This window comes from Brassica napus, chromosome C7 (genome assembly GCF_020379485.1).
Source record: "Brassica napus cultivar Da-Ae chromosome C7, Da-Ae, whole genome shotgun sequence".
Lineage (NCBI taxonomy): Eukaryota > Viridiplantae > Streptophyta > Magnoliopsida > Brassicales > Brassicaceae > Brassica > Brassica napus.
This window is the reverse complement of record NC_063450.1, coordinates 26,006,638-26,146,774: the sequence shown is the minus strand read 5'-3', so window position 1 is coordinate 26,146,774 and position 140,137 is coordinate 26,006,638. Positions and strand designations below refer to the sequence as shown.

At 35.5% G+C, this 140,137-nt stretch overlaps 12 protein-coding genes, 2 long non-coding RNA genes, 2 other non-coding genes and 2 pseudogenes across 18 annotated transcripts; 8 read left to right on the top strand and 10 right to left on the bottom strand.

Annotated features, from left to right (window-relative positions):
- Positions 1-14,619: 14,619 nt before the first annotated feature.
- LOC125590513 lies at positions 14,620-17,626 on the bottom strand. Its single transcript, XM_048764104.1, has 3 exons — positions 17,183-17,626; positions 16,328-17,068; positions 14,620-16,009 (listed from the first exon to the last, which is right to left on the bottom strand). Exons 1-3 carry the CDS (start codon positions 17,624-17,626, stop codon positions 15,116-15,118), a joined length of 2,079 nt encoding a protein of 692 aa, XP_048620061.1. The 3' UTR covers positions 14,620-15,115.
- Positions 17,627-20,060: 2,434 nt separating this feature from the next.
- Positions 20,061-20,167, top strand: LOC125590873. Its single transcript, XR_007326875.1, has one exon. It is a non-coding gene; the product is annotated as a small nucleolar RNA R71 (small nucleolar RNA).
- Positions 20,168-26,205: 6,038 nt separating this feature from the next.
- LOC106395375 (F-box protein AUF2) lies at positions 26,206-27,941 on the top strand. Its single transcript, XM_013835850.3, has one exon. The coding sequence runs from the start codon at positions 26,833-26,835 to the stop codon at positions 27,787-27,789; it is 957 nt and encodes a 318-aa protein (XP_013691304.1). The 5' UTR covers positions 26,206-26,832; the 3' UTR covers positions 27,790-27,941.
- Positions 27,942-32,135: 4,194 nt separating this feature from the next.
- Positions 32,136-36,697, top strand: LOC106392412 (annotated as a pseudogene).
- A 304-nt stretch (positions 36,698-37,001) lies between these two features.
- On the bottom strand, positions 37,002-38,198 carry LOC106392413. The gene is made up of 2 exons (XR_001278794.3): positions 37,935-38,198; positions 37,002-37,397 (listed from the first exon to the last, which is right to left on the bottom strand). It is a non-coding gene; the product is annotated as an uncharacterized LOC106392413 (long non-coding RNA).
- A 15,163-nt stretch (positions 38,199-53,361) lies between these two features.
- On the top strand, positions 53,362-58,643 carry LOC106394781 (annotated as a pseudogene).
- Positions 58,644-70,331: 11,688 nt separating this feature from the next.
- Positions 70,332-71,269, top strand: BNAC07G13850D. The gene is made up of 2 exons (XM_013835821.3): positions 70,332-70,664; positions 70,756-71,269. Exons 1-2 carry the CDS (start codon positions 70,452-70,454, stop codon positions 71,140-71,142), a joined length of 600 nt encoding a protein of 199 aa, XP_013691275.1. The 5' UTR covers positions 70,332-70,451; the 3' UTR covers positions 71,143-71,269.
- Positions 71,270-72,019: 750 nt separating this feature from the next.
- Positions 72,020-72,723, bottom strand: LOC106391695 (multifunctional methyltransferase subunit TRM112 homolog A). The gene has a single exon (XM_048762727.1). It carries the CDS (start codon positions 72,516-72,518, stop codon positions 72,141-72,143), a length of 378 nt encoding a protein of 125 aa, XP_048618684.1. The 5' UTR covers positions 72,519-72,723; the 3' UTR covers positions 72,020-72,140.
- Positions 72,724-74,225: 1,502 nt separating this feature from the next.
- LOC106391696 (probable protein phosphatase 2C 9) lies at positions 74,226-76,397 on the top strand. The gene is made up of 6 exons (XM_013832397.3): positions 74,226-74,616; positions 74,696-74,770; positions 74,897-75,136; positions 75,345-75,621; positions 75,740-75,894; positions 75,966-76,397. Exons 2-6 carry the CDS (start codon positions 74,735-74,737, stop codon positions 76,101-76,103), a joined length of 846 nt encoding a protein of 281 aa, XP_013687851.1. The 5' UTR covers positions 74,226-74,616; positions 74,696-74,734; the 3' UTR covers positions 76,104-76,397.
- Positions 76,398-76,720: 323 nt separating this feature from the next.
- On the bottom strand, positions 76,721-78,457 carry LOC106391697 (14-3-3-like protein GF14 epsilon). Its single transcript, XM_013832398.3, has 7 exons — positions 78,421-78,457; positions 77,744-78,050; positions 77,562-77,649; positions 77,376-77,485; positions 77,147-77,295; positions 77,022-77,056; positions 76,721-76,952 (listed from the first exon to the last, which is right to left on the bottom strand). The coding sequence occupies exons 1-7, from the start codon at positions 78,455-78,457 to the stop codon at positions 76,947-76,949; spliced, it is 732 nt and encodes a 243-aa protein (XP_013687852.2). The 3' UTR covers positions 76,721-76,946.
- Positions 78,458-78,537: 80 nt separating this feature from the next.
- Positions 78,538-80,619, bottom strand: LOC106391699 (methyl-CpG-binding domain-containing protein 8). The gene is given in 3 exon segments (XM_013832399.3): positions 78,538-79,179; positions 79,526-80,081; positions 80,084-80,619. Coding segments are annotated over 3 exon segments (1,404 nt in total). The 5' UTR covers positions 80,502-80,619; the 3' UTR covers positions 78,538-78,749.
- A 332-nt stretch (positions 80,620-80,951) lies between these two features.
- TRNAM-CAU lies at positions 80,952-81,036 on the bottom strand. Its single transcript is given in 2 exon segments — positions 80,952-80,987; positions 80,999-81,036. It is a non-coding gene; the product is annotated as a tRNA-Met (tRNA).
- Positions 81,037-92,812: 11,776 nt separating this feature from the next.
- Positions 92,813-95,872, top strand: LOC106394854 (probable RNA-binding protein ARP1). Its single transcript, XM_048762726.1, has 6 exons — positions 92,813-93,296; positions 93,388-93,511; positions 93,829-93,946; positions 94,389-94,422; positions 94,728-95,028; positions 95,607-95,872. The coding sequence occupies exons 1-6, from the start codon at positions 93,108-93,110 to the stop codon at positions 95,693-95,695; spliced, it is 855 nt and encodes a 284-aa protein (XP_048618683.1). The 5' UTR covers positions 92,813-93,107; the 3' UTR covers positions 95,696-95,872.
- A 9,969-nt stretch (positions 95,873-105,841) lies between these two features.
- LOC125589975 (UDP-glycosyltransferase 85A3-like) lies at positions 105,842-109,325 on the bottom strand. 2 transcript variants are annotated; one of them, XR_007326161.1, is made up of 3 exons: positions 108,734-109,325; positions 106,913-107,976; positions 105,842-105,883 (listed from the first exon to the last, which is right to left on the bottom strand). XR_007326161.1 is itself a non-coding variant. In XM_048762725.1 (2 exons), exons 1-2 carry the CDS (start codon positions 109,308-109,310, stop codon positions 107,036-107,038), a joined length of 1,518 nt encoding a protein of 505 aa, XP_048618682.1. In that variant the 5' UTR covers positions 109,311-109,325; the 3' UTR covers positions 106,891-107,035. The 2 variants fall into 2 exon arrangements, 1 of the variants encoding a protein (XP_048618682.1); XM_048762725.1 differs by lacking the exon at positions 105,842-105,883 and having other exon boundaries at positions 106,891-107,976.
- A 9,312-nt stretch (positions 109,326-118,637) lies between these two features.
- On the bottom strand, positions 118,638-122,115 carry LOC125589974 (UDP-glycosyltransferase 85A3-like). Of its 2 annotated transcripts, XR_007326160.1 has the most exons (3): positions 121,524-122,115; positions 119,704-120,767; positions 118,638-118,679 (listed from the first exon to the last, which is right to left on the bottom strand). XR_007326160.1 is itself a non-coding variant. In XM_048762724.1 (2 exons), the coding sequence occupies exons 1-2, from the start codon at positions 122,098-122,100 to the stop codon at positions 119,827-119,829; spliced, it is 1,518 nt and encodes a 505-aa protein (XP_048618681.1). In that variant the 5' UTR covers positions 122,101-122,115; the 3' UTR covers positions 119,682-119,826. The 2 variants fall into 2 exon arrangements, 1 of the variants encoding a protein (XP_048618681.1); XM_048762724.1 differs by lacking the exon at positions 118,638-118,679 and having other exon boundaries at positions 119,682-120,767.
- Positions 122,116-126,538: 4,423 nt separating this feature from the next.
- LOC106435467 (UDP-glycosyltransferase 85A1) lies at positions 126,539-128,539 on the bottom strand. The gene is given in 3 exon segments (XM_013876365.3): positions 126,539-127,586; positions 127,669-127,740; positions 127,743-128,539. Coding segments are annotated over 3 exon segments (1,464 nt in total). The 5' UTR covers positions 128,185-128,539; the 3' UTR covers positions 126,539-126,636.
- A 289-nt stretch (positions 128,540-128,828) lies between these two features.
- Positions 128,829-135,300, bottom strand: LOC106435475 (UDP-glycosyltransferase 85A1). The gene is given in 3 exon segments (XM_048762723.1): positions 128,829-129,475; positions 129,477-129,918; positions 134,615-135,300. Coding segments are annotated over 3 exon segments (1,449 nt in total). The 5' UTR covers positions 135,132-135,300; the 3' UTR covers positions 128,829-128,985.
- On the top strand, positions 129,915-132,232 carry LOC125589973. Its single transcript, XR_007326159.1, has 2 exons — positions 129,915-131,278; positions 131,582-132,232. It is a non-coding gene; the product is annotated as an uncharacterized LOC125589973 (long non-coding RNA).
- Positions 135,301-140,137: the final 4,837 nt, after the last annotated feature.

The following is a 140,137-nucleotide window of genomic DNA, read 5'->3' as shown; positions in this document are numbered from 1 at the left end:
CTATAGACGTAAGTACTCCACATTCGTGTGGGAAAAGATATGGTGCCAGTCCTCGTTACCTACGGCTCGATCCAACTTGCATTGTACTTTGCCGGAGCTTTTATTCCCTACCCAAGAGAGTGGGTCTCCTTTTGCTGGAAAATCTATCATCCCACAGTTTGCTAACATAGATTTGAAGGGGATGAACGACGTATCAGGTTTCCTTCTCCCACCTTTTTTCTCATGGTGACCTGTTATATCTTTAAAATCGCCCAACATCAACCACAGACCATTTCTAGTAAGACTCATCCCGGTAAGCCTATCCGAAACATGTTCTCGGTATTCAACAACCGGATCACCATAGACGAATGTTATGAACACCTTGTGTCCTTCTATGGTAGCCATAATATCAATCATACGATTATTGGAAAAAAATATCTCTACTTCGAAAGAATCTAAATAAAAAAGAGGTAGTCCAGCACTTCTGCCTTCCGGCTCCACGGTGAACAATTTATTATAACCAAATTCAAACTGAAAATCTTGCAAAAAAGAAAAATTATTTTTTTGTTTCTGAAAGAAAAAGAAAAGAAGGCGTAAAACAGCGGTGCAGCTCGCGCAGGTGCTGCTTGGTCAGGTACGCGCCAGCGCCCTGACAATTCCACGCGATTGCACTCATATTATCTTACTGGGTGGTTTCTGGGACACCACCAAACCTGAGAGAGACAGAGAATTCTTGCTTGAAACAGAGGGGAACACCTCATGACGAGGGATTGCACGAGAGGACTGGGCTAAGGGTTTACCTGCTTTGGTCCGTGGTTTCCCTTTTGGAGAGATTCGGCCTCGAGCCGCATTTAGTTTCTTTGAGGCCTTAGAAACTTTTGCTTCTGGGCTCTTGGGGACCCTCCTCTTTAGCACACCTTTGGGTTTTGGGTCTTGAGCAAGCACCGTGATTTCCGTATCAAAGTTTTGAGCTGCCGTTTTATCCTTGCGGCTTGTTGTAACATTACTCCTCTTCCTATCCGTCGATTTGTTCATGCCGTCTTGCGGCTCCTCTTGATCCTCAGCATGTACTGGAGATAGTTGAGTTAGAGCATCTATCTGTTCTGCATCCATGTCCGGTGTTTCTCCAAGCAGATCATCTTTATCAATCATTTCATCATCCATTTCCAGACCTTCAAATTCCTTTACAGAATTCTCTAGATTTTCCAAGTCATCTTCAGTCAATACCATTGCCTCCAGAGCCGCCTCAACAACCTTGTCTATCTCCATATCATTTAGGTATTTATTCGCTTCCACGCGGGGAGGAGATTTCCTAGGTTCTGGTGTGACATACCTTGCCACGGTTGACTGGATGCGTTCATCGGGTTCACGAAAGGAGAGAGGAGCTAGAGTGATGAAAGAATTCCGGGCTTGACGATCTTTTTCTTTTGAAGTAGGGGTCGCCGTGGCTATACCTTTTCCTTTGAGACGTCGGCGTTCCATCTGTTCTGCATCTTCCTGTCTAGGAATTTCACCAGCTTCAAGACCATTTAGGTTCTCCGAGATGGTTCTCTGAGAATCCAAGAGGGAGTCAGAGAGACCACTTTCACCAGAAGCTCTTATAGAGGATTTTCGGTGTTCCCCATTGTGGTGTGTTGCTAAGTGGGTGCGGGGTCTCCACTCTCTTTGGTACGACCTCGTATGATTCCTATGGTCCCTTGATCCGTTACGCACTCTGGCATTATGGTTCAAAGAGGAGTTATGTCGTGGCATTGAGCCAGAATCTCGGGGTTCTTGAGGCTGTTCGATCCTATTCCAGACATTCGTACGTCGGCCAGCATCTCTACCCGATTCACGGGGGGGGGGGGGTAACGATGATCAGAACTCTTTTTCGAGACTTCATAATACGAGTTAGGGTGATCTTTCAGACCATGGTGGGCATGACGTTGTCTCTTTTCCTCTCTCCCTTCTTCCATCCTAAATCTCAGTGGCAGGTTTGATCGTACGTTGCGATCATTTGGGGGCGATCTTGGCCGCTTAGTTCTGTTCTCATTGGCTCCCCTCGGAGGCTCGAGTTGAAGATTCTTTTCACTGTTGATATTCTGATCGAGACGTTGAAGTCTCCTGTGTTCACGTTCTTTCTCCGTCAGTAACGGACACGAGTTCTTATCATGAGAGATATGTTTACAGTTGAAGCAATATCAATGGAGACCGTCATACACAAACGTTACCCTCCCTATATCACCATTCGGAAAAACAACTCTCCTTTCAAATTGTAAGGGGTTATCCACGTTAATGGAAACTTGGATTTTTGCTCATTTTGAATCCAACGTTAGCTTTTTTCCCAGGGCCTTGGCAATCTCTGAGAAAGTACCATCATTCCAGAAGTGGACTGGAACACCCTTAACACTAATCCAAAAAGGGATTGAGTTAGGGAAGTCCTCCCGTGTAAAGGGTTCCCATCGCTCTAATGCAAAGCTCCATTGATTAAAATGGCATGGCCTCTTGTTTAAAACCGATCGGAGGTCATGTTCGTTCTCAAAGTCAAATTGGAAGCGTCCATTCCCGAGATTAGTTCCTCGGACTCTGCCCTCCACGTTTCAGATTCGTGGCTTTGGGAGAAAATTGATCAAAGCATCAATGCTCCTACTCTTCAGTTGGAAGACACGTCCGATAAGGGTCAGCTTAAACCGCTCCGCCGCCGCCTCTAGGTCACACTCTGGAAGTTTTATGATTTCATTATCTTCAATATCGAGACGACGCATGGCATGGGATGCGCTGGAGCCGGGTCTATGGTTTCCATGTGTCACGACAAGATCTCTTTGGTTCGACATGGTCAGTCAACAAAACTTAGCAAAGTCTAGAGATTTCTTTGGTTTACCTAAAGAGGAGTAATCCAAAAGACTAAGAGAGTACGGATCTTAGCAAAGGCTAGAAATTATGATCGTAACTTCAAGCAATATTGTAAAACGTGATCAGCACGTAAGGACACAGACTCTTTCGGGGCTCAAAGAAACAACACTAGCCAAGGGAAACAGTGTCTCCTTGTATAGTAGGCCTAGGACTCAAGAGCACACGGGAGAGATTCGTCGTTTATCTTCGGAGTCTCCTAGATCTGAAAGTCACCTCGCTCGTCGCCTAAAACCCTAGCCGCTCCCATTGAGTTATTTGAATTGTTTTTATCTTTGAAAACTATAATAATTGTTTGATCTATTTGATCAGCTTGTATGATCCGCTTGATCTGCATCTCTCATGCATGATCTGATTGATCTGCATTTGTTCTGCTTGATCTGCATTTGCAGTAAAATTCATATCCACTTTCTATAAACTACTGATATTGCATTTTAAAAGGTTAGGGTTGTGGTTTTTTTTTTTTTTTTTGTGCATTAAATTAAAATATTGTGGTAAGAGTGGTTACAAGACCAACAATAGAAATAAACCCTTTAGAAACCCAATAAGAACCCCTGACCCATTTTAGAAAATGAAGGCCCAATCCAGCTATCACTAACTAAAGAAAGGAAACGAGAGACGAGATGAGACGGAACCTTAGTCCGATTGGAACGCGACTCGAAACTAGCGTCGAAGTATCACGGGAAATGGAGAAACCAGTACTGCATCAGATCACTGGGTAGTGAGTTGTTCTCAGGACGCATGGCGGAGATTCTGTTCTTGATGATTGTGGTGGTTTTTGCTATGATTTGATCCACGGATCGGTGGTTCCCACGGTGAAGCCGTTCGTTCCTTTCCCACCATATATTGTAAATCACCGCTTGCCAAGTAAGAATGGAGAGGTATTTGTGATTCGCAGAGGTAGCTTGAGACATGAGAGATTGAGCAATGTCATCCCATGAACTTGATGCTGAGTTAATGTTAAATCGAGAAGAGAAATGGTTCCAGACATCACTCGAGAAGGAGCAGGTAAAGTAGATATGGTCTCTGCTTTCATTCGCATGATTACAAAGGAGGCAAGACGGGTCTGTTTGAAGGTTCCATGATAAGAGACGATCCCGAGTAGGGCATCGATTCAATAGCATCAGCCATGCCAGAGATTTGTGTTTAGGAATACCTTTCTTGATCCAGATCAGGCGGTACCAAGGAACATTGGGAAGAGGCTCCTGTAGAGATTGGTAGATGAGAGAACTTGAGTAGGATCGCTGTTGTCTGCCATTGACAATCCATTGTGGGAAGCTTGGTATGTCTGAGAGGTTGATCGTTGTCAAATGAGTTAGTAGTTCCTCCATTCGGTTGGAGCGAGCTGATTGAAGCGTCCAAGAATCATTTCTCCAGAGTTCAGCAACCGTAGTGGAAAGAGGGATGCCTGTTTGTCGGGGTCCTAGGGGGCCTATGAAGCTGATAAGCTGGCCATACTTAGTCCACGGATCAAACCAGAAGCTAACATCAATGCCATTGGCTGGATCTATTATTGCCCATTGAATTGCAGTTTGCCTGATCGCAAGGATCTGCTTGAATAGCCAGGTATGGGACTGTTTCGGTTTCATTTGCCAAATGCTTTCATCTTTTATAACATTTTGGTGTATCCAAGCAACCCACACTGATTCCATTCTGAATAGGAGCAACCATAAGAGTTTGATGGTACAAGTTGTGATCCAGAGCTCTAGGTTCCTGAGACCTAAGCCTCCACAACGTTTCGGCTGGGTGATTTTGTCCCAGGCAACTCTAGCCACATATCTACCTTCAAGGGTTCCTTTCCAGAGAAATGCGTTGCACATTTTATCTATTGCGTGGATACATTCTTTTGGTAAGACAAAAGCTCCACACCAGAAATTCGTTATGCCAGCTATGACTGTAGAAATGAGCACTTGTCTGCCTGCAAAGGATAAATATTTTGATGTCCATGAGTTGATTTTGGATCTGACCTGTTGCAGGAGTGGTTCACAATTGGCAATTGAGAGCTTCTTGGAGTTAAGCGGTAGGCCTAGGTATCGTACGAGAAGGGAACCAACAGAGATGCCAGTGGTAGAAACAATGGAAGTCGTCTCATCTTCAGTTAACCCACTTGGAAAGAAGCAGGATTTCTCCACACTTATGGCTAGTCCAGAGAAGGCTTTGAATTCTTTTAAGACCTGGAGAACTCCTTCGACAGAGTTAGAAGAACCGTCAGTAAATATGAGAATATCATCGGCAAAGCATAAGTGTGTGAGACTTGAATCTTGGCAATTAGGATGATAACCAAATCGGCCTGACTGCGCTGCTTCATTTAGTTTTTGAGATAGTATATTCATGACAATTCCGAACAGGTATGGTGACAGGGGATCGCGTTGGCGCAGCCCCTTAGTACCACTGAAGAACCCATGGAGTCTCCCGTTGATGCCCACAGAGAAGGATGGAGTAGAGTAGCAAGAAGTGAGCCACTGAATGTACAGGTCAGGAAGGTTGAGCGCATGGAGGCAAGCAGTGAGAAAGTCCCATCTGACTGAGTTAAATGCCTTGGCTATATCAATCTTTAAGGTGAGCTTCTTCTGTCCTCTTTGATTATGATAACCAGACATTATCTCAGCCGCAAGTAAGCAATTTTCCCTTAGTAGTCGCCCTTTGATGAAAGCTGTTTGGTTAGGTAAACTGATAGAGGGGAGAAGTGGTTTTAGGCGACCCACTAGGAGTTTAGAGATGACTTTGTAGAGGGTATTGCAGCATGAAATAGGTCTCTAATCTTTAATAACTGTAGCTCCAGGGAATTTAGGTAAAAAGGTAAGGATGGTAGAGTTTGTGGCTTGTGGGAGAGAAGAGGAGTTAAAGAAAGCGATTATGGCATTGATTACTTATGTCCCTAAGATTCCCCAAGATGCTATGTAGAAACTCGAAGTAAAACCATCTGGACCGGGACTTTTATTCTGGTTGAGTCTGAACATAGTTTTTGTTATGTCTGCTGGAGAGGGAATCGGGGAAAGTTGAGCAGACTGTGCTGGAGAGATAAAGAACCTGTCCGTGCGAATCATGTCAACAACCTGTGAAATCAAAACTGGTGATGTTTTGTGAGTTGGAGGCCCAAGAATGCTTTGGAAATGAGATAATGCGATGTTGCCGATGTCCTTTGGGGAAGTGGCTTCAAAACCATTCATACCGATGAGGATGGTGATCGTATTGTAAGCTTTCCTAGCCTTTGCTACTTTCTGAAAGTAGCTGGTATTAAGATCTCAACACTTTAGCCAGTTGATTCTAGATAGTTGTTTGAAATATTCTTCTTCCACTCTTCTGGGCATGTTCAATTTGTCTCGCAGCTCTCTTTCTGCAGCAAAGTTGGGACATGTTGGTTGTTGAAGAGATAAAACCTGCGCATGGGTAAACAAACTGTTAGTTTCAATCACTCTTTTTTGAATCTCTGAGAAGTTTTCTTTATTTAATCTCTTTAACTCTCTCTTTAACTCTTTCTGTTTAGCACTCAACAAAGCAAGAGTTTGAATCTCATTTTCAGTGCAAGTCCAAAACTCAGCCACCAGGGAGAGGAAGTCAGGATGAGAGGTCAGGTAGTTGAAAAATTTGAAGGGTTTGGTTCCGGCTAGGGGGAGAGGGCTGTCAAGGATAATGCAACAGGGTGAGTGATCAGAAAATTCAGGAGGTAGGAATTTAGCTAGGCTGTTGGGGTAGAGGTCAAGCCAGTGCTCGTTGATCAAGGCTCGATCAAGTTTCTTTGCAATGGGGTTTTCAGGGCACTTGTTCGACCAAGTGAATCTCGGACCATGGAACCTCAGGTCTCTGATTTCAAGTTGACTGAGACAGGTGTTGAACTCAACCATGTGGGGAGTGAATGAAGTGACAGTGGATGCAGAGTGCTCTGCTGGGTGAGTGATCTCGTTAAAGTTTCCACCAACCAACCAGGGAAAAGAATCTAGCAAGAAAGAATTTTGTAAGGTTAGAAGTTCAACCCATAGATCGGTCCTCTCTTCTGCAGTGTTTCCTGCGTATATGGCAGTGAAGAAGAAAGGAGCATTTAGTGGAGAGTCTACTCGACAGGTCATGGATTGTCGAGACTGATGTAACAAAGTGACATTGATTGAGGGTTTTCAGATGAGAACGATCCTGCCATCGTGATCAGATTGATGGTTAGAATAGAAGTTCCAGAGTAGAAGTTCCAGCCAGGACAGAGGGAGTTGATGACTGGGATCATAGAGGGTTCTTTAAGGTGGGTTTATAAAAGGGCGCCTACACTAATATGGTGGTTATATATCCACCTCCGAAATTTACTATGCTTGTCAGTTTCATTAATACCTCTGACATTCCACAACGGTCTACGATAAGGCATATATTAATATAACTTATAGTTTTATACTAACGGAACTACAGTCTACAACAAATGTTTTTTATCTTAATTTTCTGATAGCAAATGGAATCAAAAACTAAAATCGTGTGGACAGAATGATGCCATTTTAATTATAGCAAGGCATATTCCATTGTTTATCGTTCAAACCAGTAAGAAACTATAATTCAAGGAACCCTTCTCATTTAGTATTCCGCTTGGAATATTATTTTGATTGAAGGAATCTTTTATTTAATTTACTTTTCTAAATTCTCATTAAAACAAAATAAATACTGTAAACATATCGTCTTTTTAATCAAAATATACGTCATCATTAAACCACCACCGTCTGATTAGTCATTATAATACTAGTGATGTAATAGTTACAAAAAATAATATGGACATGATCAATCATCCATAGTGATCATGAATTTTCAATTCGAAATTACATAGTATAAATATACTAAATTTCAGCTTTTAATGCTTCCTCATTAAAAACTCCGGACATGTGTTATAGAAGTTTTGGGAACTACTTTATAAACTTATGATAACATCAACAGAAAATTAAGTGCATTCCCGCTACCACCCGCAAACGCAACTTTTGTGGTTTATAGCGGTTGTTAGCGTTTTGCAACAATCACTCAAACCGCTCTAAACCGTTCTAAACCGCTCTAAACCGCTTCAAACTGCTATGAACCTCTTAAATTTAAAAGCTGGTTTCAGCTAGCGTTTGCGGTTGCGGACGGCTGTGGGAGGATAAATTTTTTTTTAAACAATATAAATACAAAAATAAAAATAAAATAAATTTTTTAATTAAAATAATAAAAATACTAAAATATATATATTATAAAATGTTAAAATAAAAATAATTTCATTGTAAAAAAATTAAAAATATAATTTTATAAATATAATTTTTATATTTATTATAATATTATGATGTTTGATATTTTTATGAGAAATACCCTAGGATATCACTAAAAAATGTTTTATCACAAATATAGACTCTAAAGATCAAAATGACCTAAATGTTTCATTAAAGAGGTAAATATACGTTTATACCACTAGGGTTAACTAATCCAAACCTTAGGGTTTAAAGTTAAGGAGTGGAGATTTGGGAGTGAAGTTTAAAATTTTATAAAATAAAAAAAATATTAAAAATTTGAAAATAAAAATTTTTAAAATAGTTTAAAAAAGAATTTTCGAATTACAAAAAAAAAATTTCAAAAAAAATAAAAAAAAATTCGAAAAAAAAATTTCAAAAAAACAAATTTTAGAAAAATGTTCGAATTTGAAAACATATTATCTAAAACTATAAAAAAAATATATATTTTTTTTTATTTTTTTATATATCTAGGATATTAGTGTCATTTTACCTATTAAATGAAACATTTTGGTCCTTTTCCTCTTTGTGGTCTATTTTTGCGACTAAAACTTGAAAATAGTCTATTTAGTAGAATTTCTCTATTTTTATAATTATTTAAAATGTAAATATTGTTAATTTATTATTTAACCGCTATTGTATTTAGTGGTTAACCACTCATAAGTCTCCCGCAAACACACTAATTTCTAACCGCAGTACCAGTTGTACAAATCTCTTAAAACTGCAACCACTCACATCCGTAAACTTCCGTAACCGCAGCGTCTGCGACCGCAACTGCGACCGCTGCGGTCACACCGGTCACACCCTAAAACGATTGAAGAATTTGCCCAAACTAACTACAACAAATACTTCCTCTCATTTAGTGAATACTGCTCACTCGGATCCCGCTTATTTAAGATTTTGTCACAATATTACTATTTTTGAATATTTTTAATAAAAATTAGTACATATTATTCTTATGTCATAGAATAAAATTTAGCCGATTTTCGAGATATCACGGTTAAGACATCATATTTATGGAATTAACATACTATATATGTATATTTTGGCAGTCTTTTTAAATATTTTAGATATGTAGTTTTTTTTTTTTTTTTTTTTTTTTTTTTTTTTTGACATCGAACGGCCATTCCATTACTCAGGCTTGAGGTGGTCTGGGTAACCAGACCGGAATAGAACAACCAATGAAAAGTAACTCCCTATGGAAGGATCTAGCATTCTTAGCTAAAAAGTCTGAAAATTGATTTCTCGCTCGTGGAACATGATTGATGCTAAACTCTGGGAAGCATATCCGTAGCGTCTCTATCCTCTCCAATTCCGTCGCAAAGCTAGGCCACGCATGAGGATCATCTAACATTGCGATCAGCTCCTTACAATCCGTCCCAAAGCGCTGGCATGTTGAGTGCTGTAGCATATTCTCCATTGCCCACCGTAGCGCTTCTACTTCCGAATGCAAGGCTGATTCACGTCGAGGAAGATTCTTCATCCCCATGAGCTGAGTATTTCCCGTATTGTCCATCCAAACCCATCCAAGTCCACTGAAGTTGGCAGATGTTGTCCAAGATTCATCCAGCAAGCAAATATTACCCAAGCTTATGACTTGAGGGTTCTCTATATTAGTCTCTTGTACCATAGGTTGTGCCACATCGTTCGCAGCAAACCAGGCCTGACATTCACTCTCTGCATAGCGGACTAACTCCAAAGGATCTCTATCTATCCCCTTGAATAGTTTATCATTCCTAGCTTTCGAGATATACCAAATTATCCAGGGAAAAGGATCTCTGTCTTGTTCCGGCTCAATAATAGAGTTTTTTCTCTAGAATAGGTAGTCCATATTGGCGTAGACACTTGGTAGTGGAAATACCTCAGGGCTTGTTGGGGTTGTCGATAAGGTCCAAGCTTGTAGCGCTGGCGGGCATTCAAAGATAGCGTGTGTGACTGATTCATCCAAATCTCCGCATCTTGGGCAATAGTTATCACATCGCATATTACATCTTGCTAAATTCCTTGTTACTGCAACATGCCCAGTCAATAACTGCCAAATAAGATGACATATTTCCGTAGGCGCTTTTAACTTCCAAGCAAAAGCTTGAAGCTTGGTAATACTCGGTTCCAATATCTCATGTGCTTCCGCCGTCTTCAATAGATTCTGGGCCACCCAATATCCAGATTTAACCGAGTATTGGCCATTCCTTGTGTAGCTCCAGCAAAAAGTATCGCGCCGGTGAGATGAACTTATGGCCAAACTCCTTATAAGCGGTATGTCCTCGGGATTTACATAATTCTCCAATAATCCAACATCCCAATCCTTCCCTATCTGATCAATGAGATCGCTTACTCTCATGTTAGGATGCATTACTGGTGCCACAGGGACAGCCGGCCTCGCTGGGATCGTTGGGATCCACGGATCCTCCCACACCTTTACTTCATAACCTGAGTGTATCTTCTGTCTGATTCCCAGCAATAACAACTTCCTTGCAGCAGAAATGCTAGTCCACACATAAGATGGGCAGCTAGCCGAGTTCACTCTCAGCGGCGAGGTTAATTTGTAGTATCTCCCCTTCAAGACCCGAGCGACCAATGAGTCTGGGAATTGAACCAGCCTCCATAGTTGTTTTGCCAACAATGCCAGATTGAACTCATGGATCATATGAAACCCAATCCCTCCTTCCTCCCTTGGTAGGCAAACTTTTTCCCATTTCGCCCAGTGAATTCCTCTCTTTGGTGGGTTTGAACTCCACCAGAACCGTGCGATGGCACTAGCTAGGTTTTCACATATCTCTAAAGGGAGCAGGAAAGTAGACATGACATAAGTCGGAAGAGCTAGCAGAATAGATTTTATCAGAACTTCCTTCCCTCCTTTTGAAAGCCACCTACCCGTCCATCCATTTACCCTGTGCATTAACTTGTCCTTGAGGAATGCAAACAATTTGCACTTGGATCCGCTTATATCTTCCGGGATACCTAAGTAGGTTCCCATCCGTCCTTCGTTTTGTATACCCATTGTATCTTTGATCTCTTGCCTGGTATTTGCATTAATCCGCTTACCAAAGAGTAAGGACGACTTATCGAAGTTGATACATTGGCCAGAAGCTTTACCATATTTCCTGACTACTTTCATTACTTCTTCACATTCACGGGGCTCCGCCTTACAGAAGAAAAGGCTATCATCAGCAAAGAGAAGGTGAGATACCGAGGGGCACGCGCGTGTGACACGCATCCCCGTTATCTTCCCTTGATTCTTTGCATGATTAAGAAGGCTAGCGAGCGCTTCCGTGCATAGAATAAAAATGAAAGGAGACAAAGGATCTCCTTGTCTTAAGCCTCTACCAGGAACGATATTTCCTCTTGGTTGACCATTCATAAGCACCTTATATTTTACCGACGTAATGCATCGCATTATCCAGGTTATCCACGTCTCTGAGAATCCCATTTTGCGCATGACGGCTTCAATGAATGACCACTCCATTCTGTCATATGCTTTGCTCATGTCCGTCTTAATAGCCATCCTTTTACTGCGACCACTTGGTTTAGTCCGCTGCGCGTGAAACATTTCTTGGGCAATCATAATATTGTCTGAAATCTGTCTTCCAGCAACAAAGGCTGACTGGGTCTCTGAAATCAAGCCTGGTAGCACTTTCTTTAATCTCTGGCATAAGACCTTCGAAATTATTTTATAGCTTACATTACACAAGCTTATTGGTCGGAATTGAGTCATATCATTAGGCTTGGCCGTCTTCGGGATAAGACATATATTTGTATAATTTAATCCATTCACCACCGTTCCCTCGATAAGGAAGTTATTAACCATAAGAGTTAAATCATCCTTTACAATATCCCAGAATTTCTGATAGAATAGCGCAGTCATCCCATCTGGTCCTGGAGCCTTCTCTGGATGCATAGCAAAAAGAGCCAATTTGACCTCCCATTCCGTTACCGGAGCTGTAAGGTTCTCATTCATTGCCCCAGTGATTGTCGTAGGAACTTGAGCTAACGCCTCTTCAATGTCCTCAGGGTTAGATGATGTGTCGAGTTTTAACCCGATTATCTAACTGCAAGTGCACAGTAAAGTACGCAGTAGTAATGCGGGATCGAATCCACAGGGACCGATGATCACACGTAGAGTTGCAGACAAGTTAATAGCTACAGCGAACAAAGATATAATTTTGATGGTTTTTATTTAATTTTCTTTAGTGTCACAAAACATAAACAAGCTGTAAAAAGATGATTTAAACGATTTGAAAACTATTTTAAAACAAACGTTGGGCATTGAGAATTCTCAGGGATTTATTTTTAATCAAGATACAATTAATGGCAGACACAGGGATATATTAAGAACCGTCTAGAACTCAAACACGATATTAGAATTAACCTACTTCCGTAGCGCTAATTCTCTATGTTATAGAAATCTCCACACTAACTTCCGCTGAGTTTCAATTTCTAAACAAGCATTAAGAACAGGTTCAATATGTTCACAAAGCGCAATAACATCAACTTCCGAGGGTTAAGGACACTTTGCTCATCTAAAGTATTTTCGGAAGTTCAAACAATCACTTTCGGTGCATCAAACAATCTGAAATCATGAACTAAGTGATCAATTCAGTTCAAGCAGTAAGAAATCCATTAGATGAAGAACCAAAACGTAATCCCTTAGTCTACACACGTTTTATGAATCAAAACATCAAGAAATCCCCTATGAGAACCCCTAAACCCAACTAGATGACTACTCACACATAACTAAGCAAAACAACACGATTTTGATGAAGAAAACATGATAAGATTGTATTAAAACAGAGTAAAGGTTCAGAAGATCTTCTCCAAATGGTTTTGAGATGAACTCCTTTACAAATCTTCACAAATCACACAAAACAAGTACAAAACTCTCAAATCTCTCTCAAGAACTTGTAAATCTCCTTCTTGGTCGCCCCTGGTCTTTTCTGAGTCCCAAAGGTCGAGTTCTTCTGTCTATTATTGAGGGGAGTGGGTAAAAAGGAGTGAAAAGCTCGTTTGTGCGTGTGGAGCCCGTAGAGCGTGGGATCGGTCGATCCACATGGACCGGATCGGTCGATCTAGTGCATGAAAGCGTGGGATCGGTCGATCCACATGTACCGGATCGGTCGATCTCACGTCCTGTGCGATCAATACTTCTCATTCGGTCCATTGTTCGGTCCATCTTGCTTCTGAATAAATCCCGAATGCGTTCTTTTCTTGCAAGCTATCTAGTAACCTGCATATTACACTTAAGAACACCAAAACGCATCAAATAGACCAAAACATTAATTAAAACCGACCATTTAATTGCTCCAAAACGAGTTTAAAACCGTTAAAAACACGGAATATCAACTCCCCCAGACTTGAATCTTTGCTTGTCCTCAAGTAAAGAGGATTAAAATTTGGGAGCTCACTAACCCTCAGTAGACCTTACCTTGTGATTTCGCTAACCACTTAAATCAGAGACTGTCAAGGCATTCATTCCAAATCCCCACCAAGACCGCGCAAACCTTTCCATATTTCAGACCTGCAAGTCTCAGTTTCAAGTAATCAACTCTTTACATTCATTAAAAAGGGCGTGACCTTTCCACCAAAGATATCTCCATCAGGTATAACGGGCTCGGTGTTTGGGAGGCTGTTTTAGTGTTTAATTAGGTGAGGCTCAAGTGTTTGTGGGTATCAGCGATAACAAAAAATGCAAAACATTATGCAAAATCGCTGGAGAAACCGAGTATATTGATAACCACGTTTTCGAACTGCTCAAGTCTCAAATGATCAAAACCCAACAAATCTCAAACTCTAACCCCAAATTTAAACAACGCATCATCTCTGGTACACAAAATAAAAATAAAATGTCTAAATCAAATCTACTGAATGAGATATAAACATGAACTTTTTTTTTTTTTTTTTTTCAGAACGAAAACTTATACAAACCGAAATCGAATATATACACTGCGATGCAATCACACACTTACAACACCCAATTTTTCTATTTACACCTCTAGACACACAGGTCCGTGTCTAACCACCTAAATGTTCCGATCCTACCTAAGCAGTCGGATGAACCATGTCTACCCTAATCTCTCCATTGTTTTTGCACATGTATGCACATATGATCAGTGTGTAAGAATGCATGGAGATGAAATAAAAGGGTAAGGTGTAGGTGTGGTACCAAACTATTGATGAGTCTGGCCATTCAGGATTATTAAAGAGTGGTAAAATGTGGTAAAGAAAATCCTGAATGTGTATATGGTGTACCGTTTCCTGATGTTGATTCCTGGTCAAAAGAAATTAAATTCATTAATGGTCAAAAATAGTTGAGTCGATTACAATTCACCGAGACTTGATAAAAGATTTAAGGAGAGGTTGTTTGGTCAAGTGGTTCCTCGGTTTGTCTGCGCTAACAGTCCTGAAAAATGGCCAATATGAAATGTAATGCACAACACACAAGGAAATAGTCTAATAATCATCACAGGGTCTGATAAAAATACGTAGAGAGTTTTTAGAGTTTTTTTTTTTTTTTTTTTTTTTTAAAACACAATCAAATCCGATAAAGTAAGAAAATAAAAGAAATAATAGCAATATGGTACATAAGTAGCATCCTCCCCCAGACTTACTTCACACCGTCTCGGTGTGAAAATAATTCCAAGAGAGATTACCGATCAGGCGTTGCGGTCAGTGCGCCTCTTCGAGCGCCTCTCCAATGCTCCATCATCATCAGAGTCCTCCGCTGCCTCAGGTCCAGCAGCGGTGTCGTGAGCGCCTGTGTCACACATGTGTCGTAAGCGCCTTAGATCGACCGATCCATACGTGTCGGATCGACCGATCTCTTACATGGATCGCCCGTTCTGTTTCTTTAGGATCGATCGATCTCTGCCTGATCGTGATACATGCCTGAAAATCATCTAAAAACACAACCAAAAATCAATTCACACAAGAAAACATAATCACAAAAGAGAAAGAAAATCAAACCATGTGGGTTGCCTCCCACTCAGCGCTTGTTTAAAGTCGCGAGCTTGACTATTCTGTTGTCCTTAGGCGAGATCGGGCTCCGATAAAGGAATGTTGGTTCCTTCTTCGGGTTTTGCATCTGTGAAGTAAGGTTTTAGCCTCTGCCCATTGACTGTGAACTTCCTCCCATTCTCTTCCAAGACAACAGCTCCATAAGGTCTAACCTCTGTGATGGTGAAAGGTCCGGACCAACGAGACTTAAGCTTTCCAGGAAATAGCTTGAGTCTAGAGTTGAACAGAAGGACTTTGTCTCCAGCAGCGAAGTCTCTCGGGATTATCTTTCTGTCATGCCACGCCTTAGTTCTTTCCTTGTAGATTTTGGTGTTCTCATAGGCGTTCAACCGAATCTCGTCCAGCTCGTTCAACTGAACCATCCTCCTTTCTGCAGCGGTTTTAATGTCGAAGTTCATCAACTTCGTTGCCCAAAAACCACTGTACTCCAATTCCACAGGTAGGTGACAAGACTTTCCATAGACCAGATTAAAAGGAGTGGTGCCCAAGGGAGTCTTGTAGGCGGTTCTATACGCCCATAAGGCGTCATCAAGCTTCACAGCCCAGTCTTTCCTTGTTTTGCCTACAGCCTTCTCCAAAATCCCCTTGATTTCTCGGTTCGATATTTCAACCTGCCCACTTGTCTGAGGATGATAAGGTGTAGCTACCTTATGCTTTACTCCATGTTTCTTCAGCAGTTTATCGAACGTCTTGTTGATGAAGTGAGAGCCTCCATCACTAATAACCACTCTCGGGATCCCGAATCTTGGAAAAATGACTGTCTTGAACATTTTCTTGACAACACTAGAGTCATTTGTCTTGCTGGCTACTGCTTCCACCCACTTGGAGACATAATCAACCGCAACCAGGATGTACTCATTTCCATAAGAAGATGGGAAAGGGCCCATAAAATCAATTCCCCATACATCAAAAACTTCAACTTCAAGGATGAAATTTTGGGGCATCTCATTTCTCTTACTGATGTTGCCCTTCCGCTGACATGCATCACACTTTGAGACAAACTCATGGGCGTCTCTGAAAAGTGTAGGCCACCAGTAACCAGCCTGCAGGACCTTAGAAACCGTCTTGAATGTTGCAAAATGGCCTGCGTATTCTGAACTGTGGCAGTGGAAAAGAATCCCTTGCATCTCATTCTCCAGAACACATCTCCTGAATAAACCATCTGAGCATCTCTTGTAGAGGAAGGGATCATCCCAGTAGTAGTGGTTCACATCTCTCATGAACTTCTTCCTCTCATACCCCTTCAGGTTCGGTGGTTCAATTCCAGCACATAGGTAGTTTGCAAAGTCTGCAAACCATGGGAGATCATCCTGAATTTGTCTCATGACACAGCAATCAGCCTGATCCAAATACTCATCCTCCAGCAAGGTGATCACATAGACATTCTCCTCGGGTAATGTATCATCCAGTGGTGTTTCAGCTTCCACTCTCATTCGGGAAAGATGATCTGCCACTCCATTTTCTGCTCCTCTCTTGTCTCTGATCTCAATATCAAACTCCTGTAGCAGTAAGATCCACCTTAAGAGTCTCGGTTTAGCATCTTTTTTCGTCATCAGGTACTTCAAGGCTGCATGATCTGTGTGCACAATTACTTTCGAGCCCACCAAATAGGACCTGAACTTCTCGAAAGCATAAACTACTGCCAGCAACTCCTTCTCAGTGGTAGCATACTTGATTTGAGCATCATCAAGCGTTCGGCTGGCATAATAGATCACATGGAGTTTCTTGTCTTTTCTCTGCCCCAAAACAGCTCCAATCGCGTAATCACTTGCGTCACACATTATTTCAAATGGCAAGTCCCAATCTGGTGGCTGCACAATGGGAGCACTGACTAGAGACTTCTTGAGAATCTGAAACGCAGCGAGGCAGTCAGCATCAAAAACAAACTTCGCTTCTTTGCACAGCAGACGGGTGAGTGGCCTCGCTATCATAGAGAAGTCTTTGATAAACCTCCTGTAGAAACCGGCATGTCCCAGAAAACTCCGAATATCCCTCACTGTCCTAGGAGGCTGTAGGCTGGTCATAACTTCAATCTTTGCTTTGTCAACCTCGATACCCTGCTCTGATATCCTGTGACCCAAAACAATGCCATCTTTCACCATGAAATGGCACTTCTCCCAATTTAGCACCAAGTTCTTCTCCTCACATCTTTCCAGCACCTTGCACAGATTAGCAAGGCAGTCGGTAAATGAAGAACCGTAGACTGAGAAATCGTCCATAAAAACCTCCATAATGTCCTCAATAAGATCAGTAAAGATCGACATCATGCATCTCTGGAAAGTGGCAGGAGCATTGCACAATCCGAAGGGCATTCTCCTGTAGGCAAAAGTACCGTATGGACAGGTGAATGTTGTCTTCTCTTGGTCCTCTGGATGAATGGGTATCTGAAAGAACCCGGAGTAGCCATCGAGAAAACAGTAGTAGGGGTGGTTGGCTAGTCTTTCCAGCATCTGGTCAATGAAAGGAAGTGGGAAGTGGTCCTTCCTTGTGGCTGAGTTTAGCTTCCTGTAGTCAATGCACATCCTATGCCCTGTGACTGTTCTGGTAGGAATCAGCTCAGCCTTCTCATTTGTGATGACAGTGATGCCACCCTTCTTAGGAACCACATGAACCGGGCTCACCCAAGTGCTGTCTGAAATTGGGTAGATCACCCCTGCACTCAACAGCTTTAGAATCTCCTTTTTCACAACTTCCATCAGTTTGGGATTCAGTCTTCGCTGGTGCTCTATGGACGTCTTTGACTCATCCTCCAAGTGAATCTTGTGCATGCAAAGATCTGGAGAAATACCTGTAATATCATCCAAAGAGTACCCCAATGCTTTTCTATACTTTCGCAATTTTGAAAGAAGCAAAGCGGTCTCCACATTATTCAGGTTAGCACAAATAATAACAGGATATGTGGAATTCGGTCCCAAGAATGCATACCTCAGCCCAGCTGGGAGGGCTTTAAGTTCCACCTTTGGAGCATTCTCCTCACTCCAATCTGGTTGGGAGGATGACGGTTTGACGGTTTTATCGGTGCCTGAGTCTTCAAGGCTGACATAGGCGACATGCTTCTCAATCGGTGAGGCTGAATCCAAAATCTCAGAAAATCCAACCACTTCTTGGTTCATGAACCCGAACTCACTCTCCCTTTGGGTCAATGCGACTTGTAGAGGATCATCAGTGTGCAACTCTTCATCCATTTCCTCCACCAGTTCAGTCAATGTATCAACCCAGAAAGTCTGTCCATCAATAGTCGGATTTTTCAGCACCTTCTCCACATTGTATCTCATCGCCATGTCTCCTAGACGTAAGTCTATATGCCCATTCTGTACATCAATCATGGCTCCAGCAGTAGCTAAAAACGGTCTGCCCAAAATGAGAGGATCTTTAGGTTCCTCTTCCAGCTCCAGAACTACAAAATCGGTAAGCACATATCCCTTTCCAACACCAACAGGGATGTTTTCTAGTACACCGACTGGTCTTCGCACTGATCGGTCAGCAAGGACCAAGGAGATCCTTGTAGGTTTGTAGTTCGTCATGCCTAGCCTCTCAGAGACAGAGAAAGGCATTAGGCTCACTCCTGAACCCAGATCGCAGAGACTCCTCTCAAAGGTAAGTGATCCAATGCGGCATGGTAGAACAAATGCTCCGGGATCTTCACGCTTTTTAGGCATGACATTTTGTAGAACTGCGCTACATTCCTCATTGAGCATCAACACACCACGCTCTAGGCTCATCTTATCGGTAAGAATCTCCTTCATGTACCTTTTAAGAGAAGGTACCATCTTCACCGCTTCAACGAATGGCAATCTCACATGTAACTCCCCAACAAGGTTCTTTAGCTTCTCGTACTCACGTTCTTTGATCTTCTGCCTTGGTCTGGATGGGTATGGAGCCTTAGGAACATAAGCAGGAGGCGCCACATACACCTCTTCAGGTTCAGAGGAATTTGGCTTTGTTGACACGGGATCGGTCGATCCCGAAGGACCGGATCGGTCGATCTCCTTCCCCTTGGATCGGTCGATCTGTTCTTGAGATCGGTCGATCTCTTTCTCATTCGATCCCTCAATCGTTTTTCCACTCCTAAGTGTTACAGCATTCACAAACTCCTTGGGATTCGTCTCTGACTTCCCTGGTAGAAATCCAGGTGCTGTTCTGCTGCTGGAGGCGGTTTGAGCAACTTGCTTTTCCAAAACTTTCAAATGGGTGTTCAAAGCTTCAAACTTCCCATTAAGCTCTCCATACATGTTATCCACCTTGGTGTTTATCTCTGCAGTGCTATTCTTCTGACCTTCTAGCACCATTTGCAGCATCTTCTTAATTTCGTTATCCTGAGAAGACTGTGACGAAGAGGCATTCCCTTGATTCTGGTAGTTGTTGTACTGCTGCCTTTGCTGAAATCCTGAGTTGCCCGAGTTGTTCCCCTGATATTGATTTCTGTTCTGATATCCTTGGTTGAACACACTCTGGTTCTGATTCTGGTTCTGCCTGTTTCCTGCCTGAGGGTAGGACTGATGTTGTGGATTCTCCACATTGTTGCTCCGGTAAGACAGATTATTTTGCTGATTTTGACTCCATCCAAGGTTCTGATTGTAGCCTCTGTTGTAGTTTCCTTGACCACCAATGTAGTTCACATCAGCTTGCATATCATCTGAATCATCACCAACAGTTTCTTGTGAGGAACGATAGCCTTGCTCCTCCACAAATTTCACAGATTTCTGATCTCTCTTGAGAAGCATCTCAATCTTGGCATTCAGCTCATCTATCTTCTTGGATTCATAACCAACACCCTTCTGGCTGGTGTCAAACCTTGACTTGCGGTTTGCTTTGCTGGATGACAGGTTGTTCAGCAAGGTGTAAGCTTCTTCAACAGTCTTGGTCATGAAATCACCATTACTTGCTGTGTCCATGGCATCTTGACTCTCTTCATGAACTCCATTATAGAAAATGTTCAGCAAGCTCACATCAGTGTAACCATGGTGAGGGCAGTCCTGTGTGTACTCCTTGAAACGCTCCCAAGCCTCATGAAAGCTTTCTGAATCAAGCTGCTGAAAGCTTCCAATTCTGCTTCTCAGATATGTGGACCTTGACTTGGTGAAGAAATGCTGTAGAAAAGCAGCTCTTGTCTCTTCCCATGTAGTAAGAGATCCTGGAGGGATGGACTTTAACCATCTGATAGCTTTATCAGCTAAGGAAAACGGGAACAACCTGCATTTCAAAGCGCCTTGAGGAACTCCATTATGTCTGCTGGTGTCACAGACTCGCTCAAAATGCTCCAAGTGATACATCGGGTCCTCAGACGGGTTTCCATGAAACGGATTTTTCTCCACCAAATTAATGAGACCAGTCTTGATCTCAAAGTCTCTTCTCTCAATGGGAGGTGGGCGAATCCCAGAACGATCGGCATAGAATGCATCTGGTGTATCATAATGTGCAAGCGTCATCCTAGGCATGCCATAGTCTCCAGCCTGTTGTCTTGCAGCTACACCAGCCTGCTGATTATCACCAGCATTGTTGCCTTCTCGTTCATTTACAGGAATTGGATTTTGCGGGTTGTCCTGAAACTGGTCTTCTTGGTGTTCAGCCATTTCAACCTCTTCAGCGGACTCAAGTCTTTTCTTTTTCACTTGTCTCTCTAGGCGTCCGAGCTCTAACTCCAAAGGTATTAAATTCGATGGTCCTTTGCTTCTAGTATGAAATCCGCTCATTCACCTGAAAACACAAACAGAAAGAGAAAGACAGAAACATTAGACAAAATTAAAAAAAAAAAAATGCTATAGTCTTAAACTGATCATTAACTCTAGGGTGACCAAATGGTCCCCGGCAACGGCGCCAAAAACTTGATGTGTCGAGTTTTAACCCGATTATCTAACTGCAAGTGCACAGTAAAGTACGCAGTAGTAATGCGGGATCGAATCCACAGGGACCGATGATCACACGTAGAGTTGCAGACAAGTTAATAGCTACAGCGAACAAAGATATAATTTTGATGGTTTTTATTTAATTTTCTTTAGTGTCACAAAACATAAACAAGCTGTAAAAAGATGATTTAAACGATTTGAAAACTATTTTAAAACAAACGTTGGGCATTGGGAATTCTCAGGGATTTTTTTTAATCAAGATACAATTAATGGCAGACACAGGGATATATTAAGAACCGTCTAGAACTCAAACACGATATTAGAATTAACCTACTTCCGTAGCGCTAATTCTCTATGTTATAGAAATCTCCACACTAACTTCCGCTGAGTTTCAATTTCTAAACAAGCATTAAGAACAGGTTCAATATGTTCACAAAGCGCAATAACATCAACTTCCGAGGGTTAAGGACACTTTGCTCATCTAAAGTATTTTCGGAAGTTCAAACAATCACTTTCGGTGCATCAAACAATCTGAAATCATGAACTAAGTGATCAATTCAGTTCAAGCAGTAAGAAATCCATTAGATGAAGAACCAAAACGTAATCCCTTAGTCTACACACGTTTTATGAATCAAAACATCAAGAAATCCCCTATGAGAACCCCTAAACCCAACTAGATGACTACTCACACATAACTAAGCAAAAACAACACGATTTTAATGAAGAAAACATGATAAGATTGTATTAAAACAGAGGAAAAGTTCAGAAGATCTTCTCCAAATGGTTTTGAGATGAACTCCTTTACAAATCTTCACAAATCACACAAAACAAGTACAAAACTCTCAAATCTCTCTCAAGAACTTGTAAATCTCCTTCTTGGTCGCCCCTGGTCTTTTCTGAGTCCCAAAGGTCGAGTTCTTCTGTCTATTATTGAGGGGAGTGGGTAAAAAGGAGTGAAAAGCTCGTTTGTGCGTGTGGAGCCCATAGAGCGTGGGATCGGTCGATCCACATGTACCGGATCGGTCGATCTCACGTCCTGTGCGATCAATACTTCTCATTCGGTCCATTGTTCGGTCCATCTTGCTTCTGAATAAATCCCGAATGCGTTCTTTTCTTGCAAGCTATCTAGTAACCTGCATATTACACTTAAGAACACCAAAACGCATCAAATAGACCAAAACATTAATTAAAACCGACCATTTAATTTCTCCAAAACGAGTTTAAAACCGTTAAAAACACGGAATATCATTAGACGATTCAAAGATCTGTCTAAAATAACTAGTAGCAATGGCTACTAAACCCTCTTCATCCTTAACTATATTTCCATTCACATCTTGGAGCTGCGTAATTTTATTCCTGGCTCTTCTCTGTTTTGTTAGTGCATGAAAAAACTTTGTATTTCTATCCCCCTCTCTTAGCCAGAACACTCGACCCTTCTGTTTCCAGAACATTTCTTCTGCTTTAAGAGCATTAGAGAGGTCCTTCAATGCTGAAGCAATTTCTTCAGTGGTAGCATTGTCATCCGCATACATGCCCTCCACCTTCTCTTTCAATTCCTCCACCAGTCTCGCAGAGTTGACATTATGCTGCCTCCTCCATTCCCCCAAAGCTTTTCGACAGCTAGAGATATGTTCCATAATAGTCGCTTCTGGGGGTAAATCAGGAGATCTCCATCCCTCCAGGATGACCTGCCTTAGCTCCTCGTTGTCTAGCCATCTTTTATCAAACTTAAATTTTTTTGATCTCCTCATTGGTTTTACGAGTATATCTGCGAGAATCGGACGATGATCCGATCCCCACAATCTCATATACTTGACACTCGAGTGAGGAAACTTCTCATGCCAATCTGCATTTCCTACTGCCATGTCTAAGCGACATCTAACGGTCATTCCACCTGCTCTTTAACCTACCCATGAAAGCATGTCTCCCGTGAAAGGGAACTCTAGCATTCCACAATCACTAAGCATCTGCTTAAAAGGCAGGAAAGAACTATCAGCCCGTTGTCTTCCTCCTACTTTTTCATCATGACCCGTAATTTCATTGAAATCCCCTATCATAAACCAAGGTCCAGATCTTGTTGTTGAGAAACGCGTAAGACGTTCCCAAACTTGATCACGTCTTTCTAATACAGGATCCCCATAAACAAATGTCATATAGACTTTTATTCCATCAATGACTGTCTCAATGTCAATCATACGGTTATTCGAAAATAAAACATTAACTTGAAATTCATCCATAAAAAATAAAGCTAAACCTCCGCTGAGACCAAGTGGCTCAACAGTAAACAAATGATCAAACCCTAAGTCGGCCTGAATGTTTTGCAACATCAGCCTCCTGTTCTTTGTTTCAGAAAGGAACACAAGTCCTGGGCGATGCTTCTGACACATCTCCGTAAGGCGTCGAACTGTGAGGTCGTTCCCAATCCCCCGACAGTTCCAACTGATTGTCTTCATTGATGGCGTCGCGATGAGTATTTGGAACTCATCAAACCATCATGTTTTGACGCCTTCTCTTTGTCCTTACTAGAGCCATTATGACTTCATGGCTTTTCACCACCCTCAGCTACATGTGAGACTGTGGCCGTTGATCGTTTGCTTGGAGATCCCCTACGAAGGATCTCGAACTTCCTGTTAATGCCCAAAGGGGCACTACGTTTCGCACCCAGCTTCTTAGTCAGTGATGACCTCGAGCTGGTACGCCGTCCCAAGTCCTGAAGAGACCTCAGTTGAGGTTGTCTATCCTCCAACTCCATAAGATCTAAACCTAGCAGGTCCTCGCCATCATCTCCATCAGCCATCAGTGCACCATCAGACTGTTCCATTATCTCCATATCACTCAGCGCCCCAATGATAAGGTCATCGTCATGACTCGGCTCGCCATTAGGGGAGAACGCGAGAGCTCTAGCCTCACCCCTATCACGTAAAGTAACGTTTTCCTCCATAGGATGATCTGCACGCACCGGAGTCACAATGGTGCTTGCTAACTTTCTATTGCTTGTTTTTTCACCACTCCTCATCTCAGCCAAATCAACTATGGAACGTGATTTGTGCTCAAGAGATTGTTCATAAGGAACTATCTCACCGGACGTAGCTCCTCGAATCATTGCATCCTCATCAACAGCAGACTGACCCCTTCCCACTTCATGCGTCTTCGGTTTCACTTTCCATGCCTTCTCGTTTGGACGCGCATAGGGACCAGGATTATCCCGTGCACTACCATACCTGTTCCTCCTTAAATGATCGTCTCTGTTACGGATAATCCTATCCGAGTGACGACCCCGACTGCTGTCGTTCTCCCAGTAGCGAGGCCCCTGTCCTCGCGTACTCTTATCATCATACCTTACCGGCTTAGACGTATAATATTGTGAAGATTGCAGCTCCCGGGTCTGCAGTGACGACTGCTGGGAGGGTCTAGCTTTTACCAGAGCATCACGACTCCAGTTTTGACGAGGCATATCCAGAGCCCGCTGTACTCGGGAAAAAAAGTCAGGCCTATCCACATGTTGTAACCGTGATCTAACATCCATTGAGGGGCAATATCCTTTCTCATGAGATAGCAAACCAAAGATTGTACAGTGTTTGAAAAGCTTGTCGTACTTTATTTCAATCGTAACCTCATCTCCCTCATATTCCACTTTCCTAGAGAACTTCAGTGGACGGCGTGAATCAACCTCTATGAGCATGCACCCCTCTGTGAGCTCCAGAGTATCGACATGACCGAGTCTACCACCTATGTTTCTTAGGTTCGTATCAGTCCAAAGATGAAGAGGGAAGCCAATGAGCTGAACCCAAAAAGGAATAATCCATGGGTAATCATCATGCACTATGGGTTCCCAACGCACCAGTACAAACATACAGAAGTTGTAATGGAATGGGCCTCTTCTCAGAACAGACTTTAGATCCTCCTCAGACATGAAGTTTAATAAAAACTTCCCATTCCCAAGATCATTGGCAGTGATTCTCTCAGACAAACCCCACTGCGAAGGCATTGTTTGCAACAGCTTCTCTACATTCTGTTTCTTTGGATTAAGGACCTTGCCAATAAGAGACAATCCAAATTCCTTGATTACAAAAGAATCATCGCGATCCACCAGCTTTATAGGTTCATCATCATCCTCATAGAGGATCCCTTTGCCCTTGATATCCGCTTGATGAGCATATCGGAAACGGTTGAAAGACCCCATACAAAGATATGGAATCACGCAGGACTGTAAATAACAGTACAAACCCACGAATGTAATCAAGACAGGCCAATGAGCCGTGTTATCTGAGATGGATCGTAGATTCCCCAAACCGTTGGTTAAGAACGTGTTGACGTAGAACCCACGAGTGAAAGAGAAACGATTTGCCGCGAGAACTATGGTGATTGTTGGAGAAGAAACAGATGACACGTCCACGTGAAGCAACGATGGCTGATGTCTACGTCGAGGAGCGTAGAGATCAGATGGAGATCGAAAATCCAATGAGAAGTCCGATCTAAAAAGCTGCCTCCATGATCAAACCATGATCGCCATGATCGCCTTGAGCGCCGCTAGGGTTTTTGTGTGTTATTAGGTTAACAGTAGTATTTTGACGAAAAAGGTATATAGATATGTAGTTTAAAAATGAACTAGATCTTGATCCGCGCCCCCGCGCGGGTGTTGGATTTAACTTGCGTTCAACGTAAATTTATAAACCATTTTTTATAAAATGTCCATTTATATTTTTGTGTTTTGTAAAATATATTTAGAGTAGAATATATTATATTATAATATAGATGTTTGATAATAATTTTTTATTTGTACGTAATATTATATTTATAATTTTATAACTTGATGCAATTTGATGTAATTGTAATATTCATATATTAACCTATTGATTTTTTGTTTATTTATTTAAAAATGATTTAATTTTTTACAGTAGGTTTTTATGAATTATTATTAATTTTATGATATTTGGTTTTCTTGAAAATTGTATTGTAGCAGATTAATATATACTATATATTACAGTTTGTGTTTTTTTTTTCAGCAAAAAGAAATAACAATTCATTGTAATTAATTAATTTAAATTTTTGATTTTAAGTGAAGTGACAGATTTGTAAATAAGAAAGAAATGCAATGGCTAAATGTGTAAATAAAACAAAATATTTAATCTACTATCTGTGTTTCCTAACAATTCTCATTTAATCTGCTATCCAAGTTTCCAAACGACAGAATCTGTAAATGATAAATAAATACAGTGACTAAATATGTAAATAAAAAAATATATTTAATTTGCTATCCTTGTTTCCAAACAACGTTCATTTAATCTACTATCTAAGTTTCCAAACAGTACCAAAAGGTACTTCAGTTTTAATAATATAGATATATATATAGGATTTAGTATACATTGTATACAGTATACAACTATACATGTCTAAATCGGTTGTGTGCCCCCATTGTTAAATAGATTAACCGTTTTTCGCCAGAATCATCCTCAACTTTTCGTCGAAACTTTAAATAAACCATTTTTTATGAACTTATGAGCTAAGCTAGTACAAACTACCATAAAAGATATGAATCCATTAAAAAAGATTCTATTACTATTATGATTCTTCTTGGATTTTTCCTGTACGAATCAAGATAATGGTAAACAAATGTTAAAACAAGCGTGGAGCATCGATCAAGGAACGCTTATAGACCGTCCGATGTAATCCTTTTGAAAATTTCAAACTAACCAAAATAAAAATAGCAATAAAAGACGGCAAGTGCAAGAAAACGATCTTTCCTTTGTTTTTGGGTTTACCCCTCTTTACCAGTAGTATAAAACTATATGCTACACTCTCCTGACTCCAAATCAAAATAATAGAAACTCAAAAACATAGAGAGGGAGAGAGATAATCAAACAGAAACTCTCTTCTTCGAGATGGACGTTTTTGATGGACTTCCAGATGCGATCGTCGTCGATATCTTGAACAAAGTCGGTGACGTCAAAACCTTACATCGTTGCAGTTCTGTCTCCAAGAGATTCAACTCGCTTATACCTCAGTCCGAGTCACTCTTCGTCCGACTCGACCAGGACGTTACCACCGAGTCACGACCCGATTCTCCCGTCAGCAACATTTTCCAATCATTAGTCAAGTCCTTCCAAGGTTTCCTCTCTTTATTTTCTAAACCGGCTAAACCGATCCGGTTCACGAATCTTTCACCGAATATTCCTTGCAAGATTCTATCTCGGTTTGACCGGATCAAGAATCTTGAGGTCGAGCTTCCTGGCGGCGATGTAAGCCTTGAGAAAGGCGCCGCCGTTAAGTGGAAAGCAGAGTTTGGTAAAACTCTTAAAACCTGCGTCGTCGTCGCGTTTTGCTCCGCCTCCACCGTGTCCTCTTCTTCTCCGGACGGCGAGTCAGACGCCATTGGACTGAAAACGCGCGTGGTGTGGACGATAAACGCCTTGATGGCCGCGTCGAGTCGTCATTTTTTGATGAGCGAAGTCTTGAAGGAGCATAAAGAGATGGAGAGTTTGGTGATGCATGACGTAGGAGGAGAAGGGACGGTGGTGATGAGAGCGGATGGGCTGAGAGAGTTTCAAAAGACGGAGGAGGCGCGTGGGGGAGAAGCGGACGAACGCCTGATGAAAAACCGGAGGAGTGTAGTCCCGAACGTGAGGATGAGCATGAGGCACGCGCCTTCGCTTAAGCTCAAGAGCGGGATCTATTTAGAATCTGCGACGCTCGTGATCGTAAGGCCGAGCGATAAATATTCCGACTTCGGAGATGATGAGTTGGCGACGGAGGCTTTCGCCGGGAACTGTATGTACGGTGAAGCTGTGGTCGCTTTGTTAAAACGTGAGAAGATTAATTTAGAAATTAATTCATTTTAAGCTTTTATTGGGCCTTGTAATGGGCTTTTATGGCTTTCTTGTAGGAAATGTCATTTTCTTGCACGTGTGTCGTGTGTCGTGTGCCGTGTGGCCCGTGTGCGCATTTACATATATTATACTATACAAAAGCTGGCTTCAACACTTGACTTGCGTATATTTTTGGTCAATATCCGAAAGCATATACGGATTTTGATTCTCTAGTGACCAAAAAGATACAATAATATGGCATGAATTGTGCCGGAAAACGTCAGAAGTTTACTAAGAAAATTCGTTCAGTGACGTCTGAGTATTTGTTATAGAATGTAGACGTCACTCAAAAATATTTTAAATCCCAATTATTAAATCGAGTAGAGCCTTTTCTTTATAATCTTCAACAACAGTTTAATGTTGTTTTTTTCTTATCTTAATCAAGATATATCAGGGCTGTTTGTTTCATTGACGCAGGTTCCTGCGGCTGCGTCTGCGGCTGAGTCTGAGTCTGCGGCTGCGGCCATTCGTTTGGTTGTTGTTCGTTTTGCAGCCGCAGACTCAGACTCAGCCGCAGACGCAGTCGCAACTTGTTGTTCGTTTCAAAAACGCATGACATTACCGCAGCCGCAGACGCATAAAGTAGATTTAATTATGTTCGTTTGGTTGCCGCAGACGCAATTTTCATTTATTTCATATTTTAATTTTATGAATTTGTAAAATTGTATTTTAAATAAATAAAATATTATAAAATTGTAAAATATTGTAAAATTTCATATTTTAATTTTATGAATTTTATGAATTTGTATTTCAAATATCACATAGAACTGATAATCAAAGTTATAAAAAAAAAAAGTCATTAACTAAAACATTTAATACGGTAAACGACATCTACCATATTCATCTGTGATGCTCTTACGCAAAGCTTCCATCGCTCTATCACCGGTCGGCTCATATACAATATGTCCACCACCACCACCACCACCACCACCATCATCATCATCATCACCTTCTTCTCCTTCTTCTTCATCACCATCAGCTCCTTCTGCTTCTTCTTCTCCTTCTCCATCATCATCACTTTGCCATTGTACAAAATCTTGATCTTCCCGATGTGAATCACGTATGAAGTTGTGTAGAGCCATCGTCGCTGTCACAAGCTTAATCCACTTGACCAGACCATACTTTGGATGCTTACGATCCAAAATCCTCCATTTTGCTTTCCATACTCCAAATGTCCTCTCAATCACCGATCGCAATCCTGAATGCTTTCGGTTGAACAACTCTCGTGCACTAACTGGTGGTCCTCCTCTAGAAAACTGACCAAGATGATATCGCATACTCCGATGCGGACCAAGATACCCCGTCCTAGTCGGATATCCGGAGTCAACTAGATAATACTTTCCAGGAGGAGGATGTGGGAAAGAAGCCTCATTCCTTGCACAATGAGTCAAGACCTTCGTATCATGTGCTCTACCAGGTACACCGAGATATGCGTATATGAACTTCATGTCGAAGTTACATAGCAAGAACATTCATTGTAGGATCTTGCTTTCTACCTTTATATGCTTCTGCATTGTGACTTGGAGGGCGAACCGGCACATGAGTTCCATCGAGTGCTCCAACACAATCTCTGAAATGAGGCCAATACGATCATCATTCCTCAAAACCGGACTCACTCTTCCAAATTTGCCTTCTTGTGGTCTTAATGTATCCTCCGCAAACTTCAGAATAGAACAGGGACAGTCTGAGAAAAAAAAATCAAATGTCAGTTCAAAAGTTCTATTCTTTACCAAGCAAGTAAGAACATTTAAAGTAAACAGAGAACTAAGGAAACAAACCTTACTAAAGAGGGTCTGAGCTTGAGAGAGTGAGCTTGAGAGGTTCTGAGCTTGGAGAGGATTTGAACTTGAGAGACCTGCGACCTGCAAAAAAAACAACAGACCTCTAGAAGCTGGCAAAGGACGTATTGTGTAGTCACAGAACATAACTAATCAATCAAAAACATCATACCTTGAGAGAGTGAGCTTGAGAGGGTCTGAGAGAGAGAGAGCTCGGAGAAGAGAGAGCTCGGAGAAGATAGAGCTCGTGAGAGAGAGCTGGAGAGGCGTCGGTGTATCTGCAAGTAAAACAATCAATCAAAGAACTGTAATCCGAGCTAGTAAGCAAACACACAAACACAAGCGATATAAGGAACCTAAACAAAACACCATCGCAATTAAGTATCAAGCGATATAAGGAACTCAACACCTTGAGATTGGTCGAGTTATCATACCTCCAGAGAGTGAGCTTGAGAGGGTCTGGAGAGAGTGAGCTTGAGAGAGTGAGCTTGAGAGAAGAGTGAGCTTGAGAGAAGAGACAGAGCTCGCGTCGGAGATAGCTTGAGAGAGAGAGCTCGAGATCGAGAGAGCTATGGAGATGGGTTTCTCACGTCGGAGATAGAGAGAGAGCTCTGGAGATGGGTTTCGTCGGAGATCAAGAGAGATGGAAGAGATGGGTTTCTCGCGTCGGAGATAGAGACGCGTCGGAGATAGAGAGCTCGAGATCGAGAGAGATGGAAAATCGTTTTCTCGCGTCGGAGATAGCTTGAGAGAGAGAGCTCGAGATCGAGAGAGCTATGGAGATGGGTTTCTCGCGTCAGAGATAGAGAGAGAGCTCTGGAGATGGGTTTCGTCGGAGATCGAGAGAGATGGAAGAGATGGGTTTCTCGCGTCGGAGATAGAGACACGTCGGAGATAGAGAGCTCGAGATCGAGAGAGATGGAAGATCGTTTTCTCGCGTCGGAGATAGAGAGCACGAGATCGAGAGAGCTATGGAGATGGGTTTCTCGCGTCGGAGATAGAGAGAGAGCTCTGGAGATGGGTTTCGTCGGAGATCGAGAGAGATGGAAGAGATGGGTTTCTCGCGTCGGAGATCGAGAGAGAGATGGAGAGCTCGAGATCGAGAGAGATGGAAGAGATGGATTTGGTCGAGCTCGAGCTGCGTCGGAGAAGAGAGACAAGCACTGGTTTGCGTCAGAGATTGAGAGAGAGAGAAGTTGGGTTCAAGGTCGAGAGAGAGAGAGCTACGTCAATGGGTTGCGTCTGCGGCCATTAGATCTAGGTATTTTGATAGTTAGTGAATTAGGTTAAGGGCAAAACCGTAAATAGGTTAAGCAGACGCAATATTTAAGTCGCGGACGCTGATGTTTTCTGCGTCTGACGCGTGATGCTGCGTTCGGCCGCAGCCGCAGACGCATGTACCCGCGTCAATGAAACGAACAAACTTACGAGAAAAGCATAGCCGCAGCCGCAGCCGCCGTACCTGCGGCGACAAAACGAACAGCCCTATCATACTTGTGACGCGTGGTGTTTTTACTTCTTGAGTTTTTGTTATATGGTGTAGTGATGAATCTAGATCAGTGTTATAAACTCTTATTCTTCATTATTGTATTTGTATATCTATTAATTTGCAAATATGATTTAGTGGCAAGAACTTAACATGTAGGATCTTGATTACAGAAATTGATAAAATGTTATTTGATCCATCATACGCTATTTTATATGATATCATGTTAATTTTATTCGATGACTTATTGTTAATGATGCTCAATTATTTACGATTTTGCTACGCTTAAATCTATTCCAACAAAAATGCTGAACACTCTATACATTAGACAGGCGAGTTTTCAACCATCCTGTCAGAAGAAAAGAGAGATATGTGACTTGTTGAATCATTTTATTCTATAGATATTCTATTAATATGCTATTCAGTTGGTTATGAAACATAGATTATTGTTTAGACGTTAACATAACTGTTGATCTTTTCAGAATGCGCTAAAACATCATTTTTAGGACTAGTGGAAATGAGTTCGAAATAATATTGGTCTTAGATTACTTTTATTTATAGGCATACGGAATTGACAAACAATAGATTCTGACATCATTAGAAATACATAATCTAGGTGGTTATCATTGTTTTAGCCACCAAGTGGCATCGTGACCAAAAGGACATCGTTGATTAGCCACTGACACACTAATTTAATCACGTTAGTTGTTATAAATATCAAAAGCTGCGGAAGTTATAAACATGGGGATTATAAGGTCGAAGATCTGGTGGTCCATACATGTTACATGATTACCAATAATCTCTTGTTATTTGGAATGAATATACTATAACAAAACATCTCTTATAATTGAAGCTTTGTTAGTGCGGAGTTTAGCTCAACTATTGTCCATAGGTACGAATGATGACTAAGTCTAATACGTTAGATTAAAGTGTTAGGTAGAACATTTTGTTGGTATGCAAACGAGAGATCCAAGTCGAATTGAATACAAAGCTTATTCACCAATTGAGTACATTCACCAATTGAGCACACTTTGAATAGAAAACAATCTCCCTTTGCCATTCTTTTTTATCATTCATTGTGTATAACAACATTAGAAAAGTGGACCTTTTTTGTCTAAGAAAAGTGAACCTTTAAAATGATCAATTTATGGCTTGATCATCAACCATCACCCTTGTCACATTCTTATATTTCTTTCTTTTCTTTATTGAAACAATATACTGAATTTGAATGTTTAAATGATGATAAAATATTTCAAGAATCTATGATGCAAAAACAAACACCATAAATTAATTTAAAAAAATACATCAAACTTACGGGTTGCTAAATATAATTTACGAAAACAGCTAATTTGTGCTCTGTTGTAATAGTTGAAGGACAATTCACCCTATTAGTTGAGGGATCATGATTCAAGTCATTTCATCATGATTTTAGTTACGGTTTTGCCTGCTTAAAATGGCGCGAAATTTCGTTTTTCTTTTAATTCAACCATATTTTTTTATGGTACCAACAAAACTTATAAAACTAAATATCAATTTATATATAATTAATATTTTTAATTAAGTAAACAAAAGAAACAATTATAATAATTTTCCATGGCAGAAAGTATTATCTTATCGCAAAAGCTCAGCTAAAAAGCTAAAACAAACAAAATTTAAAGAACAAGATGAATAGAAAGCAAAATTTTAAACCTAAAGAGAGAACCACTCAACCACACATCAAAAGCTAAAACACCATCCTATAAATCTAAGAAGCAAGCGAAGAAGAAGAGAGAATCAAACTGAAAAAAAAGAGATGATCAGAGGAGGAGGAGGAAAGTCTTCAGGTTACTCTGCAGATCTGATGGTTTGTTTCTTTTCAAGAACACACTTGTCTTTACCTTCTAAATCCATTATTAGCCCTTCTCATTCCCTTATCCGCCGTCAAAATGCTCCTCACCACCGCCGCAGCTTCAGTAAGCTCTCAGGAAGCGGCGGCAGCCTGCATAATAGTCAAAGAGAGGTAGCAGAAGAACCAACGTCACCGCAAGTCACGTGTGCCGGTCAGATCAAAGTGCGGCCTAGTAAACGCAGTGGTGGAGGCAAGAATTGGCAGTCGTTGATAGGGGAGATAGAGAAGATACATAGAAGCAAGTCGGAGGGTAAGTTTTTGGGGATTAAGAAGGATGCCATGGGGTTCTTGACGTGTCTCCGTGATCTTGATTTTCGGTGTTTCGGTGCGTTTCCTCCGGTAGATGCAGTCTCCCACGAAGAGGAAGAAGACGAAGCTTCGGGGAGTGTTTTCTCAAAATGATCTAATGTTCTACACGAAAAGGAAAAAGCGTTTACAGACGTGGAAACAGCGGTTCCGCCGCCAAACGCGTTGTTGCTGATGCGGTGCAGATCTGCGCGGGCCAACAATGAATGTGAAAGCACTGAAAAAGATAGAGGAGAAGACGAGAAGGAGACAGTGATGAAGAAGAAGGATCTGAGATCATTGATGGAGAAAGAGAAAAATGTAAATATGGTGGTGAGGAATTACGACACAAACTGTTACAAACTCTCTCCAGACATCTCCAGGGAAACATGGGTCGTAGGTGGAACTCAAGATCTTCTGTTCCGAAGCCAAAACTGGAAGAGATAATCTTTGATCATTGTTAAATCCGTTTGTAAAACTAATACATTTTCTTGTTTAATATTTTCGAAAATAAATTAAATAAATAGTTTTACAAACAAACAAAATTTATAAAAATAGAAAGTACTGATGAAATGCCTATATTAACTTAGTGGTATTTTTTTCCAGTTATAAAAATGTTTAAATCATAATTTCATATTTTGTTTTACAGAAAGTAGAATTCGCATTCTACGAAGTAGAAAATGATTTTTTTTTCATTGAATCTAATATGCTTACAAAACGTGTTCTACAAAAATAAGAGTACTTTAAAAATATTTAGAATACACATTATGCGCTTAACCTACGGCTCTAAAATCTGTAGAAATTGGAATCTACATGTTACTATAAATCTAAAACTTGTAGAAATTGAAATCTACACATTACTATAAATCTACACATTACTATAAATCAGAAATCTCTATAAACTGAGTTCTACATATTTACTGAATTTTACGGATAAGGATAATCAGTTCCGAAAATATGGGAAGAGAATATTTGGAAATATTTAGTTTCCTAATATTTTAAAATTGATCTTAAAAAAAAAACGTGATTAGCATGGACGAGATCATCACTCGTTTACATGGACAAGCTGATCTCATATCTACGAGAAGAGAAGAAGGGGGGTATGGTTCGTTTCAGTTTCATAATCTGACTGGTGTCTTGGAGACAAGATTGTCTGATGCTATTTTCCAGCCAGCTAGTGGTAAGATCAATGTTACTGGGTCGCTAGTGGATAGGTTAGACTGGAGCTTAGAAATGGATAGAGAAACAAAGAATGGTGTTCATCAGGAACCTGAGGAACAAGAGAATGGTGTTAACCAGGAACCTGAAGAACCGCAGAATAGTGGTGAAAACAATCTTGAAGCTGTCTAAGAAGAGGGTAGCAATGGATTGGAGCAAGAGAGTTAAGGAGGAGAGGTTACTTAGAAATGGTTTATGGATTTGATAAGCAGACTGAGATCGCCACAGCTACAGAGGTGAAAGTGGATAATACAATAGCTTGGAGTACATTGGATTCATCATTTGTGCCTTTCCGTTACCATATTCTACGTAAGATTTCTTTGCTTCTCAGGTTTAAGATTACAACTAGGGGTGTCAATTGGTTGGGCCACCCATGGGTTCACCCATTCAAAACAAACATGGGTGGGTGATGGTCATACCCAAATAATTTATGGTCTAACTGGGCTAAAGACCCACTTTGCCTATGAGCTAACTGGTCCAAACCAAATGGGTGTTGGGTTGGCCCAAAACACTTAATTTCTAGGGTTTAGTCAATTTGGGGAAAAATCATTCCGAGATTCTTTTCGACTTTTCTTCTCGATCGGTCTCTGCTTTTCGATTCCTGGCAAAATCGCGATGAAAATCGATCTCTGCCTCTCGATTCGTCTTCTCCGGCTTTGATTCTCTTAATCCGAACCAGATTTATCCATTCTCTACTTCTTCTTCTCGCGATTTCAGGTATGCTTCATGATAGATTGGGTTATTCTGTGTGCACTGACTGCTACGATCAGTTGCTCAAACACTGGCCAAACGTTTATTTGGCTCTTGAAAACAACCTCGAAATCGTTCTTGTAAGTACAGGTTCACGCTTCATCTTATTGGCATTTGTATTATCTTCTTAGGTTTCTCAAGTGATGTAGTACGTGGTGATATCACTCGAATATTATTGTATCATTAAAAGAATATCTAGTCTAGTATATAATGATGGTATCATTACAATTTGGTGTGCATGCCAGAGTTTAAAGGAAACGAATTCTACTTGTTCCTGCAGGTGGTGAATAAGATTGATCTTCCAGGCGCTGAGCCAGAGCCCAAAGCAAGTTCTCAGGGAGATTGAGGAGGTTAGTGATCCTCTTATAGCCCATTTTAGAGTTTAGAGTTTTCACTAGATGATTATGATTCTCTGTCCTTTTACAAGTGTTGTGACTTGAGCTGTACCATTGTGATCAAAATAGAAAAAACTAAGCTTTAGGAACAAAACCCAGAGAAGAAATGGTTATGCTATAGATTAGATAAGCAAGCTTCGGTGATCTTTGTCATGTTCTCTGGTAGATTTAATATGTATTTGCTTGTGTGTATTTGCTAAAGCCGAGCTTTATTTTCCTTGTCCAGTAAATTAGTCAATTGTATTTAGTACATTTACAGACTTTACTGCATATTACATTTACTGACTTTACTGCATATTGCTCTACAAATTTCCAGAAAGCTTTTGTTAATTCATTAAGCTCCTGCTCTTGTTTTCTAGTTCCACATATGGCAAACGTTTCTAAAATTATTTAATCTAAGGTTCACTTAATTCACGTATATGAATTCCATAATGGATATAATCTGAATAGATTATCATAATGTGAAACAGAACAACATAGAGTGGGGATGGACTTTTTTTTTGTTCGTGTGGAACTTTATGAAATAGTTTTTAATTATTATATTAGATAGATTATGTAATGTGCTTGCTTACTTGGGTCTCCTGAGTTACTTCATATGTATCATTTTAAGTTTTGTTGTATACTCATGAGGTCTCTCTGAGTTTCTATCTTATAGTCATAACTGAGTACATGTAAACTTTCATATGTTAGTTTTATTCTCTTAACTGAGTAATTGTTTAGATTGTTTGGATTCAGAAACACAGTTTGCTAATATTATTTCTCTTTGATTGATCCTTTCTCTTCAGACTTATTCAACATGTCATAACTACTAAAGATTTGTACTTTCATCTGCAATTGTCTTGAGAATTTGGTAAAAATCTGAGGTTGAATTTTCTTTTTTTGTTTGTTGTTGCAGACTGCAAATAAGAGGAAACAAAGTCACAAAGCTGAAACAAAGTGAATTCATAAACAATGTTGTTAAAAACTTATCTTTTGAGATTGTTTCAGATTTTCAGATTTTTCAATGTTGTTTAAAGTTTCAAAATTTTACTACTCAATTTTGGATATTTCTATCATATTTCAATATTGTTTAATATTTAAAGTGAGCTTAAATTGAATTTAAACATATTTGGGCAGGTGTTCAGAAAAAAAAACAAATTTGGGCCAATACTTAAATTACTTATAAATGGACGAGCTTGGGTGTCCAGTTGGGTGATGGATGTTATTGGATATGAGTGTTGTTGGGTGTGGGTGTTTTGAGCCCAGAAAAAAAGACGTCCAGTTGGACATACCCATTTGGGTGTGGTCCAACCCAACTAACAGGCCTAATTACAACCTTGACTTTGTTTACAAGGAAATGGACAAGAGAATAAAATTCTCCAACAAGTTGTTCTTTTGAACTTGGATTCAAAGCAAGGAACATAGCAGAGAGTAGAAACAATGTTTATACAAAGAGTGCTTATACAAACCACTAAACATTGAAAGATAAGACACAACGCAAAGGGGAGAGATTTGGGGATCCCATATGAAGCCCACCATATTGCGTATTTGGTTGTCCTACATGCTGATCTTGCGGTCTCCACCAGATGACTTTGGTAGAATAATTGGTTGGCTGGAAAATTGTTGCTGATGCTGGTGTGGCCGCTGGTGATGCTGCGGTTCAGGATATGATATTGCTCTGTGCAGGTTTCTTTGCTCAATAAGATCTGGAGTAGAAAAAGGCTGAGATATCCACCTTGTGTCATTGGAATCCAGTATTTGCTGGCCATACAAATGTGATGCATCAAAGACAGAACTACCATCTGCTACCAAGGAAATAATAAATTACACGTAAGAAGAAACAGAAGCTATGTGTATCTCTAAAGTATAAAAAATTCGAGGGAGCAAAGTCAAACATACTCTGGACAGAGAAACACAACAATACAAGAACACAAACATACAGAATAATCAAGAAACAAGACACAACAAACCTAACAAAGAGAATCCAAGAAATTTCAGAACAAGACACAAAAAAGAACACAAACACACATAAGACCAGAAATCTCAGAAGCTAACAACAACGGAAAGAAAACAAGAAATCTCAGAACAAGTCACAAAAGAAGAACACAAACATACATAAGTCCCAAAATATCAGAAACTCACAAACTAACATAGACAAAACAAGAAATCTCAGAACTATCGTTCTTAAATCGATTGACAAGAACACAACATTGAACTATTTTCACGCCGGAGATAAAGAGTTTCACACCGCCGGTGCTTCATAGAATATCTAACACCAAACTACAAAACAAATGAAAAACAAAATAGAAAGAAGAAGAGTCCAAGGGACAATTGCTTACCTTTACCGCTTTACGCCGTCGTGAGAGGGAGAGCTTACGCCGGAGCACACACCGTGAGAGGGAGAGCTTACGCCGAAGAAGAAGAGCACTAGTTACGCCAGAGAAGAAGAGCAGTCGTCAGGGAAGAGCTTCACTCTTTGTCGCCATCGAGAAAAATAGAGAGACGGAGAGGCGGAGACAACAATGTCGGCGTGTGAGGAGGGGATTGATTAGGTTGATAAACTGATTTGGGAATTTTATTTAAAATTATAATTAAGTTTTTTTTTGAGCAACTAATAATTAGTTTTATAAATTATACTATTAATAATATATAATAATTATTTTATAGTATAAATTTCGAATTTATAAATGAATTTTAAGGGTATTATTGTCATTTTAAAATTATTTAACTTAATGAGACAATTAATAGATCAAATTAGTTTAGTAGGACAATGTTATCATTTTTTTGTTTAAAAAACAATTTTTCCTACTTTTTTTTGGGCAAGTGAGTAATAACTTACCCTGTTCTAAAAATCGGCCGCCTGGACCTGGGCGCTACGCATCACTCTTCCGCCTCGATTTATGTCAAATCGGTTTAAAAAACCGATTTTCTACGCCTAGACCGCTTAAATGACCGCCTAGCTGCCTAATCTATTTTTTTAATTATTTTTTCATTTTATTTTTAATAATATTTTTATTTATTTATTTGATCTAAAATTTTATAAATATCATTTATATTCATAATTTTGATGAAAATTACACTATATTAAGTTTATATATTCTATTTGTGTGTTTTATACAATCTTAAACATGAAAATGTATTAATGTTATACACAATTAAAGATTAACATGTTTTATAACATAGTAAACAATCTAAAAATTATGTCCCGCATAATTTTAGATTAATCTCCGATTTTCTCTTTAGGCGGTAGGCCCAATTCGACCGCCCAACTAGCGCCCAGCGCATTTCCGAACAGGGCTTATAAGTAAGCTTTTCTTACAATAATATTAATAACATTCATGTAATTTTGAGACAGGTTCCGTAAAATTTTCTCTCTATAATACACCAAAAAGTTATTTGTATTGTTCCATAATGAGCCGGTGGTAAATAACATTGGTCAACTCAAAACAAAACCGAGTACCTTACGTCGCAAGCTATCTTTTTCGTGCATTTCCTAATTGTGGAAATCTGAATTACTAATTTTCCAAGTCACATACTGAGCGAGAACAATTCCAAGAGACTATGGGTCTGTTCGAGAAGTTCATCTAGATGGAGATGAAAGTTTTGTTCGTTTAGGCATTAAAAGTGCAACAACCGGATGACTTTCGGAAATTTAGGTTTAATTTTAAAGTTCATTCAGCTGAACCAATTGGGACCATTTGGATGGAGATAGTTCATTTAATGTGGTATAATGTCTATTATGCCTCTCATGTACTTCACAAATTACAAACCTAAACATAATATCGTATCATTTTGTCACACACGAAAACTGACAAAACCACAAAAACGCATTTTTCCGCGAAAACCTAAAAACGAATTTTTCACGCCAAAACCCTAAAAACCATTTCCGGACAAAATTGCAGAAATATGTTTTCATGCCAAATCACAAAAACGCGTTTTCACGCCAAAACTCCAAAACGCATTTTTTCCGCCAAAACACAAAATCATGTTTTTCCGCCAAAACCGAAAATGCGTTTTCTCATCAAAATGCATTTCCCGCCTAAACTGCAAAACGCGTTTTCTCGTGAAAACCGCAAAACGTGTTTTTCCGCCAAAACGCATTTCCCCGCAAAAATGTTTTTTCCCGCCAAAACGCATTTTCCCGCGAAAACCACCAAAACGTATTTTTCCGCCAAAATGCATTTTCCGCAAAACGCGTTTTCATGCCAAAACTACAAAAACGTTTCTTCACGCCAAAATCGCAAAAACGCGTTTTCCCGCCAAAACCGTAAAACATGTTTTCTCGCCAAAACCGGAAATTGTTGTTTTCCTGCCAAAACCGAAAAAATCTTTTTTTCCCACCACGAAAAATTTTGTTTTCCCGCCAAAACCGAAAAACGTGTTTTCCCGCCAAAACCGAAAATCTTGTTTTCCACCAAAACCGCAAAACGCGTTTTCCCACCAGAACCACAAACATGTTTTCTCGCCAAAACCGAAAATTGTATTTTTTTCCGCCAAAACCGAAAAATCTTGTTTTCCCGCCAAAACCGAAAAATCTCGTTTTCCCGCCAAAACCGCAAAAATTCGTTTTCTCGCAAAAAAACGTATTTTCCCACCAAAAGCGCAAAAACGCGTTTTCTCGCCAAAACCAAAAATTGTATTTTCCCAAAACCGAAAAATCTCGTTTTCCGCCAAAACCGAAGTTACAATCAGTTTGTTATTAATACTCTTTTTAGTTTAAAACAAAGTTTTTTTTTTCAAATACATGTTTATCAAATTTTTTTGTTTATTAGAAGTTATTATTGGAGTAAAATTTTAACATATGATTAAATCAACACAAGAGTATTTTGGTAATTTGTTTACTAAACTCATTTGGATGGAAATGAAAATAAAGAAACAAACATAAGATCCATTTAGATAATTCATCTAGATGAGCTATCTGGATGGACAAACAAACAGTCACAAAAATCTGAATGGATCATCTGGATAGATCATACAAATGAATCATCTGGATGGAGATGAAAGATGCTGAAACGAACAGCCCATATATAATCAACTAACCGCGTCTCATCTACCTTATAGCTAGAATCAATTATATCAGGAACGTTTAATATAGAGTATAGATATAGGGTTTAGAATTTAAATTTACAATTGGGTTTATATATTTTATTTGTGTTATATTTAACTTATAGTGATTAGATTTATGATTTTGTGTTAAACTAGTAGTAATTAGATTTACGATTTAGTTTTTAAAATTAAATTTTAATGTGTTTACTTATAGGGTTTGAAGTATGAAATGAAGTTTGATGTTTGGATTTTAAGGTTTAAAAATTAATTTATGATTTACAATTATTATTTTGTTTAAATGGAGTTTAAGTTTAAGATGAGATTTTAAGTTTGAAAAAGATTTGATTTATGGTTTTGTATGTAAGGTTTAAGTTTGTATTTAGGATATAGGGTTTGAGATATGTAGTTTAGTGTTTAATTAGATTTATTTTAGAAAGGACTTTAAAAAATAGATTTAGAGTTTTATGTTTAATATTGGGGTTTACAATATGAAAATATTAAATATAGAGATTAGGTTTAATATTTTGGATATAGGATTTAAATTAGACGTTTAGGATATAGGATATAGAATTTTTTTAATATAGCCACAAAACTTACGTGGGAAAATCCTGGCTACTAACACATTTACCAAAATAATTTATATATGGTAATATTATTCAATTAGTTTCAAAGTTTCATTTTTTATTTTCATATAATTATATGTTTATATCGAAGACCATGAAACCATTTATTTCTAAGAAGTTTAACTCGAGTATATATTGTGTTTCCTTATAAAATATGATATTATGTGTTTGTTTATTTATATTATGTAATAATTTTATTCTATGATCATGTAATTTATATTAAATAGTGATTGTGTTGGATTATTTTTAAAGTAAAACAATTGAGTAATATTAATAAATATGAAAAGTGAAATGTTATTAATAATTAATGATAATATTAGATATGAAATACATTTATAATATTCTTTTACAAAAAATTAAAGCAAATAATTAAATTAAATATTATTTTGTTTTCTCTTTATTTTAAAGAAATTAAAAATATTGAAGATAAAAATAAAATCAATCATTGAAGATGTTTTGGAGTTACTTACAGGCTACAACTTAGAAACGATAGCCTAACTCAGAGGTTCTTGTGAACAAAATAAACATCCATAGTGTTGGATCCCACTATGAAATTCTCTCGATTTCACCCCTAAATGATGGAGGAATAACTGATGTCAAAAAAAATAGGAATAATTGGGCTATAAATTTTATTTTGAAGTAGCTGTTTCCCATTCTTTTACTGTTATTATTTTTATATAATTATATGTTAATATCAAAGATCTTAAAAATATTTATTTCCAAAAATTCTAGGTTTGATTTAGAATAATTTAAAACAAAGAAGTTCATTTTTCATTTCAAAACACTTCAGTTAATCCCTTAAAAGATATATATATATATATATATATATATATATATATATGTATATATATATAATGTAATGTTCTTTGTTTATTTTTAATGTTAACTTATATGGGTTATTGTCGTATGATAATGGTTAACTTATATTATTAGTTGTTAAAATACAAGGATAAAATTAGTAAATTTGAAAATACATGTTGTTACTAACAATTAATGACAAAGTACACTAGAAACTCTATAGATTAATACTTGATAAATTAATAAACATAATAAATTAATATATTTATCCGTTTCCAAGTTGAGCCGGTGCAAAATATGACAATAATTATGTAAGATAATAAAATAATATTATTTAAAAATATTAAGTATATATGTATGGTCTTATTAAAATAATCAATTAATAATTATTATGTTTTTTTTACAGCAAAAACATTTACAAACTCATATTGACTCTGTAAACCAAATCGGTAACTCCACATCCATGTGAACGACAAAAGACGGTTGTTTCCTAGCACTGCGTGCTAAGCTATCCGCCCGTAGGTTCTCCGTCCGTGGTACATGAACGATGTCTGAGTTGAGGAAACTTCTTTTCAAAAGCTTAATGTCTTCCAGATAACTTCCAAATGCTGGCCATTATTCTGTTCTGAAACCATCTTCACCAATTGAGAACAATCTGTTGCAAACGTCACCTGAACCTGTCTTAAATTCTTCATACATTTCATTGCCCAAATTAAAGCTTCCACCTCCGAATGAAGAGGTGAGAGACATGCCCTTACATTCCTTGCCCCTAATAAACCATCGAAATCCGGTAAAGTACTATATCAGCCTTGCCCTGAAAATAAATCCTTATCTTTTCATGATCCATCTATGAAGCACCATTGTCCTGACGTCACTAACGTGGAAGTGGTCTGTACCTGCTGCCCCCTTGTTGAATCCTTTACTACATGTGCCTCAGTCCAGAGTGATGACTCTAATTCTGCTAATTTAAGTGTTTCCCTCAGATCAATATCCAGATTGCTAAAAACTTTACTATTCCGGCATTTCCATATATACCATAATATCCATGCAAATTGGTGGTCATCCATCTATGGGTTAACTCACCAAAAAAGATGATCCATATTAGCAAACAAAGAACTGATAGGAAAAATATTGGGATGCGATGGGATTTTAGATAATGCCCATACTTGACGTGCTGGAGGACATTCAAAAAACACATGGTTTGTTGATTCCTCTGGATCTCCGCATCGGGCACAACGGATATCTCCTTGTATCCCTCTTGATTTTAGATTTTTCAGTACCGCTATACATCCTGAAAGGAGTTACCATAAGAAGTGTTTTATTTTCGGGGGGCACCGCACTTTCCAGCAGAAAGCTTTTAATGCATCCACCGTGGGACCATAAAAATCTGGTGGTTTTTCTTTATCAGGATATACCCTTTCCACTTGATAACCTGATTGGACCGAATATTTTCCGTTGTTGGTAAAATGCCATCTATTTCTATCCTCCATCTGATTCAGACTTAATGGAATACTTTCAATAATTTTTACATCCTGAGGATCCACCAAAGTCCTGATTGCCTGTAAATTCCATGTTCGGGATTCCTGATTAATGAGGGAATCCACTGTGATATCCGGGTAACTGTTTTTAAGGTTTTTGTTTGCTGGTCTCGGGCGAGTAGTTGGGATCCAAGGATCATTTCATACTGATATAGATGAACCTGTTCACACCCTTTTAATTAGTCCTTTACAAACCAAAGATCTAACAGAAATAATACTCCTCCAGCCATATGACGGGGAGTATGAACGAATCGGTTCCAGGGGTGAAGTATTCCTGTAGTACCGTCCGTTGAAGACTCTTGAAAAAAGAGTATTTGGCTTCTCAATCAGCCTCCACAATTGCTTGCCAAGCATTGCTGTGTTAAAATCCATAAGATCCTTAAAGCCTAGTCCACCATTATCTTTAGGCAGACATAGTTTATCCCATGATTTCCAATGCATACCTTTTGTACTCTCTCCTGGACTCCACCAAAACTGTGCTACTGCACTCGTTAACTTTTTAACTGTAGCCTTCGGTAACCGATAAACATACATGACATGGTTTGGCAGGGCCGTAACCACCGACTTAATAATTATCTCTTTTCCTCCTTTGGTAAAAAATCTAAAAGTCCAAACATTAACCCTATTATTCAAGCGTTCTTGTACAAAACCAAACACATGTACCTTAGATCCTCCAAGACTTTTTGGTAAACCTAAGTAAGATCCCCATGCCTCCTATATTCTGAATTTCCAATATATCTCTCAATTCTTGACGACTAGCTTCTTCAATTTTATGTCCAAATTGAATTGAAGATTTCTGAAAATTAATTTGTTGTCCTGAGACAGCCTCATATTCCTTAAAAATCCTGAGAATGGTATGACACTCCTCCTTATTTGCCTTACAAAAGAAAAGACTATCATCTGCAAATAGCAAATGAGACATTGCTGGACAAGCTCTTGCTACCTTTAAACCAGTTAATTGTTTCACTCTCTCCGCATTCTTAATATTCGCGATTAAAGACTCAGTGTACATAATAAATAAATACGGAGACAAAGGATCTCCTTGTCGTAGGCCCCGTTGTGGGATGATAAGACCTCGTGGCTGACCATTGAGAATGACCCTATATTGAACCGAAGAAATACACTCTAACATTAAATTGATCCAACGAGGATCAAATCCCATTTTATGAAGAAGAGCCTCAATAAACCTCCACTCTATCCTATCATACGCCTTACTCATATCCGTTTTGATCGCCATAAACTTATTTTGACAAGACTTATTGGTCCTCAGTCCATGAAACATTTCCTGCGCTATAAGAATATTATCCGATATTAACCTACCCGCCACAAAAGCCGTTTGTGTCTCCGAAATTAGTCGCGGGAGACAAATTTTCAATCTTTGACACAAAACTTTCGAAATAATATTGTAACCCACATTACATAGACTTATCGGCCTTAGATCCGTCATCCTTGTGTGTCTCTCTATTTTCGGGATCATACAGATATTAGTAGTATTCAACTGTGGATCCATATTTCCTGTGAGGAGAAAATTATTCACCATCTCAACCACATCCTTCTTAATAACATGCCAGGAATGTTGATAAAAAAGAGTTGTCATCCCATCCGGACCTGACGCTTTCTCCGGATGCATCATGAATAAAGCTAGCCGGACCTCTTCCTCCGTTGTCATTCTCAATAAAATTGATTCATTTGGGGGGAAATAGATGGAAATATCTCTTCCAAGAAACTATCAAATTCCGTTGGATCCGTGGAACTAAACAAATCTACAAAATAATCGACCGCCACCTTCTCAACTCCGTTCTCATCAGTTATCCAATCACCCAATACATCATGTAGCCCCACTATTTTATTACGAACCCTACGCTACTTTGTCAGGGCATGGTAAAACTTAGTATTAAGATCTCCAGACGAGTACCACATATTCCGGCTTTTCTGATGCCAATATTCCTCATCATCCTTATAAGCTTCTTGTAACTTCCTGGAAACCTCAAGAATCTCTTCTTGTGATCTGCTATTATTCATTTGAACTTCTTCTAGAGCCTGTTGAAGATCCTTAATTTTGTCCTTCCCATATGGTTGATTGTCTTTTCGCCATGAAGATATTTCATGACGACAATTATTAATTTTTGTAACAAAATCCCCTGTTTGTCCTCCCTGACTTTCCGTCCAGCCTGCCACAATTGATTCCATAAGACCCTCTTGTCCAATCCATCTCTTAACAAACCTAAACTGTCCCCTTTTTTTCCTTGATACATTATCCTCTAAAGAAGCAACCACGGGACGATGATCAGACCCCACCAACCTCAAGTATTCTGTGTAAGAACAGGGGAAAAGCATATGTCATCATTCCTCATTTGCCAAAGCCCAATCCAATCGACATCTGATCGTCACTGCTCCTTTTTCTTTGCCTCTTCTTCCTTGCCAAGACAGTGTATTGCCTCTAGCCGGAAATTCCAAAAGTCCACTATTCCTAATCATATTGTTAAAAGGAATGAAGGAAGTTGTGCTTCATTGGGAACCCCCATCCTTTTCATGATTCCCAGTGATTTCATTTAGATCTCCAATGATAAACCAAGGTTCCGAGTGTGCTAATCCAAATCTAGTTAATCTCTCCCAGACCTACTCTCTTAACTTTTGCACCGGTTGCCCATAGACAAAATGAAGGAACACTTGTTTTCCTTTGGCCACCGCCTCTATATCTATCATCCTATTGCTGGAATATAGAATTTTAACTTGATATTCATTGTTATAAAAAAAGAGCCAAACCACCACTCCTCCCATTTGGATCCACAGTAACCAAACTATCATATCCAAAATGAGATTGAAACTGTTGTACGAAATCGAAATCCTGTTTCGTTTCAGATAAGAATAAAAAATCTGGTTTATGTTTGTGCCATGTTTCCCGGAGATAACTTATAGTCCAATGACTTCCTAATCCTCTACAATTCCAGCTTAATATTTTCATATATAACAATATTTGTATTGCTCCCTCGAGCCAGAAGATGCAGGTTTAATGAGACCTGAGAGTATTTTAACATCAATTCCCCACTGCCAACATTGCCTACCAAAATCAAATTGTGCCCCCGTAGAAATGGATTCCAAAAACACCATAAAAGACCAGACGTAAGATACGGTGCATTTCTTCTCCATTCCACAAGCCGTATCAAAACCTGAGTCCCCGTATAAATTTTAAAGCAAGCCTCGTAAGCAATTGGCACCCTTGCTCGCACCTTATTTTCGCACCACACCTCCATTTGGTTAATATAATTTACTAAATGTAGATGACATAAACCACCAAATATTTTCTGAGACTCAATGTAACAGCCAGAATCAAACCGCACTTGGTTTGGTGGTACTCGCTCCAAAACCGGTACGAGAACCCTATACCATCTTGCCAATTCTTTGCAGCACAGCCAAGTTACCTTCCCATGTTGATCATTCTTCGCCTCGCCATGCCTTCTCTTTGTTAGGCATAATGAGACCAACCACCATATTTGTACCTTTGATAAATATAGAGCCCATATCCATTGAAGATTAATAAGATCAAAGTGAAGCCGTAAAAAAAAACAGGACTTGTTTGCATCTTGAAAAGCGTAGAAATGATATGCAGTAATCCAAAATAGTGACCAGAGCCTTTCCGTTCTCAATCGATTCCGCATCAACCAACTATCCTTACAACCATATCTCACCAGTATAACCATCTCCAGGCACTCTTGTGATCTTTGTGTTTGGTTTAAAGGGACCAAACGCATTAGCTGCTGTAAAGTGAGACCATCTTGCAGACCTTGATAAGATCTCATAATAACAATACCATAACCAAGAACTGACCAAAGAAGACCAAATAGCAAGAATTCAAATCCATAAAAATACCAAAAACCAAGAAGACCATTCTTATTCCAAGTCAAGATCTTATAACATGATCTAACAAAACGCTGAAAATAATAGAAACTCAGACAAAAGCCAGAAACAAAACTAACAAAGATGCTCATAGAGCTTATTATGCCAAATAAAAAGAAAACATTGGAAAGCACCCCTTGCTTGCATAACTCCTCCATTGCTTGTACTTCCATAAAAGCTCCTAAGGTTTGGAAGAAGTTGGCTTGGGGTTTGAGGGACCCCTTTCCTCCTGCTGTTTAGCTCCCTCTCCTTGACGGGTTGCAGGTTTAGTAGCCGTACGTTTACGAGTGGCCATAAGGGCCTAGACCATTCGTGCCTTTGTAGAGCCCCCTGCAATAACAGTGGACTTACACAGACCTTTGTGCACCACCTTTTTCTTATCCGCTTTACCAACAACTGGATCCTTCTCCTCTGGCAAATCATTAACCACATCCCCATCCGCTAGATTCAAGACCTTCGTGGCCTGATCACTGTTCACCTCCACTTCCCCATCAGATAGATTTTGAAACCCATCACCACTACCCTCATCATTCCCCATTCCATGAACCCGTTCCTCATCTAACTCCATTACATCATTCTCAACATCATTATTCTCATCTCCTAGTAATTCATTAACCACATCTAGACCATTTTCCTCACACTCAGGAGCCGAAGTTACCTTTTGGACATCAGCCAGAATGATTGAACTAGCAAGGTTTTCCTGTAGTGGAATCATAGGAGGAGCCTCCTGCTCATTACGAGAATATTTTCCCCGCTCCTGCTGCTGGATCTCTCCCTCTTCCCGAGCCTCCTTGGCAGCCCCCGCTCTTGGACTTGTGCCCCCACCATCGAGAAGATCTTTATGTTTCAGATCCTTGAAACTACCATGAATCCTTCGCACAATCGCGTTCTGATAATGTAGAATCCCATAAGAAAATCATGTAACCCCTTGATTCCCTGGATCCCAATTGCGTAACTCCATCGAACCCTAGAAACTTGTCACCGTCGTCTTCGCCATGAGAGAGAAAAAATCTGGTTTTTTTTATTTTTTTTATTACTAATAATTATTATGTTATAATATATATATATATAACATAAACAAACATTTTATTGTTTATTTTATATAAAATTTATTTTTTCTACAATTTTGTTTTTCATTTCAATATTTTGGTGTTATTATATCGAGTTTCATATATAACACATTTGTATTTTACCATACATATTCAACTAACATAACATATAATCAAATAATATAATTAAATAGATTAAATTCAGTTCTATAAATTTTAACTAATATATAATATCTTGAGATTATATATTTTGGTATTTAAATATAACTATATTTTAAAAATATAAACCTAAAAAAATTTTTTTTGCCAATTAATAACTCTAAAATTAAAAAAAAATTATTACAGTCATAACATTATTTATTTATAGAGTTTTTACTGCAGTAATGTAATATATTTAAAATATTCCCTTTCAGAAATTAAGTTAATAAAAACTATTAGAGAAATATTGTTTCGTTTTGCAAACGAGACATTTTTGGGGTCGAAACTATTGGACTAATTGACCACGACACAAAGTCATGCTTTGAGGAGGATGCAAAAGACACTTTAGATGGTCGCGTGAAGAGAGGAATCTACGAGGATGGCAGTCAAAAAGCGAGTAGCACGTGAGAGGCTATGGTTTTCGTAACTTTCCTAAATTGGAAACCAAATTAATGATATTCCAAGTTAGTCTTACATCTTTTTCAAAACTTAAGACCATCTACAAATATTTCCCTATATTTTTTTTATCAAAATAAAATAACTTTAGAATATAATTGGGTTCTATTCCAATGATACTCTATTTAGAGTAAAAAAAACTCATTTTTACTATATTATAGAGTAAAAAAATATATAGTACTATTGAATTTTTTTACTCTAAATTCCATCTTATCTATTATAATAGAAGTCATGATTTTTTCATGTGTGATATTTCATTTTGGACCATCTCGTAGGAAATCATAGCATTTAATGGTTTTATCATTTTCCATATATTTTACCTATTAATACAAAATATTAAAACAAGATTAAACTATAATCTCGATGTTCTATAATTTTCTCTTCATTAAACTTTTTTACAAAAAAAAAAACAATAGTCAGAACTTATACGTAGAATAAGGCAAATGATTAATAAACTCAGGACTTCGTAAAAAAAAAAAATTGGTACGCAAAATGTTACCAACTTTAACTTTTCTTTTTTTTTCAATTTTTTTTCTGACGAAGTCTAAAGGTAGGTTTCTTTTGCTCAGTTCTTAAACTACACGAATCTAAAGCTTGATTTATAAAATAATTTTAAAAGCATATATTTACCATCACATAAAATGTCATACTTTTCATATATTATGTTATACCTTAGTTATAATTTTGCAATATATTTTTATATATTTATGTTGACTGATATATAATTACCAAAATCAGATTTATATAATATTTAATTATATAACCCGGGCTTTTAATTCTGGTGGTAGAGGACTCACAGCTGTGAGTTCCGCCACCTTGGTTCGAGCCCAGCCACTCGTAGACGGCTTAAGTGGCAAGAAAATCCGATTTTCTACGGGCTTTGTGGTGATTAGTCATTAGGTCTAGAATGCTTTTGGAACCACACCACGGTTAGCAAAAAAAACTTAATTATATAATAAATCAATATTTTTAAATCTATATATCTGTTTGAAACCTAACAGTGTTGAGATATACCTGACTATTTTTATTATTTATTTATTATATATGTAAAAAGTACAATAAAATCTATATTTTTTTGAAACAAACAGATTTCAGAATATGAAAATATATTACAATTATCTACAGGTTATACAGTCAAATAAGTAAGAGATGTTAAATAATTATATTAACTCATTTCCATTAGCCAATATTAAAACAACATTTGATCAATACAAGACACATTAGAAATGAATGACCTCATTTGAATTAAAAATTATTAGAAAATAAGACAATAAACAATGTGAAACAAGTTAAATAAACAAATATATTTTTTGTTAATAAAAAATAATCATGTTTTTTTGAAAGTATGGATTAAAATCTAATATTCATTATAATGAAATATGAATATTGAACATAATCATGCAAGAATTTATTCATATTTTAATAAAATCACTAATATACTATTTCTACAAAAGTTTCCAAAATCGTCTACTATTAATATATGGTAAATCCAAAAATTTCTCAAAAATATTATGTAATATTTGACATATTATATTTTCTAAATTGCACTTAAATCATAATATATTGTTCCGCTTTTCTTGATATCTTAAACATGAAAAATACCTTAATAATCACTAATCCATCTATATATAATATTACACATAATGTTTCATTTAATATTTAGTAGTTCATTTTATCATATATATAAATAACTAATACCAAATGTTTAACTATTACTGTACATGAATATTAAAAAATGTCATAAATACAAATAAAATTACTAAACAATGAATTATTTTTTTTAGTTTTTAAAAACTTTTTTTGCGTCCCCTAATATAGATATATCAATATGTTATATATCAATTTGTCTAATAGTAAAATGTAAATCCAATAAAATAAATATATAATAAAAACGACAAAATACATGTGACGATCTGAAACAAATAATTTACATCGTACAAAATATAAAATTATTATGTTTGAAAAGTCATATAAACGTTTAGCTACATTGTTAATGTCATTCATATATATCACTAATGAGATCAAATAAATTTTTGTATATATAAATGAAGGCAATGAGATCAAATAAATTTTTGTATATATAAATGAAGGCAATATCCGCGCGGTTGCGCGGATTCAAAATCTAGTTTTAGTGTTAAAAATAGAGTGAAAATAGAAATGCTCTTACTAACTAAAATTAGAAACTATAATCAACTAAACGGGCGCCATCCGAATAATTTTCTAGCGAAAACGAGGCCACATTATTAAACATAAATAAATTTCTTTGACATCTTTATCTTTTTTTCTTTGTAAACTATGCATTTGTAGCAAGCTAAAAAATCACAGCATAATCTATATCTATACAATTAAAACAGCTTACACTTCGAGAATTTTCCCTAAAAATCCTTACTTTTCAATGAAAATTGTGTCATTCATTAAGGGTATTTTGTACATTTGAGAACATTTAATCACCTAACACACTTTCTAATTTTCTTACTATTTGTTTCCTTTGTTTATACTTTTTAAAATAAATAATATGATATAAATCGTGGTTAGCAAGATTTTAGGGGCTAACAAAATTTAGAATATTATATATTCACGAGTTAATAGGAAATAATTTATACATGAAATCTTTATAACTGTTTACGCATTAAATATATTTGAGACCCGCATCAAAACTTTGTGAAACTCATCAACAAGAATGATTACTATAAATATAGCATGCTCTTTCGCTTGAGTAAAATCAAATGGGCTGTAATAAACCTAAAGCCTATCTTTTCTATTGGGCTTAAGCAATAAAAAATTAGTTATTCTTCGGCAATTAATCCGAGTGATAGCATTTATTTATGTTCAATCGACCTTTTAAATCCTTACAGATTTATTGTGCCGAGTAGCCAAAATAGCGGCGGTAGCCTCCGTTAAGCATTTTTCCGGCTGCAAAACTGGTACTGCCGAGTTTTTGAATTCAAAGAGGGGAATATTGTTACCATGTGAAAAATATGAACAAATTTCTACAACGTTGAACTCCAAATGCTTTACCGCATTTTGAATGAAAATTTAATAATAATATATATAAAACATGAACTTACAAATATTTGACACATTTTTTATGAAAGTTGCAAAGAAACAAATACTCGCACTTTTAAAGCGTGGATCAAAATCTAGTACTATATTAAAATATAGTCACTTTAAAAATCCATCGTACAAGAATCATAGTCGGATCATTTCACTAAGAACATAGCAGATTAAATTTATATATATTAATACTAAATCTACATTTTTAATAACAAGAATCTCTTCTATTTTTTCCCTTTCCACCTTTTGTATGTTAATTAAATCAGTTATGATTTCAATTTATTTTCAGGTTTAATACTAGAGGCATCTTCAACCTATAACACCATTTCGGTGTGAGAATTAAACCATTTAAGTGAAGTTTTAACACTAAGAAAATTCTTCTCCATCTAGAACACCACATTTAACACCAAACTTTATTTTCAAATTTTATATTAAATTAGAAATTTGATTATTATTAAATATACATAATAAATAAAATTTATTATGTAATTAAATTGCATAAAATATATCACAAGAAAATATTTGTTTTTAATAAATATTTACTATTTAGAAATATTATAATATTAAAATAATAAAATAAACTAAACTATTTCAATATATGTAATATATTAATTCTATATATTTTATCTTGCCATTGATATTTATATATATATATTAATACTAAATCTACACTTTCAATAACAAGAATCTCTTTTTTCCCTTTCCACCTTTTGTATTTCAATTAAACCAGTTATGATTTCAAATTATTTTTAGGTTTAATACTAGAGGCATCTTCAACCTATAACACTATTTTGGTGTGAGAACTACACCACTTTAGTGAAGTTTTAACACAAAAAAAAATTTCTTCTCCATCTAGAACACATATATTTACACCTAACCTTTTTTCAAAATTTTTATTATTAAATTAGAAAATTAATTATTATAAAATATATATAATAAATAAAATTTATTATCTAATTAAACTGCATAAAATTTATCAAACGAAAATATTTGTTTTTTAATAAATATTTAATATTTTGAAATATTATAATATTAAAATAATAAAATAAAATAAACTATGTAATATATTAATTCTATATATTATTTTATATTTTATATGTATTTATCTTGCCATTGATATTTAAATTTATTTTATTAATAAAAATAAGTGATTAGCGTTGTGAATAGCAGCACATCAAATTTTGTGTGGTACTCTACTTTCATTCTAAAATAGAGTGATTGTTTAGAATTGGGTTGGAGAGATTTTGGTTTAAAAATTACATTACAATGGTGTTTTGCCTTTGGATTGGAGATGACCTAAGTTCGAATCTTATTTCTATTGTTATGCTATTGTACAATTTACTTTTTTTTTGTTAAGTATCATGACATATAATTTTATACTATTATGTACATTCATATACCAAGAATAATAATACATGGAGCATACGTATTTAGCATATTTTGTAATATAGGTTTCCAAAGCTATGCATTATAATATTTATTTAAACATAATTTTAAATGAATATTATTTTACAAAATGTTATAGTAAGTAAATAAATATTAATGTCTACAAAATAAAGTTTGAATTTAAATTGATTTCAACAATTAATCAATTGTTTTGATATTCATATAAGTATCCTATATTTACTAACGTCTTTTTGTTTCCATGATTCAAAATCTGTATTATACACAATATCCTATTGAAAATGGATAAATATTATATGTTTTTGAAAAATGTGATTTTCTGATTTTTAGTAGCAATCATAACATGATTCGGAAAACAGCTTTATGTCTTCGAAAAAATGTAAACGATTTAAGTTTCAAAACAAAATGTAAACGATTTATTTATATTCGCTTCTGAAAATTGTGTGCTCTTAATGTTTAGTTATACAAGGTTCTGTTTCTTAATGTAGTTGAAACTTTTACGACTAAAATAGTCAGAAATTTATATTGTTAAAAAGTTATATAAAATACATCTACTAACAGCAGTGGCAGATACGTTTTTACCGTATTATATACAATCATTTAAAATTACTTAATTCATTTAAAATTCATTTAAAATCATTCAAAATTCATTTAAAATCATTTAAAATGCATTAAAATCCAAATCATTTCAAATTCTAAATTGAATGCATCCACTAGATTTTAATATATAAAAATATTAACCGTAGATAACTTGAAAATAGTCTCTAACAATTAGCATAGTTTCTCGTACCTGATTCTTTTAGCTTCTTTTTCTAATAATATTTGCTAAAACGTCAGTATCGTAGAGTTTTCTAATAGGTCTCTAACCAATAAAAAAAATGTGTGGAATTCGGAGCGGAGACCCCTACGAAAATATCTATGTTATTTTTATAAAGGTATCCACTCTAAAACTATCTGAAGTGGGCTATTGAATAAAAAATTCAATAGTTGAAAAAATACAACGGTCTATTCAAAAATAAACTGAATCCGACGTGTATTAAATAGGGTTGTTGAATCCGTAAAGTGGAGCCATCAATGGCCACTTATCGTTAAGTTATTGGCTATGGAGATTTCTGATTTGTTTTTGTCTGAATTATTTGAGATCAGATCAATTATCTCATAAAAAAATATTTTTTAAATAGTTTTACAATATGTTTACCAATTTTTATAATCTATAAATAAAGATCCGTTTCATTTGATTTGAACATAGGAATAAATCCATCTATTTCTATTGTAATTGTTCTATTAGACTCCATTTTTATATTTCCTATTTTTCCAGTGAAATGAAACATTTGAAATTACTTTCAAAAATTATTTTAAACATTTTCTTAACTCTTAACTATTGTAATTTAATTTCAATCAATAGCTGTTAATATGTATTCACAAAAGAAAACAAAATATTGAAAGAAAAAAATATAGGAGAGAGTGTTTGAATTTTTTTTCCAATAAACCATTAGAATATACGAAAATAGTGGGTGTTGAATTATTAGGTAGAAAGTAGAAGATGATGTAGAAAAAAAAGAAGATGATGTATAAGATATTGAACGTTGAAATATTTATTGATAGTCTAATATGAAAGTGGGGACCTCTATGAAAGTAACTATCTTGCTTTCCTAGAAGTCTCCACTCTAATACAAAGATAGAAATTTCTATGAAAGTGACTATCTTACTTTTACGGAAGTCTTCACTCTAAACAAAGAAAGTGGAGACCTCTATGAAAGTAACTATGTTTGTTTTTTGAGAAATTCTTTCACATGTGTTAAGTTGTATATGTATAATATTATTTAAATATTAAAAATTTGTAAACTATTTTGAGTTTATAGCATTTATATTATCCACATTGACAGCTACGGGAGTTTCTCACCAAAAAATAATTAATAAACAAATAAAAGTAGAAAAGAGAAGAAAAAAGTGAAAATATTTTCATAAGACTCTAAAATTGGTGAAAGACATTAATATTACTTGTCATCTTTTTCAAAGCTAAATTTTGATTACACAATTTAACTTTTTAAAAATATTAATACTTTAATGTTGCAAGACGATCCTCTTAGAATATATAAATGGAGAATCATCTTGCACTCTTCAACTCCACAAGAATATAAGTCAAGCTCCCAAACCACAAGAGTTCACAAGAGAAAAAGGTTAGTACTTATTGGTGCCTTTTCTTAATCAACAAAACTAGCGAGGATAAACTCATCACACAAATAAATTTTTGTGTGTGCTTAGTTTTGTATAAACTCATTAATTCGTGGGTTTATTTTCCTCAATAAGAATAAATTGTATATAGATTTTAGAGGTTCATTTTTCAGTTGCATATTGCCATACTCTTCTTTTAAGTGAAAGTGTTTTCAAAATCAAAATAAACAGTTTGATTTGAGGCATATAAATCCCAATAACTAATTTTCTGTAATCTTACTTTTTACATAATGAGAAAATCCAGCATAGTAAAATCGCATTGTATGTTAAATTTATTCTATCTGTTATCATTACTATTATATATTTATAAAAAAACAGAAAGAGAAGCAGAGAGATAGAGATGATGAAGAGAAGTGATTTTGGAGAAGAAGCTTCGTCTCCCTCACGTTCACCTTCTTCTCATATGCAAACCTCATGGAATCACTACAGTCTCTTCCCTGGAGACTCATCTTCCAGTTCGAGTTACTTCTCTAACGGACTCTGTTCTTCCGAAGACGGTTCGTCTCATTTCGCTTCTCATCCGTTTGATAGGAACCTGAAGATGAAGCATTACAACATCAGTATTGTTGCTGCTGCTGATGAGTACAACGAGTCGGGACTTTGTAAGAGCCTCCATCGTCTCAACATCATAGATAAGGACAAGACTTGTCACCATAGTTTTGGAGTCTCCTCTGATTTTTCTGTTGATAAAGCTTCACTGGTTCCTAATTTTCAGAGCTATGGAGAGAGCTCTTTTAATCTTGGTTACAACATGGCAGAAATGACGTTAACTACTGATAGATTCATGGTTTCTTCACCAAATAAGAGTATGTTCGAGCTCAACAATCATCACTCTGCTCCATCATACTCTAGTCCAAAAGGTGGTAACACTAATTATCCGAGTCTTCCTAAGACATCTGGTATCGAGGGATACGTCTACTTGATGGCTAAGGATCACCATGGATGCAGATCCTTGCAGAGGATCCTTGAAGATGGAACTTGTCTAGATTCTATGATCATTTTCAACGAAGTGATTCCACACGTTGTTGAGGTGATGACGGACCCTTTTGGGAACTCTTTGATGCAGAAAATGTTAGATGTATGCAATGAAGAATAAAGAATGCAGATCATACTTATCGTTACTGCACAACCTGGATGGCTTGTCCAGATATCCCTTAACACTTACGGGTAAGAGACTACTGATATAATCAACTTGATATGAGGTTTAAGGTTGTGTGTGATTGTTTTCGTGTGTTTGTGTGTGTGTTTAAGTACTCGAGTTGTCCAGAGATTAGTAGAAACAGTCAAAACCAAGAAGCAGGTTTTTCTGGTGAAGTCAGCTTTGAGACTTGGATTTCTCAGTCTCGTTAGGGATGTGAATGGGAATCATGTGATTCAACGTTGCTTGCAGTGCCTTAGTACACAAGATAACGAGGTAATAAAAACACAATGACCTTTTTCATTTTCACTACTTATAGCACCTTTATAATCTCTCTCCATATTTACCTTTATAATAGCATTTAAAAATAAAATCTACTCCAACACATCTTATATCTCTTCTCTGAAATAGAGATTACTATTTTTTTCTCTATAAACTAGAGATTGTTATTTTCCGTCTATAAATAGAAGAAAAAATAGTATTTCTCTATCTTTTACTCTACAATTAAAAAATATTACTATTTAAGAGAAATACATTGGAGTAAACTTCACTTTTATTATAGAATTTTGCTATTTTAGAAGCATAAATAGAAAAATACATTGGAGATGGTTTTCATCTCATGAAAACTTGTTTCTCCTTCCACTCTTTATAGTGCATCTTTGAAGATGCTACAAGGTTCTGCATTGATATGGTGACACATCAACATGGATGCTGTGTGTTACAAAAATGTATTGCTTATTCCACTGGACAACAACGAGAGAAGCTCATAGCTTAAGTCTCTAGAAACAGTCTCTTCCTTGCTAAAGCTTATGGGTAATAAACAGTATCTTATGACACAAGGATGACTGCTTCTAAGAGAGTACTCATTCTAGATAACTTTCTTTCTTGATCAAATACAGAAACTATGCAGTCCAGTTCGTTATAGATCTGAGGGATTTGTCTGCGATAGCCATGGTGTTAGCGCAGTTAAAAGGGCATTATGTAGAGCTCTCCATGCAGAAATTCAGTAGCCATACGGTGGAACGGTGCTTAAGAAATTGTCCAGAGAGCCGTCCTCAGATAGTGCGTGAACTCGTCTCTGTGCCGTATTTTGATGTTCTGATTCAAGACCCGTATGCTAACTTTGTCATCCAAGCTGCTCTTTCTGTCACCAAGGTATAAGAACTAGTATTCAAGTTTTTGAGACTTCCTTTTAACCCTAATTAACTTGAGTGATTAAAGGATTCTTTGGAATGAAACAGGGTTCACTTCATAACACACTCGTTAAAGTGATAAGGCCTTATTCCATTCTACGAAACAATCCCTATTGCAAAAGGATTTTCTCAAGAAACCGCTTGAGGAATTGAAGAACAAAAGGCTATGATTGTGGTTGGCGATCCTGTAATTTCTAAATCTGTTGCTGTTCATTCTCCCCCAAGTTTCTTCTATGAATAAACTCAGACCTGCTTACTTGATCTCTCTAAGGTAATGTATACTTCCAGACAATCCTCTCTTGTTGTTGTTGCTGTTGTTTTACTGTCTCGCATCTGACTGGTTCTTGGAACGAAAATTTATGTTGTGGTGAGTCATGTGTTTGAAAACTGGTTTTATATTTTAGGATGTATTTTGCCAATTTATTCTATCTTGTGTTTTTGGGAACAAATTCTAACTTGTTTATAATCCTAAATTAAAACCAACAATCAACACCATGTGAATAGCAGATTATCTAAATAATATGATTATGGTTTATGTACGGTACAATTTGAGGTTCATATCCCCTATATATTATTTGAGAAGCATTACAACTTCTTTTTGTAGTCACATGTCATCACTAGGATGATTCTTAGAATCATTAGAGAAATATGTAAGTCCATCTAATTATATAATAAGCTTTTTATTAAACTAACAATAAATTCATCATTAATGTACTTTATTATTTTCTTAAATAAAATTTACGGAATTGGCTAATGTGGCTAAAGTATATATGGCAATTAATGATTTTGAATAATAAAGATTTGATAAAAAAATAGTGTATCTTCTATCATATTTGTTTAATTTTAAACTATTAAATAAATTAAACAACCACAATAACCATATAATAAAAATTTAGATTTTTATGTATATTTTATATTTTGAATTTTTACGAACGGCTATAAATTACTAAAACTGTTAAGAGTCTCACATTCAAATTTTATGATCCATGGTTTAAAAATTTTGCTATGACAAAATACAAATGATTACAAAAATTATATAAGTAAAAATTCTAATTTATTTAATTATTAAGATTAATATATATATATCGTTTTAAATTAAACTATAAACTATATAAAATACAATATTTTAGTTTCAAAATTTACTTTGAACAATTTTTTTGATAAAAGTTTTGAACGATCATTGACAACTTTTTTTTTTTTAAATTATAAATTACTAAAACTATTAATCCCACAATGAAAATTTTGTTATCAGTAATTTAGATTTTTTTCTATAAAAGATATAAATGATCGAAAAAAACTATATGAGTAGAAATCATCATTTAATAGATATTAATATTAAAAGAATACTAAAATATATTATCTATGTTAGTATCATTTAAATTTAATTACATATCCAATCAAATATAAAACAAAATATTTTTTGGATTAATAAAATTAATTTATATGTTCGCACCAATTTAATTATATATTTAATAGTTACTGAACTTTAATTATTTAATATATATTAATTATTTCATAATATGTAAAAATATTTAATACATAAAATAATTTTTATATATAATGTTGATCCCGCGCAAGGCGCGGATCTTAACCTAGTTGGGTCATTAAGAGGCATACATACTGATCGAAATTATTATTTTGCTGGAGAAAATAATGTGGATATATGAAAAACATCTCACATTTGATAGGAAATTGAATTAGACAATGCTTCATAAGATACATTTAATTATGAGCTAGCTTTTGTAGTGAGTTCTACCTAAGAGTTTTTTGTAGCTAGGCTTGGTTTTGGCCCAACTCCTACCCTAAAGAAAGGTTTGACGAATCACAAATGGCTATTGAAACATATATACCACAAAGCCTATATCATTGATGGCCAATTGACAATTATCAAATATGAAGGCAGATATTATGAAAACGTTTTAAAACTTACAAATAGATTCACGTTAAAATCTTGATAACTTGCCATATTTTCTATAGAAATCCAAATTATGCATTGCAGATGCAGTTTACATGCAGACGCAGTCAATAGCAAAACATGCAGACGCAAGTCACCTTCGGTTGAGTGTTAATCACATATCTCTACATACTTGTTTTACAAAATTATCGTTGAAATAAAAGTACGTGTATTAATTGTTACTATGCATTTATACTTCTTCAATATATTTAATGGGAACGGGTAGACAAGTCCTGAATCTTTAATTCTTCCACAGGAAATAATAACTACTCCACCATTATGGTTCTCCGTTTAACCAAGTAATTCAAGAAACGTATTAACTATTTTACCCGCGAACAATTTTATTTTACTTGGAGCTTTTCATTGCATACAATTCCTTTTACACTTGTTGAGTTTTAATTACTTGTATATACTTGTTCTATTTTATTATAAGTGTCGTTTTAGGTTTCGGCACACGGATTAAGGAAACAATTAATTTTGTATGTTTCCTATAAAAAATACTATTACCTATACACATAACCATATTTCAACCAATAGAAAAATAAATTTTGCATAAAATTAATAAATTTTGCATTGAAAATCGAAAACGACATTTTTTTTGTAACGAAAAAAATTCTCTAAAACGACACTTAATTTGAAACGGAGATAGTACAATTTAAGAAATTATAAGTTTTTGGCGCTTGCTATAAAATGATGAGACATGATCTTAATTGTAACTGCATGCATGAAGTAGCCGCTATTGTGAGATTTAAACCATTTTCTATCACATCATTCCCATTTATTACTTTGCAATTTGTTAGAAAACTATATTTTTCATTTTCTCTGAATAGTGATAAATGATAGGCCTGAGACGGATCGGGTATCCGGAAAATTTTAAGATATCCGGATCCGGATCCTTATCCGGCGGATCCATAATTTTACTATCCTTATCCGGATCCGGGGTTCGCGAATATCCGGGTGTCGGATATCCTTCTAAAAATTATAATATCCGACGGATATCCGGATCCGGATTTGGATCCTTAAAATAAATAAAAAATAATATTAATATATATAAAATATTAACAATAATTTAAAAATAAAAATATATATAATGTTTTTAATTATTTCTATGTATAATATTACAAAATTTACATAAAATTTATATATACTGTTATAAAAATGAAAATATATTAAATAAAATTAGTTTTTATATATAGATATTATTATTTTTAAAATAGTTATTAATAAAATTTACGGATCCGGATATCCGGACTAAAAAATCAAGATATCCGGATCCGGATTCGGCTTTGACGGATCCAACATTTTACTATCCGGATCCGGATTCGGCCTCTCTGGATATCCGGATTTTCGGATCGAATCCGGATCGGATCACGGATCGAATCCGGATCTCGGATAAAAGTTCCAGGCCTAATAAATGAAATGAAGCTCCGATTATGCATTTTTTTAATGAATGTTAAATTTATTAAATAAAAAACATTGTTTACATACAATGCATATATAGGTAGCTTACTTAGAGGTTAAATATATACTAGACTTTGATCTGCGCGTCCGCGCGAGTTTTATTTTTCAGTAATTACATAAACATTTCAAAACAAACAATTTTATGGTATCATTTAATGGTTTCGTTGTGCTATTTTAGTTTATTGTTAGATCATATATTTGGTTATTGTATTGTGTTATATAACCAGATTTTTGGATGTGTGTTGGATCAGGTATGCAATTATATACTCCCCCTGTTTCAAAATACATGAATTTTTAGGATTGTGCACAGCTATTAAGAAACTTGTTTTTTATCTTAAAAATATCATTAAAATAGAAATTAAAAATTATTAACCAATCACAAAACAAATTACAAAATATCATTGATTACACAGTTTTCGATAAAGTAAAAAAGTGCATTAATATGTGAAAACATCATCTATTTTGAAACATCAAAAACTCTTTAAAACATTATCTATTTAGAAACGAATGGAGTATATTTTTTTAAGTGTAACTATGTATTACTCCCTCTGTTTCATAATAAGTGTCATTCTAAGTTTTTTTTTTGTTACACAAAAAGTGTCACTTTACAATTCTAATACAAATTATACTTACTTTCAGCTGAAAATTAATTGCAAAATGCATTGGTTTTATAAATAATTTTATTTATCTCAAATACTATTGGTCAGAAAGATGTAATTAATAACAATTTACATATATTTCCGCCACTTTCTTAGTCTGTATGAAAGGTGTCAAAGTGACACTCAGAAACGGAGGGAGTATTACACAGTGTGCACATAATTGTTTTCTTAAAAAAAGATAGATGAGTTAGGTAATTATATTTTTTAGAGTTAGGTAATTATATTTTCTTAAGTGTTAATATGTATTAATATACTGTGTGATAAATTTTTTTTTTAAAGATTTTATTAATTAAAAATTTGCCTCTATGTACTTTATATCGTAATTATTCAGATATTCTTGACTATATAAATAAAAAATCAAATATAAATTTGTACATAAAGTAAAGTACAGTGTATATATTTTTAAATATGAAAGTTAATCTGATATTTAATAATATTGGCTTGACAAAAGGAAAACAAAAAGAAAACATTGGGCACCGCCAACTACACGTAATCTATTTTTCATATTTATTAACATTGCGCTATACCAGTTACGGAAAAAAAACATTGCGCTATACTATATACTATATGATCTCATCATTACTTATCCAATAAAAGTTAGTATTGCGGCCCAAACATATTTGTAAACAAAGCCCATTTTGGTAACGGATGTTGGGTTCATGTAATTAAGTTAACTAATGACATGAATTTATTTTGTGTGGTTTAGGAAAAACTTAAAACGACGGTTTAATAAGTAGTGGCAGAGGATTGTAAATATTTAAAAAAATTAGGGTTAATTCCTAATTGTTCTTCAGTTTTATGGCATGGTGTTCACTTGATATTATGCCTACTTTCTAAAGCACACGAATGACGAACTAATTATGGTACGTTTCAAACTATAAAATAATTGTGAGTTGCTGTAAGACTCAGCAACACAAACGGTTATTTAATTATTTTGTAAAATTTTGATAATCATATAAGAATCTTGGTATAAAGCGGTTATTTAATTAATTATATAATTCTTAGTTAGAGATGCTTTGATATGTTTTCATCCAAGTTTTTTGTAACGCCATTTTCATTCTAGTTTATGCTTTAAACTTAATTAGAAATATTTTCTTAGTTACAGCTGGTTATAAAGATCTAATGGTATTCAAATGTTGTTAGTTAGATCCTACTAGAATACTAAAAGTCTATATTTTAGGTCGACTTTAACTCGATAATATCAACGAACACACATTACAAACGCTCAAAGACACACACACAAACATATATATATATATAGTTATGAACCAGATCGGGGATGACTCTTAACCAAGAAATTATGATTTGTAATTTTTCCATTTATCTATGTCGGTGTAATCTCCTATATAAAGAACTTCTATGTTATAAATAAATATAGACTTTTCAATTACTTTCACAACACGTTATCAGCACGAAACTCTAAATCCCTAAACTAATACCCAAATCGAAAAACCCTAAAACCCTAACCCTAGTCAGCGATCCGACGAACCCTAAACCCCGATCGCGTCTCTTGTTCCCGCATCTGTTCCAGCTCGCGCCCCCGATCAGCTTCAGCCCAAGGCGTTCCTGATCCTAGCTCAGACGTTCGCGACCCGAGAGCAGCTCCAGCACGCGACCTCTTCCTCGTTCGCGACAGCATCAGACAGCTCACGTCCGACGATCAAAGCGTTCCCAATCAAGCAACAAAGGACGTCCGCGACCCGATAGAAGCGACTCGATCCATTCCAGCTCCCGTTCCGTTCGTGTCCAGCTCGCGGCTCAACTCCTTTGGTGGTCCGATTCAACAATCATCTAAGGTTAAAAGGTAATTCAAAACCTAAGAACCCATAATCGAACATGGATTGATTGATAAAGAATGAAACCCTAAAACCCTAATCTTTATGAATCAAAACCATAGGGTAATAGATCAAAAAATGCTAATTGAGTAAATCGAAGCTCCAAAAGTTCGATATCTCAAACCCTAAATCCTGTTCCTACATGATTAAAACCCCAAATCGGTTTTTACAAGTTAAAATCCGATAAACTCTAACCCTATATCTATAAACCCTAAATAATATAAGTATCATAATTAATTATACTATAATTATCAAATCACATATTAAAACCCTAATCGAATATTTTGAAATCAAAACTGTTTTCGGTTTTGATCATTGAGGTTTTAAATCTAATTGAATCTGATGCTATGTTGCTAGAATTGTTTGACCGTTAAATTGATAGATTTATTTTCTCATCCTGCTTGGTTAATTGTTCATCTGATTTAAAATTGTTTAAACCGATCAGACTGTTAAAACATTGATTGAATCCGATAGGTTGCTAGCTTTCTTTGCTTATATAATCCGATAGGTTGATAGATTGATTGAGGTTTACTTGTTTAAAATCCGAATGATATGATTGCATGATTCTTGAGGTTTAATATCATCTGCTAGGATTGATAGTTTTGTAATCTGATCTGTTTTAAATAGAAACCCTAAATAATCCGTATGATAGGTTATATTGATCTGATTTGGATGTCTTTGAGAATTGAGAATCCGTATACTAGGTTGATAGATTCATGATAAAATCTAATGTCTTGAGGTTTAAGATTGTATGCTAAGTTCGATTAAATTGATTGATCTGATTATATGTTTTTGAGGTTTGATAAATTTGGATACTAGATAAATTGTTTACACACGGTTTATGCTAAATACCAATCAGCCTTGAAACTGATTCATTGAAATTCATGCTTGAAATCTATATTCTAGTATTGCTAAAATCAGCCTTGAAATTGATTGAGTGATTAATAAATCTTTTTACTAGTCTTGCTAGAATCCATTGATTGTTAAACCTTAATTGCATGATTAATTGAATCCGTTTTGCTAGTCGTGATAAACCATAATATTATGAACACATAGAAATATTATTGCTGAGACTTGCTAGAAATTGACTGATTGATTAAATGCATTTAAGATTGATAGTCTCATTGTCCTCACAAGATTGAAATCCGAATTGATTGTTTTTAAGAGTAAGACCGCATGAAAATTATACCTAAATATTGAGTGATATATGATTTGAGATGTCGAAAATCAACCTGGATTTTGCTGCCCTAAATCTCTCTGAAGATAATTATTTACGGTGGACATTAGATACAAAGATTATACTAAAGTCAAAAAGACTTGGTGAATGTATCATAGAAGACAATAATGCCAATGAGAAATATTGATACAGGGCAATATTAATTATTAGCCATCATCTTATAAAGAGTCTCAAAGATTAGTATCTGACTATAGAGAATCCTCTAGACCTTTGGACAAAATTAAAAATCGAGATATGATCACCAAAGAACGGTGTTATTACCAAATGCCCTATTTGATTGGAGGAATCCCAGAATCCAGGACTATAAGTCTGTGGATGAGTCTATTGCTAGTTGGGCAAAATAATGGATTACTGATGAGAAACAGTGAATTGAAACCTCCTAGATTAACCCCATTATCTGATACCAATAAGGCCGCAGAAAAAAAAAGGTAACCATGTCCAGAATGATAGACCACACGGTCATAGCCGTGGAGGGTGGAAAGGACGTGGCCATGGCCACTATAACACACTTGGCCGTGGGAATCACTATGGCAGAGGCCGTGGGTATCAACCCAATTTGAGCCATGGTCAAGGCAGTGGCCGTGGTATATCCTTTAAACCACAAAGCTCGACCAAATCAGTGTGCCATAGATGTGGAATGGGGAACCATTAGGCTAAGATATGAAGGACTCCCAAACATTTTTGTGACCTCTGTCAAAGAGAGTCTGAAAGGGAAGAATCATGAAACCCACTTGGTCTATAAAGATGGTGAAAATAATTTCGAACATGATCAAGATGATCTTATGGAATATGAGACTTATGATTGCCTAAAAGAATCAAGTTGATAATATGATTTTGACATCAAACTTGTGTGATTGCTTTGCTTGTATGATTTCTCTGATTTTTATCTCCTTGAATTTATTTCTATTACATTGTCTGCTTAGATTAAATGAATGAATGATTTTTCTATATGAGTACACTGAAAAATGCCAATATAAGTACTAAAGCAGGTATCGTCAGTCTGAAAGAAGACTATGACTAGGCTAATATATTATTGCCTAAGGGTATGCATCTAGAAATCAGTGATGCCTTATGTTCACCCAGCTCTAAGAGCAAGAGCAGCCTATTGAGTTTTAAAGATATAAGAATGAATGGTTTCCATATTGAAACAATGGGTGAAGGAAACAAAGAGTTCCTTCAGATATATGTATAAAATCTCCCAAGGCCATAATAAGTCCTAAAGAATATACCTGCATTCTCTACTGACCTAGACTATGCATAGATCAGTATGATAGAGGCTAAAAGCCTGCGAAAATATACACTTTATGGCACGACCGGATTGGCCATCCTGGCCTAAACATGATGCGAAAATTGATATTCAAAAGGCACACATTAAAAGATAAGAAGAGTTATCCCAAAGAATCTCACGTGTGTAGCATGTACACAAGGGAAACTCATTAGGCCATCACCAGTAAAACGGCTACGAGCCCCTTTTTCATAATAAAGACTATATGTCTAGATAATACTGGTGAATACATGTCCCAAGCGTTTAAATGATTATGGTATGTCCATGGGGGTAAGTGTGGATAATTCTGTGATACATGTCCATACCAAGAATGGCTTGGTCGAAATCTTTTAAAACGCAAATAGCTGATTGATAAACCATAACTTATGAGGTCAAAACTCCCATTCACAGCTTGGGCCTCACGAAATTTACATGCACCTAAGTTAATACGCATCAGGCCATTTAGTGAGCATAGATATCCCCTATCACAATTATTAACGGGTCAAGAGCCAGACATACCCCATCATAAGACATTTGGATGTTCTGTCTATGTACTAATTGCTCCACCACAGAGAACTAAGATGGGACCTCAAAAGGAGGATGGAGATATATGTTGGATATGATTCTCCCACAATAATAAAGTACTTTGAGCCAACTATGGGTGATTATATTTGAGGCCAGGTACACATATTATTTTAAGACCAGGAGGAGAAAAATAATAAAGCTGGTAAAAGAATGGTAAAAGAAATAGAATGGAATCAACCATCAATGTCTTGGCAAGATCCTCGGACTAAAGAATGTGAAATAGACGTCCAAAGATTATACATTTACAAAGCTAGCTAATCAAATGCCAGACACATTTGCTGATCCGAAAAATAATGACTAAGTCATATATAAACCAGCTTGTAAAGCACCAACGTATTTGATGTCCAAGAAGAGACACCGTCAAGTTGCTACAGTGTCTAGACAACGTATGAAACGTGGTACACCAATAGGTTCCAAAAGATAAGAATCCTCAGAAACAAAAGAAAGGTGGAGAGAATGATAATCAAAATCCAAATTCGAGGTTACTAAGGAAACCATCCCAGACATGGAGATAAGGCCGGCCGGCTCTAAGGTACAGGTACCAAACAATGTAGCTTGGGACGCCAAGCTGCAAAGTATTAAAGGTCCTGATAATAATGAATCTCAATCGATTATATCATGTCTAGAACATAATGAAACCAATAAGGAATGTCGACATAAGATGATTTATTTGCATACAAGGTAGCACTTGAATATATGAATATAAGCGAGGATCATGAAACCACGTCAATATAAGAGTGTGCACTCGTAGAACAGATTGGATTGAATGGAAACATGGGGTTAAATAGTTTAAAGAAGAAAGATGTATTTGGCCATATGATTAGACACCATATGATGTTAAAACCAGTGGATATAAATGGGTCTTGTGAGGGATATAAATCGTGAGATATAAAGCTGATGTTGCACAAGGATTCTCACAAAGACCAGTAATAGATTATGAGGAGACATACTCCCATGTGGTGGATACAACTACTTTTAGATTTCTGGCTATATAAGAGAAAAAATTAGACTTGCAGCAAATTGATGTAGTGACTGCATATTTATATGGTCCACTGGATAATGAAAGTACTAGAGGGTATTGAGCTGAAAGTACAGCAAGTTCTCGAGAACAATATTGATAATCATCAAAGTATATGATCTGAATATCCTAGGAACCTCTGGATACAATTTCTCAAACAGTTGAATATCTCAAAAAAGAGTTTGAGATGAAAGATCTTGGAAAACAAAGTTTTGTTTGGGATTACAGCTTGAGTACATTAACAATGAAATCCTTGTGCATCAAATAGTATATACAGAAAAGGGTACTCAAGAGATTTAATATGGACCAGTCTCACTCATTATCTAGTACATGGGTGTGAGATCACTTGTTTTGGACACTGGTCCATTCAGTCCAAAGGTGGACGATAAAGAAGTCAATTTAGTCCTGAAATGGACGATGCAGAAGTCTTGTTTTAAACACTGATCTGATTGGTCCATAAGAAGGACGATGAAGAAGCCTTTGATTTTGGTTTATTTTATACTAACCAGTCCAAAGAGGAGTTATTTGGTTTTGTTGATTTGTTTTCAGACAGGTTATGTTTCACACATGGTGGTACACGCATATCACAGCAACATCATCCAAGATTTCGTGTGTGTGTGTATTTGAGGTCGATGACTCAATATGTTCAATCAGATTGTGGCATGGCCGATGGTAAATAAGAACCAACTATCATGTTCGAGGACGAAGCATATTCTGCCCAAGATCTTTATCACCCACAGATTGCAGAAAATTGGAGAGGTCCAAGGGACCTTTAGTAATGTCCAAATCAGGGGGAGTAATGTATGTTGTACTCTTTTTCTTTCACCATAGTTTTGTCTCAATTGGGTTTTCCTGATAAGGTTTTAATGAAGCAACATTAAAGCACATTACAAGATCTAAATGGTTATGACATCCAATGGGGAGTGTTATGAACCAGATTGTGGATAAATGTAATTATCTATGACGGTGTAATCTCCTATATATGGAACTTCTATGTTATGAATAAAGATAGACTTTTCGATTACTTTCGGAACATATATATATATATATATTTATATCCATGCATAAATGCATCCGTTGAAATTTAACCGAGGGAAAAAATAGAAAGACAATTTATGAGGAAGCTGACCAAAAGAGTCCTACAAATAAACGAGAAGCGAAGGTTGGCATGGTAGGCCGTTGAGGAGGTTTCAAACTATTTGAATAATTTGCTATAAATATTTTCAATACTAAGATAATACTAACAATAAGGGTAGATGTGTGTATTTTTTGGTGTTATATATTGAAAATTGGGAGTGAGAGTTATTGTGGTATTAATGTTGCATCGGCATTCATGAAGTCATGAACCTTCCCCCTTCAACGGTATTTAGTTTCTCTCCTATTTAATATTTATTGACCTCTCGGATCACATACGGACCATACGCACATAGACATACATGTAGACAACTTCATGACCAACAAGAATACACACAACTCGTATATGCATGCATGCATCATCATACGTCGAGATAACGGTTGATGATATCATCATGATGAAAATATTGGTGGAAGAGAAAACAGAAAAATAAAATATAACAGAAAGAGGAATTAAATAGAACTACAAATCTACACATTTCAATGAGTCTCCCCTTGGAGAAATACCCTCAGTTATTAAACACACCCAACTTGAAACACTTTTTTTTTTGAGAAAATATAAATTTGTATTTGTGCAGTTTATTTTATCTTTTTAATAAAAAAATCCGAATTAGTCCATAACAAAATAGCTTATGGAGTTATATACCTTTCTGAACTATATTTCAGAAATCTTGATTTGCACCATAAAGTATTTAGAACATAACTGAGTATGAATACACTAATTAATATATTTAGTTACCATCTTTAGATAGATATCAGCACTAATCTGGGTCATTTATCTAAACTAAATATTTGTTGAGTAGCAAATATCAAAGATATGAATTATTTGTACTATGCAAAAATAGTCCCAATTTGAATCCTAGTTTATTTGATCATCTAAGATATTTATTTTAGTATATCTAGCTCATTTACTATTGTCAACTATTCTACATGAACCGGTGGAGATAATAACTCCCATGGGTGGTTTATCTTATTTATATATATACGACTTTCATGAACTGTTCCTCTATCTGATCATTCGTTCTAACACCAAAGCAAAGAAAAATAAGAGTTTCTTAAGCATAAAGAGGCGAAGGTCCAATGTCTTCGCTACGTGATGGAACCCTCTGTTCTAGAAAGAGATATCAGATGAACGTCAACGGAGAATCGTTTCATGGTTCCTTCAAAAGGATCAAACAAGGAGATCAGACACAGGTCCAACTTGAGAAGAACACTACTATGTTCTATCAGAGATCAAAGTCAGAGAACGCCAGGTTGATGAAGCCTGATGTTCAGCTTCATCTAGACACTAAGGTATGTATATGAATGTGAAAATCAAAGCATATACATAAATTTATGTGCATAAAAAGAATGAACAAAACATGTTTCGGTTCTCTTTTTGCAGGGCCATTCAGAGTCATTTGAAGATCGTAGGACTTACTTGGACCTTGAGCTAAATCTTTCTTTATCAGCAAGTTCGACAGTAAAAGCAATCATGAAGAAAGACGAGTGTTCAAAAGGAAAAACTTTGATCATGACACCAAGTAATAAAGGAAAACCAGGTGATATAAGGCTAAGTCGATCCCCGTCTTGGCTAGCGTTTGAAGGCGATGATGATAATGATGATGACAAGAAGCAAGAGATGGTAACAACGGTGTGCATGAAGTGTCACATGCTAGTTATGCTCTGCAAATCAACTCTCGTGTGTCCTAACTGCAAGTTCATACACCCTGATGATCACAGTTCCACAAAACTTTTTAAGCCGTTGAGTTTGTTTAAGCTTTTATGCTAGGGTTCGCCTTTAAAGGGTACGTATGTATGTTGATTCGATGTAATGGGTCCAAGAATTAATGTGAAACTAGATATGTATTATGTATGTATATACAAGTAATGATAAGTATTATCGTGTTCTTCTTATATATGAATTTGCTGCTTTTAATTTATTTGTTACTTACCACAAATAGTAAATGAAAGACCAGCGCCAATGTCTACCAGGAGATGCACATATAGGAAGAATTCTCAATAGCTACTGGTTAAGCAAATTGTAAAACCAATTTTATTTTTCTTGGTAAAAAGTAAAAACTGTATGATTTTTTGAATTTAGGGGGAAAAGGTAAATAATCTTTTCTAGGTATTTGTGTAACTTTTCGTCAATAGATCTTGACATCATCAAAAACAGAATCCTGATTAGTTCTTCTCTTAGGGTCTTACCTGAACTGATTTGTGTGGTGGACCTCAATCAAATGCATAGGAATCACATATCAGTATATGGGTTGAGGGGGGGGGAGCCTTCTGAAAACTAGAAACATGAAGTCAACCTCAGAACACATGAACAGGTGAAATATAGTTGTCAAAATGTAGAAACCCGGCATGACAACAACATTTTGCTACTTCAGGGGACTTGTAATGAAAGATCAATACAGACATCTCGCATCAGCAATCTATCTTTTGGACTCCGGATTCTGGTTGGTTCGTTTCCTTTGCTAAGCGGGTCAACATGATGGGAAGATCAATGCAAACCGTTTGTTTAAACTAACCACCATTCGTTTCAAACTTCATACTCATGATGACAAGTTGAACCAACCATTAGATTGACGGCCACTTCATCGTTTATGATGATTACTTAGTCATTGGTTATTCAGAGTGAACCACTACGATAGATTTGGGAATTTTTGAAACAAATCTAAATAAACCGGTTTAACAGAGATTAAGAATATTAAAACATCCAATCGGTTTACTCAATTCAAGAACCCTAGCAAAACATTATAATCGAAAGATGATTTAATTGAATTAAACCTCGTCTTCGTGGAGAAGCATGTTGGGGATACCCTTGTTGACTGGAAACTTCCTCCCAGTCTCGGGGCAGACAAGCGCGCCTTCCTCTAGGTGAAGCTCGAGCAACGCGTGGTGGAGTTTCCTCAGGAACGTCTCGTCGGCGGAATCAATCACCGTCGCGTCAGGCGAATCTTCGGGTAGCTCGGCGTATCCCATGGAACGAGCAGCTTCCACAAGAGCCTTCCACTCGATCTTGGCGAACATGTGCCTCAGAAAATCTGGGTTGAAATCCACTTCCTTCTCGACAACTTTCTCTGCCTCGATCTTTAGAGGAAAGCCGTTCGTGACTCCTTTGATGTTGCAGGAGAGCATGTTGTGCGTTATCAGCCTCATCTCTTTCCCTAGCTGTCGTCTCTGGTTAACCTAGAAAATCGAAGAGGAACTGAACTAGTGAGGAAGAAGAAGACGAATCTTATGCGCCCGAGGGTTTTGATGAAAGGTCGAAACTGCCCCTTGCAACTAGTTTAGCTTTAATTAAAGCCTTTCTTTATATTACTTTGCCCATACCCTTTTATTTGTATGATAGCTATACTCCTGCAAAAAGCCCGGCCCATCTAAATGTCGTAACGCTTGCACTTAAACCAACTTTATTACTAGTAAATGCCATGCTTATAAAGATTTATTTGTTATTTTTACTGGATTATCAGTTTCATCTATTTCCAATCAATTCCCAAATTATATATAAAGTACTTAAAATATTTGATATATTACGGAGATAAATCCGTAATCAAGAATATATACTACATTCACCCTAACTTTCTCGCACAGAGAAGCAAAAACATAAGTAGTTCATTTTTAATAGTGTTTGGATTTTAAGCAAAAGAAAAAAAATGGAAGTTGTGGAAGCACCGTAACCTAGTCTTCAGTGTTAAAAAAAAAAATAGAAGCTGGAATTGTGAGTCCTCTGACTGTAACATGTAGTTTAATGACTTGTTTAATGTTTTCGTGTCGTCATTGTATCATCATCCGAACTTAGTTTACTACACCATACAAAGAAAAAGAACTAATAAAATTAGGCTAGGCTTTAAGTTTCATTTTCAATGGGCTGCGCTTGCAAAAATCCCATAACTGGAAATAAATACATCACTACTGACCTATAAACCTAGTTTAGAGGAACGTATCAGGGATTAACTACACCAACAGATTCATTGTTTCCGGCAACAAATCTCTTGTTTTAGTAGTCGAATATACAAAACTTACTACTAATATTAATAAATGTGTGAATCACGTAACTACCTAAGTTTTAGTGATGATGTGTCTAATTAAAAAACTAATTAAAGGGTCAAAAGTCATGAAATGTGTGCGAATCACATTAAATGAATCAACAAAAAGATGGCTAGTAAGCGCGTCCAAGCCTTTGACTCTTTCAAGCCTTTATTGTCGCACTTGTTGAGATGCTGCTAATGAAAATAAAAGACCTCAATTTTCTATTTCTCATTTCAATATCGTAAACTTCTAATCTTTTCTAATCACGGTCCATATAGACAAAATGTAACTTCAACGCGATCATTTTAAGCCATCAAATTGAATAAACTAGTTCTTTTTTTGGGGTCAAAATTGAATAAACTAGTTCATATTATATCTTCTTCTCAGAACATACATTTACTTTATTTAAATGTTTTTTATTTTCTTATATTTATTCCTTGTTGGATGTATTTTGTTTTAAGCATTTTTAATCCATTTTATATCTTTTAAAAATAAAAATTCTAAATAAAGAGTTTTAATTCCAATATTTTTTTCTATTTTACATAAATGCTAATTTCTCTTACATATGTTTTTTAAATCAATATACATTTTTGTTGAAAGATACCAGAGTCATGAAGTAAATTTTACCTAACATCTTTTTTTTTTTTTTCATTTTTGGATACTTATTTTCTTATCAAATCTTAGGAATATCGATATCTTTTTGTACATTATCAGTTTCAATAGTGAAAACGCATGTATGTAACAATAACGTACGTGATAAATGAGAAGGCAGAGAAATTCAACTTGCTAATGAGCCCAATTTAAAATGGCAGCCTTTTAATTTTCTGTGACCAGACCACTCTTTGCTCCATAATTTAATTTTTCTTAGTAAAATCATTACCAAAGCAAAAAAAAAAAACAATTCAAAGATATGTTTAGTGTTTAGTCAAATATAAATTAACGCCAAGAAGGAAGTCTTCTTGGGTCACAATATAAAATTTCATAATATAGGGCGTAAATCAAATATTTAATACTTACAAAGCACGCCAATGCAATGTCAAGAAAATACAGATAGCTCCAACTTTATTTGTGTCTTCACTGAATAAATATGAACAGAAAAATTTCGCGTAGGAAAAAGACATAAACGAAAGAGAAGCGAAGACTTTTGTCGGAAGAGAGAGGACTTTCGTGGATTATATCGTTGCTACCTCCGATTGAAACACACAAGTTAGGGTTTCATTACAAGGTTAGAAAAGTCCCCTCTTTGGATCCTGCGCAATGATTAATTAAACCCTTTATTTGATTTTGTTTCGTGAATTTTGCAGATTGTTTGTGTTCATTAGAATCAATCAAAGAAAAAAATAATGGGAAAATTTTGTTGCTTCACTTCCGATTCCGAGGTAAAAGCTTCTTCCTTTCAGACGTGTTCCTGTAATATATTTATCTTGTCTAAAAGATAGCTCCTTTGTCTGTTTCTTCTTGAAAAGTTTTGAGTTTTGAGATTATCTTCTTGGTGCGGGGTTTAGGTTATGGGAGGACAATCATCATCTAGATCAGGTAAAGGAAGAAGTGATGAAGGGTTGATCAAGTTTGGCTTTAGTCTAGTCAAAGGGAAAGCTAACCATCCCATGGAGGATTATCATGTAGCTAACTTCATCAACATACAAGACCATGAACTAGGTCTATTTGCAATTTATGATGGTCACATGGGTGATACTGTCCCTGCCTACTTGCAGAAGCACCTCTTCTCCAACATCCTTAAGGAGGTAAAAAAGAGTCTTTTCTCATGGGTATGGCTTAAGTGATTACTTTAATGTCGTGTTCTAAAAATCGGTCTAGGCGGCGCCTATCCGTCTGCCTAGTCACGAATCGGACTTAACCGAAATGATATTTTTAAACCATTTTTTTTAAAAAATCGGTCGGTCTAGACGTCCGCCTAGCGATTTCTTGAACTAATGCATTGATCATGTTCAGGGAGAGTTTTGGGAAGATCCTCGAAGGTCTATATTAAAAGCTTACGAGAAGACAGACCAAGCCATTCTTTCGAATAGCTCTGACCTCGGTCGTGGCGGGTCTACGGCTGTTACTGCTATATTGATAAACGGGAGGAAGTTGTGGATAGCTAATGTTGGTGATTCACGAGCTGTTCTTTATCGAGGAGGTAAAACAATGCAGATGAGCACAGATCATGAGCCTCGTGCTGAAAGGTCGAGCATTGAAGATAGAGGTGGATTTGTATCCAATCTACCAGGTAAAAAGATAAGCAATCTGATAAACATTAGCTAGCTTTAAACCATTCTTGATCATTATCTAAATGAGTTGTTATTTTTTTTTTTTTTGTCAAACTAAATGAGTTGTTATTTTAATAGGTGATGTTCCTAGGGTGAATGGTCAGTTAGCTGTGTCTCGTGCCTTTGGAGACAAGGGACTTAAGACACATCTGAGTTCAGAACCTGACATTAAACATGCTAATGTTGATAGCCAGACAGATATTCTTGTCCTGGCAAGCGATGGCATTTGGAAGGTAGTTATTGGCATCTTATTGACTTAGAGTGAAAGTGTTAATCTTTGTGCTAACTGATTGTGGAAATGAAGGTGATGACAAATGAGGAGGCAATGGAGATAGCTAAAAGGGTGAAAGATCCACAGAAGGCGGCTAAGGAGCTAACAGCTGAAGCATTGAGAAGAGAGAGTAAAGACGACATATCTTGTGTCGTAGTCCGGTTCAGATGATAAACTGTGGAATGTAGAGGGAGATGATTCGTTCTTAATATAATAAACCCCGCATTTTTCAATCAAGATTCATTAGGACACAAAGCTTGTTTCACTGGATTTCGACTTATGTGCCTTCGTTGTGTAAATTGTGTGTGTTTTAAGAAGACAGAACAAAAAAAAAGAGTGTGTGGGTGGACACTGGTTACTGGTTACTGGTTACTGGTGACTGGTGGGGATTGTGTTATTATTATTGGTTGATTTGTTATTATAAATCTTCGGAATATAATATAGTATATATGATTATTATTTAAATCTGAGGTTTGCATATGTTTATTTGCTGTGTTGTATGAGATTTACATTGCTAAACAAATAAAAAAAATGTTGAAACACTGCATCTTTCAAATGATTAGGATTTAATCAGTTGATTGATTGTTCATTATCTACATTTTACGAACAAAAGCTGTGACAAATAACATATTCATTGATTCATTGAAGACAATCTTTTGAGCAAGAGGTCATATGGTAAAGAAAAGAGAGAGAATTCAACAAGGTCGGTGACAATGGTATAATCACCTCAATTTTTTAATAATGAACTTATTTATTTTGAACAATCGAGGTTCTTAATTCGTTAAAAGTGTGCAAAACCCAAAATGCATTGTCTCAATTCAACAACAAAGAAGCAAACTAAGCGTATGACACCAAGCATTTGTAGTTACGTAGTAGGTTGTAGAAAGTCAAATATCTGAAAACATAATCAAGAACGACAACAAAATAAAAAAAAATTACACATTTTTCCGAGCAACGACACTTGCTGTCTTCGGATGCAATGCATCAAGGGTCGTTTCTCTTCACACACAGGATTCAGTTCTGCAATGAACAAGTAGAGTTACCAATGCAAATGATAAAAATAATATGTAAAACGTGTTTAGTTCATACCTCTTCTTTAGGCTCATCACCTTTGGATTTCTCTTCTACGAGAACAAACAAGAAAAATGTGAGTGCTAAGATTCAAAAGGCTCATTTGATTCTATGGGAACTTTCTATCAACCAAGACTTATTACCTCCTTCCTCGGGGAGGTCAGAAGTCCACAAGGTGAGGTTGTCTCTGAGTAACTGCATGATAAGAGTGCTGTCCTTGTAAGACTCCTCGTTGAGGCTGTCGAGTTCAGCGATTGCATCATCGAATGCTTGCTTAGCCAATTGGCATGCACTGTACAACACACAGTTTCAAACTGTTATAGAAAAGACACAACCGATTCTGCTGTATCTTATTACCAAAAGAAATCAAACCTTTCAGGAGAGTTCAAGATCTCATAGTAGAAAACCGAAAAGTTCAATGCCAAACCAAGTCTAACTGGATGTGTGGGTGCCAAACCAGTCTCTGCAGCAGCAACAGCAGCCTACAATCACAAGCATATTGTTCAGTTTTTCTCCGAGCGAGTAAAAAAACAAAGACAGAAACAATGATCCAAGAACCTTGTAGGCTTCAAGAGACTGATCTGCAGCTTCCTTGCGCTCAGCACCAGAGCTGAACTCTGCCAGATAGCGATAGTAATCTCCTTTCCTGCATAGAAACAGTAAAGCCAAACGGTTAAACAAAGAAGAAAGCATCCAACCTAGTAGATAATAAAGAATCAGAGGAGAGGATGGTGACTCACATTTTGTAGAAAAAGACAGTGGACTCCACGGCGGTAGAGGAAGGAATGAGATGCTTGTCAATGACAGACAAGATGTCATTGCAAACTTTGGCAAGCTCCTCTTCAACCCTCTTTCGGTAATTCTGAATCCTCTTGACATTCTCCTCGTTCCCCTTGGACTCTTCCTTCTGCTCGATGGAGGACAGTATCCTCCACGAAGCTCTCCTCGCGCCGATGACGTTCTTGTAACCCACAGATACAAGGTTTCTCTCCTCTACGGTGAGCTCCACATCCATCTGAGCAACTTTCTTCATCGCCTCAACCATTTCTACAACAAACAATATTTTTAGGTAAGTCACTAGACACATAGACTAATCTTGCAACCTAGATTAGTATAAAAAAAATCAGATCTTTGACATATTCAATGATTAGAACCAAATGTAGGTAAGAAAAGTTTCATTATTCTTTTATGAAAATATTCAGCAAAAAAGTTTCAGACAGAAAGTGGAAAACATAGATCTATTTTCAAATTCAGTTATGTAAGAAGATAAATTTTCTCAAACACAAAAGATCAAGATTGATCAGAGTAACATGAAGCAATAACATCTGTAAGAGGGCGTTCAAATCAGATTTATGTAGATCTATATATAACCAACACATTCATCGGAAAGATCTGAGTTTCTGAAGAAAACAAGTACCATCGTAACGTTCGGTTTGCTCAGAACAATATTTCATTAACTAATATTTCATTAACTAATGACAAAGGGAGAAAGACACGCTTTCCTAAACAAAATCGGAAACAATATTTCATTAACTAATGAACTCGCTGAATTGTTGTTTCAACTTGAAGAAAAATCTGGTTTCTATCAATTGTTTTGTACATGTACCTTTCAAATTTGATTATCCTGTTGTCAGCTAAAACATGCTTTGGCCAAGCATGAAACGCAAAATCTTTTTTAACTACAATTGAGAAAAATCAATTACTTCACAGAAACTCAGGGGGGTGGGGTTTGTTGAATCTTCTCAGTTAAGATGAACGGCCAAATTGAGCTTCTGAGTTCAATAGAGCCGCCCAATTCTCCATTTCATCGTCTCTTTTCTTCATATCGTCTTCTTTGTTGTCTCCATTCACAAAATTTGCTGCATGGATCCCTTTTTCATCTTTCTCCACCACTCTGGTTTTCACTGGACCTGTTGTATTGCCGTTTTCGGCGCTTCTCGCTTCATCAGACACCTCCTCGCTCCTGGTTCTTTTACTCGTAAGGTTCTGGTTCGTTACAGGAAAGTCCATGGAATCAGTGTTGCCTACTAAAGATTCATTAGTAGCCATCACTGGTTGTTCTAGAGTCTTGTTGTCAGATTGCAATGAATTGAGCTGCTTCTTGCTTTGGGATTCAAGAGGAGCTTGCAGATATGTGGAGACTTCCTTGCAGGTTGCAAACTCATGTCCTTCAGGACTGTATATACAGTGAACAAAAATAACCCAAAAAAGTAAGAGAATATTCATAATAATAATCAACTAAAAGTGATCAATACTAGAACAGCAAAGAAGACAGAGAGACTCAATAGTAAAGCAACTGTCAAACATGCTTTATTATGTTCCAGAAGATAACAAGCAGCACAGTCTAAAATCTAGAAGCAGAATCTGAAACACCATATAAGCTGATGCTATTATTTGCTATAACCATGAAGATCTCAGGGCTTGCTTCACGTCTACATCCTAAACTTGAAACCTACTTGTTCTAAACAGAACGTTCTAAACAGAACCGGTGAAGACAAAGAAAGGCTGAACTTTTGTTATACCTGATGTAACTCTGACAAGCCAGCCATAGACTGCTACCTTTCTTTTTGATGCAGAGCATAAGTTTCCATCCTCTGGGAAAGTATCCTCCATAGTCACAAGCTTTCACAACTTTCTTCTTCTTTCCAGCATTCACCCATTCACCACTCATCTCTTCCAAGAAACCTAACAACTCTTCCATGGTCACCAACCCCATAGTCATCCTCCTCAGCTCCTCTCCATATGGATCTTCTGCAACACAAGACAATGCAGCCAGGTCCACCATTGTACCTTCTCTGTTCTCCAAGTTCACACTCTCTTCCTTATCCTCGATCTTGAAGTCCTCCAATACTGGCTGATTGAAACCATCTCTATTCTTTGGAGGACGACCTCTCTTTCTCTTCCCTGGATTTAACTCCATGGAGATTCCTAAATCGCTAGGGTTCAGAATCTTTCTCGGCAGCCCTGGCCTCTTTCTAGTTTCATCACCGGAGATTCCCTGAACCGAATCAAAATAAGGATTCCGATACACAATGCTGTTACTATGGATCGGAAACGAGATCAGTGGCTGACCTTCGACTTTTCATCCTCTCGTTCGTCTCCTTCCGCTTTCGTCTGAGCCGAATCGACGGAGAACAGAGATCTGAGAAGCGATGCGACTTCTTCGCGGGATGAATCGTCTCTCTGGCGTTGCGGAGAAGGAGGTCTCGGTGGTGGAGGGTGGCGCGCGAGGCGGAGGCGGAGAAATGTCTGTTTCCGACTACCGGCGGACTCATTGAAGACGGAGCGATCGATTTTCGGCGTTAAATCGTCGTCTCCACCGGCGGAGGCGAGAGATGACGAAGAAGACGGGGAGAGAGAGGAGCAGTGAGAGAGAGCGCGAAGTTCTGATTGGGATAAGACTCGCGTGTCGATTAACGGTAAGGATTCGGCGGATAAACGATCTCCGGAGCCACCGATGAGGTTATGGTTGTTGTTCCCTAGGTTTCCGTCGTCCATGGAGGTAACCACCGTGAACACGTCAGACGCAAACGACGGATCAACACGAGCATTCAATTTTAATTGTTCGCTCTGACTCGCTTTCCGGTTTGCTTTATCCAACTATCGATTAAACCGGTTATACCAATGCAACCTCAACATTAGAATTAGTTTTTATGGGCCAGGAAGAGGCCCATATCGTTGGGTCAATATGTAATGAGTTTTTCCGAGTCATGTCGACTTGCATCTCCTTCGCTGTTTCTCTTACCATCAAAATGGACAAAAATTTCTCCCAATAACTCAGCATCTATGGGTCTATACCGTCTCTACTGATACAGAAAAATAGTTGGGATCTCAAACCAAATAATTGCTTTGTAATGATGATTTCCGTCACACGTAACGTCAATGCCCTCATTGCGCAAATCTAAAGCACTCAATTTGGGCCTTCAACGGACGAAAAGAAAAGATAAATGGGGTGAGAGAGGCTCAAACTCTCGACCTCAGGATTACTCAGTAGCTATGAGTCCTAGGCGCTAACCAACTGCGCCACCACCCCTTTGTTATTAAGGTTCATTAAGAGCTTTTAGAGCCACGTTTTTTTAACTTCCTCATTCTATTAATTGAAATTTGAAAGAGTTTACATAGTCTTGATTCAACAACTGAGTAATAAAATTTGGTACACAGAAACGGAAAACAAATTGTTTGTGAGAAGGTAGTAATCGTTTCGCCAAAACATCCGCTACCCTATCTTGAGATCCATGTAAAGTTGATATTTGCGGGGTTTCTAAATATTGGATTTTTAATAAAATTCAAACCGGTTTCTGGGTTAGGGTTTACCGGTTCAACTGCGGGTCCAGATCGGATTTCAAAACACTGGTTCTAACATAAATTACTCTGCGTTGCGGGTATATTTTCGTATTCTTTTCTCTTATGTTATGTTAGAGAGAGAGAAACAGCTAGATAATATAGAGAGAAGAATGACAGGAGGATGGATCTGCCAGTTCACGGATTCTCTTCTGTTTCTTCTTTAAACTCCACTCCAGCTATCTCCTCTTTACCATGCTGGCAAAATGGCCCCACTTTCTTTTAAATATATCTATTGGCTGACCAAACAAATGTTGTCATCAAACAACATTTTCATGTAAATGTATCTCATTTATCGGCCATTTCTATATAACTAATTAATTTGATTATTAAAATTCATGTTCAAAACTACGCTAGACACGAGTCGGGCGGTCGACTTGGACCTAGCGACTTAACAAAAACTCGGAGATTAATCACCGATTAACTGGAGCGTAATTTTTAGGCTTTCTCCGTGTATATGTTGATAAATAATATATTTGCATATAAAATACAATGAATTCTTCTGTCACAGTTGGCAAAGTAGTAGTTTACTGTGCCTTGGATTAAAACCATCCTAGATCAATGAAAACGTTAGGTTATTTATATAATGTGGTACTTCTCAATATAAGTAATAGTTTTAAAATCCGATATAGATTAAAGATAGTGGAGTTTAACTTTTAACTAAAAAATCTAAAAGCTAAAAGTTAAAAGTTAAGAGACGATTTATTATATTCCGATAAAAACTTCACCCTAAGAACCCCGATTAATCATGCTATAACAATAGTTTGCATATAAAGAAAAGAAGAGCAAAAGCCAAAAGGGGTTAAAAAGAGGGATGGTCGTTATTGGGTGCGTGCATGCGTGCGGGGGACTATGTAAAAGCTGTTTCTCTGCTCATTTCATGTGATCTTTCTCAATTATTTTGCCCTTCACTTTCATATATATAGGCCATTTTCACCAAAAAATATATATAGGCCATCTACAACTTTGCACAAAAAAAAGGGCCATCTACAACTACATTTACATTTATGTAACCTTGTTAATATAATTCTTTTTACTATATGTTTACCTTTTTCGTAAACAACAGAGAGTATGTCTTTTTTTTTATTTTCTTAACAACGATAGAGTATGTCTATGTCAAAGATATGGCTTTAGTCCCCAAAATAAAACTTTTCTATTGTTTACACCAAAGTTTCATGTCTTTCTTTTTTTGTTAACAACGATAGAGTATGTCTATGTCAAAGATATGGCTTTAGTCCCCAAAATAAAACTTTTCTATTGTTTACACCAAAGTTCCATGTAGTGTTTTGCTTCGACATATATGCCCCCCCCCACCCCTCCTCCCCAAAAAAAAAATTATTTTCATATGTGCATATAGTGTAAAAACCTTTTTTGGTATAAGTTGATTAAGTCTTAGTTTATGATTCATAGTTTTAATCTAATCCCCTATATATTATTTGAGAAGCATTACAACTTCTTTTTGTAGTCACATATCATCACTAGGATGATTCTTAGAATCATTAGAGAAATATGTTGGTCTATCTAATTATATAATAAGCTTCTAACAATAAATTTATCATTAATGTACTTTATTATTTCCTTAAATAAAATTTACGGAATTGCCTAATGTGGCTAAAGTATATAATGACAATTAATGATTTTGAATAATAAAGATTTGATAAAAAATAGTGTATCTTCTATCATATTTGTTTAATTTTAAGCTATTAAATAAATTAAACAACCACAATAACCATATAATAAAAATTTAGATTTTTATATATATGTTATATTTTGAATTTTTACAAACGGCTATAAATTACTAAACCTGTTAAAAGTCTCACATTCAAATTTTATGATCCATGGTTTAAAATTTTTGTTATGACAAAATACAAATGATTACAAAAATTATATAAGTAAGAAGTCTAATTTAATTAATTAATAAGATTAATATATATATCGTTTTAAATTAAACTATAAACCATATAAAATACAATATTTTAGTTTCAAAATTTACTTTGAACAATTTTTTTGATAAAAATTTTGAACTATCATTGACAACTTATTTTTTTTTAAATTATAAATTACTAAAACTATTAATCCCACAATGAAAATTTTGTTATCAGTAATTTAAATTTTTTTCTATAAAAGATACAAATGATAAAAAAAACTAAGTAGAAATCATCATTTAATAGAAATTAATATTAAAAATATACTAAAATATATTATCTATGTTAGTATCATTTAAATTTAATAACATAACCTATCAAATAAAAAAAAATTTTGGATTAATACAATTGATTTATATGTTCGCACCAATTTAATTATATTTTTTAATAGTTACTGACTTTTAATTATTTAATATATATATTTATTATTTTATAATATGTAAAAATATTTTAATACATAAAATAATTTATATATATAATACTAGGATCTTAACCTAGTGATATATAAACTCCCTGACTAATCATAATACATGTGTCAGTAAAACGTAGATTATTACGTATATCAGAATTCAAATCCGACATAATTAAATAGTCATCATGACGAGTAAAACTATAACGTAGTTGATTCGTATCAAACTCTAGATTTAATTCTACGCCTGCACTAATAAAACAAAGAGAGTGGTTATGGATTTCTAAGATTTTTTAATAATGTCTATATCCATATTTTTATAGGATCTTTATAGCATAATATATATACTACTGTTACCTCCATGCTATGGGTGGGTTAATTTGTTGTTTTAAAAATTATTTGATCGCTGACATAACTGTAATTAAAATAAATATTATTTTAAAATATTATATGAACAGTGGCACGTAATTTTAGAGGTATCTGCACAGAAACAAGATTGAAGTAGTAAAATCAGAGGCACATAATTTTAAAGGTATATGCACATAAACAAAGAGATTGAAGTGGTAAAACAAAGATATTGAAGTGGTAAAAAAAAAAAAGCTCCAGAAAAATCAAATCGAGGAACCCAATTTTTTAAAAGAAAAAGTAGGTGAGATCCAGATCGGAGGCGATTCTCTCCTTTCCTTTTCCATCTCCCGCAAGGCTCGCCTCTCTAGGCCATCTCCGGCCATTGAACCTGCTGCACCGGCTTCGGAGCCATCTCAGGATCCCCCTTCATCACCTTGGCACTCGTTCGGTCAAGGAAGTTCAAATTCACCATTGGTCACGAAAGTAGAAAGGTTTGAAAACGTTGCTAGAGCTTCTATCCCTGATGAAGTTCTAAATCAAACTCAGCCCCTCTGGGCAAATTATGTGGTGGGTCATTTCGTTGGAGAGGATGCACCACATATTGGTAAAGTTCACGCCACAGTTAATAGGATTTAGTCAACACCGATCAAATCCTTTAAGATTGATGCTCAGTTTTTGAACCCAAAAACAGTTCTGTTTCACATCGATGATTCTGTAATGAGGACAAGAGTCTTACGTCGGCATTTTTGGCATATTGGAGACATCCCAATGATCGTTCAGCAATGGTGCCCTAAAACTACAAACCTCAAGCCAGATCTTACGTCCATTCCGATATGGGTGGACTTCAAAGACGTTCCTGACCATCTGTTTACTGAGATTGGACTCAAATTTTTGGGTAACATTATTGGATCATACCAAAAACTTCATCCGAACACCCAGAGATGTATTCGTTTAGATGTTGCTCGAGTTTTGGTTGTTGTTAATCTCGAGGAGCCACTGCCTACGGTAATCTCTCTCAATACAGATGAAGAAACTCTCATTCAGGTTAGCTACCCATGGCTACCGCCTAGGTGCAATACCTACAATTCGTGGGGGCACAAAGAAACTGAGTGTGCTCAGATGAAGATGGGATTAGTGGTGATTCAGACGCAGACAAAGGGTTTACCGAGTGAAAGTTCCAAAGAAGTCTTATTGCCGGTTGAGAAGGAATCATTAGAGGCAAAAACTGTTGCGCATGCTGAGGCCAAACAGGCTGAGAATGCAGATATAGTGGAAGTAGCCGATGGGGAAAGTGTAGCCCAAACAAAAGAAAGTGCTACTGAAATTCAGGGGAAGGATTGGAAACTAGTGACTAGGAAAGCTTCTCCACGAAACTCACATGGAAAACAATCAGAAAAATCCAAGCAGTCTAGTTACGTGGATGCTGGAAATACGGAGGTTTCTCCTTCTCGGTTTAACCTTCTCTCTATGGATGAGGATGAAGAGAATTTGGAGGAGGGGGAACTAAGTGTAGCAGAGGATGATCAGGAGGAGATTAGAGAAGAGGAAAACTCTGTGGAGTCAGAAACTGACATACAAGAGAAACTGGAAAAACTGAAGCCGGCTGCCTCTCAGAAGAAGCGTTTAGGGAATAAGAAAAATCCTCAGACCAAAAAAATCCAGAAAAATGTAAAAGACCAGCAGCTGTCCCATACTAACACAACAAAGAAGTCCTCCTCACAGAGGAACTAATGATAATGACATCATCTTTTACGTGAAATACTCGGGGGTTCAACAAAATGCGCAAACATGAGTTAGTTCGGACTTGGGTTCAGTCTTCTAAACCGTCATTTGGATGTCTCCTGGAGACGAGAGTGAAGGAGGAAAACAGTTCCAATATTTTAAATAATGTTTTTCCAGATTGGAATTCGGAAACAAATTATGATTACCATCGTCTTGGTAGGATATGGTTGGTTTGGTCGGATGAAGTGATTGTTACAATCTTGTTCAAGAGCCCTTAGATGATTACTGTGGGGATTGAAACAATCCGGGGGGAGATTTTTGTTTGTTCTTGCATTTATGCTTCAAATTTCAGAGCAGACCGACAAACTCTTTGGACAGAGTTCAATCAAAACAGAGAAATGTTTGGAAACTCTAGCATTCCTTGGATCCTTCTGGGGGATTTCAACGTGGTCCTAGCATCAGAGGAGAGCTCTAGAGTGTTAAATGGTTCGGGTGATCAAGGGGGTATGTATGACTTCCAACAGGCTGTTACGAACTGTGGTCTCGCTGACCTGAAATATATGGGGCCTCAGTTCACTTGGTGGAATCATCAAGATTCGGGTCCAATTGGTAAGAAATTAGACAGAGCACTGGTAAATTCTGATTGGAATGGAAGTTTCCCAGACTCGTTTGCTTCCTTTGAGACAAATTGTATCTCGGATCATGCGAGATGTGTTGTTACTCTCACAAGGAAAGTGGCCGTCAGGAAGAGGTGCCACTTCCAGTTCTTTAATTATTTAGTGAAGCACCCACTATTCTTAGAGACAGTGAAAGAGTTATGGGCATCCACAGATGCGTTATATCATTCTCTAGCTGCCATGCACAAGTTCCATAAGAAGTTAAAAGCCTTAAAGCCTCTCCTTCGTGCGTTAAACAGAGAGCGGTACGAAGACATAACTCGCAGAACTCAGGTTGCTCTCCAGGTTCTATGCGAAAGACAAACACTAGCTCTCCTAAATCCTTGTACCGAAACATTTGAAGCAGAGGCAGCTGCAGCACATGAATGGAATCACTATGCAGAAGTGGAGAAACATTTTTTCAAACAGAAATCTAGGATCACTTGGCTAAAACTAGGAAATCATAACACATCCTTTTTCCACCGTGCTGTGCAGATTAGGAGAGCAAAAAATTCGCTTCTTCGGATACAAGACGCAAATGATGTCAGTCTCACAGATCCCGAAAAAATAAAGCTTGAGGCTGTAAATTACTTTAAGGATTTTCTCCAATCACCACATGATCTGGTAGATGTTGAAGGTACTCAGACCTGTCGGAGCTACTTGATTATGAGATTGCGGAGGAAACATGAAACGAACTAATCAGAGTTCTCTCAGTAGAAGAGATAAAGCAAACACTTCACTCAATGCCTTTGGAGAAAACACCAGGGCCAGATGGATATACAAAGGAATTTTTTGTCGCAGCTTGGGAAGTGATAGGGAGTGATTTTGTTGTGGCTGTGCAATCCTTTTTCCAGTTTGGGTTCATGCCTCATGGAGTTAATGCTACGGTATTGGCTTTGATCCCAAAGAAGATTGACACACTAAAAATAAGTGAATACCGTCCTATTGTGTGCTGTAACACATTGTATAAGGTCATCTCTAAAATCATTGCACAGAGACTGAAGAAACTACTCCCTGATCTTATCCAACCGAATCAAAGCGCTTTTATCCAAGGTCGTTTACTCCTGGAAAATGTTCTACTTGCTACTAAGATTGTGAAATACTATCACAAGGACTCCATATCTCCTCGAGCAGCACTCAAGGTTGATATCACTAAGGATTTTGATACAGTTCGTTGGGACTTCCTACTCAATGTTCTAAAGGCACTGAGGTTTCCAGAGATTTTTATAAGTTGGATAAAGGGATGTATCTCCACTGCGGCTTTCTCGGTGAATGTTAATGGGGAGCTTGAGGGATTTTTCACTAGTTCTCGGGGGCTAAGACAAGGCTGTTCTCTCTCGCCAATTCTCTTTGTCATTATCATTAATGTGTTGACGCACCGGTTGAATAAAGCAGCTAGAATGGGTAGAATTGGTTACCATCCAAAATGTCAAGAGGTTGAATTAACCCACCTAAGCTTTGCTGATGATTTATTTATCTTCATTGATGGATCAGAGCGGTCTTTAGATGGCACAGTGGATGTTCTCAAGGAGTTCGAGAGCGAATCAGGATTAGCCATCAACATGAGCAAGTCCGCTCTGTATAAGGCCGGGACAACCTCACTTGCTCTGCTGGAACGAGCTACTCTCTTGGGTATTCCTTTGGAAACTCTGCCAGTTCGTTATTTGGGCTTACCTTTGACTACCAAAACGATGTCGCGTCTGGAGTATGAGCCGCTTATAGATAAGATACGTTCTCGCTTCTTATCCTGGACAAGTAAGAACCTTTCATACGCAGGAAGACTCCAGCTCATAAAGTCAGTGATCACTAGTACTGCAAACTTTTGGTGCTCTGCTTTTAAACTTCCCGATGGCTGTTTGAATCGTATAGAACAAATGTGCTCGGCGTTTTTGTGGTCTGGTTCTCTTAACATTACCTCCAAAGCTAAAGTTGCTTGGTCTGATATTTGTGTGCCTAAAAAGGAAGGAGGATTGGGTATTCGGAAACTGAGGGATACATCAATGGTTTTCTCACTTAAGCTTATATGGATGATTCTTTCAAGGAAAAATTCTCTTTGGGTATCTTGGGTTTATCAGTATCTCATCAGGGGATCTTCTTTTTCGGATATCTCACCAACAACAACATGTGGCTCTTGGATGTGGTTAAAGCTTTTGAAGTTGAGGGATGTCGCGGCTACTTTCTTCAAGATTGACTTAAAGGATGGAGCTAGCACTTACTTCTGGACTGATATATGGTGTGATTTCCAACCACTGATTCATGTTTCAGGAGAAGTGTGTACTCAAATGTTGGGAATTGGTCGGACAACTAAAGTAGCTGGTGCTACAGATGCTCAGGGTTGGAAACTTCGGAGGTGTCGTGGTCGAGTTATGCAAGAGATCATCGAGAAAATTCAATGTGTTACCCCTCCCAGACCAGAGGCTGGCTGTGATCGTACTCTCTGGAAGCAAAGGCAGGGACAATATGAAGAGAAATTTGCATCGAAAGATACCTGAGAGCAGCTTCGATCAAATCATGCTGTAGTAAAGTGGTTCAAAATCGTTTGGTTTCCTCAAGCTCTCCCTCGTCAGGCGTTCATCACTTGGCTAGCTTGTAGGAATAGACTGGACACGGGAGATAGAATGAGATAGTGGGGTCAAACGCAGATTTTTTTTATTGTGTGGAGAGCTGGATGAAACTCGCGATCACCTTTTCTTTGCCTGCCCTTTCACCTATACTATTTGGACAACACTGATGAATCCCATTCCTGTTAGGTCGCATAAATCCTGACTGGACTAGGACAGTTTCAAGTATCAGGAGCAACAGACTTTCTAAGTTGGATGCACAGCTAGTAAAGATGACTTTCCAAGGCTCAATTTATTGGTGCTGGCGTGAAAGAAATGGACATTTATTGGTACTGGCGTGAAAGAAATGGACAGCGTCATCTTCATTCTCCACACTCTGCGCTGTACATTGCTCGGACTGTTCATCGCGAAATGCAGAACCGGCTTGTTGCACTGCAGGTTGGACGCCAAGATGGGGCTACAAATGAAGGATTGAGTAGATGGAATACTAAGACAGTGTTGCCTTATCACTGCATCAGCATCAGCGCAAAGACTAGGAGGATCAGAGCTTGGGCTTCTGTCATGTCACTTATGTTTCTTTTTTCCCAAACAAAAGCAGAGCATTCTTGTGCTCGGAAATCCTTCCATTGTTCTTACTTCTTCTGATCCCCTAGTTTAGGATCATGAGTTTGTACAAACCTTTTTGTTGTTATAAGGTTAACATTTCAACAAAAAAAAGAAGTGGTAAAAAATTAACATATTATTATAAAATGATACATGTTTGTAGTTTAAATATTTATTATTCAATAAGAGATCATCGACATTTTATGTTAATTTACCTAACATATATTTTTATAAAGCAAACATTTGAACATAATTAACTCATAATTTTTATTTTAATAGTTTGTTGAATTTATAAAATCAAAATTACAACATTTCTTTGATTTTTACTGAGCTATAATGAATTATCCAGTACTAATTAATTAAATTCCAGCTACTTAAAGTAAATTCACCTTTGTATTTAGAAAAGAAAAAGCTCCATGATACGTCCGTCATAGTTTTATGGTCAAACTCAATTGAAGTGGTGATTACTGAAAAGTAATTGATTCAACAAAAGAAACATTAATTAAGCAACAAATACTAAGGAGTAAAAAATAGGTAAAACCTTTTCTGCCATGCCAAAACCTGATGCTTCCATTTGTCCCCTTTGACTGACTGAAAATTCACTGCGTGTGAGTGTAGTCATGGACTTTTCACGAGAATTTTTTTGATTATGCGCCTTCACATCTCTCAAAACTATTGCTTCCAGAGTCTGTAAATCATTAGATTGAGAAAGTTTCTAAGTTATATTGTAATAATCAAAAATAGAATCTCTTCAAAATCAATGTACCCGTATCTTGCCATAATTCCACTGTATCGATCTAAAATCTTGTCGATAATGGATTTCTAAATATTAATCCATGTGATAAATAATAAAAGCTTTGAATTGCTGCAAAAAGAATATGATGAACCCTAACCGTTGATATGAAAATGGATAATTGAGATGATAGAAATAAGGGAAAGGAAAGCACAAAGTAAATCATTAGATCAGAATTTATATAGGAAAAATAAACAGTTTGAAATCATGATCATTTAACTATAAACGTAGATGTGATATTTTGAAAAAAAATAGAATAAAATTACTGAAAATTAGAGGTTGATAAGAAATTTATTTTAATCAATTTTTTTCTTAAAACATTTTTAACATATCAAATTCTGATTTGTTAGATGACTTGTGCTTTAGTATAAAAGGAATATATACATTTTAAAAGTTATTTAGCAAATATCGAAAACCAGAGATGAGAAATCTCTGCATCAGTTTAACTTCATCAGTTTCTAAACGGCTGACATTTAAAAATCAGTTTCTCATCTTAATTTTTTTTTTTGACATCGTTTCTCATCTTAAATATATTAATTCTATTATGATATAATTTTGCAATTACTTTTTTTCTCCTTTAGACATGTAAAACTAGTGAAAACGTGACATATGCCAGTTGAGTTTTTACAGAGTTCTTGCAGGTTCTTTTTTTAGAACTTTATCTCGTCTTCTTTCCTTTCGTTCCATTATTTTAATATATATTAGTTTTAAAAACTTAACAAAAAAACTCTTTTGGAACTGCCCTTATGGTTTGGTGGATATAGCAACAGACTTCCACTAATCATGAAATGTTATAACTAATCCTATCGGCACAATCATCATGAGTACTTATTTAGAATTTGATACACACAGTACTTGTTTTACATCTCGGGGTATGTTTTTGAGATTTACATAATTACCTTATGAAATTCTCCAAATTGTTTTTAACCCTAAGCTTGAGTTGTCCTTAACATGGATCTAATATGGAATATGAGTTTTCATTTTTTTTTTCTACAAACGAGGTGTAAAGATATCTCCAACACCACTTCATATTTTATTTTACAATAAAATGAATATTAAAATAATGAACAAATAATAAAATATTATTTTATTTATAAATAATAATTTTATTTTTATTTAATACTCTATTTTGAAATAAAATATGGAATTGGGTTAGAGATACTCTAATTAAGACAATTAGAATTTTAGATTGATCATATATATATATATATGTATATATTATCTACGAAAATGAATAAATTGGATTAATGAACCAACCCAAGGAAGAGAATAGAGTTATGCAAACACTGGCGAATCTAGAAAAAAAAATTAGTTGGGGCATAAAATAAATAAAAGGCAAGTAAATGCACAAGAGGTGATTTGAACCGTCGTCTAGCAGGTGCAAACACTAGATTGAAATCAACTGTGCTACGAAAAACTTGATGTTTCTTATGCAAATAAATGTATTTTCACATTTTTGTGGGGGGCAGCTGCCTCCTCCCAATACAAGGTATCAACCAACCCAACATAGAACATGGTTATGAACGATGATATCGTATTATAACGGTTAATTCATTTAAAAATAGTATTGTAGACTTTTAGTATCATATCTGTTAATAGAATTTTTCACATTTTTGTGGGGGCAGCTGCCTCCTCCCAACACTAGGGATCAACCAACCCAACATGGAACATGGTTATGAACGATGATATCGTATTATAACGGTTAATTCATTTAAAAATAGTATTGTAGACTTTTAGTATAATATCCGTTGATAGAATTTTGTCTGTATATAACATAGATAATCTAAATGTATGTTATATGAATTTTGACTTAAACATGTATTCTAACACACTATATGGTAACCTCGCAAAATAATATGCTAATAAGGCAGAATCATTCAAATGTATATAATTTTGAAAACTGCAAAATAGTTTGATGTAATATTTATTGTTGACTTTTACATTTGAAGTAAAATCTTGGAGCTTTTGATTCGTAAAACTTTATATCATCTCTCAAGTTACGTATTATCTACCAAAACCATTAGGGTATAATTAACACCGGTTTTTTAGCCGAGATTCTTAACTCATGATTTGACACTTTTTTTTTACATTTTTCGGCTAAGAGACGACTCTTATATCTCTTAGTTAAGAAACGGTTCTTAGTTAAGAGATGGTTCTTAGTTAAGAAACGGTTCTTAGTCTTTTTTAGTTAAAATCTAAAAAAAGTTAAAAATCGTCTATTAACCGAATCTAAGAACCTCAGTTAAGAAAGGTTAATCTTGGTCTTATCTAATTAATTAAAAAGACATCATAGAAGATAATTTTAATGGATGTGGAAATAAAAGTTGTGGAAGAGGATAATGTTAAAACCTGGCAAAAAATTATAGACAGCGAAGACATACTCAGTGCTTGTCTTGTCACTCTTGTTACAAAACCCCAAAGAAAAAAACTAACCAAGTCACGATTCTCTCTCTTTCTCCTCGCAAGTGTAAGGTCAGAGACGCAATACGGCACCGTTCAAAGATTTGTAAAAAATAAAGAGAGAAAATGTAAAAGTCGTTGGCATTTGAATAAAGAAGCTAACTTTTCCTCATATACAACCTTTTCTTCTTTTTCATTTCTTGGCTGATGTTTTTATTAGACAGACCCCATTTTCATATATTCATTCATTAAACTTTATTTATTCATTTTTTTGTTATTGGTATATATCATCACAAACCATCATCAACAATCAAAACAGTTAGTTATATATCATATAGTATAATAGATGTCTTCTAATACGAGCTACTACCGATCGCCCTTCGGAGACACGACCTTCACAAAAGTGTTCGTCGGAGGCTTAGCATGGGAAACTCCGACCGAGGAAATGCGTCGTTACTTTGAGCAGTTCGGTGAGATTCTCGAAGCAGTCATCATCACCGATAAGGTCACCGGCAAATCTAAAGGCTATGGTTTCGTAAGTTCATCCTTTTTTTGGTTTATTTTATATCTCTCAACCATTATAATTGTTTCTCAAAGCATGCGACGTCATCATCTTGGTGGTCTAGGTCACGTTTCGAGAGCCAGAGTCAGCGACGAGGGCAGTAGCCGATCCAAATCCTGTGATCGATGGAAGAAAGGCAAATTGTAATATTGCGTCTTTTGGACAGCCCCGACCATCGACGCCTCGAGGTTCGTGCACTCATTTTATATGTTGAATGTGTCAATCGTTATCTCGTCGGTCTATTTTTTTTAATCCATTTTGGCTGGATTAAGTTTTCGAAAACAAATATTCATGCGATTGTAAATAATATAATACTATAATGTTCTCAAAATGTAATTTCATTATTTCTGGCTAAAATAATAATTTATAATGGTTGATGATAATACTAAACAATTTATAAGATTTTCATATTTTTGTAATAGAAATTTCTGTGATACGCTCACAAGGGAAAAATGCTACATTTTCAATAATGTAAAATAATTATGATTACTCTTTGATGGCACAGGGAGAGGACAAGGAGGAAGCCCTAGTCGGTATCAAGGAGGAGGACAATCAGGCTATTCCGGAATGCCTGGTTCGCTGCAACAAGCTGCGACTGCCCAGCTCATGTATCCGTCCTACGGGTACGTGATGTTTTTATGATGTGAAAAAATAAGAATCGATAGATTTATTTTCTTTATTTTAAACCCAAAAGGTGTAAAGAAGTTTATAAATTTTGCGTAGACAATGAAATGGTCCAATGATATAGAAATGGTAAAAGACAGAAGATGATTTTAATGCTTCAATTTGAACAAGTTGGAGTCAGCCTGTAAATATCATATTCATAATATAAATGCTAATAGCAGAGTACCTAGTTGTCTAATAAAAAGCATACTATATTGTAGATCAGCCAGACCTACATCGCAACAGAACAATAATAGTGAAATATGTCATGTGTATGTAAAGTATATGCAAGTCTTTTGTGCACTAAATTTGTTAAGGTGAAATAGTTCAATTTTGTTTATCGTTGGGGTCTTTTGGTGCTTTATACCAATTGGTTTAGCGTCATTAAATTTTTGTTTTCAGGTACACCTACAATTCTGAATATGGGTACCACCAAGTCAGTCTCTCTCTCTCTATCTTTATCTCTCCATATGACACACATATATGTACAATAATAAACATGCAATGATAAAATACATCTTATATATTGTTTCCATCGTCTGTTATCGTATAAATAAGTTTCGCCTTCATCCCCTGAACTAGGTATCTAGAAACTAAATTAAATTTTTGGTTATGGTTGTGTAGGGAAATATGTACGTTAATGACATTTTTATAGAAGTGTAGAGTAAATCATAAAATCTGGAATGTGAGTGTCGTTTATATTAGCAAATAATAATTTTGGGACTGGATTATTACATGCAGGCATTATACAACACACAACTCCAACAAGCACAAGCACAATACTACCAACAGCAAATGTACGGCGGAGGAGAAACATCACCATCATCTTCCAACATCATGCCTTCTCCTTACTATTACCTCCAAGCTCCAAGCCCTAGACCATATTCTCATCAGCATTATGCTCATCATATTAACCATCAGCAGCAACAGCAACAACGCTTAACTTCTGCTTCTTCTTACCTAATCCACCCATCCAATTTCGGGGTTCCTACTACTTTCTCTAATGCCCCTTCTTCCCAAGAGCCAATATCTTCTTCGACCGGTACGTCATTAAGTAGTTCAGTGTTCTGTTTGCTCAAACGACATTGTTTATCACCATGCATGTCCAATGTGAAAATGCATTCATCATCGAACCATGATCCAAGTCCCCTAAGTACTAAATCGTATTGTAGAGACATAAAAACGAAATTGCTAGTGAGATCATGCATATATAAGAGTACGGAAGATTAAATGGAATGTCACAAAAAGGAGAGTGAATGATTGGGCACATGGGATATGTAATTGCGTCATATCCATGTGAACTGTGCTGTCTATTTTTTTTGTTCCCTCATATCTGTCTACCGTCCATCATGGGTCATACATGTTTATATATACACGAGTATGTGTATGCAAATATGCATAAACCAATAGTCTTGCATGTAAATTTCTGCCACTCTTTTTATTTCATTGATTCTCAAGATCTAGTCACAACTCACAAGGGACAAGGGTGATCCACTCTCTATTTAAGCAATTATCCAAACTTCTTTTGCAGAGGGTCGACCAAAAAAACCAATTCTATATGAGGAATTGTAGATTGATTATTTAAATTGGTCCTAAACTGTGGTGTTTTGTTTTCATCAGAATCACAAGCACCACATCAAGTGTCTGGAGGAGGAGAACTCGATGTAACGGATGCAACTGAAAGTACAACAACGGACAACAGAGAGTAGACATCATCTTCTTGATCAACTGCGTCTCCAACTTGTACAATCTTTTGACATTTTTTACGCTCTCTTTCTCTTCATCCAACAGAGAAAAAAGCTGATTCGTTTATTTTCTCAGCCAAATCCATGTATGACTTACCATGACTGTCAAAATAAAGAGGGCTCTATCTCGTCATTTCTTTTTTCTTCTGTCTAACGGAATAACTATTACAAGTCCAGTTACAAAAAAAACTATTACAAGTTGACTTTGATAATCTTTCCATGATTTTAGAATAAATTGACTTTTTAAAATATTCCTTGTCTATCATTTAATTAGACTATATATATGTAAATGATAATATTATGTTAAAAAAAATTGTGAAAGTCTTTCAGGCAAGTGACGTTTTATTAGTTTATTTTGTTATGCCAAACAGTTGATTGTTTTAACTGATGTAATACTTATGTTGTCATTTTCTGAACTATCGTGTTTTCAAAACGCAAAATTAAGTTTTATTGACAAAAGTACCATTTAATAAATTATAATATTATACATAATTTTTATATATTCAATTTTTATATAATTTATGTACATAGTTTTAAACAGTCTTTAAAATTGGATAATTTTATTTTTTAACTTGAGTCATATTGGTAAAAATTTGTATTATAGTGCTTTTAAACATATGTATTATAATGCTCGTTTTTAATTAAAATCATGGTTATATTTTAGTTAGAATTAAATTAATAAAAATAAAAAAGTACATAAAGAGGGCTCTATCTCGTCATATTTTAGTTAGAATTATGGTTATATTTTAGTTAAAATCATGGTTATATTTTAGTTAGAATTAAATTAATAAAAATAAAAAAGTACCATGACTGTCAAAATAAAGAGGGCTCTATCTCGTCATTTCTTTTTTCTTCTGTCTAACGGAATAACTATTACAAGTCCAGTTACAAAAAAAACTATTACAAGTTGACTTTGATAATCTTTCCATGATTTTAGAATAAATTGACTTTTTAAAATATTCCTTGTCTATCATTTAATTAGACTATATATATGTAAATGATAATATTATGTTAAAAAAAATTGTGAAAGTCTTTCAGGCAAGTGACGTTTTATTAGTTTATTTTGTTATGCCAAACAGTTGATTGTTTTAACTGATGTAATACTTATGTTGTCATTTTCTGAACTATCGTGTTTTCAAAACGCAAAATTAAGTTTTATTGACAAAAGTACCATTTAATAAATTATAATATTATACATAATTTTTATATATTCAATTTTTATATAATTTATGTACATAGTTTTAAACAGTCTTTAAAATTGGATAATTTTATTTTTTAACTTGAGTCATATTGGTAAAAATTTGTATTATAGTGCTTTTAAACATATGTATTATAATGCTCGTTTTTAATTAAAATCATGGTTATATTTTAGTTAGAATTAAATTAATAAAAATAAAAAAGTACATATTAAAGTCAAAGAGAAATGGAATCAAGAAAAACTTAAATTAATAGTAATTTTGAGTATCTGTTACCTGTCATTTAATATGTGTAATTTATATTTCAAAAATATCTTTAATGAACTGATTAACAAGCTACAAAAATGCAGTGGCATTTTGCTCCATGTTGAGGTGTCTTAAATCTCTGTGCACCAATAAAAGCCTAGTATTTGTTGGTTCCGAATGCGGGCGTCATAAGTGCAAAGAAGATAAACTCATTATCAAGATTGACATAAGGGCGGTGTCTTTCCGGTTCATGAAAATTTATTTTTTCTAGATAACTATATATGTATTCCTATAGGGAAATAGAAATCGGGTTTTGAGGCTGTTATAAATACGGTTCTAAAGGTTTGTAAAATTATTGATTCACATAATAATAATAAGAACCCTAAACGGGTATTTGCCTCAATACATTTTTGCTCTCCTTTGCTTTTTTCGAGTTAATTCGCGTTTGTTCACAACACATTTCTCGTAATATCTCACGTAAACTCAATGTCAATGCTGCTGAAACAGTGTTTTATTTTAATAGTATAAAAATTTAAGTGATAAATTTACTTACATCACTAAATGAAAATGTTAAATATAAATTATACAAAAATGCTCCTTCCTTGTATAAAAAATAAGTTATATCAAATTAAATTTTTTTATGGAAATCCATGTTAAATTATAGATACAAATTTAAAAAGTTATTCCCCAAACAATTTCAAGAAAATTACTATTAATAAGATTGATAAAAACTAATAATAGAGTTTTAATATAATTTTGATCATACTAATAGCAATTGATTTTATCAAAAAAGACAAGAATTAAATCTATAAACCAATCGGATCCCAGTACTTTATATATACACATGTATAATCACGATTTATAACTTAGTATTTTGTTAATAACCTAAAACTAAATAAATACTAGTTTACCTGTTTTTCTTGGCTATTTAAATTTTCCTTCAACCATGGTTATGAATATGATGATCAAAAGTACTCTTAGAAAGGTATTTTAAAAACTTTTGTCATTTTGAGCCAGAATTTTAAGAGAAGATGGGCTTCACCTAACATATGGGGCTGGTTCCGATCCCAAACGATCTTTCCTACTCCCCTATCCTCTATCAAATGCAAACTTCGACTTCTTGTGCAGCAATGAATAAGCGATTGTTAATTGCTGCATGCGACCAACAACCAAACACTAATAACAGTCGCCAGTGACTACCAAATAAACAAACAGAATTGCACTTAAAACAATATGACTAAACAAGAAATTCTAGAGGTGAAGATGTTTTGTTGATAGTTTCCCGTTTCCTCTGAAATACTTTGATGTTCTTTATCGTAAATATGTTAGAGGTATTCTTCATTGGAATAAATGGTGTTTGAATGCAAAGAGTTATAGTCAGAGCCGCTACTGACATTCTGGTGGTTACAAGCGAAGAAAAAATAAGAGGCTGGTTTATACAGTTTCATGGTGTTCATGTTCATCAATGTTTATATAACCAGCCTCTATGTTTTTTCTTGTCTCATCTTCTAAGACCCACTAAGTTAGAGTTTCTTTTAAGAGTTTCGGATTTTTAACGTACCTTAACATAAATTGGTTTGAGATTTTGTTAATGCTTCTTCTCTTTTCTTTTTCTTGCTTTTTCAGCACCTCCCATGTCTTTTCTAATTTTTTTCGAAGACATGTTTCTGCAATAAATGAAAAATCATTAGTGATTATGCTATGAATAAACACATATAAATAATCATGAGCAGAGAAATCTGTGGAGGTAACCAGTTTATATATTTAGCTGTACATAACCAAGGAGGTGACAAGTTAAAAGACATAACAAAAAAAAATGCTGTTATATAAGTACGAAATTACAACGATTTAATAAAGAAGAAGAAGAAACCACAGTTCAGTTCAAAATTTCAGAATTAGAACAGACCACGATTCAAGTAATAAGGAGATGAGAACAATTTTTTTTAAAGTTCATTTGATTATAGGTCCAAAAGGACAAAGAAATAGAGGGGGAGAAACCCCTAGTTTGTAGAAAAAAACCCAGTACCAGTAGGTACCGGAAAACAGAAACAAAAAGAGCACAACAGAGGCTCTTCTAATAAGAACAGAGCAATGAGCGATCAAAGCAAAACGACAGAGATAGAGCTCGCACTGGTTACACCGATCGTAACTCCATTTGAACCGTCTGCGCTAGCCATCTAGGACCTCCCAACGCAACATATGACTGCGATAGGTGATGATTGATGACACTCTCTGCAATTGCAAATGCTACCTTGTTCTTACTTGATAACAGATGATTGAGAAACCAGTCGCCCAGACCTTGTAGGAGGCGAGGGAGGTGGTCAGTTAGGCACTTAAGCTCCGGGAAGTGACATACGTTAAGTAGTACATCTCTAACTTCAACTGAGGAAGTCTCAAAGATCACATTCCTCTGCTTCATATTATCCATTGCTTCAATGGCCCAGTGTAAGGCTTGGAGGTCAGCCTCCCTTTTAGAAACATGAGAGGGAAAGGCTCGTCGGCTATGGTGGAGGGGGACGCCTTGAGCATCTCTTTTAATCCAGCTTGCTCCACACATCATACTTGACTCATTCCAGGCTGTACCAACATTACACTTAATGTAACGTAAAGGAGGCGCCTTCCACCTATCATGAAGAGGTGCAGTAGGCTCTAGCGGAAGATTTTCTTTCTGATGATCCTCATTCACAGCGTACCAGATATCTGACTCCTCCAAGAACTTGGAAACACACGAGGCAGCCGTAATTCTACAACGTTCAAAGACTAGGGCATTCATATTTTTCCACAAGTTCCACATAATCCAGGGAAAAACCCTTATGTTGCTCTGTTGTGATTGTGTCCTCTTCGTGCAGGCAACAAGGAAATGTAGATTCAAGAATACTGAATTTTGAGAGAAACTAGCAGGAGGAGGTTGAATATGAGCCGATCTCCAGACTTCAGTAGCTGTCGGACACGTATAGGGAACATGGCAGATCGTTTCAGGAGCTTGCCCACAAGCCTTGCACACCACGTCAGAACATAAACCACAGGATTGGAGCTTTTCTGCAACTACTAGGGCTCCAGACATAGCACGCCAAAGGAAGTGACGTATCTTCGGAGACGTTTTCAGCTTCCAGAGATTCTTCCACAGCTGCTTTTCAACCGGAGGAAGAGGTCTATAGCTCGGGGAGTTACGTTCATGGAGGTTAGCCAACATACGATACACACTTTGTGTGGTGTAACAGCCGTTCTTAGTGAAGCCCCAGACATCCGAGTCTGGCTCAATGCGTTTTGGTTTAATCGTCAGAATGTATGCTGCGTCCTCTAGTGTAAAAGCATCATACACTTTTTGGACATCCCATTGATCTAAATTAGGTACAAGGAGGTCACTAACTTTGAGGGTCAGGTCAACAATGCTATCTTGGCGGTACATTGGAGGACGAGTAGAGTCCGTGAGTAGCCAATTAGACGACCACACATTCGTTTGTTCTCCACTACCTATCTTCCTAAGGAGGTCTAGCTTGAGTGCTTCCCGACCATGGAGAATACTCCTCCACACGTAGGAGGGACGCGAACCTATCCCTGCTTCTAAGAACGTAGAGTTCTTGAAATAGCGATTCTTCAGAACTCTAGCCTGCTTCTAAGAACGTAGAGTTCTTGAAATAGCAACTCTTCAGAACTGTTAGTTTAGGTATAACTGAAATTTCCTTTCCTTTTTTTGTTTACTTATTTTGACTTTATTATAGACTGAAAAAAATTATAATTGAGTAGATTAAAGTATCGAACACAGGACCAACTACTTATGTCCATCTCCACTAAACCACCATGCTACCAGGGTAATTAGATACTTTTGGCCGGAAGTATGTAATAAATTCGATTGGAAGCCACTCCTTCGTCTCAGACCTGGGCATTTTAACCTGGACGCGAAAACCCGAACCGGAAATGACCCAAAAATACCCGATCCGGAACCGGACCAAAAATTTACAAGTACTTTTTGAGTCTAAATTTCTTTTACCCGAAAGAACCGGAACCGAAAGGAACTGACCCGAACAGACCCAGACCCGAAAAGAACCGACCCGAACAGACCCAGACCCGAAAAGAACCTACTCGAATAGACCCGACCCGATAAGAACCGATTTGTACCCAACTTAAAAATATGTATATCTAAAACTATGATGTTTTGTGTTCTATTTTATATACATTATTTTATGATTTAGCTGAAATATCTTTTGTTAACAACATTTGTTATTATTTTGTAACATCTTTTTAAGTAATATGAAGCTTTAAAATATAAAATTTAGAGTTAAAAAATGTTTTATTTTAATTATTAATAGTTTCATTTAAGTTATTTTGTAAAATTTTAGATATATATATGACAAATATCAACTAAATTTGATGGAATTGAGTATGTCATGTTTTTTTCATATCCTAAATACTCGAATCTTATGTTGTCTAATTTTGATGGAATTGGACAAATTTGTCTAATTTCTTATGTTTTGCATATCTAACTTTCATAATTCTTCATAATATTTTTATAATTGAACTTAAAAACTAAAATATGTCATATAAATTTATAATATAAATAAAATCCATTATATATTAATTCTGGAGCATTACAACTTATTTTTGTAATCACGTGTCATCAAGAGAATGATTCTTAAAATTGTTAGAAAAATAAATTGGTCCATATAAACATATACTATGCTTTTTATTAAACTAACTATCAAATTAATTAGTAGTGTACAAAAGAATATTTTTTCTTTTATTAAATAAAAGGTACGAAATTACCTAATATGATTAACATATATATGACAATTAATGATTATGAATCATACATATTTGATAAGAATTTTTCTAACCTCTTTTTTTTGTTTAAGTTTATACTATTCAAAAAATTAAACAATGACATTAATCATATAATTAAAAAAATTAGATTTTTTCTTATATGTTATATTTTGAATTTTTAAAAATGACTATAAGTTACTATAAATGGTAAAAGTCTCACATTAAAAATTTTGTGATCAATGGTTTAATTTTTTTTGTTCAAGCAAGATACAAATGATCATATATCGTAGGGGTGGGCGTTCGGATACACGTTCGGGTTCGTATCGGATATTTGAATATAAAGGTATAGAACCCACTTGGGTATTTCTACATTTCGAGTCGGGTTCGAGTATTTTATGTTCGGGTTTAGATATTTTGGGTTGGGTTCAGATATTTAAATTTTGAAGAAAAAATAAATAAATTTTTCATTGTTTAAGTTTTTTGTATTTAAAATATATTTTAACTTAACTGGTTTTCTAAATTTTAAAGCATTAAACTATTAATAGGTTAGAAATACACTAATTTAATTGTTATTTTAAAAATTTTAGATGCAACTTTTGTTAATGCAAGAAACAAGACCTTGATATGTATTTTAAGTGAGTAGCAAATGATTTTGTCCATAATTATATGTATATTATCTCATTTTGAGCAATAAACATCATTAATATAAATATTTTGAATAAAATGAGAGAAGTAAACTATAAATATAAATATCCATTCGGGTTCAGATAGTACCCGTTCAGATTCAGATATTACCCAAACTGGTGAAATAAGTAATTTGTTTTGTTGTTATTGAATTAGATGATTTTTGGACCGAGCTGATGAATATATACTAGACAGGCATTTATATTTCGAGTTTGCAATATATTTTATAACAGCTTGATATATTAAATTTGAACACTAACCTGTTAATATAGTTTTCGTTCATTTTTTTTTTCAAAATTTTGATTCTTAGATATGTATCTGGAGTGAAACTAATTTTGACAGATGTGTATTTTTAAAAATTGACACTTATGTAATTCACCAAATTCATAGAAGAAGTTAAAAAAGAAACTTAACTCATATAAATGAAACAAAAACGGGAACAAAACCATAATTTTACAAGAAATTAGGTTTCCTATACCTAAAAAAATCGAAGTTAACTAACTACCACTTCACTATTCGAAACACTATTTGATTTCTTATAATCCCATATTACCCCCACTGACCTATGAACCTACATGATATGGCTAAGATTTGTTGTGAGTACTTCCACGAATACAAAGCATCTCTCTTCTTCTTCTTTCTTTTTTATTGAACTTAATCTGTCTTCTTCTCTTCTCTCACTTTCCAAACTCACTTCTCCTTTTATTTTGTTCCTGATTTTTAGAAATCTAGAAATTATTAAAAAATACACAGAAATTTGCCTAAGATAATGAATTTTGTGATGATGATGGCTAAGACAACTTGGCAGAATAACAACCATATCTAATATTGACGTTGTTCCAGCATTGACATGGGAGAGTCCGAAGAGTAGATCAAGAAAGCGTTAACGTTTACGCCATGGCTATTTCTCTCGTTCATCCTCAAGTACCATGCAAGCATCGATTACAAGCTTTGCCAATCCTCAGCCAACTCACTGTGAGTTCTCTAGCGATTCCGGGTTGAGATCTTGATCTGACTCGATTGATTGACTCACTGTCTCAGACGAGTTTGTGAACAATAAATGAAGCGTTTTGGCCTCAAATACATCTTTAAAGATTCTGCATCAAGGTATTGATCCATCTCGGATAAGGGATTTGCCATCTCGAACGAGTTTGTGAACTATTGCCCAATTACTTCATCGAACAATACATTTCCATTGTGCTAGTTATGGTCAGAATTTGTCGTTTGAGATTCATGAAAGATAACATATGAATTAACCACTCAGAACATACTTAGACGTTATATTTTACTTTTTATTAGATGCACATTTATTTTTAACTGATACATATTTTTTTAGCTTCTATAAACATGTTATCATTGACTAATAAATGTCTAGTTAGTTGCTACAAATTTCGTACCGTTACTTGATTTACATGGTTTGGTAGATGTTATAAACTTAGTCCGGCTAATTGAGAAATAGTTAGTAAGATGTTACAAAATAATATCATATAGACTCTAACTATTTGAATATTTGCTAACATTACAAGGTCCTAATTAGGAGTAAATATATTGAAGAGGTAGTCTAACATTCCAAACATCATTTATCTTTTTTTGTTAGCCCTTACAATCAACCCAAAGCCATTTTAATGATATCTAACATTATAGTAGACATAAATATATTGAGATGACTTTACCGAACCAACAAATTACATGATTTTCATTATTAGCGTCCAATACTATTTTTATTTTTCTAACAATGTTATTATCGAAGTTACATCATATGTTAATATTTAAGACGGTTGGGATACCATTATGTTTTCATATAACATCTAACAATATTTTTGTAGATTATTATAAATATTACATCTTAACAGGCATTCTTTAACCATGAGATATTGGTTTTTTGATATAGTATAATATCCAGAGTAAACTCTATCTATTTTGAATAGCTGCTAACATTATTATTGTCCTTTATGTAATTCTACGTAAAGTATATCATTAACCTCTAAGTAAACATGTTAGGCATCATTAATATATTATTATATACTCTAGTATGAGCTCATGTCTTATTATTAACCAATTCTTAAATCGCATGGCAACCTTCATGTATGTAAGAAAGAATATGAAAAAAAAATTAATGTATATCATTTAACAACTAAATAAACTTATAAAACTTACATAAGGAGAAACAAATCGGTTGATTTCATGTTGGTGAAGAATTTAAGAGAAGACTGAAGGAGATGGTGAGCATCGACGATAATGGAAAGATATAGATTAGAAAGATGATAAAAAATTATTTAAGAAATAGAAAATCTTGTGGTTACAATCATCCTACTCGCAAACCTAAGATGAACATATTTCTGGGTCCATATCTCGTGGGATTTCTGTGTCAGTAGTTTCTTAGCATGTGGAGTGGAGAGAAGGGCATTATAGGGAAACCATAAACAAATTGCTACAGAGATCTGAGGTTTAAAGAGCATAAAAGCATTCTCTTAATATTGGTTCCCACCGTGTATATAGAGCAAATTGATCTAATTTTATAGAGGTATATGATAAGAATTTTTCCTTTCATGCCGCGTATTATGGTTAAAACATAGCGGGCTTAAAGTGAATTGTGGAATGTATCGAACTTGGTCGATTGTTATAAAATGAAATCACTTATGTAGAGTCAATAGTAAATAAATCGAGAGCAAAAAACATAATCCCCTTTCGTTATTATACAATTGATGTTGCCTATTTGGTTTTTGTGATTTGTGTCAACCACAAAACTTAATTTTCTTTTGTGCATATGAAGTCTTAAAAATAATTAAAATGAGATGTAATACTTTAAATATTCAATAACTATGATATATTTAAAAGAACAACATTTGTATTCGTCATTTTATAATCGATAAAAATTGTAGTGTTTCAAAATGTTAAAACCATTTAATAAATAAATATTATTATAAAAACTCATTCCGCGCATGCGCGCGAATTATCATCTAGTAAATCAATAATTTGCTAACGCCTAGGCCTCGACTAGGCTCCAAATAATCCGCATGGTCGCTAGTCCTCTATAGAGCGCCTAGTAACCGCTTAGCAAATTTTAGAACATTGATATTGATAAATATAATTTAAAAAGAAAATCTCTATAACTCATAAAAATATTATATCATTTTAAAGGTATTAGAAATCCTCTTAGCATGCTAATGTATATTCATGAATGTGTAATTATTTATCTTAGGTTCTAATAAAACTGTCATGGTACTGTGTTAAAAAAACAATCCTCAATGTTTGTTATAATCCCCTATATATTATTTGAAAAACATTACAACTTCTTTTTGTAGTCACATCTTATCACTAGAATGATTCTTAGAATCATTAGAGAAATATGTTGGTCCATCTAATTATATAATAAGCTTTTTATTAAACTAACAATAAATTCATCATTAATGTATTTTATTATTTCCTTAAATAAAATTTACGGAATTGCCTAATGTGGCTAAAGTATATATGGCAATTAATGATTTTGAATAATAAAGATTTGATAAAAATTAGTGTATCTTCTATCATATTTGTTTAATTTTAAACTATTAAATAAATTAAACAACCACAATAACCATATAATAAAAATTTATATTTTTATGTATATGTTATATTTTGAATTTTTACAAACGGCTATAAATTATTAAAACTGTTAAAAATCTCACATTCAAATTTTATGATCCATGGTTTAAAATTTTTGTTATGAAAAAATACAAATGATTACACAAATTATATAAGTAAAAAGTCTAATTTAATTAATTATTAAGATTAATATATATATATATATATATATCGTTTTAAATTAAACTATAAACCATATAAAATACAATATTTTAGTTTCAAAATTTACTTTGAACAATTTTTTTGATAAAAGTTTTGAACGATCATTGACAACTTATTTTTTTTAATTATAAATTAATAAAACTATTAATCCCACAATGAAAATTTTGTTATCAGTAATTTAAATTTTTTTCTATAAAAGATACAAATGATTAAAAAAACTATATGAGTAGAAATAAAAAAAGAGTAGACATTAATATTAAAAATATATTAAAATATATTATCTATGTTAGTATCATTTAAATTTAATAACATATCCTATAAAATATAAAAAAATATTTTTTGGATTAATAAAATCGATTTATATGTTCGCACCAATTTAATTATATATTTAATAGTTACTGGTTTTTAATTATTTAATATATATTTATTATTTCATAATATGTAAAAATATTTAATACATAAAATAATTTTTATATATAATGTTGATTCCGCGTAAGGCGTGGATTTCTTTTATTACCTATAAAATATAACACACGATGACAGGAACAGAAACAATAAGTTATTGATGATCATATAATAACACTTTTAGGATCATCTTATGTTCTAATTACTCGTAGCCTACTTATAGGCCCTAGTTTTCCCCTAAAAAAAACTTATCAACAACCGTCTTAAAATTCACGACCGACGAACCACACGGATGCTCTGTCGCTTTCTCCGCCAAACGCCGCCACTCCTCCGCCTTCTCTCGTAAGTTCTTCCCCTTTTCGCCATCCATCAGCTCTCTCACCACCGCCTCAACCTCCTCTCTTTTCACATCCTCGCCTACCTCCATCCCCACTCCCCACTCGTCGCAACAGAACTTCGCGTTCGTTTGCTGCTCCGCAAAAAACGGCCAACACACCATCGGAACTCCAGCAGATATACTCTCTAACGTCGAGTTCCATCCGTTATGTGTTAAAAATCCTCCTACCGCCGGATGAGACAGGACTTTCTCCTGAGGACACCAACTCAACAACATCCTTCGACCTTCTGTCTCTGTTAAAAACTGTGTAGGAATCACCGCCTTCTCTCCAGCTACTAAGTCTGGTCGGATCACCCATAAAAACTCTTTTCTTGATGCTGCCAACCCCCAAGCGAACTCCACGAGCTGCTTCGCCGTCATTACCGTTATGCTCCCAAAGTTAACGTAAACGACGCTGTTTTGTGCCTTAGTATCGAGCCAATCCAAACACTCCGTCTCTTCTCTCCAAAGATTCGATCCTAGCCTTTCAGTCTCACTGCCTTCTTCAATCTCCCGGTTCACTAAGAGGTGAAGCGGTCCTATTGAATAAACCGGTGGTAAAATGGACTGCATAGCTTGGATGATGTCATGATCAAGGTCATCGAACGTGTTGAGAATGATGGCAGAGGCGCGTTTGGATCGGTCTGTCTCGCGGACAACGAAGTTGACCATTATGTCGTTGGGGTTAGTGGTACGAACAAAGGTAGGGATGTCTTTTAGTTTCAGATTATTCATCGATGGTATCCAATCTATAGATGTGTCCAAGTGTTCTTTCGTCAAACAACTCTCATCTGCAAAATTCATCATACTTTATTTAACTATTTAATCTCTTAAATGCCACAGACTACGTTAAAAACGAACAAAATTAGCATACAAATTTTGATGAATTTTAGTTGACAGTGTGTCGTTACTGAAAAATAAAGTGACTTAGAAAGTGATGTTGGCCTAACTGCACATCATATTTTTGTTGTTATCAAATTTCTACTGCTAAAAACCTCCCTTCTTAAAGGCCATTATCGTCAATTTTTTCCGGATGCAAAAAAAGGAAAAAAAAGGACAAAAAAGATTATTCTATTACTTAAACTTAAGGTGACATGGATAACCAGACCGAAATAGAACAACCAATAAAATAAAACTCTATACGGAAAGACTTTGCCGCTAAAACGAAAAAGAGTTAAAAATCATTTATACACTTTTTATATAAAAATAAAAAGCTATTGGTAGTTAATTTTGGTTAAAAGTTAATTACAAGTTCTGTCTCATTAGATTCTGTATTTTTATGGTTTTCATGTTAAGAAACTATTTGTAATACGAAATCTGACCTAACTAGAGTTAACTCTAGTAAAAATATCAACAGAAAATATAAGCAACTAGATGTTTTTTTTTGCTCGGTCCCATCTACGAGCCATTTAATCCACTTCAGAGTCGAAATCCTTTAGGTGAGAAGAAACAGCACTCGTGGATCACCACTAGCAATTTGAAGTTTTTCTACCTAAAATTTAATATAATAACGACTAATAAATTAATAATCAATGTAAGAAGACGTACCTTTAAAAGGAAATAAACCTTTCTCGATGAACATATAAAAGTGTAAATAAGCCATGACGCCAGATGCACTCGGGGTCCAGAAAAGAACCTCCGGGAGACCGTGCTCCTCGGCAGCATCAAGTGTAAAGCTCATCGCGCCGTCCGATACAATACAACTGAGCGGAGGAACATCATCTCTGGCGTTGATCTGCCGAAGAAGTTCCTTGAAAGGAGTTAGACAGTTCTTCATGGTGGACTCAGAAAGGGAAGGGATGTCCTGCGTGGCATCCACCTCAGTCTCCGGTAGACCGTCAGGTATGACCTCGAACTGAAACGAAGGAAGTCCGCCGAGGGCGTTGGGACCACGGGAACGGAGTAGGCGTTTGTGGTTGTAGATGGTGTTGACAAAGCTGACATGAAAGCCTTTTGCGTGGAGGAGTTTAGCCACTTTCAGCATCGGGTTGATGTGGCCTTGAGCTGGGTAAGGGATGCAAACTACGTGTGGTTTTTGCACGTTACAAACGACATGAGATCCCATTTCTATCTCTTCTAATGCCAAAGACAAGATTGTGATTAAGCTAGGCACGGAGTCTGCCATTTTATAAGCGAGGCCATGTGTTTTTTTTTTTTTTTTTGACTAATCCTCGAGGGGAAGTGCAGCCCACGGATAGACCTTCTCTCCGGGTATTCAAATGGACCCTAAAGCATAGGCCCATATCCGTGTTAGGTGACCAGGATAATTGTGACTTAGTTTCGCGCAGCAGGTGGATCGAACCTGAAACGTGTTGGCGTCTCAGTTCCGTCTTCTTACCACTCGACCACAATCACCCGGTCGAAGCCATGTGTTTATATATCGCACATGGCTATTGTAGAAATATCTGCGTCTGTGCGTCATGTGCATTGAGACATCCGAGGCCCGAATATGTCTATCTACATATGTGTAGAATTTATTTTCCGAAGACCTAATCATTTAGGGACAAAGAATTTACTTTTGCATAATGTATTACACATTAGGACTATAAAGCAAATATATGTCTACATAGAAACATAACATAACACATAAAAAATGTATGCATTCAACATTTAGATCGTATTAGTAAAAATACAGCATCTGATAAGTTAGATCGTCTACATGGAAAATCATTACTCCATTAACAGTCAAATAAACATGATAAGTCGTCCAAGATATATAAAGTAACTTTGTTCGATGATCTCAGAAAACTATCTAATTATTACTACTAAGATTGTTTTTTTTAAAGCAGTTTACTAAAAAAAAAAAATTGTCAAAATATATACTATTAAAGCAGAATCCCTAATAGAATTTTGCCCTTATTTTTTTGAAATTAATTACAATGGCACGCCATTGCTCTATTAATTGTTAAACATTTCAAACATTTCCATAATTGAAATACTATATGTGGACGGGATGAGTCAGCTCTACTGGTTAGAGCTTTGGGGACCAATTGTCATGCTTCCGGGTTCGACGCCAGCCAGAGGCGAACTGCTCATCCATGTCACGAAGCGGGTACTGGGCCTTCGGGCTCAGGACATACCCTCCCGGGTGAAGCCGGCCCGCTGTCTGACCGGGCCCAGGGAATGACCCGCGAAGCGGGGAACCCTGGATTACCAAAAAAAAAAAAAAAAAAAAGAAATACTATATGTACACACTATTTTTAATTACTTAAACAAAAGCGGCTCCTACGTAATTTCTTTCATATAACGTGAACAAATTTTATAATAGTCTGAATATATTGGGATTTATCAGTTACATAGTTCCAAATAGCTGTATATACAAATCATGCTTTCTATTTATATTTTTCTTTTAAAGTTATACAAAATGTATATACCAAACAAGTTAGCTAACCTTAAATCACAATGTATCAATAAGCAACCCACAAATATACGTTTATTCTAATTTTTTTACCGATGATCTAAACCCCAAAACACAAACTCTAAATTTTTTTTGTTTTTAAGTTTAGACATATCTGCAAAGAGAATATAATTTATGAAAAGGAATATGTTCAATGAAATATGAAAATCTATGCACAACAAACGATTTCATATTAGCCTTTCAAATCTCATTTGTATATAATTAGAAAAATATTGTAGCATAAAAACTAATTAGATTTGTTTGTTCCTAAACCAACTATTCAAGAAACAAAATAATAACAGATTAACCAATGAAAAAAGAATATTAACAAACTTAACATTATTTCCTACTCCTGTAATCGTTAATGATATATTAATTTTCTTAAAAGATTGCGTATAGTAACTTAATGACTTCCTTAAGAAAAAATGAATATGATTTCACAATACCTTGGACTGCACCGTATAATATTTACTACAAGCTGAGATATATATTATTAAGAATATATCAATTTCTAAAATTAGTTAATACTATTAAACCAGAAACACAATTTTGAATCCATTTTATTTTGGATATTTTCGATGTTTTGAATATTTTAGGGTACCTGGAATATTTGGTTTGAGTCGGGTTTGAATCCGGTTCTTCAGATATTAAATTTTTGGATCCAATCGAGTTTATCATTTTCGGTTCAGCTTCGGTACTATTTTTTGAAATATTTTTGGTTTGGTTCTTAGGATTCATTTATTTTTTCCAGACTTATCAATTATGATAAAATTTTATAAAAACAAAATGTGACCAATGCAGGACATGTTAAACGATGTATTACTTCGTTTCAGATTTTAAATTTAAAAAATACACTAAAACAATATGAGACATGCCAATACATATTTACATAAATTATATAAAACTTAAAATATATAATTTATAGATAAAATTATAATTTATAATAAAAGGTGTTGATCTCTATCTAACAAACACATTTATATATATATATATTTATTTCTTTTTATTTATTTTTCAAAAGATACCAATTGAAAATTCTCTTCTTTCTCCCATCAATATATAGTATACCTTGAGAAACAAAGTACTAAAAAGGGGAAATCGTTATCAAAAGTTAGATTCAAGGCGTTATCCCCTCATTAAGAGGAAATAATGATTCTTATCCTTCTAACCGAAACATTACGTTTTCAATTACAAGTCTACATCTTTGTGACGACAAGGCATGTGCCAGTGCATCTATGTTTGCTTCTGCCGAATAATAAATCTAAAACTTATTATCTTGTTTCGGGTTTTTGCGGATTACAAGAAGGGAAAATGAGTTCAAATGAAAAAGAGAAGGACAGAGGCTCTTATAGGTCCAAAAGGACAAAGAAATAGAGGGGGAGAAACCCCTAGTTTGTAGAAAAAAACCCAGTACCAGTAGGTACCGGAAAACAGAAACAAAAAGAGCACAACAGAGGCTCTTCTAATAAGAACAGAGCAATGAGCGATCAAAGCAAAACGACAGAGATAGAGCTCGCACTGGTTACACCGATCGTAACTCCATTTGAACCGTCTGCGCTAGCCATCTAGGACCTCCCAACGCAACATATGACTGCGATAGGTGATGATTGATGACACTCTCTGCAATTGCAAATGCTACCTTGTTCTTACTTGATAACAGATGATTGAGAAACCAGTCGCCCAGACCTTGTAGGAGGCGAGGGAGGTGGTCAGTTAGGCACTTAAGCTCCGGGAAGTGACATACGTTAAGTAGTACATCTCTAACTTCAACTGAGGAAGTCTCAAAGATCACATTCCTCTGCTTCATATTATCCATTGCTTCAATGGCCCAGTGTAAGGCTTGGAGGTCAGCCTCCCTTTTAGAAACATGAGAGGGAAAGGCTCGTCGGCTATGGTGGAGGGGGACGCCTTGAGCATCTCTTGTAATCCAGCTTGCTCCACACATCATACTTGACTCATTCCAGGCTGTACCAACATTACACTTAATGTAACGTAAAGGAGGCGCCTTCCACCTATCATGAAGAGGTGCAGTAGGCTCTAGCGGAAGATTTTCTTTCTGATGATCCTCATTCACAGCGTACCAGATATCTGACTCCTCCAAGAACTTGGAAACACACGAGGCAGCCGTAATTCTACAACGTTCAAAGACTAGGGCATTCATATTTTTCCACAAGTTCCACATAATCCAGGGAAAAACCCTTATGTTGCTCTGTTGTGATTGTGTCCTCTTCGTGCAGGCAACAAGGAAATGTAGATTCAAGAATACTGAATTTTGAGAGAAACTAGCAGGAGGAGGTTGAATATGAGCCGATCTCCAGACTTCAGTAGCTGTCGGACACGTAAAGGGAACATGGCAGATCGTTTCAGGAGCTTGCCCACAAGCCTTGCACACCACGTCAGAACATAAACCACAGGATTGGAGCTTTTCTGCAACTACTAGGGCTCCAGACATAGCACGCCAAAGGAAGTGACGTATCTTCGGAGACGTTTTCAGCTTCCAGAGATTCTTCCAGAGCTGCTTTTCAACCGGAGGAAGAGGTCTATAGCTCGGGGAGTTACGTTCATGGAGGTTAGCCAACATACGATACACACTTTGTGTGGTGTAACAGCCGTTCTTAGTGAAGCCCCAGACATCCGAGTCTGGCTCAATGCGTTTTGGTTTAATCGTCAGAATGTATGCTGCGTCCTCTAGTGTAAAAGCATCATACACTTTTTGGACATCCCATTGATCTAAATTAGGTACAAGGAGGTCACTAACTTTGAGGGTCAGGTCAACAATGCTATCTTGGCGGTACATTGGAGGACGAGTAGAGTCCGTGAGTAGCCAATTAGACGACCACACATTCGTTTGTTCTCCACTACCTAACTTCCTAAGGAGGTCTAGCTTGAGTGCTTCCCGACCATGGAGAATACTCCTCCACACGTAGGAGGGACGCGAACCTATCCCTGCTTCTAAGAACGTAGAGTTCTTGAAATAGCGATTCTTCAGAACTCTAGCCTGCTTCTAAGAACGTAGAGTTCTTGAAATAGCAACTCTTCAGAACTGTTAGTTTAGGTATAACTGAAATTTCCTTTCCTTTTTTTGTTTACTTATTTTGACTTTATTATAGACTGGAAAAAATTATAATTGAGTAGATTAAAGTATCGAACACAGGACCAGCTACTTATGTCCATCTCCACTAAACCACCATGCTACCAGGGTAATTAGATACTTTTGGCCGGAAGTATGTAATAAATTCGATTGGAAGCCACTCCTTCGTCTCAGACCTGGGCATTTTAACCTGGACGCGAAAACCCGAACCGGAAATGACCCAAAAATACCCGATCCGGAACCGGACCAAAAATTTACAAGTACTTTTTGAGTCTAAATTTCTTTTACCCGAAAGAACCGGAACCGAAAGGAACTGACCCGAACAGACCCAGACCCGAAAAGAACCGACCCGAACAGACCCAGACCCGAAAAGAACCTACTCGAATAGACCCGACCCGATAAGAACCGATTTGTACCCAACTTAAAAATATGTATATCTAAAACTATGATGTTTTGTGTTCTATTTTATATACATTATTTTATGATTTAGCTGAAATATCTTTTGTTAACAACATTTGTTATTATTTTGTAACATCTTTTTAAGTAATATGAAGCTTTAAAATATAAAATTTAGAGTTAAAAAATGTTTTATTTTAATTATTAATAGTTTCATTTAAGTTATTTTGTAAAATTTTAGATATATATATGACAAATATCAACTAAATTTGATGGAATTGAGTATGTCATGTTTTTTTCATATCCTAAATACTCGAATCTTATGTTGTCTAATTTTGATGGAATTGGACAAATTTGTCTAATTTCTTATGTTTTGCATATCTAACTTTCATAATTCTTCATAATATTTTTATAATTGAACTTAAAAACTAAAATATGTCATATAAATTTATAATATAAATAAAATCCATTATATATTAATTCTGGAGCATTACAACTTATTTTTGTAATCACGTGTCATCAAGAGAATGATTCTTAAAATTGTTAGAAAAATAAATTGGTCCATATAAACATATACTATGCTTTTTATTAAACTAACTATCAAATTAATTAGTAGTGTACAAAAGAATATTTTTTCTTTTATTAAATAAAAGGTACGAAATTACCTAATATGATTAACATATATATGACAATTAATGATTATGAATCATACATATTTGATAAGAATTTTTCTAACCTCTTTTTTTGTTTAAGTTTATACTATTCAAAAAATTAAACAATGACATTAATCATATAATTAAAAAAATTAGATTTTTTCTTATATGTTATATTTTGAATTTTTAAAAATGACTATAAGTTACTATAAATGGTAAAAGTCTCACATTGAAAATTTTGTGATCAATGGTTTAATTTTTTTTGTTCAAGCAAGATACAAATGATCATATATCGTAGGGGTGGGCGTTCGGATACACGTTCGGGTTCGTATCGGATATTTGAATATAAAGGTATAGAACCCACTTGGGTATTTCTACATTTCGAGTCGGGTTCGAGTATTTTATGTTCGGGTTTAGATATTTTGGGTTGGGTTCAGATATTTAAATTTTGAAGAAAAAAAAAATAAATTTTTCATTGTTTAAGTTTTTTGTATTTAAAATATATTTTAACTTAACTGGTTTTCTAAATTTTAAAGCATTAAACTATTAATAGGTTAGAAATACACTAATTTAATTGTTATTTTAAAAATTTTAGATGCAACTTTTGTTAATGCAAGAAACAAGACCTTGATATGTATTTTAAGTGAGTAGCAAATGATTTTGTCCATAATTATATGTATATTATCTCATTTTGAGCAATAAACATCATTAATATAAATATTTTGAATAAAATGAGAGAAGTAAACTATAAATATAAATATCCATTCGGGTTCAGATAGTACCCGTTCAGATTCAGATATTACCCAAACTGGTGAAATAAGTAATTTGTTTTGTTGTTATTGAATTAGATGATTTTTGGACCGAGCTGATGAATATATACTAGACAGGCATTTATATTTCGAGTTTGCAATATATTTTATAACAGCTTGATATATTAAATTTGAACACTAACCTGTTAATATAGTTTTCGTTCATTTTTTTTTTCAAAATTTTGATTCTTAGATATGTATCTGGAGTGAAACTAATTTTGACAGATGTCTATTTTTAAAAATTGACACTTATGTAATTCACCAAATTCATAGAAGAAGTTAAAAAAGAAACTTAACTCATATAAATGAAACAAAAACGGGAACAAAACCATAATTTTACAAGAAATTAGGTTTCCTATACCTAAAAAAATCGAAGTTAACTAACTACCACTTCACTATTCGAAACACTATTTGATTTCTTATAATCCCATATTACCCCCACTGACCTATGAACCTACATGATATGGCTAAGATTTGTTGTGAGTACTTCCACGAATACAAAGCATCTCTCTTCTTCTTCTTTCTTTTTTATTGAACTTAATCTGTCTTCTTCTCTTCTCTCACTTTCCAAACTCACTTCTCCTTTTATTTTGTTCCTGATTTTTAGAAATCTAGAAATTATTAAAAAATACACAGAAATTTGCCTAAGATAATGAATTTTGTGATGATGATGGCTAAGACAACTTGGCAGAATAACAACCATATCTAATATTGACGTTGTTCCAGCATTGACATGGGAGAGTCCGAAGAGTAGATCAAGAAAGCGTTAACGTTTACGCCATGGCTATTTCTCTCGTTCATCCTCAAGTACCATGCAAGCATCGATTACAAGCTTTGCCAATCCTCAGCCAACTCACTGTGAGTTCTCTAGCGATTCCGGGTTGAGATCTTGATCTGACTCGATTGATTGACTCACTGTCTCAGACGAGTTTGTGAACAATAAATGAAGCGTTTTGGCCTCAAATACATCTTTAAAGATTCTGCATCAAGGTATTGATCCATCTCGGATAAGGGATTTGCCATCTCGAACGAGTTTGTGAACTATTGCCCAATTACTTCATCGAACAATACATTTCCATTGTGCTAGTTATGGTCAGAATTTGTCGTTTGAGATTCATGAAAGATAACATATGAATTAACCACTCAGAACATACTTAGACGTTATATTTTACTTTTTATTAGATGCACATTTATTTTTAACTGATACATATTTTTTTAGCTTCTATAAACATGTTATCATTGACTAATAAATGTCTAGTTAGTTGCTACAAATTTCGTACCGTTACTTGATTTACATGGTTTGGTAGATGTTATAAACTTAGTCCGGCTAATTGAGAAATAGTTAGTAAGATGTTACAAAATAATATCATATAGACTCTAACTATTTGAATATTTGCTAACATTACAAGGTCCTAATTAGGAGTAAATATATTGAAGAGGTAGTCTAACATTCCAAACATCATTTATCTTTTTTTGTTAGCCCTTACAATCAACCCAAAGCCATTTTAATGATATCTAACATTATAGTAGACATAAATATATTGAGATGACTTTACCGAACCAACAAATTACATGATTTTCATTATTAGCGTCCAATACTATTTTTATTTTTCTAACAATGTTATTATCGAAGTTACATCATATGTTAATATTTAAGACGGTTGGGATACCATTATGTTTTCATATAACATCTAACAATATTTTTGTAGATTATTATAAATATTACATCTTAACAGGCATTCTTTAACCATGAGATATTGGTTTTTTGATATAGTATAATATCCAGAGTAAACTCTATCTATTTTGAATAGCTGCTAACATTATTATTGTCCTTTATGTAATTCTACGTAAAGTATATCATTAACCTCTAAGTAAACATGTTAGGCATCATTAATATATTATTATATACTCTAGTATGAGCTCATGTCTTATTATTAACCAATTCTTAAATCGCATGGCAACCTTCATGTATGTAAGAAAGAATATGAAAAAAAAATTAATGTATATCATTTAACAACTAAATAAACTTATAAAACTTACATAAAGAGAAACAAATCGGTTGATTTCATGTTGGTGAAGAATTTAAGAGAAGACTGAAGGAGATGGTGAGCATCGACGATAATGGAAAGATATAGATTAGAAAGATGATAAAAAATTATTTAAGAAATAGAAAATCTTGTGGTTACAATCATCCTACTCGCAAACCTAAGATGAACATATTTCTGGGTCCATATCTCGTGGGATTTCTGTGTCAGTAGTTTCTTAGCATGTGGAGTGGAGAGAAGGGCATTATAGGGAAACCATAAACAAATTGCTACAGAGATCTGAGGTTTAAAGAGCATAAAAGCATTCTCTTAATATTGGTTCCCACCGTGTATATAGAGCAAATTGATCTAATTTTATAGAGGTATATGATAAGAATTTTTCCTTACATGCCGCGTATTATGGTTAAAACATAGCGGGCTTAAAGTGAATTGTGGAATGTATCGAACTTGGTCGATTGTTATAAAATGAAATCACTTATGTAGAGTCAATAGTAAATAAATCGAGAGCAAAAAACATAATCCCCTTTCGTTATTATACAATTGATGTTGCCTATTTGGTTTTTGTGATTTGTGTCAACCACAAAACTTAATTTTCTTTTGTGCATATGAAGTCTTAAAAATAATTAAAATGAGATGTAATACTTTAAATATTCAATAACTATGATATATTTAAAAGAACAACATTTGTATTCGTCATTTTATAATCGATAAAAATTGTAGTGTTTCAAAATGTTAAAACCATTTAATAAATAAATATTATTATAAAAACTCATTCCGCGCATGCGCGCGAATTATCATCTAGTAAATCAATAATTTGCTAACGCCTAGGCCTCGACTAGGCTCCAAATAATCCGCATGGTCGCTAGTCCTCTATAGAGCGCCTAGTAACCGCTTAGCAAATTTTAGAACATTGATATTGATAAATATAATTTAAAAAGAAAATCTCTATAACTCATAAAAATATTATATCATTTTAAAGGTATTAGAAATCCTCTTAGCATGCTAATGTATATTCATGAATGTGTAATTATTTATCTTAGGTTCTAATAAAACTGTCATGGTACTGTGTTAAAAAAACAATCCTCAATGTTTGTTATAATCCCCTATATATTATTTGAAAAACATTACAACTTCTTTTTGTAGTCACATCTTATCACTAGAATGATTCTTAGAATCATTAGAGAAATATGTTGGTCCATCTAATTATATAATAAGCTTTTTATTAAACTAACAATAAATTCATCATTAATGTATTTTATTATTTCGTTAAATAAAATTTACGGAATTGCCTAATGTGGCTAAAGTATATATGGCAATTAATGATTTTGAATAATAAAGATTTGATAAAAATTAGTGTATCTTCTATCATATTTGTTTAATTTTAAACTATTAAATAAATTAAACAACTACAATAACCATATAATAAAAATTTATATTTTTATGTATATGTTATATTTTGAATTTTTACAAACGGCTATAAATTATTAAAACTGTTAAAAATCTCACATTCAAATTTTATGATCCATGGTTTAAAATTTTTGTTATGAAAAAATACAAATGATTACACAAATTATATAAGTAAAAAGTCTAATTTAATTAATTATTAAGATTAATATATATATATATATATCGTTTTAAATTAAACTATAAACCATATAAAATACAATATTTTAGTTTCAAAATTTACTTTGAACAATTTTTTTGATAAAAGTTTTGAACGATCATTGACAACTTATTTTTTTTTTAATAAATTAATAAAACTATTAATCCCACAATGAAAATTTTGTTATCAGTAATTTAAATTTTTTTCTATAAAAGATACAAATGATTAAAAAAACTATATGAGTAGAAATAAAAAAAGAGTAGACATTAATATTAAAAATATATTAAAATATATTATCTATGTTAGTATCATTTAAATTTAATAACATATCCTATAAAATATAAAAAAATATTTTTTGGATTAATAAAATTGATTTATATGTTCGCACCAATTTAATTATATATTTAATAGTTACTGGTTTTTAATTATTTAATATATATTTATTATTTCATAATATGTAAAAATATTTAATACATAAAATAATTTTTATATATAATGTTGATTCCGCGTAAGGCGTGGATTTCTTTTATTACCTATAAAATATAACACACGATGACAGGAACAGAAACAATAAGTTATTGATGATCATATAATAACACTTTTAGGATCATCTTATGTTCTAATTACTCGTAGCCTACTTATAGGCCCTAGTTTTCCCCTAAAAAAAACTTATCAACAACCGTCTTAAAATTCACGACCGACGAACCACACGGATGCTCTGTCGCTTTCTCCGCCAAACGCCGCCACTCCTCCGCCTTCTCTCGTAAGTTCTTCCCCTTTTCGCCATCCATCAGCTCTCTCACCACCGCCTCAACCTCCTCTCTTTTCACATCCTCGCCTACCTCCATCCCCACTCCCCACTCGTCGCAACAGAACTTCGCGTTCGTTTGCTGCTCCGCAAAAAACGGCCAACACACCATCGGAACTCCAGCAGATATACTCTCTAACGTCGAGTTCCATCCGTTATGTGTTAAAAATCCTCCTACCGCCGGATGAGACAGGACTTTCTCCTGAGGACACCAACTCAACAACATCCTTCGACCTTCTGTCTCTGTTAAAAACTGTGTAGGAATCACCGCCTTCTCTCCAGCTACTAAGTCTGGTCGGATCACCCATAAAAACTCTTTTCTTGATGCTGCCAACCCCCAAGCGAACTCCACGAGCTGCTTCGCCGTCATTACCGTTATGCTCCCAAAGTTAACGTAAACGACGCTGTTTTGTGCCTTAGTATCGAGCCAATCCAAACACTCCGTCTCTTCTCTCCAAAGATTCGATCCTAGCCTTTCAGTCTCACTGCCTTCTTCAATCTCCCGGTTCACTAAGAGGTGAAGCGGTCCTATTGAATAAACCGGTGGTAAAATGGACTGCATAGCTTGGATGATGTCATGATCAAGGTCATCGAACGTGTTGAGAATGATGGCAGAGGCGCGTTTGGATCGGTCTGTCTCGCGGACAACGAAGTTGACCATTATGTCGTTGGGGTTAGTGGTACGAACAAAGGTAGGGATGTCTTTTAGTTTCAGATTATTCATCGATGGTATCCAATCTATAGATGTGTCCAAGTGTTCTTTCGTCAAACAACTCTCATCTGCAAAATTCATCATACTTTATTTAACTATTTAATCTCTTAAATGCCACAGACTACGTTAAAAACGAACAAAATTAGCATACAAATTTTGATGAATTTTAGTTGACAGTGTGTCGTTACTGAAAAATAAAGTGACTTAGAAAGTGATGTTGGCCTAACTGCACATCATATTTTTGTTGTTATCAAATTTCTACTGCTAAAAACCTCCCTTCTTAAAGGCCATTATCGTCAATTTTTTCCGGATGCAAAAAAAGGAAAAAAAGGACAAAAAAGATTATTCTATTACTTAAACTTAAGGTGACATGGATAACCAGACCGAAATAGAACAACCAATAAAATAAAACTCTATACGGAAAGACTTTGCCGCTAAAACGAAAAAGAGTTAAAAATCATTTATACACTTTTTATATAAAAATAAAAAGCTATTGGTAGTTAATTTTGGTTAAAAGTTAATTACAAGTTCTGTCTCATTAGATTCTGTATTTTTATGGTTTTCATGTTAAGAAACTATTTGTAATACGAAATCTGACCTAACTAGAGTTAACTCTAGTAAAAATATCAACAGAAAATATAAGCAACTAGATGTTTTTTTTTGCTCGGTCCCATCTACGAGCCATTTAATCCACTTCAGAGTCGAAATCCTTTAGGTGAGAAGAAACAGCACTCGTGGATCACCACTAGCAATTTGAAGTTTTTCTACCTAAAATTTAATATAATAACGACTAATAAATTAATAATCAATGTAAGAAGACGTACCTTTAAAAGGAAATAAACCTTTCTCGATGAACATATAAAAGTGTAAATAAGCCATGACGCCAGATGCACTCGGGGTCCAGAAAAGAACCTCCGGGAGACCGTGCTCCTCGGCAGCATCAAGTGTAAAGCTCATCGCGCCGTCCGATACAATACAACTGAGCGGAGGAACATCATCTCTGGCGTTGATCTGCCGAAGAAGTTCCTTGAAAGGAGTTAGACAGTTCTTCATGGTGGACTCAGAAAGGGAAGGGATGTCCTGCGTGGCATCCACCTCAGTCTCCGGTAGACCGTCAGGTATGACCTCGAACTGAAACGAAGGAAGTCCGCCGAGGGCGTTGGGACCACGGGAACGGAGTAGGCGTTTGTGGTTGTAGATGGTGTTGACAAAGCTGACATGAAAGCCTTTTGCGTGGAGGAGTTTAGCCACTTTCAGCATCGGGTTGATGTGGCCTTGAGCTGGGTAAGGGATGCAAACTACGTGTGGTTTTTGCACGTTACAAACGACATGAGATCCCATTTCTATCTCTTCTAATGCCAAAGACAAGATTGTGATTAAGCTAGGCACGGAGTCTGCCATTTTATAAGCGAGGCCATGTGTTTTTTTTTTTTTTTTGACTAATCCTCAAGGGGAAGTGCAGCCCACGGATAGACCTTCTCTCCGGGTATTCAAATGGACCCTAAAGCATAGGCCCATATCCGTGTTAGGTGACCAGGATAATTGTGACTTAGTTTCGCGCAGCAGGTGGATCGAACCTGAAACGTGTTGGCGTCTCAGTTCCGTCTTCTTACCACTCGACCACAATCACCCGGTCGAAGCCATGTGTTTATATATCGCACATGGCTATTGTAGAAATATCTGCGTCTGTGCGTCATGTGCATTGAGACATCCGAGGCCCGAATATGTCTATCTACATATGTGTAGAATTTATTTTCCGAAGACCTAATCATTTAGGGACAAAGAATTTACTTTTGCATAATGTATTACACATTAGGACTATAAAGCAAATATATGTCTACATAGAAACATAACATAACACATAAAAAATGTATGCATTCAACATTTAGATCGTATTAGTAAAAATACAGCATCTGATAAGTTAGATCGTCTACATGGAAAATCATTACTCCATTAACAGTCAAATAAACATGATAAGTCGTCCAAGATATATAAAGTAACTTTGTTCGATGATCTCAGAAAACTATCTAATTATTACTACTAAGATTGTTTTTTTTAAAGCAGTTTACTAAAAAAAAAAAATTGTCAAAATATATACTATTAAAGCAGAATCCCTAATAGAATTTTGCCCTTATTTTTTTGAAATTAATTACAATGGCACGCCATTGCTCTATTAATTGTTAAACATTTCAAACATTTCCATAATTGAAATACTATATGTGGACGGGATGAGTCAGCTCTACTGGTTAGAGCTTTGGGGACCAATTGTCATGCTTCCGGGTTCGACGCCAGCCAGAGGCGAACTGCTCATCCATGTCACGAAGCGGGTACTGGGCCTTCGGGCTCAGGACATACCCTCCCGGGTGAAGCCGGCCCGCTGTCTGACCGGGCCCAGGGAATGACCCGCGAAGCGGGGAACCCTGGATTACCAAAAAAAAAAAAAAAAAAGAAATACTATATGTACACACTATTTTTAATTACTTAAACAAAAGCGGCTCCTACGTAATTTCTTTCATATAACGTGAACAAATTTTATAATAGTCTGAATATATTGGGATTTATCAGTTACATAGTTCCAAATAGCTGTATATACAAATCATGCTTTCTATTTATATTTTTCTTTTAAAGTTATACAAAATGTATATACCAAACAAGTTAGCTAACCTTAAATCACAATGTATCAATAAGCAACCCACAAATATACGTTTATTCTAATTTTTTTACCGATGATCTAAACCCCAAAACACAAACTCTAAACTTTTTTTGTTTTTAAGTTTAGACATATCTGCAAAGAGAATATAATTTATGAAAAGGAATATGTTCAATGAAATATGAAAATCTATGCACAACAAACGATTTCATATTAGCCTTTCAAATCTCATTTGTATATAATTAGAAAAATATTGTAGCATAAAAACTAATTAGATTTGTTTGTTCCTAAACCAACTATTCAAGAAACAAAATAATAACAGATTAACCAATGAAAAAAGAATATTAACAAACTTAACATTATTTCCTACTCCTGTAATCGTTAATGATATATTAATTTTCTTAAAAGATTGCGTATAGTAACTTAATGACTTCCTTAAGAAAAAATGAATATGATTTCACAATACCTTGGACTGCACCGTATAATATTTACTACAAGCTGAGATATATATTATTAAGAATATATCAATTTCTAAAATTAGTTAATACTATTAAACCAGAAACACAATTTTGAATCCATTTTATTTTGGATATTTTCGATGTTTTGAATATTTTAGGTTACCTGGAATATTTGGTTTGAGTCGGGTTTGAATCCGGTTCTTCAGATATTAAATTTTTGGATCCAATCGAGTTTATCATTTTCGGTTCAGCTTCGGTACTATTTTTTGAAATATTTTTGGTTTGGTTCTTAGGATTCATTTATTTTTTCCAGACTTATCAATTATGATAAAATTTTATAAAAACAAAATGTGACCAATGCAGGACATGTTAAACGATGTATTACTTCGTTTCAGATTTTAAATTTAAAAAATACACTAAAACAATATGAGACATGCCAATACATATTTACATAAATTATATAAAACTTAAAATATATAATTTATAGATAAAATTATAATTTATAATAAAAGGTGTTGATCTCTATCTAACAAACACATTTATATATATATATATTTATTTCTTTTTATTTATTTTTCAAAAGATACCAATTGAAAATTCTCTTCTTTCTCCCATCAATATATAGTATACCTTGAGAAACAAAGTACTAAAAAGGGGAAATCGTTATCAAAAGTTAGATTCAAGGCGTTATCCCCTCATTAAGAGGAAATAATGATTCTTATCCTTCTAACCGAAACATTACGTTTTCAATTACAAGTCTACATCTTTGTGACGACAAGGCATGTGCCAGTGCATCTATGTTTGCTTCTGCCGAATAATAAATCTAAAACTTATTATCTTGTTTCGGGTTTTTGCGGATTACAAGAAGGGAAAATGAGTTCAAATGAAAAAGAGAAGGACAAAGGAAGAAAAGCAGACACAAAATAAGGACAAAATCGTGACATATGCCAGTGCCGAACGGTAGCTAAGCTCCTCCTGCTGTCTAAATTTTTCTGTGTACCGTGTGAGGCCCATAGGCAATATCCTAGTGTTATGTATGGGTCGGTCTCTGTTTCCAGTTCTAATAGAATCCATGGATTTTTGTAATATTAAAAAGAAGAGCAAAGGATTGTTCAAGACGTAATGATTTATGATTAGCGAGGAGGAAATGCTGTTAACAAAGATTAGATTCAATCAGAAAGTCTGGGGGTAATTGGTGTCGGCGTGAGTGAGTGCTCTACACAGCCTTAATTCTTTCTAGAGTAATAAAACCAAAGCAGCTTTATTAATAAAAACTAAAGCTAAAGCCCAAAATCTTTAAAAAAAAATATAACGGTAGAACCAACTTTTCTATAGCTTTATGTTTAGTGCTTTTTTAAAACTTTGAAATAAACCTACGTCAATAAAATTTAAAGCTAAAGTCACAAAATCTACGGCTTAAATTTTGAAGCAAAAAATTCAAAGCTACATATTCTACCAATCAACCCCTCTGTTATGGGATATTGTGGTGTCACGTCAATCATAAGAACCATATAATTATTGTTATTATTATTATTTGTTTGCTTCTTTGGTACAATGTTTAATTGTTTATATGTCTGGTTATGACTTCAAAGGTCTGAAAATATATTTCAACAAAATAGTTAAAACATATTAACAAACACTTATAAATCACTCAAATATAGCTATTGACCAATACTTATTTATTTATCAATCCTGCTTATCAGCCATGAATATCTCATATATATTAATTGAGAAACATTACAACTTTTTTTTTGTAGCCACATGTCATCACTAGGATAATTCTTAGAATCATTAGAAAAATAGGTTGATCCATCTAATTATATAATAAGATTTTTATTAAACTAACAATAAATTCATTATTAATGTTCTTTATTATTTCCTTAACTAAAAATTACGGAATTGCCTAATGTGACTAAAGTATATATGACAATTAATGATTTTGAATAATAAAGATTTGATAAAAATTAGTGTAACTTCTATCATATTTGTTTAATTTTGAATTATATTAATATAAATTAAAAAACCACATTAACCATTTAATAAAATTTAGATTTTTCTGTATATGTTATATTTTCAATTTTTTAAAATGACTATAAATTACTAAGACTGTTAAAAATCTCACATTCAAATTTTGTGATCTATGGTTAAAAATTTTGTTATAAAAAATACAAATGATTACAAAATCATATAAGTAAAAAGTTTAATTTAATTAATTATCAATATTAAAACATATATATACACACATATATATATACATATATATATATATATATATATATTGTTTTAAATTAAACTATATACCATATAAAATACATAAATATTATAATTTTGAAAATTTACTTTGAGCAATTTTTTTGATAAAAGCTTTGAACAAACATTGACAACTTAATTTAAAAAAAAATAGAAATTACTAAAATTATTAATCATACAATGAAATTTTTGTTATCAGTAATTTAAATTTTTTGCTAAGAAAGATACAAATGATCAAAAAACCATATGAGTAGAAAACATCATTTAATAGACATTAATATTAAAAATATATTATGTGTGTTAATATCATTTAAATTTAATTATATATTCTATCAAATAGAAAAAAATTATTGTTTGGATTAATAAAATTGATTTATATGTTCAGACCAATTTAATTATATAAGTAATAGTTACTGATTTTTAATTATTTAATATATATTTATTTAATTATATGTAAAAACATATATATAATGTTCATTAAGGGCAATCTAGTATTTATTACGCACGATAGAAACAAGAAAAACAGTTACACACAATCATTATACGCAACATTTCTATGATATCCATCTTATGTTTTAGTTAATCCTCTGATCTCTGTCTCAAAACAACCTTGCTAACCACCGTCTCAAAGTTTATAACCGAGGAACCATACTTATTTTCTGTCGCTTTCTCGGCTAATCGCCGCCATTCCCTGGCCTTCTCTCTCATTTTCCTTCCATTTTCTCCATCCATCAGCTCTTTTACCACCGTCTCAATCTCCTCCCTCTTTACATTTTCGCTGATCTCCATCCCTACTCCCCACTCATCACAACAAAATTTACAATTCGTTGGCTGTTCAGCAAAAAAGGGCCAACATATCATCGGTACACCGCCACATAGACTCTCTAACATTGAGTTCCACCCGCAATGCGTTAAGAAACCTCCCACTGCTGGGTGGGAAAGTACCTTCTCTTGAGGACACCAACTGGCCATCATGCCACGGTCCCTTGTCTCCACTAAAAACTCCGGTGGAACCACCGCAGCCTCTCCAGCCACTAAATCTGGTCGGATCACCCATAAAAACTCCTTTCCACTTCCTGCCAAACCCAAAGCAAACTCAGCAAGCTGCTTCGCGCTTGTGACAGTTATGCTCCCGAAGTTAACATATACTACGCTGTCTGGAGCCTTAGTATCAAGCCAGGCCAAACATTCTATCTCCTCTTTCCATAAATTCGACCCCATCCTTCCTACCTCACCACTATCTTCAATCACCCGGTTAGCTAAAAGATGAAGCGGTCCAATAGAATAAACCGGAGAAAAAATGGGTTGTATAGACCGGATAACATCATGCTCTAGGTCATCAAAGGTGTTGAGAATGATAGCAGAAGTGCGTTTGGCTCGCTCGACCTCGTGGAGGGTAAACTTAAGCATAATATCATCACGATCAGTGGTACGGATGAAGCTCGGAACATCTTTTAGTTTTAGATTCTTCATCGAAGGTATCCAATCTATAGCGGTGTCCAAGTATTCCTTCGTCAAAAAACTCTCATCTGCCAAATTCATAACCATTTATTAGTATATACGATATTGTGACATCAATGGATCATTTGAACTTAATGTAAGAGCCTGTACCTTTTACTGGACATAAACCCTTTTCGATGAAGTGATAAAAGTGTAGATAAGCCATGAGGCCACATGCACTGTGCTCCAAAAAAGAACATGCGGGATGCAAAGCTTCTCTGCAGCATCAAGAGTGAAACTCATACAATCATCAGATATTATACAACTCACTGGAGGGACATCATCTCTAGCGTTAATCCGCCAGAGAAGCTCCTCGAACGGAGCTAGACAGTTCTTCATGGTGGACTCGCAAAGGGCAGTGATGTCCTGCGTGGCCTCCACGTCCGTCTCCGGTAGACCGTCAGGGATGGTCTCGAACCGGAAGGAAGGAAGTCCATCAAGAGCGTTGGGTCCACGGGACCGAAGGAGTCGATTGTGGTTGTAGACGGTGTTGACGAAGGTGACTTGGATGCCTTTGGCGTGGAGAAGTTTAGCCAGTTTTAGCATGGGATTGATGTGGCCTTGGGCCGGGTAAGGCACGAAAGCTACATGTGGTTTTTGTCTGCTATCAATGGCATGAGATTCCATTTTCTCTTCCTCGGCCGCCAAGATTAATGTGATCTTTTTCGTTCGCCTAAGCTTTGACAAACGCCATTTTATAAAAACTAAGGCGACACGACGATGTGTTTTCTGGACGACACAATGTGTCGGTTGTCAAAAAACAACGTAACGTGCCAATATTGTCTACTACACCTCTTTAGATTCCATTTCTTTTCCTTGTTTAACTTTCTCCGTGTTTCATTTTAGGATTGGAGGATCTTAGACTCTTGTGCGAAATAATCTTTTCAATTTTTTTGGACTTTTAGGTACCAATTACCTATGCAACTTTTGATTCAGTTATTGTATGATATACATTCTCATGAATAAAATTCACATTCTTATCAAAAACAATATTGCCTTAAACTTGTCGATTTACCTGAATCCAAATGTCTTGCCACATAATAGAATGTTGTTTTAAAATGTATTTCTCAAATTTTACATAGTATTTCTCAAATTATCCTAATGTTTATCTACAAGCTAAACGTTAGAATTTTACGCAGCAAAATATATAGGTTCCTACTTCCTACGGGTGTTATCAGATTTGTATGTATCAGCAAACTTATTCTTTTTTTGTTTGTTATTTAATGTTTTTGTTAGCAAAACTTATTAATGTGGAAAACAAGAAACTATCACACACAAATCAATATTGTCATTACGAATGTCTGAAATTTATCAATCCAATAACCAATAACCAATAACCAAGCACCAAAGATACACGATGGAAAGAAAACAATACATATTTGGAAATCACTATATTAATAACACACATTTCAGTGATCATCTTATGTTTTATTTATTCCTCTGGTCTCTGTCCAAAAGAACCTTAACAACCTTCTCAAAATTCACAACCGAGGAACCACGCTCATGCTCAGTCGCTGCCTCAGCCAAGCGTCCCCACTCGTCGGCCTTCTCTCTCATTTTCTTTCCCTTTTCACCATCCATCAACTCTCTAATCACCTTCTCAATCTCCTCCCTCCTCACATCTCCCCCAATCTCCATCCCTACCTCCCACTCATCACAACAGTTCTTACAATTCGTTTGCTGGTCGGCAAAGAATGGCCAACATATCATTGGAACACCGCCACAGAGACTCTCCAACGTCGAGTTCCATCCACAATGCGTCAAGAAACCTCCTATTGCCGGGTGGCAAAGAACTTTCTCCTGAGGACACCAACTTGCCAACATCCTCCGGTCTGCCGTCTCCGTCAAAAACTCCGGCGGAACCATTGCCTCGTCTCCAGCTACTAAGTCCGGCCGGATGACCCATAAAAACTCCTTCCCAAGCGAATTCGGCAAGCTGCTTCGCAGTTATAACGGTTATGCTCCCAAAGTTAACGTAAACAACGCTGTTTGGAGCCTTAGTATCGAGCCAATCCAAACATCCTGTCTCCTCTTTCCATAAGTTCGATCCCATGTTCCCAAGCTCACTGCCTTCTTCAATCTCCCGGTTAGCTAAGAGATGAAGCGGTCCAACTGGATAAACCGGAGGTAAAATGGAGTTCATGGACTGGATGACATCATGGTCGAGATCATCAAATGTGTTGAGAATGATAGCAGAAGCGCGTTTGGATCGCTCGGTCTCGCGTAGGGCAAATTTAAGCATAATATCATCAGGATTAGTGGTTCGGATGAAGCTAGGAATGTCCTTGAATTTTAGATTTTTCATCGACGGTATGAAATCTATAACATTGTCTAAGTACTCGTTCGTCAAGTAATCCTCAGCTGCCAAATTCATCATCATCATTGATTATTTAGATTAATTAAAAAAAAAGAAAAATAGGAATTAGCTTAAGCGACGTCTCCTAATTAAGTCACACAAGAAACGTCTCTTGTGTCGCGTGGGAGAAGAATTCAAGAGGAAAACAAAATTCAGTCTCAAGTCGACGATTCGGTTCCTCTCCGCTACGACGGCGTTGTGGCTGTCCTCGAAGACAAGCAAATCAACGGTGGATCCCGTTTCGCCTCCGCCTCCGCCTCCGCCTCCGAACGTCGCCGCCGTTCGCGATTCTCCTGGATTCAGGTTAGCATCCATCGTGCCAAGAAGAGTGATTTCTATTTGAGAGTGAGGAGTCGTCCGATAAATGAAGATAGTAATCTGAGCGAGCCTGAAGACGAGGTACGTTTTTGAGTATCTGTGTATTTGTTGCATTGATTGAATCATAGTTTTGGTAGATTAATTTAATAGTTTTGATTTATTCAACTGAAGTTGTTTGATTGAACCTTGGTTAAGTCCAATTGGTTTAGGTCGATAACTGAGAGATGCAATTAGATCTTGAGAATGATAATTATGTGAAAGTCTTAGCAATGCTGGAGAAGAGTTCGCATCCTCGTTGAAGCATATGTATAAAGCAATGTTTGTTTTTGTTGGTTGGTAGTTCATGTGGGATTAGATTTTTTTTGCTTCAGTAATTCAAGTTTGTTTTTAGAGATCCGTATTAGAAGAGCTCTCTCTGCCTCGCTTTGTGCTTGAACTGATTCTGAGCATAGGCTTGTTTAGTTCCTGTAAAACGAAATACATGTGGGATAGAGTTTTTTGCTTCTATCCTTTTGTTTCTTGGCCATAGAATAACAAAAACTTTATATTTCAGTTGTGGAAAGGCTTATGCTGTCATTCCAGGGAAGATGAAGTTAGTTTTGCAAGAGGTCTTCGAGTTATAGGGTGTTTATTAGAGTATTCAGCTTCATTATTTTTGCAGTTACAGTGCTCTCTTCTTTGATGCTTGGTTTGATTATGTTTGATAGTAATCAGTGTAGAGTAAGTAAGCATAGATATGCAGAGTAATGCATCCTTTTGTTTATTGATTTCTCTTAACTTATACTTGGCATGTTTTTGTCTATCAAAGAATACAAGAGACACGGTTTTTGTATCATAAGCTGCTATTATTAAGCTCCTATTTGGGTTTGATGCAGGGTGGATGTTGTAGCTTGCCGCAATGAGGGGAAGGAGCTACACTCCATCACCACCAAGGGGTTATGGGAGGAGGGGTCGAACAAGCCCAAGCCCTAGAGGAGGCCGTTATGGAGGTCGTAGTGTGGACCTCCCGACCAGTCTTTTGGTTCGCAATCTACGCTATGACTGCAGGTATATTCATACTTGATTTCTCTACAACTCCCTTCTTCGGCTATTCTCTTCCCCGCTTATGATTGTTTGGATACCTCATATCTAGTCATGATGTTCTCTTTTATGTACTGTGGATACTTTAAGAAAGTTAATGTATGTCATCAAAGCTATCTTGTACTCTTACGTTTTTGCGGTTCATCGTTCATGAAAACCATAGTTCTCTGTATTAGTTGACTATGACTCCGATCTTTATTCTTTTTTTTTTTTTTTTTGCTTTTTTGCAAATTTTACTCTCTCTCTAACTTCTCTTCCTTTTCTTTTCAGGCAAGAAGATCTCAGGAGGTCGTTTGAGCAGTTTGGGCCTCTTAGGGACATCTAAGAACCCTAAATCAAGAGATTTGGATTGGAACATATAAATGCTAGAGTCTCTTAACATTGTCTCTTAACTCACATTTTCTAATTAAAATTATTAAAAAAAATATAAGAGATCCTAAATGGATCTTTGGAATAACGATGTTCTTATGCATTCAACGTCTTTATGACTCAGTATAGGACACACACGACTCGTTGGTAATGTCATTTAATAGCCATTTATGGCTGTGAATATGTCTGATAGACATAGTCACATGGACACACACGACTCGTTGGTAATGTCATTTAATAGCCATTTATGGCTGTGAATATGTCTGATAGACAAAGGCAATGATGTTGAGGATTTTTTTTTTTTTGAGAACTAGATTTTGAGGATTTCGCAGAGATAAAAATATCTTCCAAATGCGAATATTTTGTTGTTGCTCTTGTGAAAATAAATAATGAAATTATGTGACAATATCAAATAATTTTTTAATATCAAATAAGTTACAAATAACTCAACAAAAAATGATGTAAATACGAATATAAATTAATACGTCATTTCTAAAATTGCTCACAAAATATAATGAAACATTATAACTGATTTATTGGAAGATATATTGGCAACACGATGTTTATCTTGCGGATTAATAATTATAGACTATTGAAATATAATTATGAAGTGAAGCATGTTAAATCCTGAATTTGTTTATTTGTCATATTATCCATGATTTTAGGTTAGTCATTAGTTTTTAATAAACCATTTTAATTAGACTGATTAAAATCGTTGATGCCTTTAATAAATAATGTATAATTCATTATTTAACTGACTACAAATTAATATTAAAAAATTATCTCTAATAAATAAATAAATGGAAAATGTATTTGAAAAATATTATTTCATTTATTTATTTTGTGTTTATCTACATCTTTTTTTATTATTCGTTAATTTTTATAATTAGTAGTATATATACACATATAATAATTAGATATATCATTATACTAAAATATTAAAAATAGGTTTAAAAAATAGCAAAAATTTATTTATATTTGTTTTTAACGTAATATGTCATGGCATATTTATTGTTTTCTAAATTATTAAATTTATTTTAGTATTAAAATACTCAGAAGAGGCATACAAGCAATAACAATAAATTTGATTTATATTTGTTTGTTAACGTGATTTTTTATCGTGGTATTTTTATTTTTATTCTTATTATTCAGTTGCAAGAATAAAAGTTTTTGTTATTTAAGTTAAAAATAAATAAAAATTTATTTGTTTTTATTTTCTAAATATTTTATTGGGAATTAAATATATTTCTAAAATATTTCAAAATATTTGCCTCCAAAGATTTATACAATTTTAAATTAACTCTATTTACTTTATTTTTTTCAAGAATTTCACAGAATTATTACTTTTTTAAAATTAAAATTTATTTAAAAGACTATTATATAAAGAAAAATGTGATTCTTATTTCTTTTTATAAAAGCTGTATTTTTCAAAATGATTTTTTTTAGTTATATTAAAGTTTGAAAGTTAAAATACCATTTGAAAATAAGAAATTATGATTTTATAATAAAAATATTATTTTATAGGAAAATAGCAATCTCTATTTTAAAGAAAAAAAAATAAAGATTGACTATAGCATATTTGTCTCTATTATAGAAATGAATATAACAATAGATATGAAATGTTCTTATCTTATACATTACATATTAATGTTTTGTTTGTCAACATGGTTGGTCTTTTGGAGTGTTTATTTATTTATTATGGGAGGTATTTAACAATATATTTATACATATATCAATATTTTTATTTACTTTGATCTATACTATTATTTGCGAAGTAAATTTTTGGAATCGAGCTCTCACGTTAAAAGTTAGAGTGGTTAATATTGTTTATACCCTTAATGAATAAAACATATAAATAAATTAAAAAATAAAAACGAAATTTTAATTGATTTGAATAGATAATTAGTTAATATTAATAATAGTAAGAATTATCTAAAATCTGTAAATATAATTTTTTAAAAAGATAATTTCTGTATATTTTGTATTGTTATCTGAAAAATTCTTTTAGTAAAAAGTTAAAAAAATAAACTATATAACTAAATATTAATCAAATAAAATTCTTAATTTTATAATTAAAAATAGAATATGAATTATCCAAAATCTAAAAATATAATTGAAAAAAAGGATAATATATATATATATATTGTATTGTTATCTGAACAAAGTATTTTAGTAAAAATTTAAAAATATAAATTATATAATTAAATATTAATCAAATAATTTTATTTAATTATATAATTAAAACATAATATTGAGTTATTTTAAGATTTATTTTAGTATAATAAAGATAGTGTACAAATAACTTTTTAAAAATTATGAAATGTTTAAGTCCGCATTGCGGGCAAAACACCTAGTTAGTATAATATGCAAAGTTGGATTCAGTTTAATATTCTTGTGCTTTTGATTTATTTTAAATTTTTTTAGGTTTTTGTAATTCCAAGATTTTGGTTTCATAACATCACTTTATACAAACAATTATATATTTGTTTATTTAATTAGATAGCTATTTCTAAATTAATATAATAAAAAAATTGGGTAAAGATAACAACATATTTTAAATAAAAAATATTAATGCTGCTATCCAGAAGTAAGGTTTTCAAATCAATAAAATTTAAAATTTAAGAAATTGAAAGATTCATAAAATTAGTATAAATTTAAAGTTTGATTTAAACATTTTGATCTTTATAAATCTAGTTCTGAAACCATGTAAAAGAAGTTGAGAAAAGGTTTTCTAAGTAGAAATTTCAAACAAATTAAGATACTGGTTATAAGGTCTAAATTTTTAGGTTACACACTTTAATTGGTTATACACTTTTTGTTTAAATTTTGACAGTAACTTTTAAATATATTACTAGATAAAGATGGTCTAGGGTCTCTTTAGGTTAAATATAATTATAAATCAGTTGAATGATTAATTAATGTAAGAATATGTACCTTTTATAGGAGCTAAACCCTTCTCGATGAAGAGATAGAAGTGTAGATAAATCATGAAGGCAGAAGCGCCAGTGGTCCAAAAAAGGATTTCAGGGACTCCAAGCTCCTCCGCTGCATCAAGAGTAAAGCTCATACAACCGTCCGCTACAATACAACTCACCGGAGGAACATCATCTCCTGCGTTAATCCGCTGGAGAAGCTCCTTGAATGGAGTAAGACAGTTCTTCATTGTGGAATCACAAAGGGCAGTGATGTCCTGTGTGACGTCCACGTCGGTCTCCGGTAGACCGTCAGGGATGGACTCAAACCGGAAAGAAGGGAGACCCTTAACGGCATGAGGCCCACGGGACCGAATGAGACGGTTGTGATTGTAGACGGTGTTGACGAAAGTGACGTGAAAGCCTCTGGCGTAGAGGAGTTTAGCCACTTTCAGCATGGGATTGATGTGCCCTTGAGCCGGATACGGCACGCAAACTACATGTGGTTTTTCTCCGTTGTAAACCACAGGAGATGCCATTTTCTTTCTCTATTACGTAAAGACGAATGTGGATCTTTTTTTGTACTGGGCAAATGTAACTTTTCGTTGGCTTTAGTTTCGACATACGCCATTTATAGAGAGAAAAGGCGAGACTATATGTTATTCTAGCACGTGTTGACCGTCGAAAAATCTACCTCACGTGTGAACGTTATCCACAGCTGTCATAAGATAATGCTGTCTGAACGTACTGCCGAAAAAAAATCAAGTCGGACTTGTTACGAGTGGACCTTAAAACCTTTTGGGATTAGTGACTTTTGTGGGGTTTTTTTTTTGGTAAAACTTTTGTGGGGTTTTTGTGATAAAACATCATTGCTATGCAAAAAGGTTAAAATTTTAATGCTTTTTGTTATAAAAAAAACTTATATACAGGTAAGCCCTACAACGTAGAAATAAATGACCACATAAATATTTGTAAGGTCTGTTTCAAATTACTGATTAAAAAAAAGATATATTTAATATCGTTTTATAATTTTATAAATAAATGTAGCGACGCAGCGAATCATATTTGATATTTTTTTTAATATATACTAGGTGACTGATCCGCATCCTGTGCGTGTTGGGTTCCTTCTAGATGGAGGAAACTTATTGGATTTGGTTGGTGATAACCAAACTTGGAAGTTGAGCCATTGGTATTAGTCCATGAGATTAGTATTGGACTTTGGAGGTTCTTAGGGTTAGTGAGGCACATATATATAGTCTCTTGACCTAATTTTTTTATGTAGAGACTTACAATAATCAAAAAGACAAAAGAGAGAAAAGAGGGAAGGATGCAAAATTTCGTCTGGGTTTGTCAAGGCAGATTTGGAAGGTCAAACGGATCCTGATCGGGCTGATATTTTGTGGGAAGCTTCTTCAGTCAGTGAGTTAAAGTTTCACCGAAGGGATTTAGATTTCAACAGTTGTATCTTCTGTTGTCTGGGTTTTAGTGAAGATGGTCGTCACAGTTCTTTAGCAGCGCTGCCTTGAGTATTTGGTAAATCCGACGGTGAGATCTTCTCTGATTGAGCTGAAATTTGGCAGAGGTGTTGTTGACTGGTTTATCTTGGATTTGTACAGTGGGATTAGTCTCTGGTTGCCAGAATCCTTGTGAGCTGAGGTCGTTTGGTTTCTGCTGGTTTTGAAGCTTTGTGTTGCTCTCTTGTTGTTGTTGTTCTTGTGTTGGAGATAGCTCTTTGTAACTTGAGTCTATGTTCTGTTCAGGCTGTTGAACAGGGAGGACGTGGTTGTACTCACATACATTTATATAGTGGATTGTTGAGTGGACTACGGTCCTGTGGTTTTTCCTTCTCACATCGAGGAGGTTTTCCACGTAAAAAGTGCTTGTCTCATTTAGTTATTGCTTATATTATATCCTGCTATCGTCGAAGTATTTTTCTCTCTGATTCTCACAAGGTCAGGGGAAACACGATTGCTACATTCCGCTGCGCCTCGTGTCCGCTTTCCCCAACAAAGTGGTATTAGAGCTTCTGGTTTTAGAGCTTTGGGTTTGATAACTTCGGGTTATTGTTGATTGTGAGAATGATGGAAAATACGAGCAGGATGATATGCTTGAATGATGCTAACTATCATCTATGGAAGGGCAAGATGGAGGATTTGCTCTTTGTTAAAGAATTCCATGTTCCAGTCTTCGAGGAGAAGAAACCTGAGATGAAGACGGATGAAGAGTGGAAGCTGCTGCATCGCAAAGTGTGTGGGTTGATAAGGCAGTGGGTAGATGATAATGTGTTGCATCATATTGAGACTGATACAGATGCTCGTTCTTTGTGGAAGAAGCTGGAGCAGTTGTATGCTAGGAAGACCGGAAACAACAAGATGTACATGATCAAGAAGTTGATTGAGCTGAGGTATCAGGAAGGAACTCCGATGACGGATCACTTGAATGCGTTTCAGGGATTGCTCAACAAGCTGTCTGATATGGGCATCAGGTTTGATGATGAGATTCACGGTCTGTTGCTTCTCGGTACTTTACCGGATTCTTGGGAGGTTTTCAGGATGTCTCTTTGTAACTCCGCATCAGAAGCTGTTATTTCGATGGATTCAGTGAAGAACAGTGTTCTTAATGAGGAAGCAAGAAGGCAGTCGAATGCTAGTAGTTCGCGTTCAGATGTCTTTGTTACTGAGTCAAGGGGGAGGAGTTTGAGTAGAGATCCCAAGAGAGACAAGAACAGGAGCAGGAGTAAATCTAATAAATTTGCTAACATGGAGTGCTATTTCTGTCACAAGAAAGGGCACATGAAGAAGGATTGCTGGAAGTTGAAAAACAAACAGCAAGGTAATCAAGAAGAAAAGGTGGATCGGGTGACTGTCACCGAAGATCAGTTTCTCATTCTTCTTGAGGGTGATGCCATTAATGTCGCATGCCAAGACACCAGTTGGGTGATTGATAGTGGAGCCACTACTCATGCAATATCACAGCGGGATTTGTTTTCTACCTATACTACGGGTAATTATGGTTCCGTGAAGATGGGAAATGATGCAATGGCTCAAGTTGCTGGCATTGGCGATATATGCTTGGAGACTAGTCTTGGGACTAGGTTGGTGCTTAAGGATGTTAAGCATGTTCCTGATATTAGGATGAATCTGATATCGACGGGAAGACTTGATGATGAGGGTTATTTCAGTTTGCACGGTGGTGGTAAATGGAAGCTCTCTCGCGGTTCTTTGATTGTAGCTCGAGGTGAGAAGTCATCATCCTTCTATTGGATGCAGGCTAAGGTCTCCAAAGACGCTGTTAATGCGGTGGAGAATGATGGTGCCATGGAGTTATGGCATAAGAGACTCGATCACATGAGTGAGAAGGGAATGTCTGTGTTGTCTAAGAATGAGGTGATTCCAGGAATCTCTGGTTTGCACCTGCAGAAGTGTTCGCATTGCTTTGTGGGAAAACAACACAGAGTGTCTTTCAAGTCTTCTGCGCCTTCTAGGAAACCCGGGGTACTGGATTTGGTACATTCAGATGTGCGTGGTCCAATGAGGACAAGATCTCTTGGCGGCGCATCATATTTTGTGACTTTCATTGATGATTATTCAAGGAAGTTGTGGGAATTTCCTATGAGGACGAAGGATCAGGTGTTGGGATATTTCAAGCATTTTGTGGCGTTGGTTGAGAGACAAACGGGGAAGAAGCTGAAGTGTATCCGCAGTGATAATGGTGAAGAATATTCTGGACCATTTGATGCTTATTGCAAAGAGCATGGGATAATGCATCAGTTCACGCCACCTAAGACTCCACAGTTGAATGGGTTGGCTGAAAGGGTGAATAGGACTATTGTCGAGAGGATGAGATGTTTGATCTCACAGTCAGGCTTATCGATGACTTTCTGGGGAGAAGCTTTGAACACGGTGGTTCATGTACTGAATTTGTCACCGAGTGCTCCATTGGATGGTGATATTCCAGAGAGGGTTTGGACTGGTAAGGATGTCTCTTACAGTCACTTGAGGGTCTTTGGGTGTAAGGCATTTGTTCATATTCCCAAAGATGAGAGATCGAAGCTTGAGATGAAGTCACGGCAGTGTGTGTTCATCGGTTATGGTCAGGATGAGTTCGGGTACAGATTTTATGATCCCGTTGAAAGGAAGCTCGTAAGGAGCAGAGATGTTGTGTTCATGGAAGATCAAACGATTAAGGACATTGATAAGTCCAAAATTCCAGCTCAGGTTTATGAGAGTTTGATTGATTTAGAGGCTACTCCTTCTACATCGGTCCACGGTGAGGTTGAGGTTGAGGTTCAGGATAATACACCCAGTGCAGATGCTCCCGCTCATGAAGATGGTAGTGGTGATCATGGTGACGATCATGGTGAGACACCAGCTGCTGAGAACCAACCTATTGTTGTAAGAAGATCCGAGAGAGGTCTTAAACCGTCGACAAGGTATGATCCTAGTGAGTATGTATTACTTACTGATGGGGGAGAGCCTGAAAGCTATGATGAAGCTTTGGAGGATGAACACAAGGATATGTGGTTTGGAGCCATGGATGAGGAGATGGATTCTTTTGAGGAGAACCATACTTTTGAGTTGGTGGAATTGCCTAAGGGCAAGAAGGCTCTGCTTAATAAGTGGGTGTACAGAATTAAGCATGAGAAGACGACAATTTGCCACCTCGACACAAGGCTAGATTGGTTGTGAAAGGCTACAGCCAAAAGAAGGAATTGATTATGATGAAATCTTTTCTCCTGTTGTGAAGATGTCATCCATTCGGGTTGTGCTTGGATTGGCAGCGAGCCTTGATCTAGAGGTTGAGCAAATGGATGTGAAGACTGCTTTTCTCCATGGTGATTTGGAGGAAGAGATCTACATGGAACAACCGGAAGACTATGTGAAAAAGGGCAAAGAAAATTTGGTTTGCCGCTTGAAGAAAAGCCTTTATGGATTGAAGCAAGCACCAAGGCAGTGGTACATGAAGTTCAAGTCTGTTATGGGGGAGCATGGTTATGCAGAGACTGATTCAGACCATTGTGTATTTGTGAAGGTGTTTGGTGAGGATGATTTTATCATCTTGTTGCTGTATGTCGATGATATGTTGATTGTGGGCAGGAACATGGACAAAATTAAGGAGCTGAAAGAGCAGCTCTGTGAGTCCTTTGCCATGAAAGATATGGGTCCAGCGAAACAGATTCTTAGTATGAGAATTGTTCGAGATAGAGGTGAGAAGCTGATTCACTTATCTCAGGAGAAGTACATTGAAAAAGTACTTAAGCGGTTTCACATGGACAAGTCTAAAGTGTTGAGTACTCCTCTTGCTCCACACTTAAGATTGAGTAGTCAACAAAGTCCGAAGACATATGCAGAGAAGGTTCCATATGCTTCTGCAGTGGGTAGTTTGATGTATGCCATGGTCTGTACAAGACCGGATTTAGCTTACGCCGTTGGAGTTATCAGCAGGTTTATCTCCAATCCAGGAAGAGAACATTGGAATGCTGTGAAGTGGATTTTGAGATATCTCAGAGGGACTTCTGATCTGAAGATTACATTTGGGGGTAAGA

What these genes read in the sequence shown, in the direction of transcription:
- LOC106394854 (XM_048762726.1), top strand. Translation starts at nt 93,108, where the DNA reads ATGTCTTCTAATACGAGCTACTACCGATCGCCCTTCGGAGACACGACC. An exon ending in CCGACCATCGACGCCTCGAG is followed by an intron (nt 93,512 to 93,828) that starts GTTCGTGCACTC and finishes TTGATGGCACAG; the next exon opens with GGAGAGGACAAGGAGGAAGC. An exon ending in GCCAATATCTTCTTCGACCG is followed by an intron (nt 95,029 to 95,606) that starts GTACGTCATTAA and finishes TGTTTTCATCAG; the next exon opens with AATCACAAGCACCACATCAA.
- LOC125590513 (XM_048764104.1), bottom strand. Translation starts at nt 17,626, where the DNA reads ATGTGCATTGACTACAGGAAGCTAAACTCAGCCACAAGGAAGGACCAC. An exon ending in TGAAAGATGGCATTGTTTTG is followed by an intron (nt 17,069 to 17,182) that starts GGTCACAGGATA and finishes CTGGGACATGCC; the next exon opens with GGTTTCTACAGGAGGTTTAT. An exon ending in AGGGGTATGAGAGGAAGAAG is followed by an intron (nt 16,010 to 16,327) that starts TTCATGAGAGAT and finishes GAAGTTTTTGAT; the next exon opens with GTATGGGGAATTGATTTTAT.
- BNAC07G13850D (XM_013835821.3), top strand. Translation starts at nt 70,452, where the DNA reads ATGTCTTCGCTACGTGATGGAACCCTCTGTTCTAGAAAGAGATATCAG. An exon ending in AGCTTCATCTAGACACTAAG is followed by an intron (nt 70,665 to 70,755) that starts GTATGTATATGA and finishes CTCTTTTTGCAG; the next exon opens with GGCCATTCAGAGTCATTTGA.
- LOC125589974 (XM_048762724.1), bottom strand. Translation starts at nt 122,100, where the DNA reads ATGGCAGACTCCGTGCCTAGCTTAATCACAATCTTGTCTTTGGCATTA. An exon ending in AGGTTTATTTCCTTTTAAAG is followed by an intron (nt 120,768 to 121,523) that starts GTACGTCTTCTT and finishes TGAATTTTGCAG; the next exon opens with ATGAGAGTTGTTTGACGAAA.
- LOC125589975 (XM_048762725.1), bottom strand. Translation starts at nt 109,310, where the DNA reads ATGGCAGACTCCGTGCCTAGCTTAATCACAATCTTGTCTTTGGCATTA. An exon ending in AGGTTTATTTCCTTTTAAAG is followed by an intron (nt 107,977 to 108,733) that starts GTACGTCTTCTT and finishes TGAATTTTGCAG; the next exon opens with ATGAGAGTTGTTTGACGAAA.
- LOC106391696 (XM_013832397.3), top strand. Translation starts at nt 74,735, where the DNA reads ATGGGAAAATTTTGTTGCTTCACTTCCGATTCCGAG. An exon ending in TCTCCAACATCCTTAAGGAG is followed by an intron (nt 75,137 to 75,344) that starts GTAAAAAAGAGT and finishes GATCATGTTCAG; the next exon opens with GGAGAGTTTTGGGAAGATCC. An exon ending in CAAGCGATGGCATTTGGAAG is followed by an intron (nt 75,895 to 75,965) that starts GTAGTTATTGGC and finishes GTGGAAATGAAG; the next exon opens with GTGATGACAAATGAGGAGGC.
- LOC106391695 (XM_048762727.1), bottom strand. Translation starts at nt 72,518, where the DNA reads ATGAGGCTGATAACGCACAACATGCTCTCCTGCAACATCAAAGGAGTC.
- LOC106395375 (XM_013835850.3), top strand. Translation starts at nt 26,833, where the DNA reads ATGGACGTTTTTGATGGACTTCCAGATGCGATCGTCGTCGATATCTTG.
- LOC106391697 (XM_013832398.3), bottom strand. Translation starts at nt 78,457, where the DNA reads ATGAAATATTGTTCTGAGCAAACCGAACGTTACGATG. An exon ending in ACTGTCTTTTTCTACAAAAT is followed by an intron (nt 77,650 to 77,743) that starts GTGAGTCACCAT and finishes GTTTCTATGCAG; the next exon opens with GAAAGGAGATTACTATCGCT. An exon ending in ATCTTGAACTCTCCTGAAAG is followed by an intron (nt 77,296 to 77,375) that starts GTTTGATTTCTT and finishes TGTGTTGTACAG; the next exon opens with TGCATGCCAATTGGCTAAGC.